General features: G+C 44.1%; 5 protein-coding genes and 3 pseudogenes across 10 annotated transcripts; 5 read left to right on the top strand and 3 right to left on the bottom strand.

The window, feature by feature from the left end:
• Positions 1-14,938: 14,938 nt before the first annotated feature.
• On the bottom strand, positions 14,939-16,517 carry LOC115163890 (olfactory receptor 52H1-like; annotated as a pseudogene).
• An 11,075-nt stretch (positions 16,518-27,592) lies between these two features.
• On the top strand, positions 27,593-28,740 carry LOC115163985 (olfactory receptor 52E4-like). Its single transcript, XM_029716154.1, has one exon. It carries the CDS (start codon positions 27,634-27,636, stop codon positions 28,567-28,569), a length of 936 nt encoding a protein of 311 aa, XP_029572014.1. The 5' UTR covers positions 27,593-27,633; the 3' UTR covers positions 28,570-28,740.
• Positions 28,741-35,267: 6,527 nt separating this feature from the next.
• LOC115163984 (olfactory receptor 6N2-like) lies at positions 35,268-36,259 on the top strand (the record flags this gene model as incomplete). The annotated part of the gene is made up of 1 exon (XM_029716153.1): positions 35,268-36,259. A coding segment is annotated over one exon (957 nt), but the record flags the coding sequence as incomplete, so codon positions are not given.
• An 11,346-nt stretch (positions 36,260-47,605) lies between these two features.
• LOC115163889 (neuronal acetylcholine receptor subunit alpha-9-like) lies at positions 47,606-55,217 on the bottom strand (annotated as a pseudogene).
• A 4,816-nt stretch (positions 55,218-60,033) lies between these two features.
• On the top strand, positions 60,034-69,396 carry LOC115163888 (post-GPI attachment to proteins factor 2-like; annotated as a pseudogene).
• Positions 69,397-70,003: 607 nt separating this feature from the next.
• LOC115163694 (rho-related GTP-binding protein RhoG) lies at positions 70,004-74,070 on the bottom strand. The gene is made up of 2 exons (XM_029715782.1): positions 73,919-74,070; positions 70,004-72,833 (listed from the first exon to the last, which is right to left on the bottom strand). The coding sequence occupies exon 2, from the start codon at positions 72,805-72,807 to the stop codon at positions 72,232-72,234; it is 576 nt and encodes a 191-aa protein (XP_029571642.1). The 5' UTR covers positions 72,808-72,833; positions 73,919-74,070; the 3' UTR covers positions 70,004-72,231.
• A 2,006-nt stretch (positions 74,071-76,076) lies between these two features.
• stim1a (stromal interaction molecule 1a) lies at positions 76,077-119,093 on the top strand. Of its 3 annotated transcripts, none has more exons than XM_029715781.1 (13): positions 76,077-76,644; positions 77,181-77,304; positions 82,610-82,740; positions 86,714-86,828; positions 91,006-91,114; positions 91,224-91,339; positions 100,073-100,250; positions 108,052-108,229; positions 109,478-109,645; positions 111,439-111,539; positions 111,810-112,042; positions 115,487-115,550; positions 116,588-119,093. In XM_029715781.1, exons 2-13 carry the CDS (start codon positions 77,193-77,195, stop codon positions 117,120-117,122), a joined length of 2,040 nt encoding a protein of 679 aa, XP_029571641.1. In that variant the 5' UTR covers positions 76,077-76,644; positions 77,181-77,192; the 3' UTR covers positions 117,123-119,093. The 3 variants fall into 3 exon arrangements, with proteins under 3 accessions (XP_029571641.1, XP_029571640.1, XP_029571639.1); XM_029715780.1 differs by having other exon boundaries at positions 115,487-115,610; XM_029715779.1 differs by having other exon boundaries at positions 115,487-115,880.
• Positions 119,094-119,505: 412 nt separating this feature from the next.
• si:dkey-24p1.6 (protein sel-1 homolog 3) lies at positions 119,506-128,659 on the top strand. 4 transcript variants are annotated; one of them, XM_029715776.1, is made up of 23 exons: positions 119,506-119,816; positions 119,966-120,437; positions 120,720-120,846; positions 120,958-121,079; positions 121,173-121,288; positions 121,383-121,444; positions 121,735-121,858; positions 121,950-122,085; positions 122,193-122,333; positions 122,469-122,680; positions 122,809-122,988; positions 123,095-123,214; positions 123,301-123,441; positions 123,551-123,613; positions 123,712-123,885; positions 123,991-124,118; positions 124,206-124,289; positions 124,377-124,467; positions 125,949-126,036; positions 126,133-126,242; positions 126,367-126,494; positions 128,093-128,198; positions 128,272-128,659. In XM_029715776.1, exons 1-23 carry the CDS (start codon positions 119,763-119,765, stop codon positions 128,545-128,547), a joined length of 3,255 nt encoding a protein of 1,084 aa, XP_029571636.1. In that variant the 5' UTR covers positions 119,506-119,762; the 3' UTR covers positions 128,548-128,659. The 4 variants fall into 4 exon arrangements, with proteins under 4 accessions (XP_029571636.1, XP_029571635.1, XP_029571637.1 ...); XM_029715775.1 differs by having other exon boundaries at positions 121,735-121,867; XM_029715777.1 differs by having other exon boundaries at positions 121,735-121,867; positions 128,291-128,504.
• The last annotated feature ends 15,520 nt before the right edge of the window (positions 128,660-144,179 follow it).

Here is a 144,179-nt window from a genome sequence, read left to right as displayed (position 1 = left end):
TAACAGTGACCTCCGGTGGTGAAGAATCACCAGTAATTATTTTTTTTAAATAATTCAGGTTATGCTGTACGATATCTAACCAGTCGCAACTGATTGGATGTCATTGTCTCGTTCAATTTAATACACATTAAATTGCTACACTACCGTCCAGGTTGGTTATTGGAATAATACGCAAACTAATGTGTACTAACCAATGAGACATAGTTAAACTTTTCAACGTTAACTTAGAGATAGCAACTCCTTCAGGTGAATTAAAATTAAAATTCCCAAATAGCCGATACAGGTTAGATTTATCATTAAAATCGATTTAATCAATTAAACCTGTTTTGGCAAGTTCAGTAATAACCAACTCACATTACTGACTCAGTCTTGATGATTCATTGACGTTTACAAACTGAGTTAAATCGTGTTTGCAGCCTCCAACTAAAAACCCCAAACATTACGTAAATTGAAATAACTGACAATCATAATAATGAGCAATCCATCAGATGGGTTTCCACCCATTTCCCCTCTAATCAGTGGACCTTCACCCACGGAAAGATTGATCGCGGACCTCAGCAACGATGCAAATCCTAACTATGCCGAGGGGCTGAAAATGTTAGATTTCAATGCCATAAGCGAGAAAAATGCAGACAATGCGACAGACGCTCTTCAAAATAGACCATCAGGCGGAGGCCTTGTGAAGGTTCTCTCCAGTTTAGCCCTCAACTATGCCCACCAGCAGAGATGGACAGTGCACCAGTACCTCAGTGCCCAGCAGAGGCACGAGCAGGAAGCTGGGGAGTTCAATGTACAGGTGGAGAGAACCAGGGAGCTGGCATCGAAAGCCGAAAAAGATAAGCTACTGCTAGCTGAGGAACTGTGTGTGAGAACAGATAAATTGGAAGATCTGTCTAACACTTATAACAAAGAACGCGAACAAACTCTTGACCAAGTCCGTATTCTAAAAGAACAACTCGGTTTAGCCAAAACTAAATACGATGAAGTCCACGCGAAACTAGATGAATCGGACGAGCTAGCTAGAAAACGGGGCGAGCAAATTGATGCCCTACAAACAGTTGTGAATGAAACCACTCAAAGCAATAATGCTCTATTCCAAAAGTTGCAGACCAAAGACGATCAGTTAATGAACACAATGACCAAGTTGGAGGACAAAACAGCAGAACTCATTGAAGTCGCTGATTTAATGAAGGATGAGAAAGACCAGGTGAGAAAGTTGGAAAATGTGACCTCTAAACAAAAGGAGGACATCGCATCACTGGATCTCTCACTCCACACTCGCGACCTCTCCCTGCAAACCATGACAGATAAGTATGAGGCCGAGCGAAAAAAGGGCGACACCTACGTGTCGAAAATAAACACCCTCAACTCCCAGGTGGACTCTGCGATGCAGCATAACACCACCCTTAGGTATCATCTGGAGGAACTCCAGAACAGTCACGCGCTATCGCGGGACAACCAATCCAAGCAACCTAGCTCACATCCGGAGCTAAGAGAACGAGGGAATGTAGATGACAGGAGATTTCAGCCTCTTTCTCTTGGCCATTCGGCCCACAGTGAATTGGGGCCTCCTCGCCAACACAACCACAGCGTGACTTTTCCTCTTGGCCTCTCGGCCGACAATTCTCCACGGGAGAGTGCAGATGCTCCCCGCGCACTTGGCGGGGATCGCCTTGACAAAATCGTCAAAAACTTCCGCCTCTTCGACCCCGTTCCGGGAAAGCCAAACGACACTGAGACATTCTTAGCAGACATAGAGGACGCCTTGGATGGCTACCCAAACGCTACGAATGCAGACAGGCTCTATCTTTTGAAGCGAACGTCCAACAGACACGTGACAAGGTTCATCCGTCTACAAGAGCAACACGTGCAAAACGACTATGCTAAACTTGCCACGGTTTTGAAAATAGAATTCAGTGGTTCTGCGACTCGCAAACACGATAGTTCGTTGGCTAACAATATCAGACAAGCTCGAAATGAACACCCACAAGCCTACTATCACCGGCTTCGTTCAGCTTACTTTGGCATGCTCACTGAAACAGGAATGGAAGACCTATTACCGTTCAAACAACTTTTTCTGTCAAACATGTCTCCCAACTTCATTAACTACTTGGGCCCTACTGCCCACGTCGGGTTGCCAATCTCGACGCTACGAGAGCTGGCAAGCACCGCTTTTGAAGCATCAAAAGCAAGCCGGGCTAAGAGCCCGGACACCTCGACTTTCGAGCTTAGGCGGGAACCATCACTCGAATTAGAAGGGGCTGCATCAGGGACATATGCTGTAAAAGAGGACGATCAAAGGGGGTGGCTACCAAGTAACCACCACCCCGACAACCACCGCCGTAACAATAGCTACGATGAACGTCCCCAATCTAACAGGTCCCGTAGAGATCAACCTAGCCGACATGCCCCTCCGCCTAACTCTCACAAAGGGTCAGGACACAAGGGTAATAAGCGTAACAAGGGCAACAAATTGTTCAACAATGATTTAAACGCTAACCGAAATGATATAGAAGCTCTGATAAAAGATGTACTGCATCGTAAGAAATTTGAGAAAGAGGACAAGGATAAATCCTCATGACTAGGCGTAAAATCGTTGGAAACCGAGTCCGCCGAAATTCATGCAATTCAAGAGGACGCAAACATTTCCATTACCCCCGCCCCACTCGAATCCCTGTCCAGGTACCGCCCGTTCTAGACACAAGCCCGCAGGTTTTGTCTACAGACTTGGACACGGAGGTGGAGATGCACGAGATAAGCAGCTTTGTAACAGATGATTCCTCTACCATTCCGATAGAGGACCCACTGGGTCACGTAGGTAACTTATCTGTCTTGGAAATCGACGCAGATTACAAACCGCTCCGTTCTCCCAACCCACTCCATTTTGTTGGGGATATGACGAGAAAAACCAACTCGAACAGGCCATACCTTAGAACAGTCCTGGAGGACTGTGTGACCTGTCACGCTCTGATAGATTCGGGTTCAACAATTTCCCTCATATCCGAAACCTTGCTGGATGAACTAAAAAGGGCAGTGGACCCAACAAAACGTTGGTTGAAAACGGAACATTGCGATACGAATCTTCGAGGTTTCACTCAAGCTACCTCGCCCCTAACCAAACGTCTCCTACTTAAACTCAACTTCGAAAGCGTGTCACTGATACACCCCGTGTATGTGACTAGCATCGAAATCGAACGAATGCTGATTGGGAGTGATTTAATTGACCGTTTGGTACCACTAATGGATTGGAAAACCAATCAAATCTGGTCACAAATACCTATGCCTACTCCGTTGACTTCGCCGCATTCTTCCAAGGCTACCTGCCATACATTGTGCAACGACGTGGGTCCGACGTCAGCATCTGACGCAAACCCTGTGAACTTGGCCATGAGCCCGCCATTTGTGGCAAAGGACAATGTGAGTTCGACTCGGAACTTAACCGAACATGTGGTTTTCTTGTGCGGCTTGGGTGATTCACCAGCCGACACTTACCGCCCTCCTCTGATAGGGGGCGTGTGCCTAAACGGCACTATGGCTGAGGATACCAGGCTGGCCACCTGGTCAGAAAAATCAGCAATCAGTTTGGAAATGTTCAACGAAATTTCGAAAACGGCTAACTGCCATCCCCTTGTGCCGAAAACGTTTAGATTTCCACTGGGAACGACTCCCCAGACAACACTCACCGCAATAGGGGTGTGTGCGCTATCGATCCGCATTGGAACCAAGGAATTATCCCACTACCTACTGGTTGTCACGGACCTCCCACATACAGTCTATGTGGGAGCGGACATTTTGGTAAGATTGGGTGTTAAACTTGATACCATACACCAAGTTCTTTGGTCTTTGGCGCAGCCAAACCAACATGCCTTGTCTTTCGACCCGGTGCGAATGGCTTCCGGGCAGACTATTCCTGAAGCTTGCAAGACGATAACTGAGTCCGCCATGTTGATACCGGCAAGAACCACAGAGGTTTCTGTAAGACTGAACCTGGCGCCCGGATACCGGATGGAAGGCACCACTGCTTTCTTCCAACCCTCTCCAAAACTATTCGACTTGGGGCTAACTATCAATGGTAACCCACTGTTGGAACTAACCGCTAGATCCACTTACCTCCTGGTACAAAATCTGACTCAAGCGGATATTTCCATTCCTCGGCACACTCAGCTAGGAACATTGATCGATTACGCCTTCCATGATTTTGAACTAGTTGTTCCTGTGATTGGGCCTCTTCCGTCCTCCCTAGACCTAGATGGCGAGGGAGGTACGCTGTTTACTTGTCAGTCAAAAGCAATAGCACTAACTCCTGTATTGCCACTGGACGACACATCGGCATTCCGGCTGGATGTCGATCCTGACAGCAACCAGTTAATATACTCCATCGTCACGGAGGATGATATTGCGTCTCCTCCTGCATGCGAAGTACACTCTTGTGAGGTAACAACTGATGACTCTTCCAAAAGTGACATGCCGTCACCACCCGATGAAGACCTGTACAATGTCGCCGAACCATATCCTGGTTTCCATGCACAGGTAATACAACTACTGTCGGAGGCTGATGCACTTGTCAATGACACTGAACGCCATCAGTTGAGAGAATTGTTTAACAAACACAGTGAGATCTGGTCGACAGACTCGCTGGATTGCGGGGTTACGGGTATCCATGTGGTGCGTATTCCTACGCCACCCGGAGCAACTCCTACGTTCGTTAGACAATACAAAATCCCGCTCGCAGCATACGCAGCAGTACAAGAGATTATCGATTCCTTATTAGCTAAACGGATAATCAGGGAATGTAACAGTACGTACAGCGCTCCCGTGTGGCCCGTTCTGAAACCAACGGGTAAATGGCGTCTTACCATTGACTACAGACAACTCAACAAACTGGTTCCGTTGTCTCGTTGGCCAATGACACAGCTCGACCAAGAGTTGCCAAAGGTGGCAAACGCCAAGTACTTCTCCACAGTCGACGTGGCAAATGGTTTCTGGACCATGACAGTCGACCCGCGTGACCAACACAAGTTGGCTTTCTCTTTCTCGAACAAGCTCTTCACGTTCAATCGTTGCCCATTCGGGTATGCGAACTCCCCCTCAGAGTTCAACATCTTCCTGCACAAGGCGATGCCAGACGCAGCCTCTAGGGGGACGATAATTTACGTGGACGACGTTCTCATGAGAAGTGAGACTTGGTCACATCACCTCAATGAAATGGACCACGTTCTCACCCAACTCGGGACTGCAGGGGCTAAGTTGGCCATCATGAAAGGGCAATGGTGCAGGACCAAGGTAAACTACGTTGGGCTTCTGGTGGGTGCCGAGGGCATCCTGCCACAGTCTAACCGAATCCAAGCAGTCCGCAACATCAAAACACCTACAAACCTTCACGAGGTGCGCAGCTTCTTGGGAGTATGTAATTACTCCCGTCAATTCATCGAAAACTACGCCGACTTGTCAAAACCGTTGACTCACCTTCTTCAGAAAGACACCCCATTCGTTTGGGATGTCACTCACAACGAAGCGGTGGCTTCCTTGAAAAACCTGCTTTGCGAGGCACCCTGCCTGGTATACCCCAACAAAGACAAGACATTCTTTTTGGAAGTCGGTTTCTCAGAGCACTGCCTTAGCGCTGGGTTGTACCAAAAATACGACCAAGACAAACGTGTGGTTGCTTACGCGAGCAAAACACTCAACCCCGCCGAACACAAATACTCAGACTGCGAAAAAGCGCTGCTGTCGACAGTCTGGGCGATCAAACACTTCACCAGTTATGTCGGCGGACAAAAGGTGATCATAGAAACATGTCACCAGCCTGTGACTTTTCTGAAAAGCCAACGAATCCGTGAGGGTGCTGTACACAACAGCAGGATAGCGGCTTGGCTCATGACGCTGCAGAGCCATGATGTAGTAATCAACTACGCAAAAGCAAAGAACCTGCCTTTGGGCAGTGCTTTGGCGGTGTGTCAACACTGTGGTGACGATGAAACCGACTCCGGACCACCCCCGCGTGACATCGCTCCGCCATTGCCTTCGAACCATCACTATTTCGAAGAGAACGTGTGTCTCGACATGCCGATGGCATTTGTAGATGGCTGTTCTTACCGCCATCTAGACCACTTGCAAGCTGGGGTGGGATTGGTATGGCACAACGACATTCCGTGCAAACCACTTCAATTTCAGCTTGGCAACAAGACCAGCCAGTTTGCAGAAGTGGCTGGCGTGCTGATCACCCTGCAAACAGCGGTGAAACACGGATTGGCAGAACTGGCGATCTGCACCGACTCTAACTACGCGAGACTCACCTTCTTATGCCACTTGCCGTTTTGGAAACAAAAGCATATGACTACTTCAAGTGGTAAAGAGGTGAAAAACAAAGAGCTCATTCTAGCTTGTGATGATCTCATCACCAAACACGACATACAGGTGTATTGGAAGAAAGTCAAGGGACACTCCAAATCACCTGGTCGTGACAAACTTGGCAACGACCATGCTGACAGCATGGCGAAATCTGGTGCAATTCACGGCACCCCTTGGGTGTTTGCTGCTCGAGACGAAAAACCCACTGAGGAAGCTATGGTGTCTGCGGTAACGCGTAGCCATGTAGCACCACGGAAAACGTCGTCGCACAAACATAATGTGTTGCTAACGCATTCATTCATGAATGGCGACCTGGTAGCAATGCAACACCAAGATGAGTCCCTCGCCACTTTGATGGCATTCCTGTCGGATCCTGTCAACCACCCAGTGTCCGAACTGGCTTTGGCAGGTTCACACGACTTGCGTTCGCTGTACGCAACTAAACAGCACCTCACACTTGTAGATGACCTATTGGTGTATGTTTCAGAAACCGACACCGCTCGAAGGTGGGTGGTTCCTAAAACACAGAGGGGGATAATGATAGCTCATGCCCACGACGAGCCATGTGGAGGCCATAGGGGGGTCAAGGCTACATGCGAAACATTGCGACAGGTGGCCCACTGGCCTCACATGGAACAAGACGTGGCACGATACGTGAGGGGGTGTCTAGTTTGCTGCCAGTTTCAACCCACCAAGCCACTTCACAGAGCACCCCTGCAACGCAAGGGTGTGTCTTACCCCTGGAGCTCGATCCAGATCGACTGGGTCGGCCCAGTTGCCAGGTCTGCCAGAGGCAACAAGTACCTCCTCACAGTGACTTGCGCATTCACAAAGTGGGTGGAGTGCCTGCCGGCGACTAATGACACAGCGGAAACCACTGCCGTTCTTTTGCTAAACCAGGTTTTCAGTCGTTTCGGCCTGCCAGGAGAAACCGTGGACAGCGACAGAGGAACCCACTTTTCGGCAGCTGTAATGACCGAACTGTGGAAGCTCCTGGGAGTCAAAGCTAAACTCCACATCGCGTACCACCCTAGGAGCTCGGGGGGGGTAGAAAGGAGCAACCAATCAATTGTCAGAATCTTGAGGAAATATGTGGCAGCCAACCACACAGATTGGGACCTCAAACTCCCATTGGTACTGATGGCAATCAGAGCCACACGCAACAGGTCTACGGGAATGACACCCTTTGAGATGATGACGGGCCGGCAAATGACCCTTCCACTGCATCTCCTGTACCAACCGGGAGATGTCGCCGCAGCCACCGCCTACACGGCTCATCAATACGTGACCGACTTGCGGAACCATCTCCAGACTACCTTTGCGTACGCTCAAGGACAATTGGAAAGAAGTGCAGAAGGTGACAAGACCTATTACGACAAAAAAGCCTCACACCAGGTGTTCGAGGTCGGAGATAAGGTGTGGTACTACATATACACCAAACCCGCGGGCGTCGCAACAAAGTTCCTGCCCCACTGGACGGGGCCACACGAGATTGTGGTGAAGCTATCACCTGTAGCTTACCAGATCAAAATCAGCAAAGGTCGACAAAACGCCACATTAAAGTGGGTCCACCGGAACCAAATCAAGTTGTACACTCCCCCCATGGGAATAGAAGGGGTGCTAGCCAGCACCGAATAGATAAAAACCCTAGGAAAAAAACCAGAGGTACTAAGAAAATTCTTAAGTACCCTCAGCTGATCCCTTCCAGGAGACCAGTACGTTGCACCTAATATCTTTTATTCTCTTCCCAGCTACCAGATATACATCTGTTGTCACTAGTGATATCGTCCTGCGCTGTACTGATTAAAAATAAGAAAAACAGAAAAATAGTTGTCAAAACAATTTTTGTTTACGAATACAAATAACTGAAATAATCCAACAACCTCTGATTATGCGTTTCTGTAGGATGGAGTTCCTTTGGATGATCCTGACACTCTGCGCCCTGGTCAAAACCAACCCAGCAGACGTAATCACGAATGGACCCCCTACGGGAATCGTTCTCCGCGACGATCCAGGACTCCTCATAACTAACTGCAGAGTACACACGCAGAGGGTATATGTCCGCCTAGATGCAGAGAATGTGTACCGCCAACACATTCCACCTGCGGCGCATTTGAGTTGGGCCGGGGCTGACTGGACCAGCCAGGCAATTAAGCACGCCCAGCTAGACACTGCCCATATGTTGGCCCAACTCCAAAAGTTCACAGTAACCCAGTCAGAACTAGCTGAGCCCAGGCGAGAAAAACGATTCGTCGGGGCGCTACTATCGATAGGGGCAGCCGTAGGGTCACTATTTGCCCTAGGTACCACTGCCGTCAACGCAGTCAGTCTAGCCACAGTCAAGAGGAATGTTAGGGAGATTACTGAAGAGATGCCACTTATCCAGCAGCAGATGAAGGCACAGGCCCTTAGGTTGCAACATGTGGGAAAGTCTCTCCAGGACACTATTCTGGTGGTCAACACACACGCTACTCTCCTGAACAAAACTATCCTGTCTGTAGGAAAGCTAGCAGAGGTCATGAACCATGACTATGCCCATGTCCAATTGGTTCGGTTGTTACTGGAGGATTTTCTCCGTGAAGTTAGTTCTTCTATGGACCACTTGGCCATGAATAGAATCCCCTCATATCTAGTGCCCCTCTCAATGGTGCACGACATATTGACCTCAGCTACTTCAACCACACTAAGGCCGTTACAATCACATTTGGCCTATAGTCTGGGGTCGGCCATCCCAATACACGTTGATGTTGATCGTAATGAAGTGGGTTTTCTACTGACGCTGCCGGTTGTTGAACTGGAGAATATCTATAGATTGAAAACGGTTCTCAATGTAGGATTTTGGCGCGACAGTACCCACGTAAAGATTGCCACGCCCCCAGTTGTAGCTTACCAGGAAAACAACCCAGATTTCTATCTCACCCCTAACCTGCTAATGTGTACTCTAACCAAAGATGTCCACTACCTTTGTCCTAGCAAACCATTTGTCAGGGATAACACTGAGCGTCTTTGTGGTATTAAAGCTATCACCAGCGAAGAACGCTGTAGAGCCAAACTAACAGCCAGGGATGGGGCCACCACCACACAAGTGGAGGTGGTAGGGAACCGATGGTTGGTCAACACACCGTTCGCGTCCGCCACTATGACTTACGAACGCCATGACTCCATCACCCAATTAAACCTCCCCAACCAGACTGTTTTTGTTACGGTACCAGAGGGGGCGATTATTCACGTAGACGACCTCGCTCTATACCACCTTCCCGACGACCGGATAGACACAGAGATTGAAATGCCGGACGCCTTTGCTAAACGTTCCCTTGAGTTACCACAAGCCCTTCAATACCAAATCCAGTACGAGGGACCCATGACTGTCGATCTTAGCGTACTGGATGAGGCACTGTTAGTCGACCCGACTGACTACAGACCAAAAGATTGGTCTGTCGCCCGCTCTTGGACGGTGCCGGACAGTATCCGGACTGTTACCATGATCCTTGGCCTCATTTCCCTTGGCGTGTGCACCTACTACGTACACAGGCGCACACGTGCAATGGAAGACCTAATGAGGTCTTATACTAGGATCACCCGTGGGACGGAAGCGATCCCGATTTTTGGAAAGGTGGCAATGGATCCGGAAACCCTCTTACAGGGCCCAGTCCCAGCCTCCTCTCCCGAACTCGCTAGGTCAGCCCAGTAATGTCCCTAATGTAAGCTTTGGCCTTCAGGGGCCAAGTTTTTCCAAGTGCATTAACTACCCACCTGCAAGTAGGATCAACCTAGACATGACATTAGAGACAATGCCATGATAAAGCTATTTAGCCAAGGCCTTGGACATATATAGAACATAGTCCATATTAGATGATTAAGGTGTGGTAGACATATTTTGTATACTTTTATGTTTTTATTCCAATTTTTCGTTTCATTACCTTTGACACTTAGGAAGCCTTAGAGCCAAGACACCGCTCCTTTGGGGAGGAAATGTAATGATGTATTGCCTGAGTGTTGTGCGTTATTAACGTCTGCCAAGTTACTGCCTAGGTCCCCTAACCGGGATAACCAGACGACGGGCCGGAACACAGAGCCACTGCCAGACCTCCTTGATCCATTCTGGTGGTGATCCACAGCTTGCGGAAAGCCTACCAGGGGGGAACCACTAAAGGGGGGGGGGGGGCTGCTCTGATGATCCACAGACCAGGACATCCGATGGTCATTCTTATGGTGGGTTGCAACATGCAGAATCATTCCAAGTTGAACCTACCAGAGGGGGACTGTCATGACTGTCCTGATCAGGTCAGGGTACAGGAGACCACCACCCTACAGATTATCTCCCAAACCCCCAACAGAGGAGGAGAGATCTAGGGGTCTGAAGATGTGGGGGTTTTATGACACCTCATGCCCATAATACAGAGAAATTCCTTTGTCCTAACAATGGAGAACTGGCCTCAGAACCTTAAACATGCAATAAAGGAACTTTGGAACAATGGTTTCCGTCAGCCACAATGGTGGTTATGACGAAAAGTGGAATATTAAAATGTATGTAACTTTTGTAGTGGTTTTTAAAGGTTAAGAGATGACGTTATTATGAAAACATTGTACCTTTAAGAGTTTTCCCAGTATATGCCTGATGTTTATACATTGTACGCTGTTTGGAAAATATCCAAATCAAACAGAATGTTTTGATAAAGATGAAATGTGAAGTTAGTGTCTAAAATCGGATTTTTAGCCAAATCTAAGCCTTGCCCCCTGTACTTGGTCCGCCCAGAGAATCGCCCTAAAGGCTGTTACACCCACTTCTGACCCGAGGGTATAAGACAGGAGAGTGAAGAATTAACATAGTAGACTATTGACCCCAAGCTGCAGCCAAGGTCTAACAAAGTCGACGAACCCCAAAACGAAACACAAGGTTGAAGACAAAGAAATATTTTTCTACACGAGCTACGGACGAGTAGCTGTGTCTAAGCGGGTGAATTCAAGCCGAACCACCCAGCCTCCACTCTCCATTGAATCGTGGTATCGACACCATTCGAGCCGAAGCTGTGGGCTCTGAGCTACAGAGCTGTCTGTCCTCAGAAGACCCCTTTCCGATCAAGGGTGAGGATCAGACCACTTAGCCAAGAAGGACACTGACATCGTGAGGACAACCAGAGAGTTGCGCCGGAGAACTTCGTCATTTAGAATCCTAAACGACCCACGCGGAGCTTCCCACCTGAGAACTCCAACACGTAATTACACCATTATATTCTGACCCATAAGAGCGGCAGTTCGGGGCAAGGCTAATTTTAAATAAGCATGGCTGACAGATGAACCCAAATGTATATTTCTCTCGTGTACTTCCTTTATTTCTCTCTCTTTAAAATCCCCATTTTGGGTAACAAGCGCCATAGTGTGTTGGCCCGTTATACTAAGTCCTAATCGATAGCTAGACTGTGTTTTGTGTATGTGCATTTTTATCATCATTTTAGCTTGCTAGTAAATAAATAATCAACTAAGATTGGTGTGGTAAATTCAGTGGTAAAGCCCGGGTCCGTGCAGATTCCCGGATTATATGACTTTCAGATTATGAGACTGTAGAGGAAACTGATTAATTTAGCGACTGTTGTAATCGATATTCTGATATCCTTTGAGTTAATTTGGGAAATAGAAACTCAATCAAAACAATGTTCCCATGGTGCCCCAGGTTAATGAGTTAATAATTGCTTGATTCATTGCTTAATTCATTTAATCACGTAATTATAAACCGTTAATCATTCGATGAGCAACAGTCGTCACATTAACTAATACAACGTCACGACACATACATCCATTATACATTCCAGTACCATGTTTCCCTATCAATTTTAAAGATGAATTCAATCCCATATGTTAATGTCATCCTACACAACCTCCTCCCTTCTGTTCCCATTATATGACACTATCTCCCGTACAGATTTCCTTGTACTATAAACATGTCTGCCCTTACTTCTTTCATCCCATTGTCTCTGCCAGCAATTTAACCAATTTTTCTGAATCAATGGTTTAATTTCCCCTCTACCCAACTGCACCAGTATATTCTTTTTCACTGCTCTTTTTGCTATTATATCTACTGTATATATTCCATTCACTCCTGTTTCAGCCGATATCCAACAGAAGTGAATTTCAATACCATTTCCTTGTTAACCTAACAACAGCATCATTATTTTTACTCATGACTCCTCACGTTCTGACTTTCCAGATCTTAAACTGCAAAACACTGATGCAGAGTCCCAACATATTACTACTCTTCCTGGTTGCACCTCATCTATCCATTGCAATCCAACAATTATCGCAACCATTTCTGTTGAATATACAGATACATCTTTAGTTAGTCTCTTGCATAGACTAACATTGAACTCAGAAATAAATATACCTGCTGCTGTCTTCTTATTCATGGGATCCTTTGAACCATCTGTACACACTGCAAGACAAGAATAAAAAGGATTACTAGTATATTGATCCACTATTGTTCCTACATTATCTTCTTCACACCACTGTTTATTTTCTTCAATCAGGCTAAGATCAACATTTGGTCTTGTATAAAACCACGGTGGCACAATACCTATTGCCACAGATGGCCCTATAACAATATCTCATTTCCTATTGCCACAGATGGCCCTATAACAATATCACATTTCCTATTGCCACAGATGGCCCTATAACAATATCATATTTCCTATTGCCACAGATGGCCCTATAACAATATTACATTTCTTATTGCCACAGATGGCCCTATAACAATATTACATTTCTTATTGCCACAGATGGCCCTATAACAATGTCACATTTCCTATTGCCACAGATGGCCCTATAGTATATACTCATCAACCCTTTTTCCAATCTCTGGGTCAAACCCCCTCTTTTGATATTGTTCATAATCCCAACAGTCTTCCAATACTGTCAGTGTAGGATGATCTGCAATACTACCCTTCAGTCTTTCCCAGTATGCCAGGGCCATCTTAACTTTTCTAAGGGCTAGTGGCATTTCCCCAGTATCTACTTGTAAAGCCTCAACCGGTGTAGTTTTAAATGCACCATCGCACATCCTGAGTGCCCTCGCTTGCATCCTATCAAGGTGCAACAGCGATGTAAAAAATGTACAAAGCACCCATAATCTACAGACGATCTCATCAAAGTACGATAAATATTCAGTAAAGATTTCCGATCTACCCCCAGTCATGCCCAACTATTGTCCTCATAAGATTTAATATTTTCTTAGATTTACATTTAGTCTCAAAGTAATATGTTGTCTCCATGTAAGCATTTCATCAAACCATAGCCCCAAATACTTAAATTATGTTACCCTTTCCATTCGTTCTTGTCACGACTTCCGCAGAAGTCGGTCCCTCTCCTTGTTCGGGCGACGTTCGGCGGTCGACGTCACCGGCGTTCTAGCCACCGCCGATCCACTTTTCATTTTCCATTTGTTTTGTCTATGTCTTACACACCTGGTTTCACTCACCCAATTACCTGTTTATTATTTAACCCTCTGTTCCCCATGTTTGGTTGTGAGTGATTGTTTGTTGTACTGTGATCCTTATTGTGGGCTTGGTAATTCTCTTGTATTTTGATGACTTTGAGTAAAGTTACTTTTATTTACTCATCTCTGTTGTCCTGTGCCTGACTCCTCTGCACCAGCTACACACAGATCCTTACAGTTCTCCATATAATTGAACACTGACATCTTCCTTAATCATTTATGTCATTTAGCGCACATCATATGGCAATATTTAGATACAGATAACTTGAAACCCCATGATAAGGGATATTCCAGCACCTTGCATTGTCTCTATTACATAAGGAATATTCTTTCCCCTTTTTCTCATCTGCATATGCCATTGCCCCTATACCCTGTCCGATATCCACAAAGATGTCATCAATCATCAACATGAATAAGGTAGGACTAATAGCACTACCCTGTGGAGTTCCATTTTCCACCTCATATTCTCTTGATATTACCCTGGCGTTACAAACACTACTATGGCATTACAAACACCATGCTCTATCAACTGAGCTGCAAAGTTGCTGGATAACTGTAACCTCTCTCAAATTCATAGACTGCTATAGATGAAAGAACGGGCCATCCTTTAAGCATGAGTGTTTGTTTACAATTATATTGTTTACAATGGAGTTAAGCAAGCATATAGGTTGGGTTCTGGTGGACTAAGCTTGAACTAAGCTAATGAGGCATTTATAAATTATATTGTATTCTTGAAGAACCAATGGGTATATATAATTAATTTAAAAGTAATAAAAGAGAAGGGATACATCTTTCAACTTAAAAGCACAATCTCGAATTTCAACAGTTTGACCCAGCCACTTTGTTAGGTAAACTGAGAGAAAAGCCAGGGGATTCAGGGACTGCCAGTCCATGATGTTGAAATGATAGTTTGATGGATGATTTGAAGCTACGGTATACTATGCCTTGTTTACCAATACAAAGCACAGATATAGTGATGAACTATCGATATTATATAACTATTCCGATTTTTTGTGTTCTGTGCAGAAAAAATACACTTTTCCCCACATCTGGCCTCATTGTGACTGTGACCCATCATCATAGACCAGATTTGTAATTGGTTCAGACTAATACTTTCAATAGGGTGATTCGTATTTCACTTGCGTTCAGTCCATATACAATTGGATTCAGAAGAGGAGATACTAGAAAGATGAGCATGCCCATAATCTTTAACAAATAATATTTTACAATTTTGACCTAGATAGTTTGTGTGTATGCATTGATATGTAGGCTACGTGTGCCTTTTTAAAAAATGTATGTAGTTCTGTCCTATTGATGTTCTGTATTATGTCATATTTCATGTTTTGTGTAGACCCCATGAAGAGTAGCTGCTGCTTTTGCAACAGCTAATGGGGATCCTAATAAAATACCAAATACCAAAAGTCAGCTGAGACAATCTTGAATCTTTGTGATACAATGATGAAGGTTCCTACAACCTCAAATATGAAGAATATGACCAACTCTGCCACAAACGTGTGCAAACATTTACTGCTAGGTTCAGACTTCTTGGGATTTGTATTTGTATTTATTATGGATCCCCATTAGTTGCTGCCAAGGTTCCTCAATCCAGAGCTTGGACGGAAGGTTGTCGACTTCGAAATCGTAGGAGTAGTTACTGCCGCCGCAGACACCCCCAGCGACGAAGGTGCAGGAAAATCAGGCTCCAGGACGGCGAAACTATTCATTGTTTGTAACCAAGCAAGTGATCAGAATCTTCACATAGGAAACAATACACTTATAATCTGCATGACTGCTGTGTTAAACAGGCCTATGACATTATTCAGTATAGTTTTACCACAGGTGAGTTTAAGAAGGGAACGGTTGTCACAAAACACATTCATTATGGTGGATCTACACCGGGGCAGCTTTGTCTGCAGAGAGAACAGTAGTGAGATCAAGAGAAAGTCAAGAACCCATACCAGTAAAATAATGAGCAGCACATTCCTGGGTGTGATACTAGTATTGTACCTTATGGCAACATAATGATCAAAGGCCATTGCCGCAAGAATAAAGACAGTGTCACGGGTGTCGTAAGGATTAGACCAAAACGCAGCGGGAATGTGCATACTCATCTTCTTTTTAATAGGCAGAAAGAAGGAAAACCAAAACACACGTCTACAAAAACAACGACGATAACATTCTTGTCAGGCACACAGCTAAACAAGAAACAACTACCCACAAAATCCCATAGAAAAACACCCCTCTTAAATAGGACCTTCAATTAGAAGCAACTAGGAGCAGCTGCTTCCAATTGAAGGTCAACCCAACAAACACCACATAGAAATAGACATACTAGAACATAACCCAACAAACCCCGAAACACTCTAAACAAACACACCCCTGCCACGTCCTGACCAAACTACAATAACAAATAACCCCTTATACTGGTCAGGACGTGACAGACAGCCACACTTCCACACATGTGGAGCAAGAAGCCCTGAATATCACAGAGAGGATAAAAGACTGTGTTTGTCCCAGTCACAATGTCTGACAGCACCTTTGGGAGCATTGCAGTGATTCCTATCAGATTGTTGAGAGGAAGACTGAATAGAACAAAATACATGGGTTTGTGTATAAAAAAATAAGTAAAATATAATACTCTTTGTTTCAAGTGAGGATGTCTCTTTTTAACTTTTACCATCTTATAAAAGCCCCTTCTAGTATTCAATCTGTTTACCTTCATTTGCCTAATACAGTTCATTGTGGCTATTTTGTTAATCATAACACTTCCATGATTACATCAGTTAGCAAAGACTTTCATCTTGGTGTGAAAAACACGTATTAATTAGCCCCGTAGAGAGTTGATTAAATAATGTATTTTTGAGTGTATCTTGTTGTAATTAATCCATTGGGACTGCAGAAACAGTTATTAGATTCTTCACCTCTCGCTAATGAAGCGTGCTGATAAAAATACCCCCGAGGCACCATAAGTTCAAGTTAGGCCTCTGCCTTATAGTTAGGTGACATTGTACATATTTGAATGACATAAATCATGTACATGATATCTCAAATGTCTAATGCATTTCAATAGAAGGGAGAAATATATCTATCTATCATAACGTTGCCTTGTTTTATTCTCCATGCCTCTAGCCCAGGCATGCTCTAACCTGAGTATACATGTTGATGCTCCATCAGCCCAGGCATGCTCTAACCTGAGTATACATGTTGATGCTCCATCAGCCCAGGCATGCTCTAACCTGAGTATACATGTTGATGCTCCATCAGCCCAGGCATGCTCTAACCTGAGTATACATGTTGATGCTCCATCAGCCCAGGCATGCTCTAACCTGAGTATACATGTTGATGCTCCATCAGCCCAGGCATGCTCTAACCTGAGTATACATGTTGATGCTCCATCAGAACATATATCGAATCACATGTTAAAAACGAATATTGTATCTCGTCATATCTAGAACTCCTTCCTTCCTGTTGTGTAAGAATGTCCTCAGAGAGAAACATTGATGAAGTATCTATTAAAATAGGAGGGGATGAGGGAATATGTGGACACTGACCTATGGGATTGCAATGGGGACAAACGGGCCTCTTTACCAAAGTGGCGTATAGAACTGGGGAATGGACTAAAGGGATAGGTTAATCGTTCCACCCAGGAGAGATAGCCCTATTGGACAGGGAGGTAGTTAATTGTTAGATACTACTGCACTGTTGGAGCTAGAAACACAAGCCTTTCGCTACACCCACAATAACATCTGCTAAATATGTGCATGTGACCAATAACATTTAATTTAATTTAATCGAGCTCTGGTCATTGTTAGTTGATGAAGGGTTAGGGCGAGGCCACCCCTCTTGTTACTGGAGGAATACTGGAGGATCCTGAGGGATGGAAGACTTTACCCACTGCTAGCAGTGCTTCACAAACCCACCGAATTGGTGGGGAATTAGGTCTTTAAAAACATATAAAAACAGAGAAAATTCACACCCCTTGATTTTTTCCACATGTTGTTGCTACAGCCTGAATTTAACATGGATTAAATGTAGATGTTATGTCCCTGACCTCCACACAATACCCCATAATGTCAATGTGGAATTATGTTTTTCAGAAATGAAAAATATTTAAGAAAAGCTGAAATGTTTTGAGTCAATATGAATTCAACCCTTTGTTATGACAAGCCTAAATAAGTTCAGTACTGTAGTTATTAACAAGTCCAATAATAAGTTGTATGGACTCACACTTGGTGCAATAACAGTGTTTAACATGATTTTTAACATGACTACCTCATCTCTGTACCCCACATATACAATTATCTGTAAGATCCGTCAGTGAATTTCAAATACAGATTCAACCACAAAGACCAGAGAGGTTTTCCAATGCCTCACAAAGAAGGGCACCTATTGATACAAATTTATAAAAATAAAACACTAAATATCCCTTTGAGCATGGTGAAGTTATTTATTACTCTATGCTGGAGTGAGTAGTCATGCTGTACTTCGCTTCGCGGGTAAAATTACATTACATTACATTACATTACAACGGAACGATTTGATTAGTGTAATTTTAGCTAGCTAGCTACATAGTTGTCTTTGCATCAAGGATAAAGGTGTAGCTAAAGGTGTAGGTGTAGCTTTGAGAAACTAACTTTGAGAAACTAACAAGGTTAGCTAGCCAGCTGTATTCGTTCAGTCGCGCCATTTTCCAAACGGCGTCAACACCACAACACCAGAGCCACTGCTAGCTAGCCAACTTTACCAACTAGCAGTACTGTAGAAACTAAATACATTACAACGGAACGATTTCATTACTGTAATATTAGCTAGCTACATAGTTGTCTATGTATCAAAGATAAAAGATAAAGGTAAACACAGCCACTGCTAGCTAGCCAACTCTACCAGCTAGCAGTACTGTATCATTTTTAGTCAATAAGATTTTTGCAACGTACGCTTAACTTTCTGAACATTCGAGTTGTGTAGTCCACTTGTGTAGCTAGCAGGACTGACTTTGTGTTAGCTAGCCAACGTTTAATTACTTCTGCGTTATGAAAGGAACTAGACACGGACACGAATGGTCCATTGGTAGTTTGTTGTAACCAAGTATTGGTGCTAACCGTGTGTTATTGGATGCTAGCATGCTAGTTAGCTACGGCGTCATAGGACACGGTGCACTGGGTGGGTTTCACGGTAGAATACTGTACCAAGTTATCTAGCTGAATAAACTAAGTTTGAACCTATTCCTGGAAACATTAAACCACTGTAGTTTACATCAATTATAATTTCTAAAGTGGAAGTTGGAAAAGGTATATTTGAGTGTTTCAGTGAAGGGTTAGTGAGGGAGGCCCTGCTCTCTCGCTTGCCCAGTTGTTTAGTTAATTTTCATTCCAATCTCCTTTGCATTAGCGTAGCCTCTCCTGTAGCCTGTCAACTATGTGTCTGTCAGTCCCTGTTCTCTCCTCTCTGCACAGGCCACACAAACGCTTCACACCGCATGGCCGCTGCCACTCTAACCTGGTGGTCCCAGCACGCACAACCCACGTGGAATTCCAGGTCTCCGGCAGCCTCTGGAACTGCCGGTCTGCGGCCAACAAGGCAGAGTTCATCTCAGCCTATGCTACCCTCCAGTCCCTCGACTTCTTGGCGCTGACGGAAACATGGATTACCACAGAAAACACTGCTACTCCTACTGCTCTCTCCTCGTCTGACCACGTGTTCTCGCATACCCCGAGAGCATCTGGTCAGCGGGGTGGTGGCACTGGAATCCTCATCTCTCCCAAGTGGACATTCTCTCTTTCTCCCCTGACCCATCTGTCTATCTCCTCCTTTGAATTCCATGCTGTCACAGTCACTAGCCCATTCAAGCTTAACATCCTTATAATTTATTGCCCTCCAGGTTCCCTTGGAGAGTTCATCAATGAGCTTGATGCCTTGATAAGTTCCTTTCCTGAGGATGGCTCACCCCTCATAATTCTGGGTGACTTTAACCTCCCTACGTCTCCCTTTGACTCATTTCTCTCTGCCTCCTTCTTTCCACCTCTTTTGACCTCACCCTCTCACCGTCCCACCCTACTCACAAGGCAGGCAATACGCTTGACCTCATCTTTACTAGATGCTGTTCTTCTACTAATCTCACTGCAACTCCCCTCCAAGTCTCCGACCACTACCTTGTATCCTTTTCCCTCTCGCTCTCCTCCAACACTACTCACTCTGCCCCTACTCAGATGGTATTGCGCCGTCACAACCTTCGCTTTCTCTCTCCTGCTACTCTCTCCTCTTCCATCCTATCATCTCTTCCCTCTGCTCAATCCTTCTCCAACCAATCTCCTGATTCTGCCTCCTTAACCCTCCTCTCCTCCCTTTCTGCATCCTTTGACTCTCTATGTCCCCTATCCTCCCGGCCGGCTCGATCGTCCCCTCCTGCTCCGTGGCTTGACGACTCATTGCGAGCTCACAGAACAGGGCTCCGGGCAGCCGAGCGGAAATGGAGGAAAACTAGCCTCCCTGCGGACCTGGCATCTTTTCACTCCCTCCTCTCCACATTTTCTTCCTCTGTTTCTGCTGCTAAAGCCACTTTCTACCACTCTAAATTCCAAGCATCTGCCTCTAACCCTAGGAAGCTCTTTGCCACCTTCTCCTCCCTCCTGAATCCTCCTCCCCCCCCCCTCTGCCCTCTCTGCGGATGACTTCATCAACCATTTTGAAAAGAAGGTCGACGACATCCGATCCTCGTTTGTTATGTCAAACGATACCGCTGGTCCTGCTCACATTGCCCTACCCTACGCTTTGACCTCTTTCTCCCCTCTCTCTCCAGATGAAATCTTGCAACTTGTGACGGTCGGCCGCCCAACAACCTGCCCGCTTGACCCTATCCCCTCCTCTCTTCTCCAGACAATTTCCGGAGACCTTCTCCCTTACCTCACCTCGCTCATCAACTCATCCTTGACCGCTGGCTACGTCCCTTCCGTCTTCAAGAGAGCGAGAGTTGCACCCCTTCTCAAAAACCTACACTCGATCCCTCCGATGTCAACAACTACAGACCAGTATCCCTTCTTTCTTTTCTCTCCAAAACTCTTGAGCGTGCTGTCCTTGGCCAGCTCTCTTGCTATCTCTCTCAGAATGACCTTCTTGATCCAAATCAGTCAGGTTTCAAGACTGGTCATTCAACTGAGACTGCTCTTCTCTGTGTCACGGAGGCTCTCCGCACTGCTAAAGCTAACTCTCTCTCTCCTCTGCTCTCATCCTTCTAGACCTATCTGCTGCCTTTGATACTGTGAACCATCAGATCCTCCTCTCCACCCTCTCCGAGTTGGGCATCTCCGGCGCGGCTCACTCTTGGATTGCGTCCTACCTGACAGGTCGCTCCTACCAGGTGGCGTGGCGAGAATCCGTCTCCGCACCATGTGCTCTCACCACTGGTGTCCCCCAGGGCTCAGTTCTAGGCCCTCTCCTATTCTCGCTATACACCAAGTCACTTGGCTCTGTCATATCCTCACATGGTCTCTCTTATCATTGCTACGCAGACGACACACAATTAATCTTCTCCTTTCCCCCTTCTGATAACCAGGTGGCGAATCGCATCTCTGCATGTCTGGCAGACATATCAGTGTGGATGACGGATCACCACCTCAAGCTGAACCTCGGCAAGATGGAGCTGCTCTTCCTCCTGGGGAAGGACTGCCCGTTCCATGATCTTGCCATCACGGTTGACAACTCCATTGTGTCCTCCTCCCAGAGTGCTAAGAACCTTGGTGTGACCCTGGACAACACCCTGTCGTTGTCCTCTAACATCAAGGCGGTGACCCGATCCTGTAGGTTCATGCTCTACAACATTCGCAGAGTACGACCCTGCCACACACAGGAAGCGGCGCAGGTCCTAATCCAGGCACTTGTCATCTCCCGTCTGGATTACTGCAACTCGCTGTTGGCGGGGCTCCCTGCCTGTGCCATTAAACCCCTACAACTCATCCAGAACGCCGCAGCCCGTCAGGTGTTCAACCTTCCCAAATTCTCTCACGTCACCCCGCTCCTCCGCACACTCCACTGGCTTCCTGTTGAAGCTCGCATCGGCTACAAGACCATGGTGCTTGCCTACGGAGCTGTGAGGGGAACGACACCTCCGTACCTTCAGGCTCTGATCAGTCCCTACACCCAAAGAAGGGCACTGCGTTCATCCACCCCTGGCCTGCTTGCCTCCCTACCTCTGCGGAAGCACAGTTCCCACTCAGCCCAGTCAAAACTGTTCGCTGCTCTGGCACCCCAATGGTGGAACAAGCTCCCTCACGACGCCAGGACAGCGGAGTCAATCACCACCTTCCGGGGACACCTGAAACCCCACCTCTTTAAGGAATACCTGGGATAGGATTAAGTAATATTTCTTACCCCCCCCTAAAAAAAAATGATATAGATGTACTATTGTAAAGTGGTTGTTCCACTGGATATCATAAGGTGAATGCACCAATTTGTAAGTCGCTCTGGATAAGAGCGTCTGCTAAATGACGTAAATGTAAATGTAATTACACTTTGGATGGTGTATCAATACACCCATTTACTACAAAGATAGAGACGTCCTTCCTAACTCAGTTGCCAGGAGGAAGGAAACCACTCAATGATTTCACCATGAGGCCAATGGTGATTTTAAAACAGTTACAGAGTTTAATGGCTGTGATAGAAGACAATTGAGGATGGATAAATAACATTGTAGTTACTCCACAATACTAAACTAAATGACAGAGTGAGAAGAAGGAAGCCTGTAAAGAATAAACATATTCCAAAAGATGCATCCTGTTTGCAACAAAGTACTAAAGTAATACTGCAATAAATGTGGCATAGCAATTAACCTGTTGTCCTATATACAAAGTGTTGTATTTGGGGCAAATCAAATACAACACATTACTGAGTACAACTCACCATATTTTCAAGCATAGTCGTCCTTGCATTATGTTATGGGTATGCTTGTAATCGTTAAGGACTGGGGAGTTTTTCAGGAAAAAAAATAAACAGAATGGAGCTAAGCACAGGCAAAATCCTAGAGGAAGACCTGGTTCAGTCTGCTTTCCACCAGACACTGGGAGATTACTTTTTGAAAATGTATATCAAGCAAATGTTTCGAAATCGCTTAGAGACTTATACAGAAATTCCCAGAGTTGTAATCGCTGTCAAATGTGCTTCTACAAAGTATTGACTCAGGGGTGCAAATACTTATGTAAATTAGATATTTTATTTTGATTTGCAAACATTTCTAAAAACATGTTTTCACTTTCTCATTATGGGGTATTGTGTGTAGATGGGTGAGGAAAAATATCTATTTAATTAATGTTGAATTCAGGCTGTAACACAACAAAATGTGGAAGGGGTATGAATACTTTCTGAAGGCACTGTACAAAACATTGCTTTATTAGGGTATTATTGATAAGATATCATGTTACAGGTGACAATGTTCTGATCTTTTACAGAACCACTAAAGTATAACTTCAATCTGAGAAGAGGATAAAAGCCTTCAGTCATGCTCCAAAGCAAACATTACTCACATTTTTCAGGAGATTTCTTAATATTTGAATTATTGAAAACATGAATGCAACTAGATGTAAGGTCTTGTTAATTATTCTAAAGGACTATCTGCTTTAATAACTGAAGGTTAAGAATTTGACTTTACAGTTTTCTTTAGTTTAATTGCAGTAAGTTGAGCCCCCGACTAAGTTCACCGCAAAAAAAAAAAAGTGAATATATACAGTACCAGTCAAAAGTTTGGACACACCTACTAATTCAATGGTTGTACTTATTTTTTTACTATTTTCTACATTTTTGAATAATACTGAAGACATCGAAACTATGAAATAACACATATGGAATCATGTAGTAACCAAAAAAGTGTTAAACAAATCAAAATATATTTTAGATTTTAGATTCTTCAAAGTAGCCACCCTTTGCCTTGATGACAGCTCTAACGTTCATTGCTCATGTTTCTTGGCCCAAGCATTTGTTAAACATTTATTTGATCTGCAATCTGAGGTGCAGTAAACTCTAATCAACTTATTCTTTGCAGCAGAGGTAACTCCAGGCCTTCCATTCCTGTGGAGGTCCTCATGAGAGCCAGTTTCATCATAGTACTTGACGGTTTTTGTGACTGCACTTGAAGAAACTTTCAAAGTGCTTGAAATATTCCGTATTGACTGACCTTCATGTCTTAAAGTAATAATGGACTGTCTTTTCTTCTTGCTTATTTGAGCTGTTCTTGCCATAATATGGATTTTACCAAATAGGACTGTCTTCTGTATACCACCCCTACCTTGTCTCAACACAATTGATTGTCTCAAACGCATTAAGAAGGAAAGAAATTCCACAAAATTACTTTTAAAAAGGCACACCTGTTAATTGAGGCTGGTTGGAAATGCTGCCAAATTCTCTAAAATGACGTTGGAGGTGTCTTATGGTAGAGAAATGAACATTCAATTATATGGCAACAGCTCTGGTGGATATTCCTGCAGTCAGCATGCCAATTGCACTCACCATCAAAACTTGAGACATTTGTGTAATTGCATTGTGTGACAAATCTGCACATTTTAGAGTGGCCTTTTATTGTCCCAGCACAAGGTGCACCTGACTAATGATCATGCTGTTTAATCAGCTTCTTGATATGCCTCACCTGTCAAGTAGATGGATTTTCTTGGCAAAGGAGAAATGCTCACTAACAGGAATGTAAATACATTTTTGCACAACATTGTTCCATATGCTTTTTGTGCATATGGGACATTTCTGGTATCTTTCATTTCAGCTCCTGAAACATGGAACCAACACTTTACATGTTGCGTTTATATTTTTGTTCAGTGTAAACCGCTATTGTTTAAATTCCCTAGAAAGCAATTGTTTACCTTCTAGATTTTTAAACACACTATCTATTTGTTCGGCTCACAGCCTAACAATCAGATCATATTTTGGCCCAAAAGGCCCAAAAGACCCAAAAGTTTGAGCACCCCTGTTTTATTGATACAAACGTTTGTATTACACACACATATTTTTTAACAGTAAATGTAGCCATACTAATTTGTTATCACATCCACTAGTGTTTTCCTCTCCATTGCATCATTCTTCTCCCTTGTGGGAATTAGAGTTTAGGGATTGTAGATAATTAGCCCTCTGTTATTAGCCTGGTTTGTTAGTGCTGCAGTACATAGTGATCATTGCGCTCATTAGTTCCTCTAGTCTTTGTACTATAACAGCTTGATCAACCATGGAAAACAGACTTTATAATGTCAGGTAACTCTCACCTGACCCACTGCCAATATCAAATGTATCCACTTGCTCCACTTGGTCAATTAACAGTGAAATTATGTCATTCAAAGAGGGTTGCAGACAGGTGTCATTTCACTGACAAAGGGCACCAAATTATAGGTCTAAGTCATTGTTGAGAGTATGACAGGAGGCCATAAACGTAGATATTTATACACATTGAGTATATACTGCATCGTCAACTTTACTGATAATTATACAGCATAACTTGGTTATTTGTTACATATCTACGTACCATAAAGACTGAATGCTGTAACCAATGTATCTCAGGCACATACTGGCCTAGAGAAGGGTGAAGGCCTCAATTAAATCACTTGAGGTATCAGCATAAAATACACTACAAGACTAAAAGTATGTGGACACCTGCTCGTGGAAAATCTCATTCCAAAATCATGGGCATTAATATGGAGTTGGTCCCCCGTTTTCTGCTATAACAGCCTCCACTCTTCTGGGAAGGCTTTCCACCAGATGTTGGAACATTGCTATGGGGACTTTCTTCCATTCAGCCACAAAAGCATTAGTGAGGTCGGCGCTGATGTTGGGCGATTAGGCCTGGCTCACAGCCGGCGTTCCAATTCATCCCAAAGATGTTCAATGGAGTTGAGGTCAGGGCTCTGTGCAGGCCAGTCCAAAACAATTACTCCTCCTGACCCGCCAAGTAGAAGCCAACAATCTCACCCACCTTCCAACACTACTAGTCTGTTCCCTATCAGACGACCAGCGGGAGAAGTATACATCGCTACTGCATGCTTTGAACAGTGAGTTTTCTCGTCATTTTGAGGATTTCAAAGTGTTGGAAAATGACATGCTGTTGGTTTCCTCTCCTTTCATCTTCAATGTGGATAACACTCCCACTGAGCTTATCAATCTTCAGTCTGATGCAGTGATTGGAGAACTATTCAAATGTCACTGACGAGGTTCTATGCATCTTTCGATAAACAAAACTTTCCAAAGATTAGGAGTCATGCTCAGAAGATGTTTGTACTGTTTGGGTCAACCTATGTATGTGAACAGACATTTTCAGTGATGAAATATATCAAGTCAATGCACAGATCATCTCTTAATGACTCTCACCTCTCAGCAGTCCTGCACATAGCGATGTCAGAAACGAGACCTGACTTCACTGCTCTAGTCAATGCCCACTTCACTCCTCACACTGATTGAGTAGTTTAAATGTAATGTTGAGCTCTCTCTCTTTCCTATGTTTTTGTGCATACCTGTTAACAAGAGTTGCGGAATGCACAGTGTACCTTTCCCTCCGTGTAGTTGATAACAATGAAAATACCTACCAAAAGGAGACATGGATGTGGTTTTATTTCTGTGCATGTTAAAAAACTAAAATATGTAGCATATCTGGACGTAATTTACAGTAGATATATCATACACATGTATAATCCTGTAATATGATTCTTGCCCGCGATGGCAAAACTATATTCTAATGTGGCCCCCAATGGAAAATAAATGCCCAGGCCTTGTCTAGAATGTCAGTGTATGCTGTAGCGTTAATATTTCCCTTCATTGGAACTAAGGGGCCAAGCCTGAACCATGAAAAACAGCCCCAGACAATTATTCCTCCTCCACCAAACTTTAAACTGCACTATGCATTGGGGCAGGTAGCGTTCTCCTGGCATACGCCAAACCCAGAATCGTCCGTCAGACTGCCAGATGGTGAAGCGTGATTCATCACTCCAGAGAACGCGTTTCTACTGATCCAGAGTCCAATGGCGGTGAGCTTTACACCACTTCAGCCGATGCTTGGCACTGCGCATGCTGATCTTAGGCTGTGTGCTCTATTTTATACACCTGTCAGCTATGGGTGTGGCTGAAATAGCCAAATCCACTAATTTGAAGGGGTGTCCACGTACGTTATATATCAGGATTTGATCCTACACAGCACAAAAAGACCAGCTAGTCTAGTACCAAAACTGTTTGTGCTGTCTATCCAAGTCCTATATGGAGTAACTGTCACGCCAACCAGCCATGTTGGCCTGCTTGGTGTGAAGACGGCACGAACAAATCCAGGACCAGGCTAACAAACAGCTACAGATTAACATTCAAAATCTAGTTGCCAGATGGCTTCCATTAGTGGTCGCTCACACAATATTTTCAACATTTTAAATGTATAACAATGTCCTTCTCAAGAGGAGTTGCCTAGCTATAGCTCTTGAGAATATGACATGAAAATCCACATGTTGATAATCACGTGACCATTTGACTTACCTCATCATTGTTGACATAAAATGAAGGATGATAAATGATGGGGGAGTGTTTTAGATAAAAAGGATGTGGCCGATACCTGTGGCAGGATTCATACCCTCTTCAGCAAGGTACAAGTGTGGCTTTTGAGGACTGCCTGTATACAGGTTTTCCTCTTGACTGACTACAGCAGCAGATTGAAAAAAGAGGATTCAAACAGTATGTGTAGTATATCTTCATTTAAATTTGTATTTACAATTATAACAAATGATCATTTTTATTTATATTTCTGTCCTTTTTTTACAGGTTTGCCCTGCATTGCTAACAGGATGGACGACAACATGTCATTACCAAGCCATATCCTTTACATCCAGGGTTTTCAATTGTCACAGACATTCATGTATCCAATTTTTTTCTCCTTGCTGTTTGTCTATCTCGCCCTCCTTGTGTCTAACATTGGAGTCCTGGTCGCCATCATCACAGAGAGAAGCTTGCACCAACCAATGTATATCCTCTTCTGTAACCTGTCTGTAAATGATCTGGTTGGCAACACTGTCTTGTTGCCTCGCCTCATGGCTGACATTGTTTCAACTGAGAGGTTTATCACGTACAGCCAATGTGTTGCTCAGGCCTTTTTCAGTCACATGTTTGGATCAGCCTCACATATGATACTGATCATTATGGCTTTTGACAGGTATGTGGCCATATGTTACCCATTAAGGTACACGTCCATAATGACAACCAAAACTTTAGTTATGTTGTCTGTGTCTGCTTGGGGGGTTTCCCTTGTGTTAGTGTCTGTCCTACTGGGTCTCACCATAAGGCTATCCCGCTGCAGTTCAATCATTCGAAATGCTTATTGTGACAATGCATCATTGTTCAAGCTATCCTGTGAGAACGTTTCAATCAACAACATTTATGGACTCTTTTTCACTGTGCTGCTCTTTACTTCCTCAATGGGAAGCATCGCTGTCACTTATTTCAGGATTGCTGTGATTTGCTGGACCAAGAAAAGCAAAGAGCTGAACAACAGAGCATTGCAGACCTGTGCAAGCCACCTGGTGGTGTATCTCATTATGCTGTGGAGTGGGTTTCTAACCATCATACTGCATCGCTTTTCAGACTATCCATATTTGAGAAAACTAGCTTACGTTCTATTTCATGTCGTCCCTGCTAATTTGAATCCAATTATCTACGGCTTGCAAACAAAGCCATTGCGGCAGAAAATTATACAAATACTCAGCCGGAAAGTTACAGACTCTTAATAGAGATATTTGTTTGCACTTCGTAAATAATATTGACAGGCTTGTTGATTATTCTGGTATTGAAACCCTAAAACAAAATGGATTACAATTCAACACATACCATTCTTAAAAGTGATGTTTAAGGTACATTTCAAAAATGTTCTACTCCATTTTCATAATCTCCAGCACCACCCCAACATCAACATATGTTAGAATGACACTTTTCTATGTTTTGTAGTCAAAAAGATAGAGGAAGATAAGTGTTTCCAATGACATCATCTAGTGTGTTTTTAACCAATTATGTGCAGGCAATGAGCAGGCAATGTTCGGGAGTAAATTGCAATATTTCCCTTTAAAGGTTATGTCTTTCCATTTACACACTTTGATGTTGGAGATTATGAATATGAAGTAGAAAAATTGTGAAATCACCCTTTAAAGGTGATGTTCTGTAAGATATTAGAAGGTATGCATGAGGGAAGTGTAAATGTGACGATGAGCACACATTGTTTAACAGGCTTTCCTGTCTGTGCCTTGTCATTACCTGATTGCCAGTCAAAATGGTATCTCTATAGAGACCTCTAGTGTCTGTTAGCTGAAAATTCAGAGGGACGTCTGAGATGCTCAAATCCAAGATTGAAGGTCTGCAATACTGCTGGTTTCAGGTGAATTGAGAGATTGTCCTTAATGGCCAGAGATTCCACTCACCTGTACCTGATTCACTCTATAGAGTCAACCTATACCTGATTCACTCTATAGAGCCAACCTGTACCTGATTCACTCTATAGAGCCAACCTGTACCTGATTTACTCTATAGAGCCAACCTGTACATGATTCACTCTATAGAGTCAACCTGTACCTGATTCACTCTATAGAGCCAACCTGTAGCTGATTCACTCTATAGAGCCAACCTGTACCTGATTCACTCTATGGAGCCAACCTGTAGCTGATTCACTCTATAGAGCCAACCTGTACCTGATTCACTCTATGGAGCCAACCTGTAGCTGATTCACTCTATGGAGCCAACCTGTAGCTGATTCAATCTATAGAGCCAACCTGTACCTGATTCACTCTATGGAGCCAACCTGTAGCTGATTCACTCTATGGAGCCAACCTGTACCTGATTCACTCTATGGAGCCAACCTGTAGCTGATTCACTCTATGGAGCCAACCTGCATCTGATTCACTCTAGGGAGCCAACCTGTACCTGATTCACTCTATGGAGCCAACCAGTACCTGATTCACTCTATGGAGCCAACCTGTACCTGATTCACTCTATGGAGCCAACCTGTAGCTGATTCACTCTATAGAGCCAACCTGTACCTGATTCACTCTATGGAGCCAACCTGTAGCTGATTCACTCTATGGAGCCAACCTGAAGCATATCAGATATTTATTTTTGTTGAGTAACCAGCTCAGCGCAATACAGTTCAACTCGGCTCGGTTTGACTGTCGTGTGAAAAGGAAACTGGTGCCCCAGGTCTGAATCAGTTCCTAGTTAGAGGGTAGAATGAAAAACAGCCTGGAATTGAGACAGTAAAGATATATACACTGAGTGTACCAACATTTATATTGACATAGACTGATCAGGTGAATCCAGGTGAAACTATGATCCCTTATTAATGTCACTTGTTAAATCCACTTCAATCACTGTAGATGAAGAGGATGAGACAGGTTAAAGAAGGTTTTTTAAGCCTTGAGACAATTTAGATATGGATTGTGTATGTGTGCCATTCAGAGGATGAATGGGAAAGACAAAAGATTTAAGTGCCTTTGACCAGGGTGTGGTAGTAGGTGCCAGGCACACTGGTTTAAGTGTCGCAACACTGCTGGGTTTTTCACACTCAACAGTTTCCTGTGTGTATCAAGAATGGTCCACCACCCAACGGACAGCCAGCCAACTTGACACAACTGTGGGAAGTATTGGAGTCAACTTCGGCCAGCATCCTCGTGGAACTTCAACACCTTGTAGAGTACATGTCCCGATAGTGGGGTATGGGGTGGGGTGGGTGGGGTGGGGTGGGTTGGGTGGGGTGGGGTGGGGTGGGGTGGGGGGGATCACTGTAAATAAAGACAGAAAATGTGTATGAACTGATATTAAAGTAGCAAGGTATTCACAGCTCGGGAGCCTGAATGTGAACTCAAATGTGCATAACCACTCTAAGCATGTGCAATACTCTGGCAAAAGCATTATACTGTCATAGAAATATGTGCTATTTTGGACATTTTAACTGGCATTGGGCAGAAATGTGCTCTTTTTAAACCACAACATTTTATGAAAAAGTAGACATTTAAATGATTTGCATCATAATAAACAATAAGCATCAACTTGTTATGACATTATTGCTATTCTCTATACACGTTTCTAGAAAAGTATATGTCATAGGCAAAATATAATGTTTTTAATTACATTCATTTTATTTAGTCAATGCAATAAGATAGGATACTCTAAATGTTACCAGAAAACATTTGTCCTTTTTGCTGGCAAAGGAGACAGACAATATTGAATAAAATATTTCACAATTTCTTATAGATATCATTGTGACTTTGGCTGTGGCTAATTGAAATGACCATTGAAAAGCAGGAAATATCCCAGATTGCCTTCAACTGATACAAGGCCTTTTCCATCTGAAACAGTTCCTACAGTCCTTCATTTGCTCCCTCTCACAGGAGCAGAGCCAGGCAATTGACATTCATGTCTGTCTGTTAACCAATAACATCACAAGAGGGACATACAGTGAGCTCCAAAAGTATTGGGACAGTGACAAATGTTTTGTTGTTTTGGATCTGTACTCCAGCACTTTGAATTTGAAATGATACAATGACTGTGATGTTAAAGTGCAGACCGCCAGCTTTAATTTAAGCTTGTTTTCATCCATATTGGGTGAACCGTTTTGAAATTACAGCACTTTTTGTACATAGTCCCCACATTTCAGGGGACCAACAGTGCTGGGATAAATTAACTTATGTGTATTAAAGTAGTTAAAAGTTTACAGTAGTATTTGTTCCAATATTCATTGTACGCAATGACTACATCAAGCTTGTGACTCTACAAATTTGTTGGATTTATTTTGGTTGTGTTTGTTTCAGATTATTTTTTAAATAAGAATATAATATTTTTCTAAACACTTCAACATTAATGTGGATGCTACTGTACCAGGATTATGGATCATCCTGAATGAATCGTGAATAATGATGAGTGAGAAAGTTACAGACGCACAAATATCAAATATGCACAAGTATACAGAAGATAGCCCTATTTGGTAAAACACCAAGTCCATATTATGGCAAGAACAGCTCAAATAAGCAAAGAGAAACGACAGTCCATCATTACTTTAAGACATGAAGGTCAGTCAATAGTCAATACGGAATATTTCAAGCACTTTGTAAGTTTCTTCAAGTGCAGTCACAAGAACCGTCAAGTACTATGATGAAACTGGCTCTCTTGAGGACCGCCACAGGAATGGAAGACCCAGAGTTACCCAGCTGGAGAGGATAAATTCATTAGAGTTACCAGCCTCAGAAATTTCAGCCCAAATAAATGCTTCACAGAATTCAAGTAACAGACACATCTCAACATCAACTGTTCAGAGGAGACTGTGTGAATCAGGCCTTCATGGTCGAATTGCTGCAAAGAAACCACTACCAGAAGAGGACACGTGCTTGGGCAAAGAAACACGAGCAATGGACATTAGACTGGTGGAAATTTGTCCTTTGGTCTGGAGTCCAAATTTGCGATTTTTGTTTCCAACCGCTGTTGTCTTTGTGAGATGCGGTGTGGGTGAACGGATGATCTCCGCTATGTATTTCCCAATGTAAAGCATGGAGGAGGAGGTGTTATGGTGTGGGAGTGCTTTACTGGTGACACTGTCTGTGATTAATTTAGAATTCAAGGCACACTTAACCAGCATGGCTACCTCAGCATTATGCAGCAATACGCCATCCCATCTGGCTTGGGCTTAGTGGGACAATCATTTGTTTTTCAACAGGACAATGACCCAACACACCTCCAGGCTGTGTGAGGGCTATTTGACCAAGAAGGAGAGTGATGGAGTGCTGCATCAGATGACCTGGCCTCCACAATCCCCCGACCTCAACCAAATTGATATGGTTTGGGATGAGTTGGACCGCAGAGTGAAGGAAAAGCAGTCAACAAGTGCACAGTATATGTGGGAACTCCTTCAAAAGGAGTTGGAAAAGTATTCCAGGTAAGGCTGGTTGAGAGAATGCCAAGTGTGTGCAAATCTGTAATCAAGGCATAGGGTGGCTATTTGAAGAATCTCAGATATATCAGATATATTTTTTGTTTAACACTTTTTTGATTACTACGTACATGATTCCATATGTGTTATTTCATAGTTTTGATGTCTTCACTATTATTTTACAATGTAGAAAATAGTAAAAATAAAGAAAAACCCTTGAATGAGCAGTTGTTCTGTCACAGATTTCTTCGTCGCTAGACGATATAGTGAAATCATCGTCGGAGAACGTGTACCAATACGCAGAGGAGTTAGTGCTCATCCTCTTAATTTATTAAACGAATGTGAACACGGAGGAAAAACAAGAAAACGAAATAAGACTAGTGACAGTTTTACAGGCATAAATAACGCAGTGCAAAATACAACTACCCACAAAACACAAAGACAAACACACCCTATTATATAGGACTCCCAATCAAAGGCAACTCAACACACCTGCCTTCAATTGGGAGTCCAACCCCAATTAACTATACATAGAAAAACAAACCTAGAACCTATACCAACAACTAACACCCCACTACACCACACACAAAACCCCAAAATACAAAACAAATATACCTCTGCCACGTCCTGACCAAAATATAATACAAATAATACCTAAATATTGGTCAGGACGTGACATGTTCTAAAACTTTTGACTGGTAGTGTACATTTTCCCCGACACCCAAAAGTACTCATTACATTTTGAATGCTTACCAGGACAGGAAAATGGTCAAATTCACGCACTTATCAAGAGAACATCCCTGATCATCCCTACTGCCTCAGATCTGTCAGACTCACTAAACACACATGCTTCATTTGTAAAGTATGTCTGTGTTTTTAGACTTTGCCCCTTGATATCCATAAATAAAAAAAACAAGGAAATGGTGCTGTCTGGTTTGCTTAATATAGGGAATTTGAAATGATTTATACTTTTACTTTTGATACTTAAGAATATTTTTGCAATTACGTTTCATTTTGATATTTAAGTATATTTAAAACCAAATACTTTTAGACTTTTTCTCAAGTAGTATTTTACTGGGTGACTTTATTTTTACTTGAGTCATTTTCTATTAACGTATGTTTACTTTTACTCAAGTATGACAATAGGGTACTTTTTCCATGGGATGTTCTTATGTTCTTCTACTTAGTATATTTAATCACTGCATGAATACTATATAATTTAATATTAAATCACAGTGTATTGGACCACAGTGTATTGAAGGGTCTCTGTGTTCTGATTAAACCAATTAGAGCTGGTGTTAGGTCCCAATTATGAGCTTGTGCCAGACAACATAATAAAAAGGTCCCAAAGTGACTCCTGTGTTTTCTGTCTAATTAAAAAGCTTCCTGAACAAGGATTACAGAGGAAGAGCGGGTGAGAAGTTGTTATATAAATTCCCACATTATGCAGCTCTTCCTCAATCCCAGAGATGCGGGTCTGGTGAGATGACCAACTCAATGGCAAGTAAGTGAGAACTCCAGTGCTTTCTATGACATGAAAATTGTTTGTGTTTTCTAATTTTCCAGTTGGAAAAATCGAATGATACAAGAGCTGTTTAAGGAACAAGAAGAACGGCAGCCATAATAAACATCTTATATTTCTCTTTCAGGTAAACAAAATTACTTTCCCAATATTTAAATAGGAATTTCTCACCATCTGATTAATGTAAAATATATTGTCAGCAGTGTCTGGTGAATTGGAGGATGCTAACAATTTTCTGGTTTCTTTAGAACGTCCTGTTAAATGTTTTTAAAATGCAATGACAACAAAATGTATAGCTACAATTATTACCTTATTTGAGTCGATGTATTAACCCTAACACAATCCATTCAACCTTTGCAGATATTCTTTCTCCCATGTCCATATTTATTTATTTTATTCTCAGTTGTGTGAATCAATGTTTTTTTCTAAGTGGGATGCTTTGGATGACCCAACTCTGACCTCACCCCATTGAAATGTAAAATGGTTAAGGTAAGGGTTAGGGTTGGGGTTAGGTAAGGGTTTGTGTAATGGTCAGGGTTAGGGGTCAGGATTTAGGGTAGGGTCGTCCCAAGGATCCCACTTAGAATCTAGCGAGGCTCTATGATTACCTGTGGCAACTTTGGACAACCATGCCCTTGTCCGGATCAACCTTACTCTAAACCTCCCTTGTAAATGTGCTCAATGCTCATCACACTGTTGTTTGATGTTTGGTTTGATTTGGTTTCTAATAGTGAATCTTGATTTGAATGAACATCAACAGTGTAGCCTACTGGTTCAAAGACCTGAACCAGCAAAACAGTTCATCAGCAACTGCTCCCTGTGTGCCAATTATGTTGATTAAAGCAATAATAAGGTCATAACAACTATACTGCTTAACAATGTATTCCTTGTAGTTACACTGTGCCCGACTATATGCTTACTGTTTAAATATAAACCAGTATGTGTTTTAGACAGTACTTTGTGGATGCATGAAAATCTCATTCTTCTCATGATGTTTTTCAGATGTTTCTCAACCACTGGAGTTCAACGTGAGCCTGTTTTCAGATTTCCTGATACATGGAGGGGAGCTGGGTCTCAAGGAGATCTACACAGACTTGGCCATCTTTCTTCTGGTGGTATACATCATGGTTGTCATCGGCAACGCCATGATCATCACTCTGGTGTTGCTCGACTCCAAACTTCACACACCAATGTATATTTTCCTCTGTAATCTGTCTCTCATAGATATAGTGATCACCACCAGCGTTCTACCTAAAATGATATCAGTGTGTTTGTGGAATGATGTGTCCATTTCATTTGCAGGTTGCTTCTTGCAGATGTATACCTATTTGACATTCCAAACTGCAGAGGGATTTCTCCTATGTGCTATGGCCTACGACCGCTATGTTGCTATCTGCAATCCTTTACGCTACAACAGCATCATGACATTCAAAGTATGTGTGATCCTGGCCTCAACAGCATGGGCTTTGGGGATAATTCTTCCAGCATTGAATGTCATTCTTGCATCACAACTACCTTTCTGTAGTAATCAGATAATGTATTGGTTTTGTGATTATCCTCCGATTGTTACATTGTCTTGTTTGGACACAACACTGTTGATAGATCTAGCCCTCGCATGTGCTTTATTTGTGATGTATGTTCCATTCACTGTCATAATTTGGTCATATTGTAAAATCATCAAATCTGTTTGCAAAATTGCCACATCTGAAGGGCGGAAAAAAGCTTTCTCCACTTGCTCCTCTCATCTCATTGTTGTCCTTACCTTCTACACTGCTCATTCATGTGTCTACATCAGTGCTAAATCATATCATATTCATCCCAATGTTCTCATCTTGATATCTATTGTCAACTGTATTTTAACTCCTCTTGTGAACCCACTTGTTTACAGTTTCAGAAACAAACAGATAAAGGATTCTGTCCTGAAACTCTTGTTCTCCAATAAAGTTATTCCATAACGCACCATGTTTGGATTTTATTATTTAAAGGTACAATACAGCTGTTCTTTTTCATAATTTTTTTAAAATCTCAAAATCAAATCATTTCTGGGTAACAATTAAGTACCTTACTGTGATTGTTTTCAATTAAAATTGTAAAAATCTTAGCAAAGAGCAATTTCTCAAGCAATACTTTTGCTAGGAAAGTCTGGGACTGGTCTGAGTGGGAAGGAAAAACTGAAAACTAGCTGTTATTGGCAGAAAGGTTTGGAACTCTCTTTCTTATTGGTTTATTAACAAATTTACTGCCTGGTGAGGTCACCAGGCAGGCCAAAACTCCATCTCACCAGAACAGACTGAAATTTCAGGCAGTCTTTTAAAAAATGTCTTATACTAAAAGGGCATTATCAATTTCACAGTATTATTCCAACCTCATAGTGTGGAAATATATATACAACACAGGCAAATCACGTTTTCACACATATATATATATATACTTATTTTTTCACCTTTATTTAACTAGGCAATTCAGTTAAGAACAAATTCTTATTTACAATGATGGCCTACTGGGGAACAGTGTGTTAACTGCCTTGTTCAGGGGCAGAACAACAGATTTTTACCATGTTATCTTGTGTCACGCCCTGACCATAGAGAGCCCTTGGTTCTCTATGGTGTAGTAGGTCAGGGCGTGACTAGGGGGTGTTCTAGTTGATATTTTCTATGTTGGTGTTTTTGTATGGTTCCCAATTAGAGGCAGCTGGTAATCGTTGCCTCTAATTGGGGATCATATTTAGGTAGCCGTTTTCCCACCTGTGTTTGTGGGATATTGTTTTTTTGTGTATGTGACACTACAACTTCACGGTCTTTGTAAGTTTTGTTGTTTTTGTAAGTTTTGTTGTTTTTGTTCTAGTTTCACTGAAATAAAGATTTGGAACCCAACACACACTGCGCCTTGGTTCGCTCATTTTGAAGAGCGTGACAGCTTGGGGATTCGATCCAGCAACGTTTCGATTACCGGCCCAACACTCTAACCACTATGCTACCTGCTGCCCCTTTATAATTATACTCAAATATGATTATGTTACTTTTTACTTTTAAATGGTAAAAGGTTACACAGCGAGGAAAAACCAATGTCTATACATTCCGGGTTGAGATTGACTGGAGCTTCCAGATTTTAAAACTGTCACACACATTTAAGTTCCATAGAGGTGTACAACTCCCTGCTGGCAACACAAGACTGTTTGCTGCATATCAGCATTTGCAAACACCTAGCTAGCCAATGGAGTTTGTGAAGAGTTTGTTGAGCATCTATCCATGCATATAAACATTTTAGAGGATCAAAATGATGTGTTGGACATAATTAATCAGAAACGATTTGCCCCAGTCATAAGCCTACATAATGATGCAACATGGGAAGGGAAGCACAGAAGAGAGTAGTAGTTATTATTATCCATTTTAGCTCTGCTCTCGTTTGCCATGAATTCCATGCACGTATTACCAATCAATGCATGCTTGGGAGTTATTAGGCCTACTGTTGTGTGAAACGCTGATTGGCTGGAATAATCCCAGGAAACCAACTATGTTCTGAACTAGGAGAGAGTCTGCAGTTAGAGGAGGTGTGTGGAAGCCCCTGGGAACTGCAGGAGGGCCATAACATAGACAGGACAACAGAAACACAACACTTGGTCTCTAGATCAAGTCCACATGATGACCTGTACATTGAGATAAACTAGTCATATTGTCAAGTCACTATCAGGAGATTGATATTTTCTTCTGTAAATGCAGTCTTGTTCATGTAATTCTTTTTGCAAACTGTATTAAGCATCATTGTTTTGTGCACACTACACACATCAATTCATAATTTGCATCAATGGCTATTCAAAATTGTTGATTTTAAATGTAGTGTTTGCAATAGAGATTAATGATTCATGTTTGTTTGACTTTTTAATGTGTCTTTTCACAGAAACAGTCCAAATAATATCCAAATCTGGAGTGTCTACAGCATAAATGCCCTGAACACATCTTTCACAATGTAGAATGTAAGTGTCTCATAACAAATAAGATTATCTCATAACAAATGTCTCATACCAAATAAGATAACTATTTATATGTCTTTCTCAAGAAAATGCTGATATTGTGCACCTTTGTAAAATGATCTTCCTTGACCGCCAGGTGACTCTTGCCTTCAAGCCAATGTGACTGTTGTGACTGACTTCCTCTTTGTTGGGGGTGAGAGAGGGCTGAACATCTTCTACCCAGAGCTGGCCATCTTGCTATTGGTGTTCTACCTGATGATACTGAATGGAAAGCTCATCATACTTACCCCTGTGGCGACAGACCCAAGCTGCAGTCTGCCATGTACATTTTCCTCAGCAACCTGGCCCTCACAGACACTGTGATATCAACCAGTGTTTTCGCTAAGATGATAGCAGTGTGTTTGTGGAATGACATAACCATCTCTCAGTGTGTTTCATCCAGTTGTATGTGTCATTTGAAACCATTGAGAGGGAGCTGCTGTGTGTCATAGCCTATAAGCGCTACGCCACCAGCTGCATTATTGTAACACTTTGGGCTTCGTGGGTGTAGAGTCAGGCGCAGGAAGCAGGAAAATGTTTCGTACAATATGTAATTTAATAAGTAATGAAAACCGAGGAAATATGTCCAAACACAACAGGGCGAAACAATAACCCCGAAGTCCAAAATACATGTACCACAAAACATACAAAGTGACGACACGTAACAAGCCCGCACACAGAACAGGTGGAGAGGCGGGCTTAAATAATAAAACGAATTACTAATGGGAAACAGGTGTAACTCATAAAGACATAACTAACAGAAAAACGAAAAAGAGATCGATGGCAGCAAGTAGGCCGGTGACAACGACCACCGAGCGCCACCCGAACAGCGAGAGGAACCGCCCTCGGCAGTAGTCGTGACAGTACCCCCCCCCTGACACGCGGCTCCCGCATCGCGCCGACACCGGCCTCGAGGTCGACCCGGAGGACGAGGCGCAGGGCGATCCGGATAGAAGCGATGGAAATCAACTAACAATGATGGATCCAGTATGTCCCCCACCGGGACTAAGCACCTCTCCTCCGGACCGTACCCCTCCCAGTCCACGAGGTACTGCAGGCCCCCCACCCGGCGTTTTGAGTCCAGAATGGAGCGTACTGTATACACCGGGCCCCCCTCGATGTCCAGAGGGGGCGGAGGGACCTCCGGCACCTCACCGTCTTGTAGGGGACCAGCTACCACCGGCCTGAGGAGAGACACATGAAACGAGGGGTTAATACGATAATAAGAAGGGAGTTTTAATCTATAACAAACCTTGTTTATTCTCCTCAGGACTTTGAAGGGCCCTACACGCTGCGGACCCAGCTTCCGGCAGGGCAAGCGGAGGGGCAGGTTTCGGGTCGAGAGCCAGATCCTGTCTCCCGGTGCGAATATGGGAGCCTCACTGCGATGGCGGTCAGCGCTCCTCTTTTACCTTTCTCCTACTTGTTTAAGGGATTCCTCCACAGCTCTCCAGGTGTCCTTGGAGCGCTGTACCCAATCCTCCACCGCAGGAGCCTCGGTCTGACTCTGATGCCATGGTGCCAGGACCAGCTGGTAGCCTAACACACACTGAAAAGGCGACATGTTGGTGGATGAGTGGCGGAGTGAATTTTGCGCCACTTCAGCCCAGGGTAAATACCTCGACCACTCACCTGGCCGGTCCTGGCAGTACGACTGCAGAAACCTACCCACCTCCTGGTTCACTCTCTCCACCTGCCAATTGCTCTCGGGGTGATAACCGGAGGTCAAGCTAACCGAGACCCCCAGACGCTCCATAAACGCCCTCCATACATGGGACGTGAACTGGGGACCCCGATCAGAGACGATATCCTCCGGCACCCCGTAATGCCGGAAGACATGGGTGAATAGAGCCTCCGCAGTCTGTAGGGCCGTAGGGAGACTGGGCAACAGGAGGAGACGGCAGGACTTAGAAAACCGATCCACAACTACCAGAACCGTGGTACTCCCCTGAGACGGGGGAAGATTGGTAAGAAAGTCCACCGACAGGTGAGACCACGGCCGTTGTGGAACGGGGAGGGGTTGTAACTTCCCTCTAGGAAGGTGCCTAGGAGCCTTGCTCTGGGCGCATACCGAACAGGAAGAGACATAAAACCTCACGTCCTTAGCCAAGGTGGGCCACCAGTACTTCCCCCTAAGGCCTTGCACTGTCCTCGCCACCCCAGGATGACCCGACGAAGGTAGCGTATGAGCCCATCGAATCAATCGATCACAAACACCAAGCGAACGTATTTACGACCGGTAGGACAATTTGAAGGCGCAGGCTCCATTTGCAACGCCCGCTCAATGTCCGCGTCCACCTCCCATACTACTGGTGCTACCAGCTTAGAGGCTGGAAGGATGGGAGTAGGATCGATGGACCTATCCTCAGTGTCATAGAGGCGGGACAGCGCGTCAGCCTTAGTGTTCATAGAGCCTGGTCTATATGACATCCTGAACTGAAATCGGGTGAAAAACATGGCCTACCTTGCTTGACGCGGATTCAGTGCCCGGATATACTCCAGGTTCCGGTGGTCAGTCCAGATGAGAAAAGGACGTCTAGCCCCCTAAAGCCAATGTCTCCACACAGTCAGAGCCTTAACCACAGCTAAGAACTCACGGTCCCCCACATCATAGTTACGCTCCGCCGGACTGAGCTTCTTAGAAAAGAAAGCGCAGGGGCGGAGTTTCGGTGGCGCACCCGAGCGCTGTGTTAGAACGGCCAACACGGGCGCATCAGTGAACAGCGCCTTCAACTGGTTGAAGGCTCTGTCCGCTTCAGCCGACCACCGCAAACGCACCGGTCCCCCTTCAAAAGTGAGGTAACGGGAGTCGCAACTTGGCTAAAACCCCAGATAAACCTCCGGTAGTGATTGGCAAAACCCAAAAACCGCTGCACCTTCTTCACCGTGGTGGGAGTCGGCCAATTACGTACGGCATTAACACGATCACACTCCATCACCATCCCTGAGGTGGAAATGCGATAACCCAGGAAGGAAACGGCTTTTTTGAAGAACTCACATTTCTCAGCCTTGATGTATAGATCATGCTTCAGCAGTCTACCAAGCAATTTGTGCACTAGAGACACATGCTCGGGGCGTGTGGAGGAGTAAATAAGGATATCATCGATACACACAATCACTCCCTGCCTGTGCAGGTCCCTAAGAATCTCATCCAGAAAAGATTGAAAGACGGCTGGAGCATTCTTCAACCCATATGGCATGACGAGGTACTCATAGTGGCCCGATGTGGTACTGAATGCGGTTTTCCACCCGTCTCCCTTCCGAATACGCACCAGATTATAAGCGCTCCTGAGATCTAGTTTCGTGAAAAAACGCACTCCGTTAAATGATTCCACTGCGGTAGCAATGAGAGGTAGTGGGTAACTGAACCCCACTGTGAAAGAATTGAGACCTCTATAATCAATGCACGGATGCAAACCTCCCCCCTTTTTTTCACGAAAAAGAAACTCGAGGAGACAGGTGAAATGGAGGGCTGAATGTACCCTTGCCTCAGAGCTTCCGTGACATATGTCTCCATAGCCAACGTCTCCTCCTAGGACAGTGGGTACACGTGACTGTTAGGAAGCGCAGCGTTATCCTGGAGGTCTATCGCACAATCCCCCGGTCGATGAGGTGGTAATTTAGTCGCCTTCTTTTTACAGAAGGCGAGAGCCAAATCTGCATACTCAGGGGGAATGTGCACAGTGGAAACCTGGTCTGAACTCTCCACCAACGTGGCACCGATGGAAACACCTAGACATCTACCTGAACACTCCTCTGACCATCCCTGGAGAATACCCTGTTTCCACAAAATCTTAGGATTGTGACTAGCTAACCAGGGCACCCCCAGCACCACTGGAAATGCAGGTGAGTCGATAATAAAGAAACTAATTTGTTCCTTATGATTCCCCTGCGTTACCATGTCCAGTGGCACTATGGTCTCCCTGATCAGCCCTGACCCTAATGGTCGGCTTTCTAAGGAGTGCACGGGGAAAGGGGAATCTAACGGTACCAGCGGAATTCCCAACTTAAGGGCTAGTCCACTATCCATAAAGTTCCCAGCTGCGCCTGAATCGAATAGCGCCTTATGCTGGGAAAAGGGAGCAAAATCAAGGAAAAAAATTAAAACAAACACGTGACCAAAAGAGGATTCTGGGTGAGTGTGGTGCTGACTCACCTGGGATGAACGAGGAGTGTTCTGCCTGCCCTCTCGACTCCCAGAGGGACCCCCCCAGCACCGGTCGGCCGTGTGTCCTCGTCGACCACAATTGGTGCTGGAGGGACGCCCTCCTCCGGTTCCCCTTGACGCAGTTCCCCCGAGCTCCATAGGAATGGGTGCAGGCAGGCTAGGAGCTGGAACTGACAGGACCCGCTCTGAACGCCCGCGGGCAGCCAGCAGATTGTCCAGTCGTATAGACATGTCGATCAGTTCATCTAGGGAGAGTGTAGTGTCCCGACACGCTAGCTCCCTGCGGACGTCCTCCCTGAGGCTACACCGGTAGTGATCTATTAGGGCCCTGTCGTTCCACCCAGCTCCAGCCGCCAAAGTCCGGAATTCTAGGGCAAAATCTTGCGCGCTCCTCATCTCCTGCCTAAGGTGAAACAGTCGTTCACCCGCCACTCTTCCTTCCAGGGGGATGATCGAAGACGGCCCTGAAACAGCGGGTGAACTCAGGGTAGTTGTTTCGTGCGGAATCGGGTCTATTCCACACAGCGTTGGCCCACTCCAATGCTTGGCCCGTCAAGCAGGAGATGAGGAGGCTCACGCTCTCCTCCCCCGAGGGAGTCGGCCTCACGGTCGCCAGGTATAATTCAAGTTGTAATAGGAATCCCTGGCACCTTGCCGCTGCTCCATCATACTCCCTCGGAGGCGTAAGACGTAGTGCCCCAGATCCAGACGGGGAAGGGAGTGGAGGAGGTGAGCTCGTCGGGTGAACCGGAGGTGAAGGGAGGAGACCACTCCTCTCCCATCGATCCATTCTCTCCATCATCTGGTCTATGGCTTACCCAATCCGATGGAGAACGGTGGTGTGATGGAGGACCCGTTCCTCTATCGTTAGTAGAGGGGTGGTGGCTGCTTCTGCTGACTCCATTTCTATGGTGCGGACTTCTGTAACACTTTGGTCTTCATGGGTGTGGAGTCAGGCGCAGGAAGCAGGAAAATGTTTGGTACAATTTGTAATTTAATAAGTACTGAAAACCGAGGAAATAAGTCCAAACACAACAGGGCGAAACAATAACCCCGAAGTCCAAAATACATGTACCACAAAACATACAAAGTGACGACACGTAACAAGCCCACACACAGAACAGGTGGAGAGGCGGGCTTAAATAATAAAATGATTTACTAATGGGAAACAGGTGTAACTCATAAAGACATAACTAACAGAAAAACGAAAAAGGGATCGATGGTAGCTAGTAGGCCGGTGACGACGACCGAACAGGGAGAGGAACCACCCTCGGCAGTAGTCTTGACAATTATCACTAAGAGTATGGGGTCTATCGGCTACAGCAGCATTTTCACTAAGAGAATGGGGTCTATCGGCTACAGCAGCATTATCACTAAGAGAATGGGGTCTATCGGCTAAAGCAGCATGGGCATCTGGGCTCTATTTACCTGCTTTCTGTATAATTTTCACATCACATCAATGCCAAATCTGAAAACATTCACTGTAATGTTCTAATCTTGATATCTATTGTTAACTCCTTTCTGGCAGTGTCCCTGATATGAATCCTATCATCTAACATATCAGAAACAATGAGAGAAAGGCTGCGCTGAGAAAGCTCTGTTCTTGTTTAGTTGGCTCTTTTGGTGACTAACAGGGACACTGTTGAACTGTTTTGAGGATAAACACTCAATTAGAATATGCAGATATTCAAAATGCAGTAATTTGTCAGGAGACTAGCAGAGTGTCTGAGCAGAAATAATTAAATATTTCTCTGTGGAGAGGTGAGATCAGTAGAGAATACAAGTTGGCACAACAAAGCAACACATATGACATACAGTTCAGGATCAGGACATACAGTTCAGGATCAGGACATACAGTTCAGGATCAGGACATAGAGTTCAGGATCAGAACATAGAGTTCAGGATCAGGACATAGAGTTCAGGATCAGGACATAGAGTTCAGGATCAGGACATGCAGTTCAGGATCAGGACATGCAGTTCAGGATCAGGACATACGGTTCAGGATCAGGACATACGGTTCAGGATCAGGACATACAGTTCAGGATCAGGACATACAGTTCAGGATCAGGACATAAAGTTCAGGATCAGAACATAGAGTTCAGGATCAGGACATAGAGTTCAGGATCAGGACATACAGTTCAGGATCAGGACATACAGTTCAGGATCAGGACATACGGTTCAGGATCAGGACATACAGTTCAGGATCAGGACATACAGTTCAGGATCAGGACATACGGTTCAGGATCAGAACATAGAGTTCAGGATCAGGACATATAGTTCAGGATCAGGACATACAGTTCAGGATCAGGACATACAGTTCAGGATCAGGACATACAGTTCAGGATCAGGACATACAGTTCAGGATCAGGACATACAGTTCAGGATCAGGACATACAGTTCAGGATCAGGACATACAGTTCAGGATCAGGACATACAGTTCAGGATCAGGACATACAGTTCAGGATCAGAACATAGAGTTCAGGATCAGGACATAGAGTTCAGGATCAGGACATACAGTTCAGGATCAGGACATAAAGTTCAGGATCAGGACATACAGTTCAGGATCAGGACATACAGTTCAGGATCAGGACATAGAGTTCAGGATCAGGACATACAGTTCAGGATCAGGACTCACAGTTCAGGATCAGGACATACGGTTCAGGATCAGGACATACAGTTCAGGATCAGGACATACAATTCAGGATCAGAACATAGAGTTCAGGATCAGGACATACGGTTCAGGATCAGGACATATAGTTCAGGACCAGGACATACGGTTCACGATCAGGACATACAGTTCAGGATCAGAACATAGAGTTCAGGATTAGGACATACGGTTCAGGATCATGACATACAGTTCAGGATCAGGACATACAGTTTAGGATCAGGAAATACATTTCAGGATCAGGACATAGAGTTCAGGATCAGAACATAGAGTTCATGATCAGGACATAGAGTTCAGGATCAGGACATACAGTTCAGGATCAGGACATACAGTTCAGGATCAGGACATACAGTTCAGGATCAGAACATAGAGTTCAGGATCAGGACATAGAGTTCAGGATCAGGACATAGAGTTCAGGATCAGGACATATAGTTCAGGATCAGGACATACAGTTCAGGATCAGGACATACAGTTCAGGATCAGGACATACGGTTCAGGATCAGGACATACAGTTCAGGATCAGGACATACAGTTCAGGATCAGGACATACAGTTCAGGATCAGGACTCACAGTTCAGGATCAGGACATACAGTTCAGGATCAGAACATAGAGTTCAGGATCAGGACATAGAGTTCAGGATCAGGACATAGAGTTCAGGATCAGGACATACGGTTCAGGATCAGGACATATAGTTCAGGACCAGGACATACGGTTCACGATCAGGACATACAGTTCAGGATCAGGACTCACAGTTCAGGATCAGGACATACAGTTCAGGATCAGAACATAGATTTCAGGATCAGGACATAGAGTTCAGGATCAGGACATAGAGTTCAGGATCAGGACATACAGTTCAGGATCAGGACATACGGTTCAGGATCAGGACATACAGTTCAGGATCAGGACATACAGTTCAGGATCAGAACATAGAGTTCACGATCAGGACATACGGTTCACGATCAGGACATACAGTTCAGGATCAGAACATAGAGTTCAGGATCAGGACATACGGTTCAGGATCAGGACATACAGTTCAGGATCAGGACATACAGTTCAGGATCAGAACATAGAGTTCAGGATCAGGACATACGGTTCAGGATCAGGACATACAGTTCAGGATCAGAACATAGAGTTCAGGATCAGGACATACAGTTCAATCCACCGTAAACAGAGAGTAAAGCCTGGTTTACAAAACAGCTAATAAGTAAAGGGATAGTCTTTGTTTCTCTTAACATTATAACATGCATGTTAAAGTTAAATTGTCCCTTTTAGTATGTCAGACATACACTGGATCATGTACTGTGAGATATTGTGATGCTGTAATTTATTATTTCAATGTTTTGAAATGTCAGAATGGATTTTAATGTTTTATTAAATGTTAATAAAGTAACTCAAAGAGCTTGAATCAACTATTCATTTCTGTTTAATCATTCCTGAATGGTAATTTAAAGGTATTGCAATTCCCATGATCTAACATACACGACCTGTAGAGATGTAGGATCTAAATTTGATCAACCTTTTGCAGGAGAATTGCAGGACATTTACAAATGTGTATGAGAGTTTAAAAAGGCTTCTGAAGTTTGTAATTTCCACTTTGAAATTTCAGACTTGATTTCCATAACGAAAAATGTATCAATCCTACAAAAATGTTAATTAATTATAATCCACATAATAATTCACATTTCCTGCTGCTGCAGCAGGATTATTTTTCTGCTGTAGCAAACTTGCTCAAATTAAGATCCGACATCTTTAGGTAGCATACACACATGAAAAGGATTTGGAATGTCAAATAATTAAGTAAAACTGGTGAAATCTTTATTAAATCCTTGTGTTCAGATTAGGCCCTCATGTATAAAAACGTGGGAGGTGGAAACTGATCATTACAAACTTATTGCACACGTCGCTTTACCTGTTCTCTCATTTTGGTTATATGCAATAGGTGTAAAACAGGATCAGGACATACAGTTCAGGATCAGAACATAGAGTTCAGGATCAGGACATATGTTCAACATATTTTCTCCTGTTCCGTACCTAATGAACACAGCCCAGGTCTGAAGTTAGATGGCTTTCCCCATGATGAGCAGGCTCATGGAAAACACCATGAAGAAAAATATCCACATGAAGAATCGGTCCAACACCTTCGCCACCTTCTTCCACTCCCCAGTCCTTTTCGCTGTGGCCCTCGTATCTCTGTAACAGTTGACAGTGTACTCAATATTTCGGAGGAGCTGCTGCTGCTTCAGGTTCACTGGGTGTTACACACCTCCTCTCTCCTCTACTCTGCTGCTTCAGGTTCACTGGGTGTTACACACCTCCTCTCTCCTCTACTCTGCTGCTTCAGGTTCACTGGGTGTTACACACCTCCTCTCTCCCTCTACTCTGCTGCTTCAGGTTCACTTGGTGTTACACACCTCCTCTCTCCTCTACTCTGCTGCTTCAGGTTCACTGGGTGTTACACACCTCCTCTCTCCTCTACTCCATCCTACTCCGTTGCTCACTTCTGGCTCCTCCTGGCCGCGACCGGCCCTGGTGAGTCCCCACAGTCCATGCTCAGGAACGTGACGTTTCTCCAGGCGCTGTAGTGGTGGCTGGGGTTCCTCCACATGGAGCCGGTGGGGCTCTTCAACTGATACTCTTGTCTCCTCAATTATTTTGGGGGCCATGCCATATTTACCTTTTTCCACCTTCAGAATCAAGTCCTCTCGGACTACTTGTCCATTCAAGGTGTAGTTGTTACTACTCTGAGGTGTAGATTGAGGTGACGGGTCCTGTTTCTCAGGCTGGAAAGACATGCAGTTCTCCCCTACTTCATACACAAAGCACAGCCTGGCCATGTACTGCAGCATGAAGATCTTGGCCAACTTGGGCACAGGCTTGGCGTCTGGGCCACAGTGGTGGATGTTCGTGATAAAGATGGTCAGGGCCGTGGAGGCTGTTATCATGGTCATGGTGGTTATGTAGTACTTTCCTGTGGTACGTTGACAGGGGAAGATACATGTATTACTAACACTATCCTGATGTCACTTTAAGGTCCTGTTTTCCCCTTGGCATAGACAGTGCATTGGGTTCAATCAACTACAGAGTTACAGACATGTTCATCACTAGCTATATTATTGCCCTCGGGGGCATTTCAGGCAAATATCAGATGGGCTGGTCCATTTTTAGCCCAGTGGGCCTGTCTCACTTGGTGTTTTTTCGCTAATAATAGTGGACCCTCTGGAGGTCCATCTGGTTACCGTTGTAGGTCCAGGAACCATCGGTGAATCTGCACTGCTGGGCATCGAACGGGAAGAAGGATACGTCTACCTTTCAGGAGCTCTTGGTGATGACAGAGGAGTCCCACATGATCTGCCATCATGGCTGATAAACACATTAGTGTCCATGGAGCCTGTGAAATGGCTGTCAGCACTGAAATACATACAGAGAGAGTAAGAGAGCGAGGGAGTGAGAGAGAGAGAGAGAGAGAGAGAGAGAGACAGAGAGAGAGAGAGAGAGAGAGAGAGAGAGTGCAAGAGAGAGAGACAGAGAGATAATTCTACCAGTTGTGTAGTATTGGTTTAGTGCTAGACCAACAGAGGCTGAAGTCCATTCATATGAAGACAGTGACAAACAATGTAAATAAGAAGGACATGCATTATCCTGTTAGAATAACAGACGGGCAACCAGGCATGACAGGATTAGCCAAAGGCACAAGAAAAGCAACGGAAGAAGAGGGAACTCCTCATGAGAAGCGCTTGCACTTCTTCGGTTGCCTCCACTTTGTTTCTGCATTTTATTGTCACATACACCAAGTTGGTTGCAGTGAAATGTGTTGTTCAGACAAATCTTTCAGCAGCTTCTTGGTATACTTCCCATGAGCACTCCAACAGGCTAGGACAGGGCAGAAAGAAGAGTGTCTGCTAAATGACTAAAATGACTTATTAGTCATATAAAATGTATAAGAAAGAACATGGAGAGCAATGTTAAACATGTTCAACATCGTTTTCACCTAAACACACCAGAACACAATGAATTTAATTACATTTCATTTCATTGAATTAACTTGGAATTTAGTGAGCACTTGACAATTTTCATACATTTATTCAAAATGACAATCTGTGACAATCTGATGTCATCCAGAGCAAAGTCTCTGGGATATACAGATAACTGCCTGAATAAAGGAAACACCAACATAAAGTTTCTTAATAGGGCTTTGGGCCACAAGGCACCAGAACAAGTGTCTGGAGGAAGTGCGACACCATTCTTCCATGAGAAATTCCATCATTTGGTGTTTAGTTGATGGTGGTTAAAAACACTGTTTCAGGCGCCGCTCCAGAATCTTCCATTAGTGTTCAATTGGGTCTGGTGACTGAGACACACACACACACACACACACACAAACACACACACACACACACACACACACACACACACACACACACACACACACACACACACACACACACACACACACACACACACACACACACACACACACACACACACACACACAAACACACACACACACACACACACACACACACACACACACACACACACACACACACACACACACACACACACACACACACACACACACACACACACACACACACACACACACACACACACACACACACACACACACACACACGCACACACACACACACACACACACACACACACACACAAACACGCACACACACAAACACGCACACACACTTTAAACCCCCTATGCTGTTTTGAGACCCTTCTTTCAAAGTCACTGAGATCTCTTCTTCTAGCCAAAATAAAGGGCAACTGGGCAATTTTATACATGACCCTAAGCATGATGGGATGTTAAGTACTTTGTGGAAGCACCTGCTTTCAATATACAGTATTTTGTATCCGTCATTGTTTCCTTTATTCTGGCAGATACCTGTACATGGGTAAAAGTCTTACTGTGTAAAAGGACACGTGAACACATGGCAGATGATTCAGAACACTGCAATGATTTGGGAGTAGATTACTGATGCTATAGCAAGACATCAAGCAAAGCTGCCATTAGGAGCCAGCAGATGCAACTGAGGTATCTGTTGACTTGAAGGAGAGATGTGTTGATACACACCGTAATAAACATGCAGATGGTTGTAGGGCCGCAGTCACACACACTAGATAGGTGCAACGTAATGTGTTATTTTACAGGGTCAGCCATTAGTATGGCGCACTGGGAGCAAACTAGGTCTACGTTCCTTGCTCAAGGCTACAATCAACCATTTTTTCACCTTGTCGGCTCAGGTAGCAACCTTTTGGTTACTGGGCCAACGCTCTAACCACTTGGCTACCTGCCACCCTAAAGTCCTCTATCCTTGTGCTTTTATTCCCCCATTTGTATAGAAAGATCTATCAACATTTGCATGAGCTTTCAACAAGATACATCTGGACAAATCCTCTGCATACTATGAATTTACTCGACCATTTCACTTTCTCTCCAGTCTTTGAACCGGTTTAAAAAAAAATATATATATATATATATATATATATATATATATATATATATATATATATATATTAGAGGATATTCCCACATGTTAAATAATATGTTTTTTTCCAGGAATACATTTCCAATTCTTAAACATAATGGAGTTCGGAACACTGCCAGAAGCAACTGTTTAAAGTGGTCTCAGTGGATTTGAGTGAGCCAGATGTTACCCTGCTTCGCTGTTTCAGTAAAGCCTTTTTGAGAGGGATGCAGAGAAGGGCCACAGGATTACATTATATAAGACGACCCCTAAACAACTGGATCCTGCCTCCTACTTGGGAAACAGCGGTGAAGGTTATCTAATGAGAATCTAACTGGTATAGAGGAAATAATCAGTCACTGTCACAGTGATTCATCACTATCTCTTAACCTACAAAATCCGTCTTCTCACAAAATCATATGTTGCATCCGAATGGTTTGGCCTAAAAACTATTACTATGACAATTCTATTGAATAGATGAGACTCCTGTTTTGCTCTAGGAAGCCCAACCCTGAAAACCATTGTCTGAAGGTCTCAGGTACCAGTTTAAAAACTTAATGGAAGTATATATAGAGATAGTTTAGTGCCTAAAATAAGGGGATAAATACACGTAAAAAAAAAAAAACCTCTCTCTCCCTCTATATATATACTGCTCAAAAAAATAAAGGGAACACTTAAACAACACATCTTAGATCTGAATGAAAGAAATAATCTTATTAAATACTTTTTTCTTTACATAGTTGAATGTGCAGACAACAAAATCACACAAAAATGATCACTGGAAATCCAATTTATCAACCCATGGAGGTCTGGATTTGAAGTCACACTCAAAATTAAAGTGGAAAACCACACTACAGGCTGATCCAACTTTGATGTAATGTCCTTAAAACAAGTCAAAATGAGGCTCAGTAGTGTGTGTGGCCTCCACGTGCCTGTATGACCTCCCTACAATGCCTGGGCATGCTCCTGATGAGGTGGCGGATGGTCTCCTGAGGGATCTCCTCCCAGACCTGGACTAAAGCATCCGCCAACTCCTGGACAGTCTGTGGTGCAACGTGGCGTTGGTGGATGGAGCGAGACATGATGTCCCAGATGTGCTCAATTGGAGTCAGGTCTGGGGAACGGGCGGGCCAGTCCATAGCATCAATGCCTTCCTCTTGCAGGAACTGCTGACACATTCCAGCCACATGAGGTCTAGCATTGTCTTGCATTAGGAGGAACCCAGGGCCAACCGCACCAGCATATGGTCTCACAAGGGGTCTGAGGATCTCATCTCGGTACCTAATGGCAGTCAGGCTACCTCTGGCGAGCACATGGAGGGCTGTGCAGCCCCCCAAAGAAATGCCACCCCACACCATGACTGACCCACCGCCAAACCGGTCATGCTGGAGGATGTTGCAGGCAGCAGAACGTTCTCCACGGCGTCTCCAGACTCTGTCACATGTGCTCAGTTTGAACCTGCTTTCATCTGTGAAGAGCACAGGGTGCCAGTGGCGAATTTGCCAATCTTGGTGTTCTCTGGCAAATGCCAAACGTCCTGCACGGTGTTGGGCTGTAAGCACGACCCCCACCTGTGGACGTCGGGCCCTCATACCACCCTCATGGAGTCTGTTTCTGACCGTTTGAGCAGACACATGCACATTTGTGGCCTGCTGGAGGTCATTTTGCAGGGCTCTGGCAGTGCGTCTCCTGCTCCTCCTTGCACAAAGGCGGAGTTAGCGGTCCTGCTGCTGGGTTGTTGTCCTCCTACGGCCTCCTCCACATCTCCTGATGTATTGGCCTGTCTCCTGGTAGCGCCTCCATGCTCTGGACACTACGCTGACAGATACAGCAAACCTTCTTGCCACACCTCGCATTGATGTGCCATCCTGGATGAGCTGCACTACCTGAGCCACTTGTGTGGGTTGTAGACTGCGTCTCATGCTACCACTAGAGTGAAAGCACCGCCAGCATTCAAAAGTGACCAAAACATCAGCCAGGAAGCATCGGAACTGAGAAGTGGTCTGTGGTCCCCACCTGCAGAACCACTCCTTTATTGGGGGTGTCTTGCTAATTGCCTATAATTTCCACCTGTTGTCTATTCCATTTGCACAACAGCATGTGAAATGTATTGTCAATCAGTGTTGCTTCCTAAGTGGACAGTTTGATTTCACAGAAGTGTGATTGACTTGGAGTTACATTGTGTTGTTTAAGTGTTCCCTTTATTTTTTTGAGCAGTGTATATATATATATATATATATATATATATATATATATATATATATATACACCACATGTTGCTGACAGGTGCATGAAATCGAGCACTCAACCATGCAATCTCCATAGACAAACATTGGCAGTAGAATGGCCTTACTGAAGAGCTCAGTGACCTTCAATGTGGCACCATCATGGGATTCCACCTTTCTAACAAGTCAGTTTGTAAAATGTCTGCCCTGCTAGAGCTGTCCCGGTCAACTGTAAGTGCTGTTATTGTGAAGTGGAAACATCTAGGAGCAAAAACGGCTCAGATTCGAAGTGGTAGGCTACACAAGCTCACAGAACGAGACAACGGAGTGCTGAAGCTCCTAGTGTATAAGAAATGGTCTGTCCTCAGTTGCAACAATCATTACCGAGTTCCAAACTGCCTCTGAAAGCAACTTAAGCACAAGAAATGTTCGTTGGGAGCTTCGTTAAATGGGCTTCTATGGTCGAGCAGCTTCACACAAGCCTAAGATCACCATGCGCAATGCCGAGCGTCAGCTGTAGGGGTGTAAAGCTCGCCACCATTGGACTCTGGGCAGTGAAAATGCGTGCTCTGGAGTGATGAATCACGCTTCACCATCTGTCAGTCCGACTGACAAATCTAGGTTTGTCCGTAGGAGAATGCTAGCTGCCCGAATGCATAGTGCCAACTGTAAAGTTTGGTGCAGGAGGAATAATGGGCTGGGGCTGTTTTTCATGATTCGGGCAGGCCCCTTAGTATTAGTCATTAACGCTACAGCATACAATGAAATTCTAGACAATTCTGTGCTTCCAACTTTGTGGCAACAGTTTGGGGAAGGCCCTTTCCTGTTTCAGCATGACAATGCCCCCGTGCACAAAACTAAGTCCATACAGAAATGGTTTGTCGAGATTAGTGTGGAAGATCTTGACTGGCCTGCACAGAGCCCTGACCTCAACCCCGTCGAACACCTTTGGGATGAAAGAGGAGGAAGGGAAGCACTACTAAGGTACACAATAGTCAATTTTGGTAGACAGAATGTGCTCTTTGGTAAAAGAGCGCCAATTAGGGCTAATTGGAAAAGCTGTTAAAAAGAGAGCATTGTATTATTTCTTTGTACTCCCTGACGAAGGCCATGCAGCCGAAACGCGTCGGATTTTTAAAACTTTGTTTCTATTGAACATGCCATACAAATAAAGGCATTCTAATTAATTATATGAAGAGTGCCTTGGTCCTCCTTTCTTTTTGATGACATTTGGGATGAATTGGAACGCCAACTGCGAGCCAGGCCTAATCGCCCAACATCAGTGCCAGACCTCACTAATGCTCTTGTGGCTGAATGGAGGCAAGTCCCCGCAGCAATGTTCCAACATCGAGCGGAAAGCCTTCCCAGAAGATTGGATGCTGTGACAGCAGCAAAGGGGACTAACTCCATATTAATGCCCATTATTTGGGAATGACATGTTCGACGAGCAGGTGTCCACATACTATTGGTCATGTAGTGTATATCTCTCAGATATAGGACAGACAGTTCAGTACAAACATCCTTTAGATTTTCTAGGGGACTATCTGTTTTTCCATGTAGTGAATCTGTTATTTAATACGTTTCTTTTGGCTAATAGCGGTAAAGCCAAATTCAATGTTTCCTCCAATATTTTCTTTATATATTCTTTTGATACCTAAAGGGGTCTTAAAATTAAAAATAAAAAAGCTAAATTATCCTTGGTATGACCATCTTAAAATAATTCCATATGTTAGCTAAGACCCCCCATCACCTCTCCCGGGAGACCAGTAATAATGTAGTTTACATCAGTTACATCAGTAACCCTTGGGTTGTTTCAGAATCCCCAGCAGAGGGCACTGTGGGACTAATGTGTAGCGTGTGTGTTGTTGTTAATGTCTGGCTGAAGCCACGCTGTCTGACTCTCACCCATCCTCACACTTATCCCCCTCAGGTGAGAGATCAATATCTGGTTTCAGCCAGTCGGACAATAGCCATGTGTCTCCCCTGTGCACGCTCAAGCCACGCAGTCTCTCCAGGTCCTGAATGGCTAGCCAGCGTGACCCACACTCTCCAAGGGAGTAAATATTGCCGTACCTGAACGGTGTTATTCCAGTCTGTGAGTGTGGGTGGACATATGTGCATGGGATGCGTGAACACAGAGTGAGTTGTTATTGTTGTTTAGCTTGGCTTTGTATATCACTGCGTATCTATTACAATGTTAATGCTGACGTTGTATTAGTATGAGCTACTATTACCTTTAGTGTAATGCTTGCTATTTATGTTGCCCATTTGTATAGACTCCCTGTATGGTATTTGGTAAGATGTTTACATTAACTCTGCTGTTGGTATTATTGTACTATTATGTCATTCCTGGTTATTAGATACTGATCTCACCTATTGTGCTGTTGCAGTTCTGTTCCATTTTTATTCTCTGTTGTAGCTCCTTTGATATGCATACATTCATCCTGCTTTACTCATTGCATTCCATGTGTATATTCATTATCTCTCAGTTTCTGTATCTTTACAGAACCATACATAATAATGGTGGGAACGGAGCAAATGGAATGGCATCAAACACCTGGAAACCATGTGTTTGATATATTTGATACCATTCCACCAATTCCGCTCCAGTCATTAACACGAGCCTGTCCTCCCCAATGAATGTCCCATACCTCTGAGATTTGAACCAGGGTGTCTGTAGTGACACCTCTAGCACTGAGCTGCAGTGCCTTAGACCGCTGTGCCACTCGGGATCATTGACTAATTTCAACTGTGGGCCGATTATTTCTTGAGCGGATGGTCAGGTGGCTGGAACATACTGTACTTACAAATAAATTGCAAACTGACAGCAAGAAGCCCAAACAGATATATTGTTTAACGAAAACATAATCATTTCAAACCTTGCTTACATTTGTATATGATCACGTGTCTCTTTATTATGCGTGGGAACACTTGGGACTAGATTTCTTAAATAGAAATCACCTGGAGCTGATTTTCTGGTGTTTTAAAGAGTCTTTTATGGCCAAAAATGAAAATAAAAACACTTTTCTTTTTCTTTTCATTTTTTGCTCAGAAAACTCGGGAGGCCAAATAAAACTATCCCCGTGCCAAATTCCGCCCACGGGCCGCCAGTTGGGGAACCTTGGCATGTACATTCCTAAATATGTACATTGTGAATTTACTATTTTCAACTGTGCATAGTTCAGCCAAAGAGAGAAACTATAGCCTACCTGGAATAATATTCAAGCAGAGAATTCAACTCAGTGAAGATCGAATTCCACAGAGTTTCATCTTGCTGTTACAGGTTACATTTATCTCGATCCAAAGATATGCCAAATTATCATTTGAATGACGAAGTTGCAAGCATGGATAGCGGTAGACTGCTGTTGTGCTATGACCAAGATGATTGTTAGCGTGCCATGAATACCGAGGTAAAGATAGATTCAAGTTGGATATTCAACGGATATTTGCCTGTAGTTTTCCTTTCGTCCACCAACAGCAGATAGGGACTGTCAACATAGTGACAAATCTAATTTATCAAATGTCAATAGCTCTTTAACCATTAATCCTAAAACTTTCAAAACTGGTTGTAGCTAACCCGATGGCAAAGTGCACAGACTTTTTTTTTGTAGATTTACATCTTACACTATTTTACATTATTTATGTAAATTTCTGAATTTCAATAGCTCCTTGGTCATGTGACCTACTGACTGCAAACAAGGTTCAGAATTTACACTCAGTGGGCCTACACATTGCACACCCTTTAGTTTGTCCATTTTTATCTCACGTTTTAACATACATTTTTCAAACTTTCACATTTCAATAGCTCCTTGGTCATGTGACCTACTGACTTCAAACAAGGTTCAGAATGTACACTCAGTGGGCCTACACATTGCACACCCTTTAGTTTATCCATTTTCATCTCAAGCAATTTTACATGAATTTTCAATGTTTTTCAATGTTTCTAATTTCAATAGCTCCTTGGTCATGTGACCTACTGACTTCAAACAAGGTTCAGAATTTCCACTGACTACCCTTCTATATTGCACACCCTTTAATTTGTCCATTTTCATCTCACACATTTTTACATCAATTTTTTTTACTTTCTAATTTCAATTGCTCCTTGGTCATGTGACCTACTGACTTCAAACACAGTTCAGAATGTACATTCAGTGGGCCTACACATTGCACACCCTTAGTTTGCCCATTTTCATCTCACACGTTTTTACATGAATTTGCCTGCTCTTTCCCCCTGAAGGAAATTGTCACTCACACACCTATTCACTAGGGCCTTCTCCCTGGGACCTTCCGTACCTCCAGGCAGGCCCCCATTGACCTGGTGACCTCTGACTCCTGGCCTCTAGACCTACACTCCCTGCCCGCCTGCCTGCCCTTTTCCTGTGCCTGAGAGTGTATAGCTTACTCCCTGGAACTACGGACCTCCAGGCCTCCACACCTACTCTCCCTACCTGGTCAACACCCCTCTCCCTTGGCCTTAGAGTATAGCTTACTCCCTGGAATTACTAAGATGTCTATAGTCCCGCTGTCAGGATCCACGTGCACCTGGTAACCCGTAACAGGCTCTGTACATGTGGTAATTCGAAACAGGCTTTGTGCACCTTTTAACCCGAAATAGGCTCTGTGCTTAGATCGAGGGCTGACTTTCAATAGATCGCAGCGAGTGAGCTGCTCTGCGACATACGAAACCCTGACCCAGAATCAGGTCGTCTACGAGTGATTTAGCACCAGGTTCCCCACAAACATCCGGTGTGCATCAGGAGAGGGGCAGCATCTCATCCAGCCGCACCCCAACCCCATCACGAACGGCCCTACTCTCCTGCCAAAAGAGGCAGGCTATCCTGTGCCAACTGAATATCCGTGGAGCTACGGTATCATTATGTTTAGGGGGATTATGACTTAGAGGCGTTCAGTCATAATGGGTTTAGTCTCGTGAGCATAGAGGAGACCTCCCCACCTACAATGTGTGGAGCCAGCAAGCGCCGTAGCTGGGGGATCTGCGAGAAGGCCACGTCGTGTTTCCAGAGTGGAGGCCACCAACCACCGGACCCAACTACCCACCAGTCCGCCTTCGGCCCGCCAACGGACACCACCCCGACGAACCCCCGCATGCAGCCTTTGCGAGATGGGCCGCACAACGAACTTCCAATGGTGGTGAGAGCAGGGCGACGGAGCGACTGCTCCCCCAGCCGCGGTTCGAGCCCAGCCCCGCTTCGCACCCCAGCCCGACCGACCCAGCCCTTAGAGCCGATCCTTATCCTGAAGTTACAGATCTTTTTTGCCAACTTTCCTTACCTACATTGTTATAGCATACAAGGGGCTGTTCACCTTGGAGACCTGCTGCGGATATGGGTACTTCCCGGTGTGAGATTTACACACTCTCCCCCAGATTTTCAAGGGCCAGGGGGGAGAGGTGAACAGATGAGAGGATCCTGTTTGATAACCCTCACAGCTATCCCCCAATGCAAATATTAGAACGCTTTGCAGGGCTTGGGCCCCTCTCTCGGGTGAACCCATTCCAGGGCTCCCTGCCCTTCACAAAGAAAAGAGAACTCTCCCCGGGGCTCCCGCCAACCTTTCCGGGATCGGTCGCATTACCGCACTGGATGCCTCGCGGTGCCCATCTCCGCCAGTCCGTGGACATTCTGAAAGTAGTTTGAGGTCAGTAGGTCACATGACCAAGGAGCTAATTAAATTTTAAGTTTGGAAAAAATGAATGAAGAATTGTCTGAGATGAAAATGGACAAGCTAAAGGGTGTGCAATATAGAAGGATAGTCAGTGGACATTCTGAACCTTGTTTGAGGTCAGTAGGTCACATTACCAAGGAGCTATTGAAATTAGAAAGTATAAAAAAATGCATGTAAAATCGTGTGAGATGAAAATGGACAAACTAAAGGGTGTGCAATATGTAGACCCACTAAGTGTACATTCTGAACCTTGTTTGAAGTCAGTAGGTCACATGACCAAGTAGCTATTGAAATTCAAATGTAAAACAGTTTGCACTTTGTTTACGCTCCCTAAGTAATAAAACCAGGAATACAAAATGCTGCTCACATTTAAACATGTTTAGAAGCTTTGCAAAGTTGGAGTCTGTGGCTCAAGTGGTTTAAAAGCTGTTGATGTTTGAAAGCGCGAATATCCGTTGAATATCCAACCTGAAACTGACTTTACCTCGGTGCCATGACTGGGGTTAGAGGCACGGCAGAGGCCCATCTTGTCCAAAATAATCATCCTCAACAACAAAAAACATTGATTTGAGTCCTTCCCAAATAACCACATTTTCTCAAAGTATAGTATGTCTTATGGTTATTTCATTAGGCAACTTGCATTGCCATGCTGTCAAAGAGTTGCCAGGCTGTCAGAGTAAACTACAGTCTTTGGTGATGGGTGAGATCAGCACCACAGACAGCTGCCGTGGTAAAAAGTTGTCTCATCAATTAATTCAAACAGTTTCTTACACTTCATCGTGGCACTTGAGCTACCAATGATTTTTCAGTGAGAGAAATTGCGTAATATGACTGGTTCTTGATATGTCCACGATTTGTTGTTATAGGCTCCTCCCACCCCCTCAGTACTTTGCTTTCTCTTCCGGGTGTCGCAATACATTATTATCCGATCTCTTCAATACATCTTTCGCATTCCATTGATACCGCATTTATTTTCAAACATTATTGAAGATATTTATAATATGGTTGCTGGGGAAGATTCAGGTTAAACGCGTTTTCTGCATCGTGTTCTTGATGCTCAGTGTTCATGTGCTGTGCTGAAGAGAGCATAAACAGACGCGAATGAATTAGAGATCACATTACAAACTTGTGAAATACCTCATCAAAATACATCTGAACATAGTCAGTAGCCTATATGCGATGATGCACAGACGTATGTAGTGAGAGTCCAATTTCAAGCCAACAAAAGCCATTTCTTTCTCTGACAATGCAAGAGCTATAAATAATTGACCTAGCTGTAGCCTACAAATTGGAGGTATGGAATCATATTCAGATCATTTTTATCCATGTTTCTGATTAAACTTAAATAAAGTCCTGCCTTATTGTCACTGAAAACAGCAGCATGATTTTGCAGGAAGCATGTCAAACTCAAACCTATTTATTAAATACAGACTATTAGACTATTTCATTATTATAAATATTTTTGTTAATATCTAAACATTCTCACAGTTTTATTATTTAGTGATAAATATGGCCCTGATGTCCCAGTCTAGGATGCTGCAGGGTCCACATGTCCTGGGTCATGACAAGCCTCTGATCAGGCTATCATTCACCTCCTGTGTTGTGGGCACCGTCAGTCTGCCACTGCTTGGCGTAATTACCTGCATCTTCATCTCCTCCTTGTTCCATTTTTAAGACTCCACTTACACTCTTTAGCAAGATAATCAATCATGTCCCTGTTATTAAAAACGTAGCATGCAAATACATGGTCTGACACTCTTTTTGTTTTAGTTTCCCAATGATCTACATTCCACTAGTGCCTCCATAAGCCTGAGCCCAGAGTGCAATATCTGGCGTTTCTGCATTGGCCTGCACTCTGCTCCCAGGTTCCTGGTGGCAGTGGCATATTTTAACTTCTATATATAAGGGCCTCTTCTCCACAAGGTTCCTAGAGTGGCTGCTCAGCTGCCTCAACTTTATCTGTGCCATCACTGAGAACTTTGGCCTCTTGCTGCTCACCTACGTGTCATCCAATGAGACGTACCGTGAGTGACATCTGACAATTAGTCAGCTGAAAATAAGTAGGCATAAGGCCTCCCCTACAGCAGTGGTTCCCAACCAGGGGGCTTATTCACAGGAGGTACTTGAGAAAACTCATGAGACCATAGGCCTACACATGAGGGGGTACTTCAGGGGTACTCTGGAGAGAGCAACATTTAGTTGGTGGAACAGTAAAAAGGTTAGGAACCACTGCCCTGCAACATACTATGCTGCTCATTTACATGGATTCATTTGCTGCATGATATACAATTAGGATTTTGAAAAAATGACAGAATTCCTGTTTCTTGCTGTTATAAATAGGGCCCTGAGTTTTTCCGGATACATGGCCCGACCAGGAAAAACGATGGACCCTAGTTATAAACCATTAAACCTGTATCAGTGACTGTTATGATTAATACAGTTGTACTTGTATGCTTTTAGCTTTTATGTCCTTCTTTGTCCCATAGTTGTCCACAACGAAGGTTTTGTCCTGTTCATTGCCAGTTATCCACATGGTGTTAACTTCTCGACTCTGGCTGGTTATAAATACGTGTCACTGATTCCTGAGGTAAGGCATCGTTCCTTCCCTTCAGTCCTGTACTTGACCAGGAAATGTAGAAAGTGCATGAAAGACAGAAATGTAAAGTGAAGTTAGTTGTTCATTCAACTGAATGACGAAGTGAACTAACTCTAAAATTGCAGGTTGTGCTCATTTGGTGGTATGATGCAGTTTCCTGGTGAAGCAGACAGTATAGTATAGGTCCTCTGTTAGTAGAGGGGCTTTTGGTGACTTAATTGTCTCTAATGTCGACAAAGTTGACACTAGAGCCCTCTAGAGTAATAACCAACTGCTGCAGCCCAATGAAACTGCATTGTCAAGTGCAGTTCAAAGCTGTGGTAGATTCTCAAATGGTTTTGCTCGACTGTCTTCTCTTCCATCCTCGCCTCATCTCCTTTTGAGAAAAGTCAAAGGTAATCGAGGAGGGGAGGAAACGTGGAAACAAATGCACTTGTATGAAATGAAACTGTGGAAGGAGTTCTCCACTAGCACATCATTTGCAAATTACATTTACAGGGGTGGAATCCAAAAATGATTTAGCTAGTTGTGTGGGACATTTTACAGATAAAACGGTAAGAAGTGTATCATTTATAAATGTTTGTTTCTTCTTTGAGAAAACAACAGCTGACTCAAGGGGGGTGTGGCGGATTTCAAAACACTTTGCACTACACATGAGTATCCTCGACTGTAGGAGGCAATTGAGGAGAGGAGAGGAGCAAACTCTTCCCGTTCACCTATTAACGAATTGACACTCTCTTAAACATGGCGACTGCCTATCCATTTGCGAGTCATGGAGGAGAGAAGGACAGAGGAGTCGAAGAGAGACGACAGACATACCTAATTGAGAAGCTCCCTGTTTTCTTTCCTTTCACTCACACTGATACAGACTACTGCCAATCTGTTGTATTTAGCCATGTCAATCATTTTAGCAAAAAACAAAATTACAATCTTATTTATAGAATCTTTCATTTTCAGTTTATTACTATATTGTTGATGGACTTGGACCACTGTTATTCTGTGTTAGGACTCTAGGAGAAAGAGCAGCATTTTTAGCCCAAACAGATCAGTGGTTCAGGGCGTTACTGAGGGCCTGTTGAGTCAGACTTGGAAGAAGCCTCTGGCTGTGTTCACCCTGTCAGGACCTGGGCCTCTGTCCTGGAGGAACAGCTGTTTACGGACTCAGTCTGGGGCTGTGACCAACACACCCCTCCACACCACACACAATTCACTGGGAGTGTAGGCTGTCATGTTCACGAAACGTGCACACACACACATTGTAGCAAGCACAAAGACATTAACCGTGCTTGCCCTTGGCTTGCACTCTTACACTGACACATATTTATGGCATATAGAATATTCTTGCTGAGCCTGAGGACCAGTATCTTTAGCTAACATTCCACTCCTTGCCACTCGTTGTTATTGCCAAAGAGATTGTCTTTTCTGCCATCTTCAAATATGAACATTCTATCATTAATGAGTTCAAGGTGAACAGATGAGAGGATCCTGTTTGATAACCCTCACAGCTATCCCCCAATGCAAATATTAGAACTCATAACTTTTTTTTTCCAAAGAAGATGTTGGTAGTTTTTTGTTTGTCCAGACGAAACCAGTCTCAAAAGTTGCTAGCTCACGTCTGAATTTTCAAACTAAATACATACTGCAATTCCAAACACAAAACCTATTTGCTTTGATTTTAAGCATCAAAATCCCAAAACTTGCCTAGCTAACAGCTAAATGTTTGTTTTTGATTCTAATTATATTTTTTCTAGGATCTACATGTTGTCATGGAAAATATGAATGTTATTACCAACAAACAATAAGCAACTCTGCTGAAATCCAGCTTCTGTCACGGTTGTCGTTGGTGAATGAGGACCAAAATGCAGCAGGTACGTGTATGCTCATATTTAGATTTATTAACTTACAAACAACAACTGAATACAAAATAACAAAACTACTAGAACTAACAAACGAACAACAAAACAGTCTGGCAAAGCCTAGGGCTGAACACAGAACAATCACCCACAAAACACAAACAAACACACCCTCATTTATGAGACTCTCAATCAAAGGCAGATAGAAAACACCTGCCTTCAACTGAGAGTCCCAACACCAATTCACCAGACATAGAAACAGACATACTAGACTCCACATAGAACTACCTAGACATAAACCAAAACCCGGACATACTAAATCAAACACCCTTTACACAAACACACCACCCCGAACCACATAAAACAAATACCCTCTGTCACGCCCTGACCAAACTACAAAACAATTAACCTTATATACTGGCCAGGACGTGACAGTACCCCCCCCTTAAAGGTGCTACCCCAGAAGCACCTTAACACAAAAAAAAATTACCCCCAAACAATACCCAAAAGAAAATTCCCCCTTACTAAAGGGAGGGAAGGGAGGGTGGCTGCCGTCAACGACGGCACTGTGCTACACCCCCCCCTCCCCAACCCACCTATCTTGGAGGCGGCTCAGGTTCTGGCCGTTCCAGGCAGTCTGGGTAGTCTGGAGGTTCGGGGCAGTCTGGGCAGTCTATCAGCTCTGGGCGGTCAGGGCAGTCTGTCAGCTCCGGCAGGTCAGGGCAGTCTGTCAGCTCCGGCAGGTCAGGGCAGTCTGTCAGCTCCGGCAGGTCAGGGCAGTCTGTCAGCTCCGGCAGGTCAGGGCAGTCTGTCAGCTCCGGCAGGTCAGGGCAGTCTGTCAGCTCCGGCAGGTCAGGGCAGTCTGTCAGCTCCGGCAGGTCAGGGCAGTCTGGCCACTCCGGCAGGTCAGGGCAGTCTGGCCACTCCGGCAGGTCAGGGCAGTCTGGCCACTCCGGCAGGTCAGGGCAGTCTGGCCACTCCGGCAGGTCAGGGCAGTCTGGCCACTCCGGCAGGTCAGGGCAGTCTGGCCACTCCGGCAGGTCAGGGCAGTCTGGCCACTCCGGCAGGTCAGGGCAGTCTGGCCACTCCGGCAGGTCAGGGCAGTCTGGCCACTCCGGCAGGTCAGGCATCTGGCCACTCCGGCGAGTCAGGGCAGTCTGGCCACTCCGGCAGGTCAGGCAGTCTGGCCACTCCGGCAGGTCAGGGCAGTCTGGCCACTCCGGCAGGTCAGGGCAGTCTGGCCACTCCGGCAGGTCAGGGCAGTCTGGCCACTCCGGCAGGTCAGGGCAGTCTGGCCACTCCGGCAGTTCAGGGCAGTCTGGCCACTCCGGCAGTTCAGGGCAGTCTGGCCACTCCGGCAGTTCAGGCTGGTCTGGCCACTCCGGCAGTTCAGGGCAGTCTGGCCACTCCGGCAGTTCAGGGCAGTCTGGCCACTCCGGCAGTTCAGGGCAGTCTGGCCACTCCGGCAGTTCAGGGCAGTCTGGCCACTCCGGCAGTTCAGCGCAGTCTGGCCACTCCGGCAGTTCAGCGCAGTCTGGCCACTCCGGCAGTTCAGCGCAGTCTGGCCACTCCGGCAGTTCAGCGCAGTCTGACCACTCCGGCAGTTCAGCGCAGTCTGACCACTCCGGCGACTGTTGACTGACGGGCAGCTCCGACGACTGTTGACTGACGGGCAGCTCCGACGACTGTTGACTGGCGGGCAGCTCCGACGACTGTTGACTGGCGGGCAGCTCCGACGACTGTTGACTGGCGGGCAGCTCCGACGACTGTTGACTGGCGGGCAGCTCCGACGACTGTTGACTGGCGGGCAGCTCCGACGACTGTTGACTGGCGGGCAGCTCCGACGACTGTTTACTGGCGGGCAGCTCCGACGACTGTTGACTGGCGGGCAGCTCCGACGACTGTTGACTGGCGAGGCTGGGTTTACGCACTTGCCGTTTAGTGCGGGGAGCGGGAACAGGACGAGTCGGACTGGGTGGACGCACTTCCGGGTCCGCACGAGAGACAGGAGCTGGAAACCCAGGGCTATGGAGGTGCACAGCCGGTCTAGATCTTACCTCCTGCACAACCCGCCTTGGCTCGATGGAACTAGTAGCCCTGCACGAGCGGAGTGCTCGTACAGGGCAGACTGGGCTGTGCAGGGGCTTGATGGTAGCCGTGCGTAGAGCGGGAGTTGGGTAGCCTGGTCCTCGGAGGCGTACCGGCGACCAGATGCGCTGCGCAGGCATCCTCCTACCAGGCTGGATGCCCGCTCTAGCACGGCACCTGCGAGGGGCTGGAATAACTCGCACCGGACTGTGCGTGCGTATGGGTGAGCTATTGCGCTTCTCAGCGAAACATGGCGCTCCCCACCTCATACGCTCCTCCATATAACCACGGGTAGCTGGCCTCCGGCTCTTCCTAGGCCTAGCCAAACTACCCGTGTGCCCCCCCCCAAAATTTTCTTGGGGGTGCCTCTCGTGCTTCAACGCCAGTCTTGTCCCTCGGAAACGTTCCCGGTCCATACCCGCCTTACTCCTTTCCTCTCTCTCGCGTACCACCTGTTTCCAAGGAAGGCGATCTTTCCCTGCTTGGATTTCCTCCCAAGTGTAGGAGCCTTCTCCCTCCAAGATCTCCTCCCAAGTCCATCTCTCTCGTTTGTCCTCTTCGAAAACCGTCTGCTCCTTCCTCTGCTGCTTGGTCCTTGAGAGGTGGGTGATTCTGTCACGGTTGTCGTTGGTGAATGAGGACCAAAATGCAGCAGGTACGTGTATGCTCATATTTAGATTTATTAACTTACAAACAACAACTGAATACAAAATAACAAAACTACTAGAACTAACAAACGAACAACAAAACAGTCTGGCAAAGCCTAGGGCTGAACACAGAACAATCACCCACAAAACACAAACACAAACACACCCTCATTTATGAGACTCTCAATCAAAGGCAGATAGAAAACACCTGCCTTCAACTGAGAGTCCCAACACCAATTCACCAGACATAGAAACAGACATACTAGACTCCACATAGAACTACCTAGACATAAACCAAAACCCGGACATACTAAATCAAACACCCTTTACACAAACACACCACCCCGAACCACATAAAACAAATACCCTCTGTCACGCCCTGACCAAACTACAAAACAATTAACCTTATATACTGGCCAGGACGTGACAGCTTCATTGCGCACTCTTGGTCGTCACTAGTTACCACAGCCACAAAGTCATAATTCTACTATTTTCTTCTTAAAATATGATTTTAAACCTAACCCTGACATTAACCACACTGATAACCGTATGCCTAGCCCTAACCTTACAATTAAAACCCAAAAGCATATTTTTCTTTTCATGAAATAGCACATTTTGAATTTGTGGCTCTGTTAACTAGTGGACTCCAGCAATTTTTTATTTTTCCTTTATTTAACTGGGCAAGTCAGTTAAGAACAAATTCTTATTTTCAATGACAGCCTAGGAACAGTGGATTAACTGTCTGTTCAGGGGCAGAATGACAGATTTGTGCTTTGTCAGCTTGGGGATTTGAACTTGCAACCAATGCAAAAGTCCAAAGCTCTAACCACTAGGCTACCCTACCACCCTACCACCCCAATTACATGTAGTGGCAAGGGGGCAAGGAGTGGAATGTTAGCTAAGAAGACTGGTACCCATAAGGGCTGCTGGATATCGTTTGGAGATTACAAGCCTCATACAGAAGTATTAGGCTGCCACTACTGTATGTCATACACATTGTATGGGCAATTGCAGTTGGATAATAGTTTGATATGGAGCTTGTAATCGTTTTTTATGATAACCTACTGTGGGCATTTTAGGGTAGGACCAGTAAATCATGTTGCTTGAGACACATACTGCAAGTGCTCTGCAATATAAATAGTATTTGTGGAAGGATGTGGCTGAAACTGTTTTTACAGCAGCTGCAATGTGTTACTTGATGTCTCATCTCAACAGTTTCTCAGAGGGCTTAATTAAGCAGGTTCATTGTGTTCCTCATCAAGTCATACTAGCTAAATTAAGTGTTTTAATTGTTCAAGTTATAAAGTAGGAAATTACAATCGCATAGTACAATTACACTGTAGTTAAGTCGAGCAAAAACTAAGCCACGAGGTCGAAGGAATTGTCTGTAGAGCTCCGAGACAGGATTTTGTCGAGGCACAGATCTGGGGAAGGGTACCAGAAAATGTCAAATCAAATCAAATCAAATTGTATTGGTTACATAGCAGATGTTAATGCGAGTGTAGTGAAATGCTTGTGCTTCTAGTTCCGACAGTGCAGTAATATCTAACAAGTAATCTAACAATTCCCCAACATCTACCTAATACAAACAAATCTGAAGGGGTGAATGAGAATATGTACATTTAAATATATGGAATAGCGATGGCCGAGCGGCATAGGCAAGGTGCAATAGATGGTATAAAATACAGTATATACATATGATATGAGTAATGTAAGATATGTAAACATTATTCAAGTGGCATTATTTAAAGTGGCATTGTTTAAAGTGACTAGTGATCCATTTATTAAAGTGGCCAGTGATTGGGTCTCAATGTAGAGAGCAACCTTCTGAGTTAGTGATTGATGTTTAGCAGTCTGAAGGCCTTGAGATAGAAGCTGTTTTTCAGTCTCTCGGTCCCAGCTTTGATGCACCTGTACTGACCTGGCATTCTGGATGGTAGTGGTGTGAACAGTGGAAAAAGTCAAGTGGTCTGAATACTTTCCAAAGGCACTATATATTCATTAGCTCACCTTAACTGAGCTCTTTGAAACGCCCATGTCAAGCAACTTGGATCCAGCGGACAGTGTTGCAATAAAATCCTCTCAAGCAAATTTGGTGATACACAAAGCAACTCAAACATCCTTTTTTTAATTTGAGCCTACAGTTTGGCATGTATCTTGTGATGCGGTTCACAGCAGCACTGACGGATGTGTTGACTTGACAACTGCGTCAGGGTTTTGAACAACCCTTCCCCCCCTTTTGTTCCAGGCTGGTGGAAGACCTAGCTAGCCAGCAACTAGCTAACACCAGACACAGATGAAGACCTAGCTAGCCAGCAACTAGCTAACACCAGACACAGATGAAGACCTAGCTAGCCACTATAGCTAACACCAGACACAGATGAAGACCTGGCTAGCCACTATAGCTAACACCAGACACAGATGAAGACCTGGCTAGCCACTATAGCTAACACCAGACACAGATGAAGACCTGGCTAGCCACTATAGCTAACACCAGACACAGATGAAGACCTGGCTAGCCACTATAGCTAACATCAAACACAGATGAAATGGGAAACATATAAGTACCTTTGCCATAGATGAATAGGGTAAACTTTTAATTATATTTGCTGACATTCTACAGTCACATTTTGGCACCAGTAGACTAGTTATCTAGCTATATAAACCACGCCCCTCTGCAAACACACCTTCTCCGATGTTGGTTACAAGGCGGTCATTTTTTAAATTAGGTAACAGAATATCATGTTACCATTGGTGTATTCAAATGAGAGGTAAGGTGATGTCACCTTGTTCCCTTAATAATGAATCCAAGTGTTTGACATGGGGGAGGGGGCCAGTAACTTTGTGATCATACTTTGGTGATCATACTTTGAACTGGTTTCCTTCAAACATCATCCAATTTCTTGACAAAGATTATTTAATAAGCATTAGATACAAAAGTCTGTTTTCCTTTTACATGTTTTTGTTAAAGTGTTAGTCTCCTGTCTTTCCTAACCTCTACAGGCTACACTTTTTTCACCCTCTTCAAGTATTGTGTGGTGTTCTCCAACATGGCCTTCCACCTAACAGCCTTCTGGGACTTTAAGAGCAGAGAGATGGTGGTCATCTCCCAGAGGAGGGTAAATACTTCAGACTGGGCAACAGAGGGTCAGGTGACAGGGGTTCAACCACTCAGGACACACCTAGCAAAGATGACACTGTTACTGAGGAGGAGGAGCAGGAAGAGAGCACCTTCTCCCATGTATTTACATGATGGTGGATGTCATAACTGTAAATAATAACTTTATTTATCTGGACTGCAACCTATAATTGAACCCCACTGTACCAACACTTTGATAATGTTGATATTTAACATACTGTATAATAAATGACATACTTAGAGTGCACTATGATTTGGGACAGTATGGCCACTTCGACTTGATCACCTTGACTTATGAGTATGTCCATATGTAGTCATGCTCATATGTCTATTACTTGTCACAAATTTCAGAGATTTTATTTTTATGCCTCTCCTGTGAAGTAGTTACATGCGATATACATCTAGCTTTTTGAAACGGGTCACAAATTCTGACTGTTGCCAATGATGCGATCTGAAGAGTGTCTTCAGATCTTTGTAGAAAGGACTTTTACCTGCATCATGAACTGTGGACAAATGCAAATATGAAATTGTATACTGAAAAAAAAAATAAACACGACATGCAACAATTTCAATGAGTTTACTGAGTTACAGTTCATATAAGGAAATCAGTCAATTGAAATAAATTCATTAGGCCCTAATCTATGGATTTCACATGACTGGGCAGGGGCGCAACAGTGGTTACACGTCGTCTACGGTTGTGAGGCCAGTTGGAAGTACTGCCAAATTCTCTAAAATGACATTGGAGGCGGCTTATGGTAGGGAAATGAACATTAAATTCTCTGGCAACGGCTCTGGTGGATATTTCTGCTGTCAGCATGGCAACTGCACACTCCCTCAACTTGAGACATCTGTGGCATTGTGTCGTGTGTTAAAAAAGGCACATTTTGGAGTGGCCTTTTACTGTCCCCAGCACAAGATGCACCTGTGTAATGATCATTCTGTTTAATCAGATCCTTGATATGCCACACCTGTCAAGTGGATAGATTATCTTGGCAAAGGAGAAATTCTCACTAACAGGGAAACAAATTTGTTCACAACATTTGAGAGAAATACGCTTTTTGTGCATATGGAACCTTTCTGGGATCTTTTATTTCAGTTCATGTTGCATTTATATTTTTGTTCAGTATATATTCATAGGCAGAGAGAGACATCTTAAAGGTAATAATAGCCTAATAGTGATTTATGTTGCGTAAACATTTAGCTTTATTAAACAATTATTGCAGAAATGTTGAGTTCCACCATTACATGCTTAGTGAGTCAGTCAGTCAGTCAGTGAGGTCCACAACCTAAATTAAGGAAGTTACAAATAAGTGTTCTTCCTCATTTGTAGAGAGAGAGATTGAGAGAGAGAGAGAGAGAGAGAGAGAGAGAGAGAGAGAGAGACTAGTAGATTGGGGTGTTGTATACAGTAACAATATATACTGTACTAAAACAGTAAGGAGATCTATCTGTATGTCCCTCTACTGTTCTCACACAAAGAAGTGTCTGTTATCCAGCACAGCACGCAGAGCAGAGGCCTTATTTCACTGTCAAATGAGTCCAGTGGCCTGAAGTATGGGAGAGGGCAGTGATGTTTGGGCATCATATGAAATAAATCTTTCACAACTCTGTAACAGCCAGCTGGATAATTTCACTTCCAAATCATTCTCAGGCAAATCAGGGACTTCATCGTTGTTCAGCACGCTGGTTCTATCACATCCCATGCCTCCCTTGGAAAGGTATTGGTATTCTTGAAGTATGAATTTAATTGTATGCATTGATCAATGGGTTTGTTTCTTTCAATTTGAGACACATTTATTTGCTGTTGCTTATGATAAGAATAAAGATATGTCACATTAATCTACACTACAGTTTGTACCCAATTTCCATCTCTCATTTATAACAGTAGATGTAATAATAATCATTTGGTGGGTGCTTATATTTGTCCTATTTCACACATGTAAAATGTTGTATTAATAAGCATGTGTGAATTGGAAATGTGTTTTTTGCATATCCCAACTCTCCCTGAGAAACCCTCGGAGAGTGGGGTCACGGCCAGGCCTTCTCAACATAGTTACACAACCTTAAAACAACCAGAACCCCAAAATAACAAAATAGACGGCAAGCTATGGACTTTCAGAGGGAAGTTACAACCAGGTTCCCTTTTTTGATCTCTCTCTCTCTCTCTCAAACACACACTGACTAATGACCGCAATAGGAAAATCAGCCTATGCATTTCTTATCAAAGACCTCTCTGCATTTCCTCTTTTGTGTCCAGTATTCAACATAATCAGACAGAGTAGACTAGCACTATCTTGGTGGCTTGATAGTCACACACAGCACACAAAAAACATGATGGTGTAGAAAAACCTTCTTCTATGTTAGCTTACAAAAAATGATGTTTTAAACCCACTATACAGTACATTGTAAAACAAATATAATGGGAGAATTGGTATGTAGCCCTTTCCTGCAGTCAAATGACATAGTGGCTTCATGGGAGGAATGATATAAATATTTTTCATAATTAGTAAACATTCTTTTTTTTAAAGTTGCCATTATTTTTAAAAAGCAGCCGAAAATCCAGTGTTTCTATGTCAAACGGTTTTGTTATATTCAGTCTTCTGTGATGTATATAACATGTAATATTGGGAAGCAAACTCAAAATGTAATACATTTCAACTCTATATCCGCCATGGTACAGGTGTCTTCTTTTGTTAAGCCCATAACCATACTGTATTTGTGAGGTCTATACTTATGTTTGAAAGTGGATTGGTTTAAGACTACCAAGAAACACTGTGTGATCCTGTTTTCGCCCACTGCAGTAAATTAAATTCCTGATATTATCTTTTTACACGTGCATTATTGAATTATTTTTGTAAAGGCCATACATGTCCAAATTTGACAATTATTCAAACACAGATAAATGAGAGAATGTATCTCCCATCAAGTCTCAGGTTTTGTAGCATGCATCTTGAGCCAATGCCTCAAAGATCCCCTTTTTTCTTAATGAAGTTTTGATATCTCAGTGTGTTATTGGCAGTACAACAAAAACATATTTCACGATAAAATCAATTCCAATGGTTTACACACATTAAATTAATTAATATTGTTCTATTGGATATGTATCTGTGATAGTATCTCTACTGCCTTTACAATAGCACACAGGGTTTCCTACTGCCTTTACAATAGCACACAGGGTTTCCTACTGCCTTTACAATAGCACACAGGGTTTCCTACTGCCTTTATAATAGCACACAGGGTTTCCTACTGCCTTTATAATAGCACACAGGGTTTCCTACTGCCTTTATAATAGCACACAGGGTTTCCTACTGCCTTTATAATAGCACACAGGGTTTCCTACTGCCTTTATAATAGCACACAGGGTTTCCTACTGCCTTTATAATAGCATACAGGGTTTCCTACTGCCTTTACAATAGCACACAAGGTTTCTTGGTGGCGACAGGTTGTGGGTTGAGAAAGGCTCGCACACCCTCAGCAAACACTTCTTTGATTCCATCTTGGTTGAGGGCAGAGCATTCGAGGTACTTGATGGCTTGGATCTGCCTGGCCAAGGCGGTGCCCTGCTGTTGGGTGATGGTTGTCTGGTTCTGATCCTTAAGCTTCTTCAACACCTCTGGGTCATTACGCAGGTCCTTCTTGGTGCCCACCAGCAGAATGGGTGTATTGGGACAGTGGTGGGTGACCTCTGGGTGCCACTTGTGCTTGATGTTCTCAAAGGAGGGGGGGCTGGCAATGGAGAAGCAGATGACAAACACGTTGGTCTGGGGGTAGGAGAGAGTGCGCAGGCGGTCGTACTCCTCCTGGCCTGCTGTGTCCCACAGGTTGAGGCTAATAGTCCTGCTGTCCACAGTCACCTGGGCGCTGTAGTTGTCAAACACAGTGGGGATGTACTCCTTGGGGAAGGCGTTGGTGGTGTAGGAGATAAGGAGGCAGGTCTTCCCCACTGCACCGTCTCCTACCACCACACACTTGATGCTCTGCATTCTGGCCCCTTCACTGTCTCAGACACCTGGACATGAGAAACACAGGGAGAAATGCACTTTATGCTACAATGTTCAGATGTACTTTACACCAAAAGAGACACTGGCTAGGGCCCAACAAATTTAAACTGTTGAAAAGTAAGGTTTGTGGTTTAAATTGCTCGTACATCACTTTCACACCCTAGATATCACAGTACAGTTTGACACTTTCTACTCATATCCGTCTTTGTTGATCTATTGTCTTTCATTTCGACTTGAAAATAATGTTTATCTCTGGGCCTACTTAATTTATAGTTACAGTACAGAAGGCCTATGTTCCCCATGAATTCAAGTGAGAAAACCGAAACTACAAAATATGGGTGGAGACTGGATAGTATGAAATACAAGCAGTAATTGTAATTCAGTGTGAGAGAGGAGAGCTGGACTCTTCCCACTACTCTCTGAGAATGTTGGAGAAAATGTGAATATAGCTCAACCCAGCCTACAGGGACCTGAGACTGGGAGCACTGAAATGTACTGCTCTGCACACTGACTGGGGATATTATATCAAATCCAATAAACCTTTGTATTCATATCACCACTGCCACATACCATTGGCCTATTCACTGAATATCTATGATAGGTGCATTTCACAGTGTAGGCCATCAACAAGGCCATAGTGTTCTGATCACATATTTTTCTAATATAATTCACCTAGATTATTAGGCTACAATTAAGAAAAGCGCTATGCGTAAATAGGGCATAATCGTACCCCTGAAATTAGAAAATATTTCAACATGAATTACAGTAAATGTTCTTCACCATCATCATTTCATAGAAAAAGAGCCAAATATAATCACTAGAGACAGTTATAACTTTGAGCGGGCTAAATGAAACACAAAATAACTGTCACAATAAGTATTACAATAGTGTATTTTAACACCGCTTGCCTATGGTAGGCCTTTAGTGTTTTGATATAGAATAGCGCCTTCTAAAATTATAACAGCAGTAGGCTACCTCACTTTATGTTGCGTCACTCAAGTGCTTCCATACGATTGTGTTCTCAGCCTACATATCTCTTATACAGTAGTAGCACATAAAACACATGCAAAGGTTAAAAACAAGTCAGACTCACCAAACATACTATCTTCAGTGGCAGGGTTTGTATGAACATATAGCCTACAATCTGTCCGAGAGCGTCAAAGCAGTCAAGCAAAGTGTTGCTGTAGTGGAGGAAGTGTGAGTGTTCGCTGAAGAGGAAGCCGCTCGAGCAATAATAGCACTGTGAGGAAGTTTGTCTTCTCGCCATGACAGCCTGAGCTATTGTTTTAAATAGACGTTGCTGGTAGAATATTAAACAGCATTTTTACATACAATTGTTACCCAATGAATTACCTTATTTGACATTCAAATGTACAGAATAGGAAAAACCACATAGACGTTAGAGGCCCAATGCAGTCAAAATTAGTTTTTTCTGTGTTTTTTATTATCTTTTACAACAGCTGATGAAACTAACACTGCAAACGTGTGATTTTTTTTAATCAGTGTTATTCCTGATGTAGTTCCTGGTTGAAAATACAATCTACACAGGACCTTCTAATCAGCAGGTTTTCATGGGTGGGGATTTCTACTTGAATGGTGACATCACCAGTCTGTAAATTGGTTAATAGACAAATAACAGAGAGTTCCGAACCTCTCTGCCAAAAACAGCTAGTTTTCAGTTTTCAGTTTTCAGACCACTCCCAGACGGTCCTAGCAAAAATCTTCCTTGAGAATTTTTTTGTTGCTAAAAAGCTCTTTTTTGTACATTTTTATGGTAAACTATTACAGTAAGGTGCTTAATTCTTACCCAGAAATTATTTTATATTGATATACATATGGTTGCATTGGGCCTTTAAACTGAGAATTCGAGGACGTCTCATTTATGATATATTATCAGATCAAGGTGTATCATACACCTTTATTATAAAAAGTTGGGATTTAGCATGATAATGCCTACTGGCTATCCCAGTTAGGCTCAGATTTGTTCTGATGGGGGCATTAAGACCATCAGAAGATGTACCCCCCCTTCTGATGGTATGCCTCCCCATAAAATCATGTCTCCCCTCCTGTTTTACTGTTAGCGTTGTGTAGCCCACAGCCTCAAGGTGGCATGCTTGTGCTTAGTTGTGAGGAACTGATGAGTCAATGAGCTCCACCGTTCGTATGTTGTAATAGCCTACATCCACACACCTTTAGGTGGAAGTATAATATCAGAATCAGATTGAAGGAGTGAACAGCATAGGCAGCAGTCTTCCAGCTATCGTTAAAACGACCTTCCTGTAGTCGTGACCTTGGATCCAATGCGCTGCTCATCATGACTGCTCTAACCATAGACTTAGATAGACATCGCATCATTGTATCTGTTCTTATATGGCGTCTTTGGGAGCACAGGCACTGCCATTGAGGGCGTATCCATTTTGAAGTAGTAAATGTTCTTATTTTACAACTTCTATGAGTTGGCAAACAAACTGAAAGGGTGCACACTGCCGTCTATAGTGTTTTGTTTGAACAAATATAAGGCCAAGGTTGGCGAAATACTGCCACCTGCAGTTATGGTTTCCTCACAAGTATCGTTCATTGGCTGATCCCTCCTGGTGACCTGGATGGAATAATGTGATCCTTCCTTATCTCATACGAAAGTCCCACCCACATGCTAAAATCAAGTTTTGGGCACTAGAGCTCTCTATCTATCTCTATGGCTCAAACACGTCCGAACTAATATGTGTTTGAAGCCAGCATGAGCAGCAGCTAGCAACATAAGGCCAATGCGATTTCCTTAAAAATAAAAAAAGTTACGTGTTGATATTGGTACAAATGTAGGATTCAATGGTCGGAATGAATTTCTTATATATTTATATATAAATATATATATAAATGTATATATATATATATATATATATATATATATATATATATATATATATATATATATATAGAGAGAGAGAGAGAGAGAGAGAAAACGTTTAAGTAGTACTGTGTGTGTATATATATATATATATATATATATATATATATATATATATACGTATAAATGTATATAATATATATAAATGTATATATATATATATATATATATATATACATATAAATGTATATATATATAAATATATATATATAAAATGTATTATGTGAATATATTTTTACCTTCATAATTCGTTTACACCATTTACAGGGCGGTACTCTTATTTTGAAGGATTACTAAAAACACGTGACAGGAAGTGATTCACTAATATTGCTTGATTCACAGGTGAGGCAACCCAGTCCAGAGAATTGAACGAGTCAGCTCCAAAGCCAGGAGTTTAAGCTTTTTTGAGTGTGAGGGGGGGGAACAAGCTGTAGCAGACATGTAGTTAGTGGATGACAACCGCTCTGTGTTTGAATCAATCATAAGTACTTTTTTCCTTACTCGAGTGTATTTTATCCAGTAAATTGACGTAAGAGGACGGATTCGCTCGCGTTCTGTCATTGTGTATAGCTCGTGTGCTATGATTAGCTGCTGACAATGATCTGAAGCGTGCTGTGCAAGTGCGTTGGTGAGCTAGCTGAAGACGCGGCCCTAACCATTACGTTACTTAGTTATATTTATCTTAGTGTCTGTGTTAGTCGACCATCTCGGCCTTGCCTTGGATTGCCATTAGCGGGCTAAACAGAGCGGAAAATCATTTGTCATATGCAGCTAGCCAACTAATTTAGCTCTTTATCCATGGAGTACAGAGGGGTTTCTCTTTGCAGTTTGGACCTACGGTTGATGACGTGCCTTTGATTCTACTGTAACCACGAGAGTTGTAATAAGAGCATCAAATGCAAAAGTCTTGAAAGGTAAATAACTACAATTGAATGCCTACCTAGAAAATCATGAAACGACTGACCCGATTATGATCGCTATTCAGGCCTGGCTGTCAAACTCACTTATGTTTTGGTAAGGTTGGTTAGCCAGCCATTTTTTTGCTGTTAACTATGATTCCTTGTGATCCATATCCAGCTAATATTGTCTTGTAATGGTTTTATTGAAATAGTTAAACATGTTAATTGTTTGCTAGTAGTATTGTGGTCATTTTGTTAGGGGCTGTAGGCAGATAGTACAGGCTCTGTGACTTCTATACTGAGTAACTAGCCAAGTTAATGTCCCAGATATGGGCTACCAACCCTCCTTGTCCGATGATAGATTGCTTGTAAAGTTTCCGATGTGCTCTCATTTGACACTTTTTAGCTAGTTCTTTTAGATTGTAATAATAATTGAAGTCATTGGTTTGAAATCTGAAGTTCAGTCATAGTTAAATCACTAGGCTAGTACAGTATCTAACGTTATACATGTGAGATGCCACTAAAACATTTCTTCTCCACCCTCTTCCTAGCAAACCTCCATTATGGATTTCAGCAAATTGTTGACCTTGTGGATTGTATGCTTATGCCTCCTGAGTGAAAGTTGGACGGTCCAAGCCAGCTCAGACCACCATCATATTGATAATGGTGTGTCAGGTATGTAAATATCATTGAGAAATGTCCAAACATTATGACACGCCTGCAAGTGTGTATTCATACAATACTCCATACACAAAGTGATCAAAATTGGTCACTTGTCAACTTTTGTTGCATTATCAGTGCACTAGAATCTCCTGTACCAGTTTTGTATTTAGAAATTGTGCCAGCTCTAAATGCAGCCATGCTGAGAATAGTTAGGGTATGCATTCTCCATTAAGCTCTGTCCTCGGGTGATCATGGCACAGTCACGTCAGGGAGTCGTGCATCTTGGTAGTGTTTTTTTTCTTGTCGATTTGACAAGTCAGTCAAAAATTTATTTTACTCATCGTCACTAGTTTTGCCACAGCATTCAATGTAATTCCAAGATGGAAATGTGTGAAACTATAAGTTTTTTCAACTAAACAAAGTGACACTGAAGATGTTTGGGACTTAGCAAAATGTAAGGAACATCATATAGGTGTCTAAGCCTCATGTCGGCTACAGTAGTATGCTCCACCTAGCCTATTCATTGTTAGTTTTAGACCAAACCAGTCTCTTCTTCTGTTCCATTTTGGGTGGGTATGTATAATAAAGTCATATCATATTTATACAGCTGTGGGTGAATTGGGTGCCTGCCCATAATTTTATCATCACTGTTTATACAGGGCTCCTATGATTGCACATGAACAGTGTTGATGTTGAACTTGTGGCATTTGTAGTTTATCATGTAGTGCTATGCTTCCTGTCCAAGGAGCCCTTAACTATTGTAGGCCTATTCCTAAAAAATGGAGACATTTAGAAATGTATAACAATAGCTTTGAAGACAACTCTCGGCCATGACTTTTGAAAGTTAGCCTATTCTATACCACTTACAGTAATTGTGCCTCTACTTGAGAGGTCTTTTGATTTGACGTCATGCAATGAGGCCAGACTGTGTAAAGGCTTCAGCTGAATTGGACAGGCCCAGTCATGGAGTGATACATGTTGGCTGTCAGTCACCCATCTCCAATAAAGATTGTATTTGTGGTAAAACATTGAAGACTGTTGTAGTGGTCTGCTGGACCTGTTGGTGGTGAGACATTCAGTGAACGTTGCCTAGCTACCCACATACATAATGTATAGGCTAATGTCTGTGCTCAGAAACAGTTTAACTCGCTTGTGGCATTTGTGTGATGAAGAGACTCAGGGCCTGGAGGATTGACTACTGCCTGCTACAGTAAGCCTGGTTGGGCATCCTGGAGTCAGGATGGAAACAGTGATTACACCGGTGGAGTGGAGTGGTGCAGAGGGCAAGTGTGTGTTCAGTCTTCTACAAGCGAATACACAGAGGGTTAGATAACTTAAACCTCTTTGAAAAGGTAGTCTAGTATGTAAATATTTAATATCCATCTTGTTTGCAAACCAAATGAGGAAGAGGGGGTGTGAGAGCTGCAGGTGATAAATGTCATTTAGTTTTTCAATATGGCCGTGTTTGCTGAAGAAGTACAGGGCTGCACTTCTGGAATGTAGACACTCTGGTATTTTCAAATGCACAAAAAACAGCCCAAAAAGTTACTTTTTAACCAGCACCACCACACCCTTGGGTTTTAGACTTAAACTTGTATCTAGTAGGCTAGCTGTGTTCAGCATACTGACTTGCGTGGGTTGATTTGGAGCCCCCAGCAAGATTTATGCTGTTAGATTGTTGAATTAAAGAACAGGTTGACCTGAAAAGGCTTTGTTATTTGGTTATCTGGAGCCATATTAGCCAGGAGGCTTTCATTTAGAGCTGCATTGTTATTGTCTAAGTAGTAGGCCTATTAGCTTCGGTTACTCTGTTTGCTAAAGGCTGTACGCTAGCACAAGATTGCTCAGATGAGGCTACTCATTGCACCTGAAATGGGGACCCATAGGGGTGTGACTTTAGAGTCAAGCTGCCGCTATAGATGTTTGAGATTCGGTGCCTTCCATTGCAGCTGTAGAGCCTAGTTATGGCAGAGGAAATACTGTTTTTGATCAGAAATGCTCCACCCCACTTTCTGCTGCAGTGCAGTGGCACATTTTTGTGCCATATGCTGCTGCCTGTATGTGTTGAAGAGAAGGCTTTACAGCCAAAGAATGTTAACATGTCTTAACAAGCAGCTATGGACAACCTGACAGAACATCAGTTGATGGATTAGCAGCTTGTTGTAGCCTACTTACACTTTTTGATTCATTTCTTTATTTTCTTGTTGGAGTTCCCAGTAGAGTGGGAGGGTGTGTAACTAAGTTGGCCGTTCCCTCCTGCACATAAAGGCTTCTTGAAGTCAGGAACAGTTTTACTCCAAAATTGAGCATTTATTTGAAAAATAGATTGTTATATACATCTATGGTTAAAATCAGGATTTGAGCTAAAACAAGGATGAAAAGGTAAAAGCATAACATGTTCTCTGTTCTTGCTTTCAGCTACTCTCACTGCCTCTCAGAACCACACACCTGTATTCAATCAACTTAAATGGGTGGGAGTGGCTACAATTATCTTATTCGCCAATCCTGACTCAACACATTTCTCACATATAATTACACACAACTGTAGCAGAATATACGTTTGACTGGTAGGATATGAAAAATGACTGCAAAACTGGGCGCTTTAACAAATAAACATGAACAGTCACACACACACAATGGGGAATGTATGAGTCTAGGTGAGGATGTGCCATCATCCTCACAGGGTGTCAGCTGTGGTGCTTGTTGATATGCCTGGGTATTATAGAATTGATTCCACAATGGCCACCTGTCATAGCCTCTGTGGCTGGCTTGCTCTAGATCTTGACCGGTCGGGGTATAGTGACTTTTGTGGATCCAAACAAGTTTAACAATTGACCCCTTTTCTGTAGTTGCCTACAGCTAGGCTGCTTGATAGAGTGCAATTCCACAGCTTCACTTTTCTGGCTTTGTTGCCATTTTCTGTTCAGCCCTTGCTGCCTTAATTAAGTCTTTGTCATAAATAAATCTGCAGCAGTATTCCATGCCAGAGAAGCTCCTGGCTGCCTTGCGCTGTGCTATGCTATGCTGACTCATGCCTGTAAGTTGCACTCTGCATGGGCCAATCGGGGTAGGTCTTGCCTAATGCCTAGTATTGTAATACTACGAGTTGCCTTGTGCAGCAAATGGGAGAGCAAGCTGGAAATAAACACACACATGCACACTTGTGTGCTTCCTCATGATAGATTGCACTACACAGGAATAAACCTGATATCACGTTTCTTAGTGTGAGAACTGAAGACATTGTACTAATCTAGGCCATGCCCTATATTTCATTTCTGTTTTGGGCTGGTTTCTGGGCAGGATAACCCACAGTCATACAAGCAGGAATATTTAGCAGACTCTTTGTTTTGGGCTGGTTTCTGGGCAGGATAACCCACAGTCATACAAGCAGGAATATTTTGCGGACTCTTAGCTTTGCTCTATCTGGTCAGCTTTTTCCCATTTAGGGACTATGCTATGAATTCTTTCAGCCATTTTGCATGCTTTTTTTTTTTTTATTCTTTTTTTACCCTGCTGTTTCATCATGTAGACTACATTGCAAAGAGATAAAGGTACATTCTTTTGACCTGAGATTGTGAACTTGAAACTTAGAACATTGATGCTTTCTGAAATGACACTTGGCTACACTGAAAATCTCTGTGGCTTAGAGGCAGCCTTGGTCATGCTCCTGCACACAGCCCAGAATGTCTGCAGACAGCAGCTCAGGCCAAACAAGGCTTTCCTGTGACTTGAAGCAAGGCCTTATCTGTGATCTGCTGAGGGGTTTTAATCCCCCCGGAGAGGGGGGAAGACTGCAGGCCAGGCAGGCTTAGATGCAACACAACAATTTCAGAACCATGACGACACCCAGAGATACTCCCAGCATGTAACACGATTTTATACAACTTTCAAACAACTAAGTTGTTTTTGGTGACAGGGTTTCTGTGTTATGCTCTACAAGTTTTCCACTAGAACCAGCTCAAATAACACTGTTATTTGTCTATTAGATGTTCAATGTTTCTTTTGAAAAAGAATTTAAAAGGAATAGGCCTTGTGTCACCATATTAAAACAAGAGTTCAGTTCATGTAACAGGGTTGACCTTTAATGAGGGACGGACTTAATCACTATTCACATGACATAAAGTTATTTCTGAAGATTATTATTTATCAAAGCAAGAACATAGCTTGGGCTTTACAATGAGGGTTAAAACTTGAAGATATGTTGGGGTTAAGTGCGTAAAAATCTTTCTCGTAGTCGGGAAAACATGACGAGGGACATTTTTTACACTTTCACAAGTCATGTATAGAATCAATTTTTTATAGAATTTTTCTATATTAAAGGACACTTAATTTAATAGGCCTACTAGTAGGCTAGGGAAAGGAAAATGACGTCAGCCTAGTAATGAATCATGATTTGTATGTTTTGCCCTGGTCATTGACTTCCCTCACTAGACCTCTACTTCCTTACACACGTGTTGCACTGGGATTGATGACATATCAACACCCTTGTCACATTGAGTGTAGGAAACACTCAGGTTACACTGTTGAAAAGAAAGCCAACTCCTACCCTCCCCACCATTCTCCAATGTAACCATACAGCTGGACACAGCCTGGTTATAAATAGCCTCTTGCTAGGTTTAGTTAACGCTCAGCTAAATTTAGCATCCCTATGGTTTTCTGCTGTGAGCAGCAAAGCTCCAGGTTACTATGGGGATTTGAACAAATGGCTCTGGATGGTTTCAAGGTGGACAGAGTTTTGGCTGTTGGCCTACCCATAAGCTGCGGTGTGTTACAGGTCGATAGCCACTAGTCCTACTGTATGATGTAGGGTTGGGCTCTATCCAGATGTTCATATCTTCAAACCGTTCCTGTACCATACCGGGGAAATGGTATTACCGACAGTACACATGTCGCACTGCTTATTTCCCCCCAAAAATACCTATGTATTTTTGTTTTCACACACACAACTAATTTAGGCAGCAGGGATCTTGATCCAGGAGGGTTGATTGTCTCTGCTGTAACCAAGAAACTTGATGTGGATGCTAGGGCTTAGCTAGCAAGTTAGCAAACCAAATGCATAGCTGGAGCCCTAAGTTGGAGATTATTTATTTGGTACATCTTGGATAGTTAACTTGCAGTTATAAGCAGTGGCGTAGCTTTAGGGCACCCCAAACTGTCATACCATCGGTCTTTCAAAATACCCTGTTATACGGTTTATCGCCCTAGCCTAGTATGATGGAGAAAATATCAGGTGTTGTTGAGAGCCCTGTACAACTGCTATCACTTCAAACTTCAGTACGAGCTCTGACTCGGGTTGAACTTGTCTCTTCTCCTTCAGAACTCTGTCGCATCGACGAGCCTCGGTGCCACGATGAGAATACCATCCTCAGTTTCGAGGCGATCCGCAGTATCCACAAGCAGATGGATGATGATGCTAATGGCAATGTGGACGTGTCAGAGACGGATGGGGTGAGTAATACTACCAGGTTCCCTACTCAATGTGTTGTCAGACTGACAGGGTGAGTAATACTACCAGGTTCCCTACTCAATGTGTTGTCAGACTGACAGGGTGAGTAATACTACCAGGTTCCCTACTCAATGTGTTGTCAGGCTGACGGGGTGAGTAATACTACCAGGTTCCCTACTCAATGTGTTGTCAGGCTGACGGGGTGAGTAATACTACCAGGTTCCCTACTCAATGTGTTGTCAGGCTGACGGGGTGAGTAATACTACCAGGTTCCCTACTCAATGTGTTGTCAGACTGACAGGGTGAGTAATACTACCAGGTTCCCTACTCAATGTGTTGTCAGACTGACTGGGTGAGTAATACTACCAGGTTCCCTACTCAATGTGTTGTCAGGCTGACGGGGTGAGTAATACTACCAGGTTCCCTACTCAATGTGTTGTCAGACTGACTGGGTGAGTAATACTACCAGGTTCCCTACTCAATGTGTTGTCAGACTGACAGGGTGAGTAATACTACCAGGTTCCCTACTCAATGTGTTGCCAGACTGACGGGGTGAGTAATACTACCAGGTTCCCTACTCAATGTGTTGTCAGACTGACTGGGTGAGTAATACTACCAGGTTCCCTACTCAATGTGTTGTCAGACTGACTGGGTGAGTAATACTACCAGGTTCCCTACTCAATGTGTTGCCAGACTGACGGGGTGAGTAATACTACCAGGTTCCCTACTCAATGTGTTGTCAGACTGACGGGGTGAGTAATACTACCAGGTTCCCTACTCAATGTGTTGTCAGACTGACAGGGTGAGTAATACTACCAGGTTCCCTACTCAATGTGTTGTCAGACTGACAGGGTGAGTAATACTACCAGGTTCCCTACTCAATGTGTTGTCAGACTGACAGGGTGAGTAATACTACCAGGTTCCCTACTCAATGTGTTGTCAGGCTGACGGGGTGAGTAATACTACCAGGTTCCCTACTCAATGTGTTGTCAGACTGACGGGGTGAGTAATACTACCAGGTTCCCTACTCAATGTGTTGTCAGACTGACGGGGTGAGTAATACTACCAGGTTCCCTACTCAATGTGTTGTCAGACTGACAGGGTGAGTAATACTACCAGGTTCCCTACTCAATGTGTTGTCAGACTGACAGGGTGAGTAATACTACCAGGTTCCCTACTCAATGTGTTGTCAGACTGACAGGGTGAGTAATACTACCAGGTTCCCTACTCAATGTGTTGTCAGACTGACGGGGTGAGTAATACTACCAGGTTCCCTACTCAATGTGTTCTCAGACTGACAGGGTGAGTAATACTACCAGGTTCCCTACTCAATGTGTTCTCAGACTGACAGGGTGAGTAATACTACCAGGTTCCCTACTCAATGTGTTGTCAGACTGACAGGGTGAGTAATACTACCAGGTTCCCTACTCAATGTGTTGTCAGACTGACTGGGTGAGTAATACTACCAGGTTCCCTACTCAATGTGTTGTCAGACTGACAGGGTGAGTAATACTACCAGGTTCCCTACTCAATGTGTTGTCAGACTGACGGGGTGAGTAATACTACCAGGTTCCCTACTCAATGTGTTGTCAGACTGACAGGGTGAGTAATACTACCAGGTTCCCTACTCAATGTGTTGTCAGGCTGACGGGGTGAGTAATACTACCAGGTTCCCTACTCAATGTGTTGTCAGACTGACAGGGTGAGTAATACTACCAGGTTCCCTACTCAATGTGTTGTCAGACTGACAGGGTGAGTAATACTACCAGGTTCCCTACTCAATGTGTTGTCAGACTGACAGGGTGAGTAATACTACCAGGTTCCCTACTCAATGTGTTGTCAGGCTGACGGGGTGAGTAATACTACCAGGTTCCCTACTCAATGTGTTGTCAGACTGACGGGGTGAGTAATACTACCAGGTTCCCTACTCAATGTGTTGTCAGACTGACAGGGTGAGTAATACTACCAGGTTCCCTACTCAATGTGTTGTCAGACTGACTGGGTGAGTAATACTACCAGGTTCCCTACTCAATGTGTTGTCAGACTGACTGGGTGAGTAATACTACCAGGTTCCCTACTCAATGTGTTGCCAGGCTGACGGGGTGAGTAATACTACCAGGTTCCCTACTCAATGTGTTGTCAGACTGACTGGGTGAGTAATACTACCAGGTTCCCTACTCAATGTGTTGTCAGACTGACAGGGTGAGTAATACTACCAGGTTCCCTACTCAATGTGTTGTCAGACTGACTGGGTGAGTAACTCTAATCCCCTGTCATCCACCAGCAGGGACTCCTTCCCAAGATGGGCAGAGATAATGAGATTAGTTAATGGCTGCCTGGTAATGGCCTTTATTTTGCTATTGAAGTAAGTGGTGGATTTGTGCTCTTCCTGGCCAGGCATTGGGTGGTCTAAGGCACTGCATCTCAGTGCTAGAGGCGTCACTACAGACACCCTGGTTCGAATCCAGGCTGTGTCACAACCGTCCGTGATTGGGAGTCCCATAGGGTGGCGCACAATAGGCCCAGCGCTGTCCAGGTTTGGCCGGAGTAGGCCGTCATTGTAAATAAGAATATGTTGTTAACTGACTTGCCTAGTTAAATAAAGGTTGAACAAAAAAACATTGAAAGAAATGTCTGCAGTCAGAGGTCAGAGCTGCTAAAATGACTCCCATGTGGCCTGCCCTCCTCTACTGTCCCCGTAGCAGGCTTCTCTCTTGCACTGTAACCAGTAGTAGGGCAGGCTTGGAGAGGAGAGGCCTGTACGGCAGCCGGAGGTCTCTTCTTCTGCAGGGGCTGAGCAGTTTTAGAGAAGGAGACACTGGTTCTGGTTGATGATCCCTGAAGCAGACAGCCTGTGAATTAAGCACATATCTCTGGTACCAGTCCTGGCTCAGAGCCAATACTGAGGAAGGCTGAACAAAACAAGTGGAGCGTTCGGACCAAAGCAGCTCTGTTGCCTGGGCACTTCTTAAAGAAATAATAGGTTTTTATGATCATGTTTTGGATTTTTATTCGGATCTCTAACTGTTGCGAAAGCATCAGCTGCTCTTCCTGGGGTCCACACAAAACATGAAACATGACATAATACAGAACATTACTAGACAAGATCAGCTCAAGGACAGAATTACATTTAAAACAAACTAAAATAATTGTAACATCATGACACGACTTAACATGTTGAACACACCATACTAGGATTTTTAAAACATTAGCTATTTGGCTACATTGTCAAAGAAACGGTATGATAACAGCATGGGGGCTGGCTAGAGATGGATGAAATATAATGTCAGTTAAGCCCTGTCGCTGCACTGCTATGCTGTTGCTCAAGAGAACCGGAGACACTCAATGTGTCCGGCATTACTTACTGTACGCTCATTAGATTGGAATATTGGTTGAGTGTTTTAGAGTAGAAAGAGGAACACCTGATTTCCTGTTTTGTGTTCCTCATCATCAAATGATGTGTCCACATCTGTTAGCAATCGAGTTATAGGTTTGTAATTTACATCACAGGTTTTCAGGCCAGTAAAGCGTCAGTGGAAAATGACACGTGCATGCTCAAACCTATAGATCGTTATTGACATTCGCCTATTAAGACAATGTCTCGATCTTAATTGACATTCAGTCATAAAAGGCCATGTGTTTTCTAGCCCCTTCTCACAGTGTGAGTAAAGCATGGGGTTCCTGGCTGTTCCACACAGCCTCCTCTACTGCTTGTCATGAACACTGTGATAATGTTACAAGGCCGGATGCACACTGCAGGCAAAGGGACGCACAAGGCTTGCTTCTCTGTTGGTTATTCTCTGAGCAAGCTAACACTTTGCAGTCTCCAAAGTCTACCTCAGCCTGGATGAAACTGTTTGATTCTTCTGCTCTGACATCATCCTATAAGTGACAGGCCACATAATCCTTCTGGCTGATTTGATTGACACCTCTCTTCCCTTCTCTCCCCCCCCATGTGACCTCGGTGACCTCCAGTTCCTAAGGGAGGACCTGAACTACCACGATCCCAAAGCCAAGCACAACAGTTTCCACGGAGACGACCAGTTCATCAGTGTGGAAGACCTGTGGAATACTTGGAAGGGTTCTGAAGGTGCTGGAACTAACACCGTAGTGTTGCTGCAGCCCCCCACTTTGTCTCTGCTCTTTTCAGGCTAGCAGCACAAACAAGCCTCCCCTCCAGGCACGCTGCCCCACTCAGTGCATCCGTTTGCATATAAGAGAGTCTCAGACGATGAATCTCATTCGGTACACTGTGTTCTCTTCTCAGAGCTCTGCCGGTCCAGCCCACCTTGTTTGATGTCTCACTGCTGACTGACACCGTGTTAGCTAGACTCCCTGTGCTCTGTCTGTTTTAGAGTACTGCATTGTATTTACGTTTTTATCTTCAGTAATTAGATTGAATGCTTGATGTTTTCTGTGGTGACTGTAGGTAAGGGAGAGTTCTTGCTGCCCAACCAACCCAGCTACAGCAGTCAAACTTATTAGCTGGTATGTCAGCCTTGTCAAGTAAAGTGCAGACCACTTAGCAGCTCAAGCATCCTGGCAGAGGGTGATCAGTGGCCCTGTCATCATAACATATACACACACAGATAGCAACCATCCACACTGACGTACCACCTACGCCTCCTTGTCCTGCTGGCAGTACTCTGTCACGTTTATTATGTACCGTTCATGGCTTTTCACATCTACCTCTCCTCTTTTCTCTTCTCTTTGTCCCTCACCTCCTTCCTCCCGCTCTCTTCATCTCCTCTCTCATTCAACCTTTCCCTCTTTCCCCTGTTTCTCCAAATCTCTTTCAACCCCCCAACCCCCTTTCTGGTTGTGTCTCAGTCTCGCTGCATTGCAGCTTCCTGTCAGGGGGCTCAGAGTGGAGGTTGGGAGCCAGGAAACTGTCTGTGCTCAGGCCAGCAGCATGCAGCAGCACATTAACCCACCCAGCTAGCTAGCAAGGCAGCACATTAACCCACCCAGCTAGCAAAGCAGCAGCACATTAACCCAGCCAGCTAGCTAGCTAAGCAGCAGCACATTAACCCACCCAGCTAGCAAAGCAGCAGCACATTAACCTAGCTAGGTAGGCAGCAGCACATTAACCCACCCAGCAAACTAGGCAGCAACACATTAACCCACCCAAATACCTAGGCAGCAGCACATTAACCCACCCAGCTAGCTAGGCAGCAGCACATTAACCCACCCTGCTAGCTAGCTAGGCAGCAGCACCTTAACCCAGCCGGCTAGCAAAGCAGCAGCACATTAACCCAGCCAGCTAGCTAGCTAAGCAGCAGCACATTAACCCACCCAGCTAGCAAAGCAGCAGCACATTAACCTAGCTAGGTAGGCAGCAGCACATTAACCCACCCAGCAAACTAGGCAGCAACACATTAACCCACCCAAATAGCTAGGCAGCAACACATTAACCCACCCAAATAGCTAGGCAGCAGCACATTAACCCACCCAGCTAGCTAGGCAGCAGCACATTAACCCACACAGCTAGCTAGGCAGAAGCACATTAACCCATCTTAGCTAGCTAGGCAGGAGCACATGAACCCACCCAGCAAGCTAGGCAGCAGCACATTAACTCACCCACCCAGCCGGCTCGGCAGCAGCACATTAACCCACCCAGCCGGCTAGGCAGCAGCACATTAACCCAGCTAGCTGGGTAGACTGCAGCACATTAACCCACCCAGCTAGCTAGGCAGCAGCACATTAACCCACCCAGCTAGCTAGCTAGGCAGCAGCACATTAACCCACCCAAATAGCTAGGCACTAGCACATTAACCCACCCAGCTAGCTAGGCAGCAGCACATTAACCCAGCTATCTAGGCAGCAGCACATTAACCCAGCTAGCTAGGTAGGCAGCAGCGCATTAACCCAGCTAGCAAAGCAGCAGCACATTAACCCAGCTAGCTAGGCAGCAGCACATTAACCCACCCAAATAGCTAGGCAGCAGCACATTAACCCACACAGCTAGCTAGGCAGCAGCCCATTAACCCACCCAGCTAGCAAAGCAGCAGCACATTAACCCAGCTAGCTAGCTAGGCAGCAGCACATTAACCCACCCAGCTAGCTAGGCAGTAGCACATTAACCCACCCAGCTAGCTAGGCAGCAGCACATTAACCCACACAGCTAGCTAGGCAGAAGCACATTAACCCATCTTAGCTAGCTAGGCAGGAGCACATGAACCCACCCAGCAAGCTAGGCAGCAGCACATTAACTCACCCACCCAGCCGGCTCGGCAGCAGCACATTAACCCACCCAGCCGGCTAGGCAGCAGCACATTAACCCAGCTAGCTGGGTAGACTGCAGCACATTAACCCACCCAGCTAGCTAGGCAGCAGCACATTAACCCACCCAGCTAGCTAGCTAGGCAGCAGCACATTAACCCACCCAAATAGCTAGGCAGTAGCACATTAACCCACCCAGCTAGCTAGGCAGCAGCACATTAACCCAGCTATCTAGGCAGCAGCACATTAACCCAGCTAGCTAGGTAGGCAGCAGCGCATTAACCCAGCTAGCAAAGCAGCAGCACATTAACCCAGCTAGCTAGGCAGCAGCACATTAACCCACCCAAATAGCTAGGCAGCAGCACATTAACCCACACAGCTAGCTAGGCAGCAGCCCATTAACCCACCCAGCTAGCAAAGCAGCAGCACATTAACCCAGCTAGCTAGCTAGGCAGCAGCACATTAACCCACCCAGCTAGCTAGGCAGTAGCACATTAACCCACCCAGCTAGCTAGGCAGCAGCACATTAACCCACCCTGCTAGCTAGGCAGCAGCACATTAACCCACCCAGCTAGCTAGGCAGCAGCACATTAACCCACCCAGCTAGCTAGCTAGGCAGCAGCACATTAACCCACCCAAATAGCTAGGCAGTAGCACATTAACCCACCCAGCTAGCTAGGCAGCAGCACATTAACCCAGCTATCTAGGCAGCAGCACATTAACCCAGCTAGCTAGGTAGGCAGCAGCGCATTAACCCAGCTAGCAAAGCAGCAGCACATTAACCCAGCTAGCTAGGCAGCAGCACATTAACCCACCCAAATAGCTAGGCAGCAGCACATTAACCCACACAGCTAGCTAGGCAGCAGCCCATTAACCCACCCAGCTAGCAAAGCAGCAGCACATTAACCCAGCTAGCTAGCTAGGCAGCAGCACATTAACCCACCCAGCTAGCTAGGCAGTAGCACATTAACCCACCCAGCTAGCTAGGCAGCAGCACATTAACCCACCCTGCTAGCTAGGCAGCAGCACATTAACCCACCCTGCTAGCTAGGCAGCAGCACATTAACCCACCCTGCTAGCTAGGCAGCAACACATTAACCCACCCAAATAGCTAGGCAGCAGCACATTAACCCACCCAGCTAGCTAGGCAGTAGCACATTAACCCATCCAGCTAGCTAGGCAGTAGCACATTAACCCACCCAGCTAGCTAGGCAGCAGCACATTAACCCACCCGGCTAGCTAGGCAGCAGCACATTAACCCAACTAGCTAGGCAACAGCACATTAACCCAGCCAGCTAGCTAGGAAGCAGGACATGAACCCACCCAGCGAGCTAGCTAGGCAGCAGCGCATTAACCCACCCTGCTTGCTAGCTAGGCAGCAGCACATTAATCCACCCACGCAACTAGCTAGGCAGGAGCACATTAACCCACCCTAGCTAGCTAGGCGGCAGCACATTAACCCACCCACACAGCTAGCTAGGCAACAGCACATTAACCCACCCAGCCAGCTAGGCAGCAGCACATTAACCCACCCAGCCAGCTAGGCAGCAGCACATTAACCCACCCAGCTGGCTAGGTAGCAGCACATGAACCCACCCAGCCGGCTCGGCAGCAGCACATGAACCCACCCAGCCGGCTAGACTGCAGCACATTAACCCACCCAGCCGGCTAGGCAGCAGCACATTAACCCACCCAGCCGGCCAGACTGCAGCACATTAACCCACCCAGCCGACTAGGCAGCCTGTGCCCACACCACACTGCTGCTGACTTCCTGCCAGTCCTGTTTCCCTTACCCTGTCTTTTATTAAGAGATGGCTAACGTGTGTAGCTACATTTAACAGCGTGTTATGATAGAGGATCCCTATAAGGGATTTTGGATACACTCGTCTCACGGCGACACTTAAGATATAAAGCAGAATCACAGATGTTCTCTGTGTGTGGGTCGGCGTTGGCTCAAAGTTGGCGTACAACCAGTGATGGAGATTACTAAGGCTCATCTGAAACGGTCAGAGAGAGAGAGGTAATATCATGTTTGTGTATTGCAGTGTGCAACTGGACAGTGGACGATGTGGAGAATTGGCTCATCTACGTGGAGCTGCCGCAGTATGTGGACGCCTTCCGCAAGATGCACTTCAACGGCACTGTCATGCCCAGGTAAATTAACTCATAGCTTCCTTCATACTAACCCTCCTATTCTCGCTCTCTTCCTCAATGTTCCTGTGACTGCACTGGAAAATCTCAATCTGTCTGTGTGTTCCCTCAGGCTGGCTGTGAAGAACGCCACTCTGACAGTGTCCATTCTGAAGATGCTGGATCGCAGCCATGTTCAGAAGCTGCAGCTCAAGGCCTTGGACACTGTGCTGTTCGGAGCCCCACTCAGTAAGTGGATTATTATGTTTTACAATTACATGACGTATTAGTTTGTTTATCTTTCACCCAGACCGATAAAGGAGAATTTCTGTTGCATTCTGATGCGACTGTTTGTGAATGTAATTATGAGGAAGAACAGTGTCTGCTCTGTTTGTCTCTCCAATGGGAGACAGTTGGTTAAAAAACCACAACTCCAAACTGTGTTTATTAGTCTCAAGCAGCAGCTTGGCAGAGCTGGAAAATACTAGTTCTTATCAAGTTTCAAGTTTTAATGTCACATGCACCACAAATACAGTGAATGCCTTTCTTGCAAGCTCTAAACCCAACAATGCGGTAATCAATAACAATGTAATACTGAAAAATACAAGGTAGGGAAAAAAAAAAAAAGAAGCTTGTCCCACTATAGTTTAGCAGTAATCGTCTAGGACTACCTGCAGGCAGCCTTGTTGCTGCAGCATAGAATACAGTGAATCAGTATGACCCATTTCAATTCTGCTACAATGTCCTTTGATAAATAACAAACTGTGAGTATCACCGGGGTTACTGTAAGACCAGAAACCACCAAGCTTTCCCGTAAAGGAAGTGAAGCCCTCTTTAGGAAGGCTATAATTTGTGGTGCTCTGTGTGCCATACCAAAAGCCAGCCTGTTCCAGCCTCAGCAGAGAGAGAGAGAGCAGTACTATTAAAGAGGAGGTGAGTTGATGCTCAGGCTGAGCTACTCTGTATTCTAGGCACACCTCTCTGGCGCACTGAGACAAACACCACACCTCTTGGGCCCTATAAAATCACACCTCTCTGGCGCACTGAGACAAGCACACCACACCTCTAGGGCCCTATAAAATCACACCTCTCTGGCACACTGAGACAAACACACCACACCTCTAGGGCCCTATATAATCACACCTCTCTGGCACACTGAGACAAACACACCACACCTCTAGGGCCCTATATAATCACACCTCTCTGGCACACTGTAAGACAATAAGTCTATGCTAGGTAAAGCTCCGCCTTATCTCAGTTCACTGGTCACGATAACAACACCCACCCGTAGCACACGTTCCAGCAGGTATATCTCACTGATCATCCCCAAAGCCAACACCTCATTTGGCTGCCTTTCCTTCCAGTTCTCTGCTGCCAGTGACTGGAACGAATTGCAAAAATCGCTGAAGTGGGAGACTTATTTCCCTCACCAACTTTAAACATCAGCTACCTGAGCTGAGCTACTAACCGATCGCTGCAGCTGTACATAGTCCATCTGTAAATTGCCCACCCAATCTACCTACCTCATCCCCATTTAGTTTTTATTTTATTTACTTTTCTGCTCTTTTGCACACCAGTATTTCTACTTGCACATCATCATATGCTCATTTATCACTCCAGTGTTAATCTGCTAAATTGTAATTATTCGCTCCTATGGCCTATTTATTGCCTTACCTCCTCATGCCTTTTGCGCACACTGTATATAGACTTTCTTTTTTTCTACTGTGTCATTGACTTGTTTATTGTGTTATTGGCTTGTTTATTGTTTACTCCATGTGTAACTCTGTGTTGTTGTCTGTGTCACACTGCTTTGCTTTATCTTGGCCAGGTCACAGTTGTAAATGAGAACTTGTTCTCAACTAGCCTACCTGGTTAAGTAAAGGTGAAATAAAATAAATAAACACTAAGACAAACACACCAAAACTCTGTCAAATCTGTGTTGCGGATGGAATCATGGAATACAGAGATTAAAATGGAATTCAACAATTTATTAAATATGCTGAACGTAGTAGGAAATCAACTAATTGTATTGAACTTATTAGAAAATTCCTACATTTTCCCAAGTTACTCATCAGATATATTATCAAAATGAATCAGTGATTTGTATTTTCCTGCAACGTTTTGAAACGGCACAGGTATGCCCGTCTGTCCGTGCCGTGCGTGTGTATCTCTACACTGTGTAGGCGTTAGCGATGATGCTAATGATAACCTTCTAGCAGAGATGGAAAGGCTTTCCCAGAATCCTTCTCAATTAAATGTTAACCTCAAAGTAGCCAATGCCTACCTGGCAGAATGATAACATGATTATTTTCATCAATCCAGTGGCCATTTTGTTTTGCAAATTCTGCAATCACATGAGCGCTATAGGAACATGGCTAACCAAACAACGGTCTCTTGCTGGTGCACACTTGCGTTAACAAGGTGCATGTCCCAACCTGGCACTGAGTCCTACCAGTTATGGATTTAAAGGACCCAACCTGGCACTAAGTCCTACCAGTTATGGATTTAAAGGACCCAACCTGGCACTAAGTCCTACCAGTTATGGATTTAAAGGACCCAACCTGGCACTAAGTCCTGCCAATTATGGAGTTAAAGGACCTGATAGGAAACAGAACATGTCAGTTGTATTTATGTGGAGCATAATCAGTCATTCCCACAGCAACCCTGGGCCTGGTTAAACAGGAAGAACACAGGACTAGGTTCCTGACAGCTGTCTCACAGTTACATATTTCAGCCTGTTGCAGCATGAATCTTTTGTACCGAGAGGCTCCTGCTGTCTCAGTGGTTGGTCATGTAGCTACACCTGTTTTCCCCATTGTTTTCCTACTGTAAATGTATGGCATTCTGTTGGTCATACCCTGTCAGTGGGGCTGGGGCTTGAAATAAACTGCTGATGTAGTCACCATCAGACAAGGGGTTCCTGGGAACCAGGGAGGGAGAACCTGATGGCTCACATTCTGGGGCTGCACCACAGACAGATTGTGTACAGTGTGGTGGTGGCTCTAAAATCTTATAATATTCAAATTTAGTTTGTGGTTTTCACTCTCAAAATCACACTTTTCTAAATAGAACATCAAATTGTGTTCTTTAAGTGCACAACAATGTTTAAACCACATCAGGAGACCACTTTTCAGGTCTGTGAAAAATCTAAGACATTTTAATTTTTGGCCGTAGAACAAGAATCTGTGATCAGGTTATGTAAGGAAACCAGAATATTAATGTCGCCTTGGGCTTCCTCTGGCCTTGAAGTTCTGTCTGCTCTGCTCTCCATACTAGAGAACGGGGGGAGAAATAAAGGAGAATTTGGGTTGTTTTATAAGAAGGTTGCAGCAGCATCAGGATAAGGGAGAGTTAGGGGTCTGTGTCTGGAATGTGTCATTGTGTTTGTTTAGGGAAGAGTCTCAGCTGGAGGAAGAGAGGGGTCGTCTGGACATGACAGCCCCGGGCAGAAAGCCACAGGTCCTGCCGATAGTGGCACAGACTGTCTGTGCACAGCAGCAGCATTTTAAGACACCTTTCACAATGGGCCCCGTCAGAAATGGACACGACTCCTTGTCTTGTCTTAATGGCTGACACATTTACCAAAGGGGACCCATTCCACAGCCCTGTTTACGACTTATTACATGCAACTGGAGTGTTCAACTGAAGAATAAAAGAAAAAGACAGGTTGGAGCCAAGTCATTCCCAGTGTAATGGTCAGTTAAACATGTCACTTTGGACTTTCTAGGCAACATTCCTGCTAATCAGCGACGTGTTTTCAGAGAAAGGATAAGCTAATGGAATGTGTTAGAGGAAAGTACCTACATGTACAGTGTCTTCAGAAAGTATTCAGTCCCCTTGACTTTTTCCACATATTGTTACAGTACAGCCTTATTCTAAAATGTATTAAATAAATACAATCCTCAGCAAGCTACATACAATACCCTATAATGACAAAGTTAAAACAGGTTTTTATACATTTCATGTTATCACTCTGCACGTCAGAGCAAAAACCAAGCCATGAGGTTGAAGGAATTGTCCGTAGAGCTCCGGGACAGGATTGTGTTGAAGCACAAATCTGGGGAAGGGTACCAAAACATTTCTGCAGCATTGAAGGTCCCTAAGAACACAGTGGCCTCCATCATTCTTAAATGGAAGAAGTTTGGAACCTCCAAGACTCTTCCTAGAGCTGGCTGCCTGGCCAAACTGAGCAATCAGGGGAGAAGGGTGTTGGTCAGGGAGTTGACCAAGAATCCGATGGTCACTCTGACAGAGCTCCGGAGTTCCTCTACGGAGATGGCAGAACCTTCCAGAAGGACAACCATCTCTGCAGCACTCCACCAATCAGGCCTTTGTGGTAGAGTGACCAGATGGAAGCCACTCCTCAGTAAAAGGCTCATGACAGCCCGCTTGGAGTTTGTCGTAAAGCACCTAAAGTCTCTAAGACCATGAGAAACAAGATTCTCTCGTCTGATGAAACCAGAATTGAACTCTTTGACCTTATTTCCAAGCGTCACGTCTGGAGGAAACCTGGCACCACCCCTACGGTGAATCATGGTGATGGTAGCATCGTGGCAGGGACTGGGAGACTAGTCAGGATTGAGGGAAAGATGAACGGAGCAAAGTATAAAGGGATCCTTGATGAACCTGCTCCAGAGCGCTCAGGACCTCAGACAGGGGCAAAGGTTCATCTTCCAACAGGACAACGACCCTAAGCACACAGCCAAGACAACACAGGAGTGGCTTCGAGACAAGACTCTGAATGTCCTTGAGTGGCCCAGCCAGAGCCCGGACTTGAACCCGATCAAACATCTCTGGAGAGACCTAAAAATAGCTGTGCAGCAAAGCTCCCCATCCAACCTGACAGAGCTTGAGAGGATCTGCAAAGAAGAAACACAAAATACAGGTGTGCCAAGCTTGTAGTGTCATACCTAAGAAGACTCAAGGCTAATTGCTGCCAAAGGTGCTTCAACAAAGTACTGAATAAAGAGTCTGAATACTTATGTAATTGTCATATTTCATAAATATGTTTTTGCTTTGTCATTATGGGGTATTGTGTGTAGATTGTTGAAGGAAAAAATGTAATGTTTTAGAATAAGGCATAACAAAATGTGGAAAAGTCAATGGGTCTGAATACTTTCCCAAGGCACCAAAATAAAGGAAACACCAACATAGTGTCTTAATAGGGCGTTGGGCCACCACGAGCCACCAGAACAGCTTCAATGCGCCTTGGCATAGATTCTACAAGTGTCTGGAACTCTATTGGAGGGATGCGACAACATTCTATCATTTGGTGTTGGTGGAAAACGCCATCTCAGGTGCCGCTTCCAGAATCTCCCACTTTAATAATGTTTACATATCTTACATTACTCATTTTTATTTATTTTATTTAACCTTTAACTAGGCAAGTCAGTTAAGAACAAATTCTTAAGGGGTGAATGAGGAACAGATTTTGTTCAGGGGCAGAACGACAGATTTTTACCTTGTCAGCTCGGGGATGTGATCCACCAACCTTTCGGTTACCGGCCCAACGCTCTAACCACTAGGCTACCTGCCGCCCCATATCACATGTATATACCGTATTTTATACCATCTATTGCACCTTGCCTATGCCACTCGGCCATCACTCATCCATGTACTTATTTGTACATATTCTCATTCACCCCTTTAGATTTGTGTGTATTAGGTAGTTGTTGGGGAATTGTTAGATTACTTGTTAGATATTACTGCACTGTCTGAACTAGAAGCACAAGCATTTCACTACACTCACATTAACATCTGCTAACCATGTATGTGACCAATAAAATTTGATTAAGTGTTTAATTGGGTTAAGATCTGCTGACTGAGACACATGCACACACACCTGTTAAACCCCCTATGCTCCTTTGAGACTTGTCTTTCAAAGTCACTGAGATCTATTCTAGTCATGGTAGCCAAAATAATTGGCATCTGGGCATTTTTACACATGACCCTAAGCATGATGGGATGTTAATTAAGTCATGAACCACACCTGTGTGGAAGCACCTGCTTTCAATATACTTTGTGTCCCTCATTTACTCAAGTGTTTCCTTTATTCTGGCAGTTACCTGTTTTATGCTGGCAGTTACCTGTACATGTTTGTGTGTGTTTAAAATGGTTGTATTCAACCACCAGTAATTGGACTATAGCAACAGGAGATTCAAATGATTTAGTTGAGTATGACCTTAGGGATCATATATTCCTCTGCACTGTCTGGTCTTCCACAGATGAAGAGTTGGATTCTAATGCTGCAGACCCACTGCAAATTGAGCATGAAGACACTGAAATGAAATGTCATGACAACAACGCGAGAGGGAGTTCTTTTCCTGTGGGAGGGAACGGATGATTGGCCTGATGTATATAAAATCGAGCACACAGCCATGCAGTCTCCAAAGAAAATAATTTCTGGAGTGGTGTGAAGCTCGCCACCAATTGACTCTGGAGCAGTGGAAACGCGTTCTCTGGAATGATGAATCACGCTTCACCATCTGGCAGTCCGACAGACGAATCTGGGTTTGGCAGATGCCAGGAGAACGCTACCTGCCTGAATGCATAGTGCCAACAGTCAAGTTTGGTGGAGGAGGAATAATGGTCTGGTGCTGTTTTTCATGGTTCGAGCTTGGACCCTTACTTCCAGTGAAGGGAAATCTTAACTCTACAGCATACAATTACATTCTAGACAATTCTGTGCTCCCAACTTTGTGTCAACAGTTTGGGCAAGGCTTTTTCCTGTTTCAGCATGAAAATGCCCCTATGCACAAAATGAGGTCCATACAGAGATGGTTTGTTGAGATCGGTGTGGAAGAACTTGACTGGCATGCACAGAGCCCTGACCTCAACCCCACCTTTGGGATGAATTGGAACCCCCGGCTGCGAGCCAGGCTTAATCGCCCAACATCAGTGCCGGACCTCACTAACGCTCTTGTGGCTGAATGGATGTTCCAACATCTAGTGGAAAGCCTTCACAGAAGAGTGGAAGCTGTTCTAGCAGCGAAGCGGTGACCAACTCCATATTAATGCCCATGATTTTGGATTGAGATGTTTTACGAGCAGGTGTCCACATACTTTTGTTCATGTAGTGTATATTAGATCATTAATAATATTATGAACCCTGCTGTCTCTCCTCTGTCAGACCACAGAGCCACAGACACACACAGCTCTGCTGTACTGTTACTGTAGGAAGCCCTAGTGCATTGTTCCCATATAGGCAGACCGCAGGCCAAATTTTTCCCACAAGTGATTTTTATTTTGCCCCCAATTTCTCTCAGCAAATCAAGAAACAAACAAACGTTAGTTGGACATAACTTTAAAATCAAAAGGAAATCAGTGCAAAGTGATTTTTAATTTACGAAATCTGTTCCCAAGTATTCCCACGCCTAAATAGAGGCTTATGTGATTGTATCCCAATGTAGTCAAGGTTAGAAATGATTCTGTTTTTGTCAAATACTATATCTGTTTGGGTTTCTGCTGTCAATTTGCAGTGTGCAAATTATTTATAACTATGATCCGGCCCCCCGACCATCCGCTCAAGGAAAAGTATGTCCACAGCTGACTGTAATTGGGGACGCCTGCCCTAGAACTTTATAGCCAAGCTACTTCCCCCTCGTATGTTTTTCCTCGTTGCTGTATCTTTGGCCCGACACCAGTCTAGTCATTCACCACTATCCGGCCAAGTTCCACTGTCAATGGCCAACTGTGTTTGTACTGAATTGTGTAGGCAAGGCTACAAGAGCCCACACAGAGCTCTTGACTCATGATGGAGGGCAAGCAAATATTGCTTGCCTAATGATGAGCACATTACCCTATGTTGGTGACATTAAAGGGAGCCTTGTGTCAGGGGATGTTGTTTTTCTGCGAGACGGAGGGAGGTCTTTGTTCCATGTCAGTAACAGCCAGCAGAGAGAGCTTAGTGTGTAAGGCTTGTTTGTAAGTTGACACGCCCTCTGAGCCTTTATAGAGAGGGATGCCAGGCCCAGGCTTTAGCTGACACTCCACTTCCTCTTTTGTTTCACTCCAGGAAATAAGCGCTGTGTTTGCTAATAGGTTATGCTATGTGTTTGCGTAGATCTTATCCCTTTCCAGGCCCTACGGCGGCTCACAGCTTTAAGAGAATGGGCTTTGTAATCCTTTGTCTCTCTGTGCTTTAAGGATGATGGATCGTGTCTAAGGCGTTGTGGCTAATTTTACATGAGGGTTAGTTGCTGCCTTCCTGGCTGGCGTGCTTTTCGGTGACTGAGGAATGGGACTGTTCTGGATCCCTTAGGATGGCAACATTATGACCGAGGACATTCACACCTCTCTACCCGGGCCGAGTCAATCCCTCAGAGGACAGGAAGGGTGAGATGGTGGCGGCCAGGGCCGGGGGATTGATTCGTTGCCTCATGTAAATGTAAACTCCCATGTCCTCGTGTTCTCAATGTGTTCCTCAGCGTCTTTTAGCAGACTGAAATAGCGTGTTAATCTGCCTTTTATCTTGGTCTTTTGGCCTGGTGCCTCCTCAACCCCCCCCCCCCCCCCCCCCCCCCCCCACACACACACGCGCACACACACACTACTATCACACATCTCTATTGGACTGACCTCGCCACAGTACAGTATCATGACTTGAATTCATTGTTTCACATTTTCACATGATTAGTTCACCACCAATGAGATGAAGGGACAATCCGAAAACGTTACCGCCATACAATGTGTGCTATTCTTTAAAGGATACATTTAGGCCTTTATCTACTTAACCAGAGTCAGATGAACTCATGTAGACCATTTTATGTGTCTGCATCCAGTATGAAGGAAGTTGGAGGTAGTTTCGCGAGCCAATGCTAACTAGGGTCAGTGCAATAACTGGAAGGCAATGGTATCCACTAGCATGCTAACAGTTACCGTAGACTTCCATTCATTGCGCTAATGCTAGGGGAAGTAAATAAAGGGCTTCTTTGCCAAAATACTGATGTATCCATTTAACCTAACACTTTTCTCTCTCCCCAGTGAACAGACATAACCACCTGAAGGACTTCATGCTGGTGGTGTCCATAGTGATCGGCATTGGAGGCTGCTGGTTCGCCTACATCCAGAACCGTTACTCCAAGGACCACATGAAGAAGATGATGACGGACCTGGATGGCCTACAGAGGGCTGAGCAGAGCCTGCATGATCTACAGAAGAAGTGAGTGTCTTTCCCTTCAGCCACTGTAGCAGAAGGAAGCAGGCCAATGTAAGCCCATAGAAGTAGTGACTGAATTATGTCATTGTAGAATTCTAATGGCGCCTCATTTATCTGATGGTGTTTCATTGTATCAGCCAGTTCCATGCTATGTTGTTTTTGGTACTAATCTAGGCTCTCTCTATTAGGCCTGCTTCATTAGCAGGTTAATCATATTGGTTTGCTGTTCTCATAATAAAACGTCTCCTACTTGATGTCGTGGTGGCTTGACGTCGTGGTGGGAATTTGGGGACAGTCAGTGTCCATTTAGTCAAGAATTAGCAGCTTTTTCAAGTTTGTCATGTTGAAAGGCCAATCCATAATCCAACGGAAACAGAAGGTGGAAGTTTAACTGTTCTGAGGCCATCAGTTGAGTTCCTCATTCTAGAGATGTAGTATTTATTAGGATCCCCAATTAAGTGGCTACTCTTCCTGGGGTCCAAACTTTTAGTGCAGTCATTACGCGAGGACACAAAATCCTGTCCGCACAGAGTGGAGGTGATCTCTATGGAACAGCAATGAACATCCTCTGAACTAAGCCTCACAGCTGATCACAAGGGGAACTTGTTGTCACCTGTCCATGGAAATTATTTTTCTTAATGATTATTCCGCAAACACCTTTTGAAATCTGAGTTAGCATATGCGTGTGGTTTGACTCGGAGAGAGAAACTGAAGTCTTTGGTTTCTCCCATTGGGATCTAGTGGAAATATAGCTCAACTCCCCTTCCTCTTCTGTGGCCCTCTCTCTCTGGCTTCTGTCCTGGTCACTAGTATTATAGCTCAACTCCCCTTCCTCTTCTGTGGCCCTCTCTCTCTGGCTTCTGTCCTGGTCACTAGTATTATAGCTCAACTCCCCTTCCTCTTCTGTGGCCCTCTCTCTCTGGCTTCTGTCCTGGTCACTAGTATTATAGCTCAACTCCCTCTTCTGTGGCCCTCTCTCTCTGGCTTCTGTCCTGGTCACTAGTATTATAGCTCAACTCCCTCTTCTGTGGCCCTCTCTCTCTGGCTTCTGTCCTGGTCACTAGTATTATAGCTCAACTCCCTCTTCTGTGGCCCTCTCTCTCTGGCTTCTGTCCTGGTCACTAGTATTATAGTACCCCGCACAGCTGCTTTGGTGGGGTGTGCGTGGGTGGGTGTTTCTGTATCGTGACAGGGGAGCGGAAAGTATGTCTTGCAGCTTGGTGTAGTGTGGCTGTTGAATACAGACCAACAGGCTCATTTGCCATTCCAGGGCATGGGGACAAGCCAGGAAGGTCAAACTCTTTCCCCTGCCAGGAGGCTCAAGCGCTTTCCCCTGGCAGGCAGACTGCCTGGCTGTCCTCCCCTTTTTTAAGCTGCAGTCTAGGCTTGGGCGATAAACCCTATACCAGGACATTGTAGAAATACAGACAACATGATCTTCGAATACCTTTAAAAAAAAAACGTACTACGCCACTGGTTATAACAAGAAGTTAAGTATAACTATAAGAAATGTAAGATATGTCAAATAAATTATATCCAGCTTCGGCTATGCATTTGGTTTGCTAACTTTCTAGCTAAGTGGCTATGTGTCAAGATCAAGCTTCTTACATTTTACATTTACATTTTAGTCATTTAGCAGATGCTCTTATCCAGAGCGACTTACAGTAGTGAATGCATACATTTTTTTTTTTCCGTACTGGTCCCCCGTGGGAATCGAACCCACAACCCTCGCGTTGCAAACACCATGCTCTACCAACTGAGCCACACGGGACCAGAGCAGAGAGATTCAATCCCCTCCAGGATCAAGATCTTTGTTGCCTAAATAGTTTTGTGTGTCACTGTTTCTTATTTGTAATATGAATTTGAAATAGTGCCTCTTGTATGCACTTCTGGTAACGCCGTATCCCCGGTATGGTACAGAAACAGTATGAACATGTGTAGAACACTGTAGTTTCTGCCATTAGCACTGCCTATATTCATGCTTTCTGACGACAGCATGGAGATGGATTATTTTCACATCCTCCTGTTCATCTATGGCTCAATGCTGACTCGTACACAGGAGGCTGCTGACTGGAGAACACCTCATAATAATGTCCAGAACAGAGCTAATGGAATGGCATCAAACACCTGCAAACCATGTGTTTGATACCATTGTACTTATTCCACTCCAGCCATTGCCACAAGCTTGTCCACCAGCCAACCTCCTGTGGCGTAGGCCTACTGATCCACCAACTTAGCCTAGCCATAAAGAGGCCCCATCTGCTGTCCTTGCTACCAGGTCATTGATTCTGCACGGGCGAGCTGTGTGTTCCATAGCCTTGCTAGCTGAGAGTTTTACCGGGGCTGTGTCCTGTACTGAGAGGAGAGCAACCCTGGAACAGAGACATGTTATACCTCTCGACGTCCCTCTCTCCCCAGACAGAAACTTTGTATATCACATCCTGTCAGTTGGGAACAGGGGTTAGTAATGCCCTCCCCGTTCATTCACTGTGATAGTAAAACATCTCTGGCATTCCTCACGCCACCATGTTGTCTGTGTTTAAATCCATCTCACCCCCTGCTGTGGGACATTCAGATGAGGCTGCAACTCTCTGAAACACCTAGTGACAGTGTCTTATAAATGACAATAATTTCATGTGCAAATTGTATGGTATGTATGGTATGTATGTATTGTATGTATGTATGTATGTATGTATGTATGTATGTATGTATGTATGTATGTATGTATGTATGTATGTATGTATGTATGTATGTATGTATGTATGTATGTATGTATGTATGTATGTATGTATGTATGTATGTAATGTATTGTTGCTGTTTTGTAGTTTGTACCTAATGAGGTTGTAGACTTTCGTCTACAGTTGTTATACCACAGCAAACCAAAGCATTGACATTGAGATGCCTGCTACCCTCCTGTTAAACACTTGTTACTGTAACAGTGAATGGGAGCACACAGACTGACTGTCTGGACTTGAGGAGACAGGCAAACATGTCTCCTATGTGAGCCCTGTAATGGAAGCAGGGGAAGAGAACATGCAAGACAGGGTGACTCAGTGTGACTGGGTGGACAGGCTGGCAATGTCTCCTGTGCTCTGCTGGGGAGAGGGGTCATCTCCTCTGTGTCTTTAGCCGTTCCTGCTTCCTGCTGCCAGCTGCTGTCTGGCCAGACCTTCAAGGGAGATCCCGTCGCCGGATCAAGTCGCCTGGCCACGAGCCTCAGCCTTCCGTTTTAACTGCTGTGGGACGGATGTAGGGAGGGAGGGGGCTCTCCATGGAGCGGTAGGCCTATTTCACCTCGTTTGTACTCTGGGTGTCTTTAACAACACCAGCTGGTGCCAGGCATTACCTCTTCACACGCTTTCCATGTCACCTCCACCACTTACTCACTCCTATGTGGACGGAGGTCTGCCGTAGTGTGTGTGTCTGCCGTAGTGTGTGTGTCTGCCGTAGTGTGTGTGTCTGCCGTAGTGTGTGTGTCTGCCGTAGTGTGTGTAGTGTAGTGTGCAGGACAAGGACACGTCTCTACTAAACAGGATCATTAGATGACGTGGGTGATGGATATTGTGTTTATACACCTCCCATATATGCCTCTTGATGGGTATATTTAAGTGATAATCCCAGAGAAGCCTGTGTTTGGAGCACATATTGGCACGGATGTTAGGCCCGAGACAAAGTTGAAATGCGCCAATATATCCTCCAAACACTGGCTGCGAGGGCATTATCACTTTTTTACAATGGGTTACAAACATATTCAAATAATGATTGACATATTTTAATTAACATTTTTTGGGGGGAATTTATTCATACTATTTCATCCTTCCCCAAGATATAGTCCCGACACAAATCTAGGGTTGCTACCCAAACCGCCTAGTTGTTCATTCTATTGGTTCCGTTGCCAGAGACGCGACCCAATCATTCAGTCTTTTTGTTCTGTATCTATGGACGCAACCCAGGTGTTCGTTCTATATGTTCCATTGCGATACTGACTGGCAACGTTCTTATCCCTTGCTTGCTAGCTAACCAACTTTGGCTAATTTACGGTCACGTCAAATAGTGCAGCCAGAATAACAGCAAAGTAGCTACATTTGCATTTGTTTAAGCTGTTTAATGATGATAATTATTTGGATACATCCATAACAATGAGCTAATGAGGTGCAATTTCGCCTGGCATAGAAAATGTGCTCTCTCGTCAGGACACTGTTGTTCAGAGGAGCTAGCCAACAACACAGCTAACACAATCACTTCAAACTGAAGCTGGAAAGACTGCAAACTAGCTGCACTCCATTTAGTTTTATCTTTTTTCAATTGACATTTCTTTGTATACAGTGCATACGGTATATCTAGTCCTCATACAGTATACCGTGTGCATTCAGAAAGTATTCAGACCCCTTCAACTTTTCCAAATTTTATGTTACAGCCTTATTCTAAAATGTATCAAATAAATGTATTCCCTCATCAATCTACACACAATACCCCATAATGCCAAAGCGAAAACAGGTTTGTATACATTTTTGCTGTGGAGATGGGAGAACCTTCCAGTAGGACATCCATCCCTGCAGGCCTTTATGGTAGTTTCCAGACGGAAGCCACTCCTCGGTAAAAGGCACAAGACGGCTTGCTTGGAGTTTGCCAAAAGGCACCTAAAAGATTCTCAGACCATGATAAACAAGATTCTCTGTTCTGATGAAACCAAGATTGAACTTTTTGGCCTGAATGCCAAGCGTCACGTCTGAAGGAAACCAGACACCGCTCATCACCTGGCCAATACCATCCCTACGGTGAAGCATGGTGGTGGCAGCATCATGCTGTGGGGATGTTTTTCAGGGACTGGGAGACTAGTCAGGAATGTGAGAAAGATGAACGGAGCAAAGTACAGAGATGCTTGATGAAAACCTGCTCCAGAGCGCTCAGGACCTCAGACTGGGGCGAAGGTTCATCTTCCAACAGGACAACGACCCTAAGTACACAGCCAAGACAATGCAGGAATGGCTTCGGGACAAGTCTCAATGTCCTTGAGTGGCCCAGCCAGTGCCTGAACTTGAACCCGATCAAACATCTCTGGAGAGACCTGAAAATAGCTGTGCAGCGAAGCTCCACATCTAACCTGAGCTTGAGAGGATCTGCAGAGAATAATGGAAGAAACTCCTCAAATACAGGCTGTCATGTGGTCTGAATACTTTCCAAATGCAGTGTATCCATGAAAAGGATGCCAGCTGATCCATAATTTAGACAGGCAGCATTTCTTAGCCAGTCTGTCTCGTCCCCACTCCCGAAACGTTCATTACTATGGGACAGCTGGAGATCAAATTTGAATATTAGAACAATGTTGCAAATGTTGGAGAGACAAAGGTTTATACAAATCTCCACTGTTGAAAACGAAATGTTATTCTAAAAGAAGCGTGAGATAATGTCTAGATGCTTTTTATAGTGGAGATCAAGTGTATAAATTGCCTGGCTGGGCTGATGAGACAGTGGATTGTGCAGTCAGATGGAACAGAGTAAATAGGCACTTTAACATCATAGATTTAGCTGGTGGTAACTTGTGGAATAGACAGGCTGGAATGCAGTTTTAACCAATCAGCATTCAGGATTAGACCTGAATATATAGATATAGATATAGATATATATATCTCTCCGCATTCTGCTGCTCATTTTCCAGTTGCTCATAAATGACATTGATTTAAAACTAGTCTCAGGCCCTTTCTCGTAGGAATGCTATTCATGCAAATCTATATCAGCCCGGTTACAGCCTGGAGGTACTGAGCTGGTCCTGCAAATAGGCTTTGATGATGTTCGCTTGTACAGTACATAAGTCCTTTGTTGGACCCTGCAGTGCAGTGCAGTGGGGCTGAGTGTCCGCATTGGTCTTCTCTCAGTGGAGTGCCTGCCTGCCCTGCCGTTGTTGCTGCTGGAGCTGTGGCTAGTGAATGGTAGAGGTCAGGGTCGAGAGCATTTGTGGGAGGGCCCACTGCCCACATTTTCCATCCTCAGACCCCAGGATCACCTTTCACTGTTGCCTAGCTACCCATCCACATCATTCCAGCCAACAGATGTTTCTTCTCCATGATCAGTCTGGATTTGCCTCCCTCCCTGACAATTTCTACAATGTGCAACACATTCTGACCATTCTGATTGGCCCCAGAAACTAATGGGTTGGGCCAGAGCCAACCTCCATGGTTATGTTGTCAACTTCGATACTTAGATTTGTTAGGCTATCGAATCGCTGATGAATTTTTGCATAACACTCCCCACATTTTGAAATGAAGTCACACAAACAACATATAGGATGGCAGATTCAGACAATGTATGTAATAGAGCAGCATAATTCAATTCAGGGTGATTCGTCAGGCTCCTCTTGACTGCAGCTCTACCTCCTCTACCTCTGGTGGGAGGAGGCTGCTCTCTGGTGGTGTAAAACAGCATTCTCTCAACCCACACCGTGTAAAACCTGTTATCACTCTTACTCATTGATTTTGTAACTCGTGCGGATACTCCATGAATTCAGGTTAGTTTATATAAATTGAAATTCTCTTAATAATTTCAATGGACCAATTCTAATCAGATATTGATAATCTCAAATATATGATGTGATCTCTTTAAAACATAGCAGCCTAGGTTGTATACAAGCTAAAGCAGTCTCCCTGTGGATAACATGAATATCTACAGTCCTATCTCTCCCTGTGGGCCCTCTGTGTGTTTGAACTGTGGTCTTGTGACAGACCTCACAGGATAGTGTGACGTGACACTGCACTAGCCCAGCATGACAAAGCCAGCCATCCCACAAATGGACTCCATGTTGGTCTTGATATAGTGATGTCTGAGGCGCTGGGGACCACATGTTTATGACGGTAATACAGTACATTCTCATTCTACTGTGGCAGAAGAAGAGCACCATAATCCCAACACAGAAAGGCCAACTGGGGCTCCCATTCCTGGCCTGGCCTGTCCAAGCCTTGATGTCATTCAGCGGTCTGACAGCTGCCCTCTACACGTTAGCCATTGTTTTCAGCCACGTACTGTAAGATGCAAGCCCCTCATTTTATCGTTACACACAGTCACTTACATACTTAGCCTACTGCTGGGCTGGTGTTAAGCCTCATGGCATTGTCTACAGAGTGAGTAGACTCTCTCTCTTGACTGCATGATCTGTGATCTCCCTTGCTTTAGTTCCACTGAATAATGCATTTATGTTATTTTGTAGTTTTTCGTGTGTGTGTGTGTGTGTGTGTGTGTGTGAGAGAGAGAGAGAAATGTCAAGGAAGCATGGAAATCCCTGTGTTAGGCTTACATTCCGTAACAACAAACTAGTGCTCAACTGTTTGATGTAGTTACAAGGCAACAGGCTGCTGGAGGCAGTGTACTTCCACTACTGTAGCTAGCTCTTGAAACTGGACCCTGCCTGGAAAACAAACCATGTCTTTGTCTGCCCGGGGAATCTCAACTACATGTAGCATATAAATCAGAGGACGACAGAGACTCCTAGCTCTCCAGTGATGGATCCCTGGCTTCCTTGGCTCTATAGTGGTCATTCTTTATAGCCAGGAGCATCGAGGTCCAAGGACAGCTGTTTGGAGGATGCTATGTGGACATGCCAGTCTCCCTGGCATCTAGTAGTAAAAAGATACAGGCACTTCTATTGTTTGCCCCTGTCACTGATTACTAGCACCTGTAACAAGACCCTAGAATTCTTCCTGGTCAGGCCATGTGATCAGGAAAAGAACAGATTACATCTCATGCTTTTCCTTGTCTTATTATTTCTCTCTTGCTCTCACTCTCACTCACTCTCTCCCTCCCCCTCCCCCAGGCTGCAGATAGCCCAGGAGGAGCACCGTACGGTGGAGGTGGAGAAGGTGAACCTGGAACAGAAGCTGAGGGATGAGATTAACTGTGCCAAGCAGGAGGCCCAACGGCTGAAGGAGCTCCGCGAGGGCACCGAGAACGAGCTGAGTCGGCAGAAATACGCCGAGGAGGAGCTGGACCAGGTACTGGACTGTACCACTTTGGAGAGGGACGGGTGGAGAACCAATGCATGTGGTTGAGGGGGAATTATTCTTGTGGGATACTTGTTGAGAGACAAGGTGTGGTTGAGGCCAGTAACAGAAACCTGTAGAGTAAAGCCCAAGAGGAGAGACACTCCAACTGACTGAACCCTGTTAACCAGTCTATATTCTAGGGACCAGCTATATATTTAGATGGGTTAGATGCCGAATGTGATCAGTAGGCATAACTCCCACTCAGCTCAGGGAAGGAAGCAGCGGTCAGCCCACACAAGGCAGGTGAACAGAGGGCTCATGATGTGTACTCTCTCATCAATCTGCTACTATCACTATGGTCTCCTGAGACCAGCAGTCTGCTGGAGGAAGCAATAGTCACTCCTTTATCTGATTTCCGTTCTCAATATATGACTAGAGAAAGGGCCTGAGATAGCTCCCTCTTTTTAGTATTTTTATCATGCATGCTTAGGAAGAGGATTTATTTTATTTAGCCTACTTCCTGCAAAGGAACCACTGTGCTAAATTTCAGGAAAATCAAAAAATGCATTAATATTCTTGTTCCATTTTCACACATAATCAGCCAGAGAATATTTTGAATCAGCTCTGAATGCTTTCATATGACATAACAATTAGATTCACAGCTCCTGACTGCAGGGCCCATTGCACCATACCCTAAACCATGGCCTAGTTCTTCAGAGGATTTGGAATGCTCATTTCATCTGGAGGGTTTCTCTGGAGGTTTGTTCTCTTGTTGTCGTGTCCCAGTGGAGGTCAAACCAGGTCAGCCCTCGTGCCTGCCTGATCAGAGGAGAACCACTCTGATGTCACATGGCCCCATATACAGCCCTAACTCTTCCTGTGCACATGGCTTACAGGCCCTCTGCTCCCCTGGCTGGCCCAGTGCTGCTCCATTAAGGCTTGGCAGTGATTGAGTCTAAGGGCGGCTGGATGCCTCTGTGGCTCTGGGCTCATTTGCACAGCTCTTAATGAGGCTGTCAGGAGACAAAGAGAGTGCTAGCTTTCACGAGCCAATGAGATCACGTTTCCCTCTCCCATCCCCACCTCCACATCCACACCAGAGAGACTTGTCACAGTGTGGGAATTTGTCCTGAATACTCAACTTGTGTGTTGGACTTTGACCTTAAAGTGTGGACTTTGGTGTGTTCCTTTCGCTGCTGTATGGAGTCAATAAGAAGTTATGTGCTGTATGTTGACATTGTGATTGTGTGTGTGCAGGTGCGCATGGCCCTCAAGAAGGCAGAGAAGGAGCTGGAGTCTCGCTGCAGCTGGTCCCCACCAGAGTCCCTCCAGAAGTGGCTGCAGCTCACCCACGAGGTGGAGGTGCAGTACTACAACATCAAGAAGCAGAACGCTGAGAAGCAGCTATTGGTGGCTAAAGAAGGGGTGAGATGCCACAGGACTGGGTATACCGCATGAGGACTGGATATACCGCATGAAGACTGGATATACCGCATGAAGACTAGAGATAGCGATACCGCATGAGGGCTAGATACAGTGCATTTGAAAAGTATTCAGACCCCTTGACCTTTTCCACATTTTGTTACGTTAGTCTTATTCTAAAATGGATGAAATAGTTTTTTTCCCCCTCATCAATATAAACACAATATCCCATAATGACAAAGCAGGAACAGGTTCTTATACATTTTTGCAAATGTATTAAAATAAATGAAATATAACATTTACATAAATATTCAGACCCTTTACTCAGTACTTTGAAGCACCTTTGTTAGTGATTTACAGCCTTGAGTCTTCTTGGGTATGACGCTACAAGCTTGGCACACCTGTATTTGGGGAGTTTCTCCCATTCTTCTTTGCAGATCCTCTCTAGCTCTATCAGGTTGGATGAGGAGCGTTGCTGCACAGCTATTTTCAGGTATCTCCAGAGATGTTCAAGTTTGGGCTCTAGCTGGGCCACTCAAGGATAATTCAGAATCTAGTCCCGAAGCCACTCCTGCGTTGTCTTGGCTGTGTGCTTAGGGTTGTTGTCCTGTTGGAAGGTGAACCTTCTCCCCGGTCTGAGGTCCTGAGTGCTCTGGAGCAGGTTTTCATCAAGGATCTCTCTGTACTTTGCTCCGTTCATCTTTCCCGAGTCTCCCAGTCCCTGCCGCTGAAAAACATCTCCACAGCATGATGCTGCCACAATGCTTCACCATAGGGATGGTGCCAGGTTTCCTCCAGATGTGACGCTTGGCATTCAGGCCAAGGAGTTCAAACATGGGTTCATCAGAAAAAGAGAATCTTGTTTCTCATGGTCTTTGAGTCCTTTAGGTGCTTTTTGGCAAACGGGCTGTCATGTGCCTTTTTTACTGAGGAGTGGCTTCTGTCTGCCCACTCTACCATAAAGGCCTGATTGGTGGAGTGTGCTGCAGAGATGGTTGTCCTTCTGGAAGTTTCTCCCATCTCCACAGAGGAACTCTAGAGCTCTGTCAGAGTGACCATCGGGTTCTTGGTCACCTCCCTGACCAAGGCCCTTCTCCCCCGATTGCTCAGTTTGGCCAGGTGGCCAGCTCTAGGAAGAGTCTCGGTGGTTCCAAACTTCTTCCATTTAAGAAATCTTGGGGACCTTCAATGCTGCAGAAATGTTTTGGTACCCTTCCCCATTGTGCTTCGACACAATCTTGTCTCGGAGCTCTGCGGACATTTCGTTCAACCTCATGGCTTGGTTTTTGCTCTGACATGCGGGACTTTTTTATAGACTGGTGTGTGTGCTTTTCCAAATCATGTCCAATCAATTGAATTTACCACAGGTGGACTCCAATCAAGTTGTAGAAACATCTCAAGGATGATCAATGGAAACAGGATGCACCTGAGCTCAATTTCAAGTCTCATAGCAAAGGGTCTGAATACTTATGTAAATAAGGTATTTTTGTTTTTATTTTTAATAATTTTTCAACATTTTCTAAAAACTTGTTCTCTTTATCATTATGGGTTATTGTGTGTAGATTGAGGGAAAACATTTTTTTAATCCATTTTAGAATACGGCTGTAACAATGTGGAAAAAGGGAAGGGGCTTGAATACTTTCCAAACGCACTGTATACAGTATGGGGACTAGATATACCGTATGAGTAGGGCCAGGAGATGTATCTGACAATGTGAGCAGGAGAAACTCTGGACCCTTATTGTGACAGAGTTGACCGAACCTGGGAGTAATGTTTTATCGTGTTTGTGACTGCAGGCAGAGAAGATCAAGAAGAAGAGAAACACCATCTTTGGGACCTTCCATGTGGCACACAGCTCCTGTCTGGACAATGTAGATCACCAAATTCTGACAGCCAAGTGAGTTTAATTACAGATAGAGTATTTTGGGATTTGTCTAAAGCCAATATGTTCTATATCTATGTTCAACGCCAGCATGGTGTGTGCAATGCCAGGGTTGTGGGTTCGATTCCCACGGGGGGCCAGTACAAAAAAATGCATGAAATGAAATGTATGAATTCACTACTGTAAGTCGCTCTGGATAAGAGCGTCTGCTAAATGACTAAAATGTAAATGTAAAAATGTGATCTGTGCTTGTATTCCTCTGCCCCCTCCTCTCCTCGGATCCAGACAAGCCCTGGGTGAGGTGACTGCTGCTCTGAGGGAGAGGCTGCATCGCTGGCAGCAGATTGAGATTCTGACTGGGTTCACCATCGTCAATAACCCTGGGCTCTCCTCCCTGGCCTCCACCCTGAACCTTGACCCCAGCCTCATGGGTGGCCGGGCCACACCCCAGCACTTCATTATGTCTGATGACATGGACGACATGGACGAGGACATCATATCGCCCGGTACTCTGCAATGTAAGGGCTGGTCCGACTCCCTCGGCCCCACTGTGGGACTCTGTAGCAAAAGACCTCCTAAATACACCAAGGGCCTCCTGGGGAAATCCAAAAGTCAACCCTCATATGAAAATTAGCATACAGACACAAAATATTATCAACGATCATCTCAATTTATTAAAATGAGCAGCCCGGTTTGTGAAGGAATTCGGGGTGCTTGTCTGGGTTGTTTTGTCTGTGATTGAGAGTGTCCCACAGTGAGAGCCCCACAGTGGACCCCAGGAAGAGTAGCTGCTGCTTTCGCAACAGCTAATGGGGATCCTAATAAAATACCCCAAAATGTGATCCGTGTTTGCAAATCTGTAATGTATGAATTGTAATTTCACATTTTTTTGGTATTTTTTTTATACATATTAACAGTTGGTTGGGTTTTTTTTATTTTCTCTCAATTTTGAAATGAGTGCCTCGATATATGGGAATTTCACTTCTGGGATGGAGTGTAAGATGAGAACAAGGTGCACAATGTTGATATCCATTGCTGTGGAAATTGAACCTCTGAAGAAATACATACTTCATGACACCAAATCTTTGTGCTGATCTATTTTTAGCAGTTGTCTCCTAGTCTGACCAATGGAATGTGCTGTTTGGACACGGCTGAAATGAAGGACTGAACATGAAGTAATAGTAAGCAATATGAAAGGCCATTGTCCTCCTATAAGCTTCATAAGGTTTAGCTTTGATCTAGACCAATTTGGGGAAGAGGAAGGCACAATGGTGCATGCACTCAATTAAAAGTCTCTCATAGTGCTGCCTGGAAGACCATTTAGTTCTCTCCTTACATAGAGCCTTGCTTTCTATTGTTGTCAAGTCATTCCCCTGGGGGTACACATTTATCACCTTGTTTCAGCCACTAAGGAATTAAATACTCAGGGTTTCTTCTTTTGAAATGGAGAACTACAGCTTTTATTAACCAGTTACGATCTCAAAGGGACTTATGATGCGAACAACGTACTTTAGTTGTTATTTCTAGTCCTTGTCTTGGTAACCTAAATGTATTATATTTATTGGAACATGTTTATTGACTTAATTGGTCAACATTGTGTTCTATGGTATCCTGGTAATCAGCTCTACTGAGCAGTAACTGAGTTCTGATTATAGCAGACCTAGAGAGGGCTGATACTGTCTGAGTTCTGATTATAGCAGACCTAGAGAGGGCTGATACTGTCTGAGTTCTGATTATAGCAGACCTAGAGAGGGCTGATACTGTCTGAGTTCTGATTATAGCAGACCTAGAGAGGGCTGATACTAACTGCAGCGGTAAGCTGAGCTCTAGTTCTGAAGTCTCCTTCTAGACCTCTGTCACTGCAGTCCTCTAGTAAGTATTCTAATCCACACTAATAACGTCCCCTCACTACCCCTCTCCCTCCACCAACACTTCTCTTTGGCTGCGGTGTCCGTCCGTGTCTCTGGTCGACCCCCAGACACCAATTGGCTCAAGGACCAGCGAGCAAGTGATCTTCGGCCAGCCAGTCCCTCAGGAAATACTCTGGTTGGCCTTTTAGCTACCCCTCGTCCTGACCTCAACCCTCCCTCCCTCTATCTCCTAGAGTCACCCACCCCTGTCAAAACCACAGAGCACATACTGTAACACTATGGGCAGGGCCTGTAGATGGATATAGCTGTAACACTATGGGACAGGGCCTGTAGATGAATATAGCTGTAACTCTCTGGCCTGGGACAGGGCCTGTAGATGGATATAGCTGTAACACTATGGGACAGGGCCTGTAGATGGATATAGCTGTAACACTATGGGACAGGGCCTGTAGATGAATATAGCTGTAACTCTCTGGCCTGGGACAGGGCCTGTAGATGGATATAGCTGTAACACTATGGGACAGGGCCTGTAGATGGATATAGCTGTAACACTATGGGCAGGGCCTGTAGATGGATATAGCTGTAACACTATGGGGCAGGGCCTGTAGATGGATATAGCTGTAACACTATGGCCTGGGACAGGGCCTGTAGATGGATATAGCTGTAACACTATGGGACAGGGCCTGTAGATGGATATAGCTGTAACACTATGGGACAGGGCCTGTAGATGGATATAGCTGTAACGCTATGGGACAGGGCCTGTAGATGAATATAGCTGTAACTCTCTGGCCTGGGACAGGGCCTGTAGATGGATATAGCTGTAACACTATGGGACAGGGCCTGTAGATGGATATAGCTGTAACACTATGGGCAGGGCCTGTAGATGGATATAGCTGTAACACTATGGGGCAGGGCCTGTAGATGGATATAGCTGTAACACTATGGCCTGGGACAGGGCCTGTAGATGGATATAGCTGTAACACTATGGGACAGGGCCTGTAGATGGATATAGCTGTAACACTATGGGCAGGGCCTGTAGATGGATATAGCTGTAACACTCTGGCCTGGGACAGGGCCTGTAGATGGATATAGCTGCATCACTCTGGCCTGGGACAGGGCCTGTAGATGGATATAGCTGTAACACTCTGGCCTGGGACAGGGCCTGTAGATGGATATAGCTGTAACACTATGGGACAGGGCCTGTAGATGGATATAGCTGTAACACTCTGGCCTGGGACAGGGCCTGTAGATGGATATAGCTGTATCACTCTGGCCTGGGACAGGGCCTGTAGATGGATATAGCTGTATCACTCTGGCCTGGGACAGGGCCTGTAGATGAATATAGCTGTAACTCTCTGGCCTGGGACAGGGCCTGTAGATGGATATAGCTGTAACACTATGGGACAGGGCCTGTAGATGGATATAGCTGTAACACTATGGGACAGGTCCTGTAGATGGATATAGCTGTAACACTCTGGCCTGGGACAGGGCCTGTAGATGGATAAGGCAAACTCTCCATGCTGCGTCCACATACCCCGGGCCGTACTGTCTCCAGCTGTCCAATGACTTGCTCTTCTTCCTTAGCCTGATCCTCAATCTTCTTCCTCATCACCCAGAGCACTCTTCCACTCACCAGTGACTAATGTTCTTAGACCCCCTCACAACATACTGCCACTGACTGATTTTACAAATAATGATCTACAATGAAGGGGGAAGGGTTGGTTATGATGAAAGATTTAACTTTCGGCCCCCCTGCAAGAATCCTCACCAGACAAACTTCTCACCAGACAGTGCCATCCCTCCTGTTTTCTTGTCAATACTGGCATAGCTAAGGCCCAGGTGTTTGAACATCAGATATTTTGCATCCATCACTTGCATTTCTCCCAACCGAACATTACTGAATTGCTCAACACAAAGGTCAACAACACTAATTCAATACTGAAATGTCTCAAACACCCATGTCTTCTGCTAGTGCCCTCCCAGTCGAATTCCAGCCTACTCTTGTCCCTCACCCTGTGCTGTGTGTGTTGTGTGTGTATATAATCAGAGAGTGGTTGTTGATAATGGTGGTGTTCTGTGTTGTCTCTATAGCTCCCAGTATGATGTCCCTGCGTCAGCGCCACATGGACTCCCAGCTGGCCATGGGCTCCCAGAGGTTGGTAGAGACCTGCCTGTTGGCGGGGCAGCAGGGAGACGGTACCTCCTACTCATCCAGGTCTAGGGCCACCCTCCAACAGTCACACAGCCAGTCCTTCCAACAGTTTGAGGCCCTCCCCCTGCCTCCCCTGTCCTCGGCTGTCTCGCACCCCGCGATCATCTGCTCCTCCTCCCCACCTCTTTCCTACCGTCAGCCCCACTCCTCCCACTTCCACTCCTCCTCCTCCTCCTTACACTCCACCACTCCTCATTCCTCCCATGTCTATCACTCGTCTTATTTTCAGCCCATGGACACCATCCCAGACTTCCAGCGCAGCAGCAGCTTCGGGTACCCCTCTGCTCTCTTCCCTCCACACGCACCGCATGCGCGTGGGATTTTCTCTCCGCCTATGTTTTCACCCCCCATAGTTTCATATATATTTTTTTTTTCTTATCTGGGTTGCAGTGTTCTCATTTTCATAAACGATTGTTTCATCTAACTATAACTCACCCATTTTGCAACCTGTGACATTTTGCGTACATTCTTATGCATTATTACTTTTTCGTTAAATACATTTTTCTGCCTAATTCATTATTTCATATTTTAGTTTTTGCCATCCACTCCCAACTCTTGTCTTTCTCGATAGCCCAAACAACCCTTCCCTCTGCCTGCACTACTAACAGGATGTGGAGTTGCTGTTGGCGAGTAGTGCCCACTGTGTCCTTGGCTTTACAGGCATTGGATAGATTACTTCAAGCATGCAGTGGTTTAGCTTGGATCCACTTTTCAGTCAGGCTCAGTCCAGAACAGCCTGTACCCCATAGGCCTCTACCCCATAGTTCTGAAAGGATTAGAAATGTGTAGACGTTCCATCTGATGGTAAAAAATCCACCTAGCCTATCAGAGGGGAAAATGGAGATACTACCATTGCTTATATCTGTCCAGTTCTTTCAGGTCTACTTGAAGTGCCTAGGGGGTAGAGGCTATAGAATGTCTCTGGACTGGGCCTCACTGTACCTCTGTTCCTCCACCGACTCTCTTCTGTTCTTCCACAGGGATTTGAACCGCTCAGACTCAGACTCCTCCCTGTCCCTCTCCCAAATCGGTGATCGTCTGTCCGCCTACAGCTCCAAGGGCCACCTGGTGAAACCCACCTCCTTCCTGTATGGCCAACCCGTCCGCTCCGCCTCCGACGAGCCCTCCCTGCATGCCCACACCCCTAACGGAGGGAACCGTGTCCATGAAGGAGGAGCCCTGGCCGAGCCAGTCCCAGAGAGCCCCATCCTGATGAAGAAGGTGTACAGCATCGAGAAGTCAGCCAGCCTGGGAGAGATGAATGTTGGTCTCGTTGGTATATCTATGTCAGAGTCCTCCCGCTCCCTCAGCCCCAACTCCACTGACGCTGACACCTCCTCCCCCACGGGGGGCCAGCCTGGGGTCGCAGGGACCAAGGGCAGCAGCCGCATCCCACAGCTCTCTTCCAAGAAGAGCCCTCTGGAGGAAGACAGTGGTTCCACGGGAGAAGACACAGACTCCGTCGCCAGCCGTAAGAAACACACCTTCAAGATCTTCAAAAAACAGAAGAAATAATAACGAGGGCTACTAAAGACTATTAAAGAGGTTTCACTTATTATTGTTTCTGTTTTGGAGAAGTTGTTTTGGGTTGTTCACTGGTCTCACTCGATGGCACAAATCTTTGGCTTTATGGATTTGTAGGTACTTTCCCTGAGGAACTGGGAGCAACCAGCTATCTGATTATATGATTTTTGTCCTGATTATGTTGGGAATGGGTGGTATTGTATAGTGGAATGTAAAGCACTATTTATTTAGTAGGAAAGGGTGCCAGTCTCTCAAAGGGAAACAAGTCTCCTGGGTGGATGTCTTTTGGTTTACTTCAACCTGTATCAGTTTGCATGTCTTCACCTTTGTTTGACTGATATTCTCTGAATGCTTCTAGGTGTTTGCTTGGTTCTTGTCCCTATTCTGCTCAGACAACACTTAACTCAGTTGTTTCTTTTGGTTCATCTCCAACCACCTTGTTATGTGTTTGACAGAAAATGGTGTCAGATGGACCTTTTAAGTACTTAATGGTAGTCAGTGTTGGTCAGTTGTGAGAGGGGGGCTGAAAAGGGCTGAACAATACTTGCAAAAACCTCCCGAGTCAATTGTGCTAACTAGAAATCTAGCAATCAATGTTGTCAGAACTCTTCCAGTACAACTGCAGACACAGCAACACACTAGGCAAACATTTCCCTAGGATGGTGCACCTTTTGGAAGTGATGTAGAAGTGCTTGATTTAAACCCCTCGAAGACCCCCAGCACATACAAAGCTAGGTAGCCTGTGTCACAGTGCAAGAAGTCATTGTCCACGATCTAAGTTCCCTAATAGAGGGGAAAGTTATTAAAAAGGACTACTTGAACTATATGAATGTAATGTCAAATGTTTATTGAAGTAAATGTCTACATTTGCAAATTGCCAATTGTATCAATCTACTTTGCAGTTGTAAGAGATATCATGTGAATCATTAGGAGTAAGAGATATCATGTGAATCATTAGGAGTAAGAGATATCATGTGAATCATTAGGAGTGCTGTAGGTGGATGTTGGAGATGCCAAAACAAAGACTCTGGTCCAGTGGCCTTTATTCTTCTCATCAGCTATATATGTACTGTACGTTAGAGGCCGCTTTAGAATGAGTAGCACTGCCTTCCATTTTTTTTATCTGGGGACTCCAAACTAAAATAAGGTGATCAATTTGACATTGCTTGAAATTATGTGGGTGACAGAGAGTTTCAGGCAGCGTTAGTATTTCAAAGACTCCCAAGCTGTTTAGAGCATTCTGGAGAGGTGTTTGCTACTTTAGCTTGTACTGTAGACTACCCTGATCACCTATATTCACATTATATAGATCCAAAGTCAAGCACACAATAACAGTAATGGTATCTACTGGTCACAATTATAAACTCACTTGCCATTAATGGTTTTGAGGGCACACATGGTTTAGAAAAGGATGTCACGATACATTCTGGTAGTAGGGACTCTCCTATAACTTCCTAAACAATTGACTTGCTCGACTGCTCCTGAATCTGTAATAACCACAGCAGTTCTCCAGACAACGCCATCGCCCCCCAATGGAGGCCTCACACAGTGCGATTGATGGTATGGATGAAAAATGGAATTATTTTCTTTCATTGATCAGTTGAAAACATGAACTTCCTATTGGTACTTTTTAAAGTGTAATTTGTACCTCTTCTGCACGATGCAGCTGTAATATGAATTATGCCGTCTATCTGTGAGTGTCTGTCTGTTGCCAGGATACTGCACTGAGTTGTATTGATGCATGTCAGCTACTGTATTAACGTCTATAATGGGCTTGAGACAGAGGTCAGCTCGAGCGTCATGACTCTCTCCACCCCCACTTTAACTCCCGACTCCTCCTTTTCAGCTTCTATTTATGAATACATATATTTGTACAGAGACAGAAAATGTTGCATCTTCTGTGACGTTCTCTAGACTTTTATGGCACTCCTGCATGATAGCAATAAACTATTTTGAATGAAAGACATGGCCTTTGTTTATCAGATACGAAGAGCTCTGTTTGGTGTGCTATAAGTGGATACTAACACACAAAACAGTAGCAAGGAGTAAACTGTTATCGTATCACAGATTTTCTAGAGTAATTGGCACTGAATAATGAACAGACTTGGGTATTGCTATTTATTTTATGTAAAAAAAAAAAAAAAACATTATTATCCCTCTAGTTCACAGTAAAACACAAGCGCAATATGTATTAAATGTGTAAACATTTCCGAATGCCTTAACACATTGAGAAAATTTGGGCGAGTTGGACTGCTCCGTATATCAAATAACCCGTCAGTGTATTAGTCACGTCACGCGTCTGATAGCGCAGCTAACAGGTGGAGCTGTGTGTGCATTTATTCCAATATTTACATAAGCACTTGTTTCACTTGTGGACAAAGCAGGATATTAGTCCGGGTTCTCGTCATTAAAACTTTCTCAGGTTTCTTCCAGTCAAAAGGACAGCAAACGCACCCTTTTAAAACTAGATTTGACTATATGGTCCTTTATTGGCGTTTTTACTGCTAACCTTTTAATTTGACATATTTTAGTGTTTGTCTTTCGTGTGCTTCTCAGCATGAAAACATTTAAACCGACTTTTTATTGAGCAGCCATCATTTTAAAGGAATTAAACACCCCCACAGTCGGACCATGAACCAGCATTACTTGGATAAGTGTTTATTACTGTTTCATCTCAGTTTACAGGTAGGCTATGTTGTACTATATCTATTTTCAAAATACCTGTCATACGCACACACAGTAATGTTTCAATTTAGGTGCTTAATTTGAAAGAAATGTTTCAACTTTCGATGTACATACTATTTTGGTGGCTTTCCTCCTCTCCCTCCACACAGCTGGTTTGGGGTTCAGATGTGATGTTCCTGAACCCACCAGCTGAGCCAGTGCCTGGCTACTCTCTGAAAGTGTTGTACTCCTGTTCTAAACCAGCTGTGGTGCTGGTGGAGTGTCTGGTGTCTTATGACACTGGAGTAAGCTCCACGGTATTCCAGAGACACTGGAGCTGTGAGCCGGGTCCGGACCGGATTAGGACTTTGCTACTGAGCCTCCCTGACTGGCTGGTGTACCAGCCTGACTGGGTTGTGCCTGACTCTCAGTGGGTGCTCAGTGGCATGCTGCGTGCCTCAGTCAGTGAGGGGGGATCTGAGGACAGTTACAGGTCAGGCCAGGCCACTGCGGTGGTCAGCTTGCAGCCCACGTCCCCTCTCAGTCGCCCCATGAAGCAGCATCAACTCTGCCCTGGCTGGGCTACACAGATGCTGTGGTTAAGCCGCAGGACCACCACCTCACAATGCCCTGTGGAACAAGGTAATTACTGTAGTGTAGAGTTAGTTATTTAGAAAAATGTGAGTCCACAATGATACAATAGTTGACAAAACAAAGTAAAGATTTTAAAAACCACATTGTGGACCACTCAAATAGAGCATTGAGACACTAAAAGCAGTCATAGTCAAACAATGTCTCGTAGTGTAAGACAGCTCAGTCAGTAATTCATTTTCAACATATTTAGTCTATAAACTATAACAAACTTCATACAAACTTTTATATCCTAGCATTTCTCATTTTATCACAAAATAATCTCCCATTCAGAGACAGTCCATTTGTTGTCGTCCATGTATGCCTCAACTGGAGAGAACTTTGGCATCACCAAGACGTTAAATGCCTATAGCAACGAGGTCCAGGAGTACTTGCGACTCCAAGATATTTCTTTTCCATGGTAAGACCACTAGCTACATAGTCTGTATGTGCATGCTAAAAGACGTGGGCTTCATGTTGGGGATATTAACATAGGATAATATTTGATACTTTTATTCTCTCCTGTTGCCAGGTGTGCGTTCTCCATCTGGGTGTTCCTGACCCAATCCTGCCAGGAAAACTTGTGTTCTGTTTTTCACCACATAGACTATCAAAATAACTATGCCACTCCCAATTTGTTCCTTAAAAGATCAGGTAACATTGCTCTTCTATCCTCACTTCTCAAATGGCCAGATGCATTATTATACCAGTATAATGCCTATTCCTTAGTTATAACGTCTTCTGCAGGCCAGCTGCATGTCCAGATGCATGGGGAGACTGGGAGGTCCTCAGCGTTCCTTTGCCCGTTTCAGGTGCCCCTGGCCCAGTGGTGCCACATCAACGTGGAGCTGCGTGGCAGAATGGTCAGTATTAAACCCATACCCACAGTAGACAGGAAATCAGTGTTTCAGGAGTCTAACCAGTAATGTCTTCACTCTTCTTTTGGATTATTTTTAGGTGGATGTCACCATGGTGTGCATAGATGGGCAGCAACGTTTGGTTCATACTGCAAAACACATGTAAGGATGAACACAGAACAAAATAAAGAAATCTATAGCACAGGGGTGTGCAATTCTAGTCCTCTAGGACCTGATTGGTGTCACAGTTTTGCCCCAGCCCCAGCTAACACACCTCAATCCAATAATCACCTAATCACGATCTTCAGTTTAGAATGAAATTTGATTAATCTGCTGTATTTGCTAGGGATGGAGGAAAAGTGTGACACCAATCAGGCCCTCGAGGACTGGAGTTGCCCACCCCTGCTATAGCATGTCAGCATCATTTTGAATATGGAACTGGTTTCCTACAGGTTCAGAGATCCTATACACCTGGATGACACGGAGGGCTACTTTGTGGTCAGTGGAGGTCAATATATGAGAGGAATTAAAGGTTATTATGGACCGTTGGTGTACTATCGAAACAGAATACCTGAGGTCAGGCCGGTAAGAATCACATTCAGAAACATCCAAATCCATCTGTAATTCAACAAAACATGTTACACCTGTATTCATTTGTCTCCCACAGTCTGAAGTCATTGTTCCAGACCCTATTAGGATTCTGAATTTGACTGGATGGCTACAGTCCTGTCAGGAATTTCAGTTGGAGCTTCATGTCAAATTGACTGGATATTTACTGCGAGCCAGAGAGAAACAAGAGTCTGGTAATGACTTGTAATATCCACTAGATGGCATGATGGTGTATAAAATATTCAGTAGCTCACAAAGTTAGTGTCACTCCATCCAAACTGAAACTACCTCTGTTTTCCAGAGAACTGTATGGATGCTTATCATGAGTGGACATTAAAATGTCGTCTAGCTGTGACACCACACTGTGAACCCTGGGAGGCACCCAATGCCCCTCAAAGACGCTATGCAATTCATCTGGCAAAGATACTGGCCACCAAGCATGGTAAGAGCTGGTCATAATAATACTCTTCTACAATTATTTTAACCTCCGACGGTGTCCCACCAGTTAACACCATCAACACCATTTAATGAGGATGTTGCAATCTCTCTAATGTTATTGTTTATACTGTATACCCAGGTGGCAGAAAGGTTGATCTGGCATCAGTGGGAAGGGCTCTGTACTCCTTGTCTCTGCGTAAGCTGCGTCAAGAGAGCACTGGATCCACTGGAGTAGTTAACAAGATAATGGCCCTTCTGCTGCAAGCTGGCTGTCTGGGGAACAACAGAGCTCTACACCTCTCATCAGTGCTCTACAGCAGTGGTGTAGGAGTGGAGAGGCAGCCCAATAAGGTGGGTGGATGAGTGTGTGTGTTCAGGTGTATGTCGTCATGACTACGGCCAGGAGTTTTTCATGGTCAGGAGAAACTCCAGACCTCCTATTTGTACTTTGCATGTCTCTTATTCCCCTCATCCTCCAGGCATGGCTACTGTCCCTGCTGTCAGCCCAGAAGGACTGGAGACTGGCCCTGCTGCGTCTGGGGCACCTGCACCAGCTAGGTGAGCATGGCATCCCCCCAGACTCTGACCTGGCCTATGCCTACTACTCTAACATCGCCAAGCAGACATCCTCCGACCATCACAACCCCTCACCTCAGCAGGTAGGCCTTTGTGCCTGAAGCAAGATCATCTCAGTCAATGCAAGTATTATACAATCCTAAAACATGTCATTTAATGAAACTGCTCCTCATCTGTCTGTTTATGTAGATGTTTGTAGAATCTATTTACCTGAACAACGAGGAAGTGCTTAGGTTCCAAACCAATGAAAACCATGATATCTTTCACTGGTTAAAACTCCAGGCCCGCAATGGAGCCGCAGATGCAGAGGTACTATACATCTGTCTGATTGTTTTCAGTATTAAACATAGTCTCAATTAATCTTTTGTGATAATGGTTGAACTGCTCTTCTATAGCAAGCTGTGGCCCGTATGCTGTTCTGGGGCCAGCAGGGCGTGTCTCCAGACATCCAGACTGCTGTGAGACACTATGAGAGAGGAGCTGTCCGTCTGGGGGACCCAGTGTCCATGTATGACTATGCCATAGTCCTCATGCAGGTCGGAGGTCAATTACTCAGTTTGATGACACAGTCAGTCTCTATAGTTATTCTAAGTTCAATGATAATAATGTCTAGCCTATTTTGACAATACCATCATTATGTTTAAGGGCCAAGGAGTCAAGAAAGACATTCCAAGGGCAGTCACTTTCCTGAAGAAAGCAGTAGAGCAGGTTGGTCAATATTATGTTCAGGACTTTATCATTATGCATGGGCTGTAGGACTACAATGACGCCTTCAAAATTGCTCATCATACCATTTGATCCCACAGGGTTTCACGCCAGCGATCAACGCCCTTGGCTGGTACTATGAGCAGTTTGAGAAAGACTACCAGCGGGCAGTGCAGCTGTGGGAACAGGCTGATAAACAAGGCAGCTCAGATGCTGCTATGAATCTGGGTGTCATGTACTCCCAAGGCCTGTATCCTGGGAAAGCTGCAGACAAGGTCAGGTCGACTGTCAGTATACCCTGTGGTCTCCTACGTAGCTTACACACTGATCGGCATCTATTGGACTGAGATAATGAACCAACAGTGTTTTGTCTCTCCCAGTTCATGGCCTATACCTACTACCTGAAGTCTGCCCAAAGAGGAAACATCGATGGTTCCATTCATCTGGCTGATGTGTGGACCACAGGGATCCCTGGCCGAGTCAAGAGGCGTCCAGCAGATGCTGTATTGTTAGTCTCTAAATTAATTCATTTTTTAATGAATCTGATTAAAACATTACTTTGCATTGCTTGCCAATCACTCTGTTTTTACCACAGATGGGTTAAGTGGGCAGCTGAGCACAACGGACACCTTGGAATGGTCCTCAGGAAGGCCTTGGATTACTATTTTAAAGGGGATAGGTGACCATCTCTCTTGTTAGAACATTACATAACACTAATTTGTAATGTTTGTTATTGTATGAACCTAATGTCTCTACTGTTTTACAGCTTAATGGCCTTGTTGTATTACATGATGGCAGCTGAGTCAGGATTTGCAGCCGCCCAGTTCAATGTGGCGTACCTATGTGAACAAAACCCTGTGAGTTTGATTGATGAAACTTGTTTCCACAGTGATGATACAGTATATCAATGCATAACTATAACTATACTGAACAAAAATATAAAACGCACCATGCGAAAAGATTTAATATAAGGAAATCAGTCAATTGAAATACATTTATTAGGCCCTAGTCTATGGATTTCACATGACTGGGAATACAGATATGCATTGGGTTTACAGATACCTTAAAAAAAGGTGACACGTCATACAGCGTGACACATCTCCTTCGCATCGAGTTGATCAGGCTGTTGATTGTGGTCTGTGGAATGTTGTCCCACTCCTTTTCAATGGCTGTGCGAAGTTGCTGGATTTTGGCGGGAACTGGAACACGCTGTTTTACACGTCGAACCAGAGCATCCCAAACATGCTCAATGGGTGACATTGGGACTGGGACATTTTCAGTTTCCAGGTATTGTGTACAGATCCTTGCGACATGGGGCCGTGCATTATCATGCTGAAACATGAGGTGATGGCGGCGGATGAATGGCATGACAATGGGCCTCAGGATCTCGTCACAATATCTCTGTGCTTTCAAATTGCCATCAATAAAATGCAATTGTATTTGTTGTCTGTAGGTTATGCTTGCCCATACCATAACCCCACCGCCATCATGGGGCACTCTGTTCACAACGTTGTCATCAGCAAACCACTCGCCAACAGGATGCCATACACCCTTGTCTGCCATTTGCAAGGCACAGTTGAAACCAGCATTCATCTTCTCCAGCGTGCCAGTGGCCCTCGAAGGTGAGCATTTGCCCACTGAAGTTGGTTTACGACATTGAACTGCAGTCAGGTCAAGACCCTGGTGAGGACGATGAGCACGCGGATGAGCTTCTCTGAGAGTTTCTGACAGTTTGTGCAGAAATTCTTCAGTTGTGCAAACCCACACTTTCATCAACTGTCCGGGTGGCTGGTCTCAGGTGAAGAAGCTGGATGTGAAGTTCCTGGTCTGCGGTTGTGAGGCTGGTTGGATGTACTGCTAAATTCTCTGCAACATGTTGGACTTGGCTTATGGCAGAGAAATTAACATTAAATTACATGTCGACAACTCTGGTGGGAATTGCTGCAGTCAGCATGCTAATTTCACGCTCCTTCAAAACTTGAGACATTTGTGGCATTGTGTTGTGTGACAACTGCACATTTTAGAGTAGCCTTTTGTTGACCCCAGCACAAAGTGCACCTGGATAAAGGTCATGCTGTTTAATCAGCTTCTTGATATGCCACACCTGTCAGGTGGATGAATTATCTTGGCATAGGAGAAATGCTCACAAACAGGGATGTACACAATTTGTGCACACAATCTGAGAGAAATAAGCTTTTTGTGCGTATGGAACATTTCAGGGATCTTTTATTTTAGCTCATGAAACATGGGACCAACACTTTTCATTTTGCATTTATATTTTTATTCAGTATATATAAATACGTGACACACATGTAGTTATAACTGACCTTTCCAATAGGGAGGTTTCCTGGATCCCACTTTTGCAGTGCAGTGTATGAGGAGACACTACAACCTGACCAGCCATGCACAAGATCCTGATCCCTATGGTGAATTGTCTTTGACATAAACAGTCTGCATTGACTCCGTCGTTGCACTTTTCTCAGAGAGATTGTTTTAATATTACCTCCATCCATCCTCTCCAGCCCTGATCAGGATGGGTGACCTGCTGTATGAAGGACATGAGCGGAGCCCGAGAGATGTGGCAGCAGCAGCAGAGATGTACAAACAGGCAGCACTAAGGAGTGACCCTCAGGTATGCCAGCCTGGTTACATTATGTGTGATGTCATTGCCATCTCATTAAAGAAATGCCTTCCCACTCATCTGCAACCCTTGTGTGTGTGTGTGTGTGTGTGTCTCCACATGCTTTTTCTCACAGGGCTGGTACAGTCTTGGTGTGCTTGTTCAAGAGGAACAGGGGTTACCGTTGTCCGTCCTGTCTGAACTGGGTCTGACACAGCATTACATGGCAGATAACACTGAGCTGGCGACTACACTTTACCGCAGGTGTGTACTGTGGTACTGTACACCATTTACAACAGGAGAATGCCATGCACACTACCTGAGGATATGATGGTATATCAGTGGCGTTCGGTGCCGTTAAGATTTGGGAGGACGATCATTTTTTTAGGATCTTGGCCTTATTTCTGTTACAGCATATTGGATGACTGTCATTAAGATTCCCTGTACCCAGCTCAATGTAACATGGATAGGTTTAGACTACTACATGATATTCTAATTTTCCCCATACCTATCATGAGGTTGCTACAACCTAGCCTATGAATGAAAGTTTACAACGTAGGCGCACACAAGTCGAGATACATTTTAGTAATCAAGGTGACAGACATTGAAACATTCAATACTGCCTTACACAATCTTGCCTGCGTCTAGCTGATATAGGGTGTAATCATTAGTCCAAGAGTTGCAAATGAGAGTTTGTATTGGAAGAATTCAGATATGTTTATCCTCGCTTCGTTCCGTTTGCTTCCGTTTAAGAAACCTTTTTCAACCGAATCGGCGGAATGAATACACCCCTGATCACATGTAAACACAGTTCACTTTCATAGCAGCCATATCATTGTATAATACCTTCTCGCATCTACAAGCTCTCTCACCTTTTCCCTTCACTTGTGGACATCAGTGCCCAACATATCAGCTGTCTGTGACTGGGGAAAAAAATCTTTAACCTTTATATCAAAACTGCTAACCGCTACACACAGCCTTCATCGTTGTCACCATATTAGCTAACGTCAAGTCAACAACATAGCTACTAGAACTAACACGTTAGTAAATCCACTACTATCATGCAGTACAGTGTACAGTTAGAAAGCAGTTTAGCAGTTACACTGCTGGCAATAAATTAATAAAACCAAAAGCTTACCTTGACTTGGAGGAGTTAGCCATAGCCAGCTAGGTAACATAGCATCCCTCTCTGTTTGAGTTGGGTGTTTGAATAGGCTAAACTAACTAGCTAGCTGCATTTGCTAGCTAAGTAAGTGTAAAAAAAATCTCTCGCACTTCTCCTTAATTTTTGAATAAATGAATTTGTTCAAAACTGTTAAACTATTGTCTTTCTCTCTCTTTGAGTTAACTACTCACCACCTTTTATGCACTGCAGTGCTAGCTAGCTGTAGCTTATGCTTTCAGTACTAGATTCATTCTCTAATCCTTTGATTGGGTGGACAACATGTCAGTTCATGCTGCAAGAGCTCTGATAAGTTGGAGGACGTCCTCTGGAAGTTGTCATAATTACTGTGTAAATCTATGGAAGGGGGTGAGAACCATGAGCCACCTTGGTTTTGTATTGAAGTCAATGTACCCAGAGGAGGATGGAAACCAACTGTCCTCCAGCTACATCATGGTGCTACCTTACTGTTGAGGCTACTGTAGACATTCATTGCAAAACAGTGTGTTTTAATACATTTTTTGGTGACAATAATATATTTAGTATAGTTTTATCTAAAAAGGATAACTTTTATAATGTTTCACTATTTACATGTTTATGAAATTCACTGAGGAGGATAGTCCTCCCCTTATCCAGTCTGGTATATTATTGTCAACTGGTTAGGCTGTTCTCACTGTACAATTCCTATACTTTTCCATAGGTGCAGAGACTCCAACAGCACAGCAGAGTCCTACTTACCCTGCAGCCTTGCCCTATTCCATGCCTATCTGCAGTCTTTCCAAAAGGACTACAGTGCTACTATCAAGGTATGTATGATGTTTGAACATTGAACTTGTAGTATTCAACATTGATACAGTATGCCATGAACGTTGATATTAGGCTGTCTTCTCTCCCTCAGGTCTCTGGTACTGTGGTCATGGCAGTTGCAGTTCCACCAATCCTCTTCATCATCCTCCGTGTTCTGAGGGGGCGTGGCATCATGTCTTATCACTAGGACCAGGAAACCCATCAGCCTATCAGCACTATGAGGAAGAAGACTTGATTGTATCAGGAGCAAAAACCTTTTTCACAGATTTTTTTTATTTGACTGATTTTGTTTTTATAGCTAAAGGTAAATTGTTTTTGTGTTTTTATCTTTGTTTTATCTGGAATTAAGCACAATTTCTTAAATTGAATGTATAAAGTTATTTCAATGTTCTGTATGATCATGGTATAAAACTGTCTATTGAGTGAGCAGTATTAATAAAGCAAACTGATTTGAAAATCATTATTTTCTACTGACTGGGGCTCCAGTGTAGAACAGATCATCCAGGGGGTGGGGATTGACTAGCACCGGGGTGTCCCTGAACAGAGTCATTTTCCAGGCCCATGGAGAACCGTGCTGTGGGCCTCTGGGCTCCTGGTAATGAATGTCTGGTTATGCACCTGAGGTTCACCAGGCCTGACACAAACAGCAGGTGAACAGCAAGTTGTCACCTGTACACAGACAAACTGGAGACTGGAAAGCACACAGTTAGTTACCCTTCTAATTGAAACAACATGAAATGACTGAATCATGAGCTGGGTCAGTTGTCTGTCTTTGTTTTTTCTACTCATAAACATGCTTTTGCTAATTGCTACATTTTTATGACATGCATAATCAGTCCAACAAAAAATAAGTTAGTGTGGTAGGTTTCACTCTGAATTTGGCAACTTACATAAGCAAGCATAGGTGTTTTAAATATTTACAGCAGGCTATACACTGAGTGGACAAAACATTAGGAACCCATTCCTAATATTGAGTTGCACTCCCTTTTGCCCTCAGAACAGCCTCAATTTGTCGGACTCTACAAGGTGTTGAAAGGATTCCACAGGGATGCTGGCCCATGGTACTGCCAATGTTTCCCACAGCTGTGTCACGTTGGCTGGATGTCCTTTTGGTGGTGGACCATTCTTGATACACACGAGAAACTGTTGAAGGTGAAAAACCCAGCACCGTTGCAGCTCTTGACACATTCAAACCCATGCGCCTGGCACCTACTACCACACCCTGGTCAAAGATACTTACATCTTTTGTCTTGCCCATTCACCCTCTGAATGGTACTCATACACAATACATGTCTCAATTGTCTCAAGGCTTAAACATCCTTCTTTAACCTGTCTCCTCCCCTTCATCTACAGTGATTGAAGTGTATTTAACAAGTGACATCAATAAGGGATCACAGCTTTCCCCTGGATTCACCTGTTCAGTCTGTGTCATGGAAAGAGCCGTATGGAATGTTTTGTATACACAGTGTATAAAGGTAGCCTATACTTTACAAACGATTTGTAAACAGCTGACATTCTATTCTAATTGACTTCATATGAGCTAACATTCTACTCTTATTGACTTCATATGAGCTAACATTCTACTGTTATTGACTTCATATGAGCTAACATTCTACTCTTATTGACTTCATATGAGCTGACATTCTACTCTTATTGACTTCATATGAGCTAACATTCTACTCTTATTGACTTCATATGAGCTAACATTCTACTGTTATTGACTTCATATGAGCTAACACTTTACTGTTATTGATTTCATATGAGCTAACATTCTACTGTTATTGACTTCCTGTGAGCTAACATTATTCTGTTATTGACTTAATATGAGCTAACATTCTACTATTATTGACTTCATATGAGCTAACATTCTACTCTAATTGACTTCATATGAGCTAACATTCTACTCTATTTGACTTCATATGAGCTAACATTCTACTCTAATTGACTTCATATGATCTAACATTCTACTGTCATTGATTTCCTGTGAGCTAGAATGTTTTCTCAGTCAACTTACAGGGTAAAATACAGTAAATAAATATAGTACTATGTTGTCATTTACACACAACATCAAACATCAAACATCAAACAAACATCAAACATTGCATACCTCCCAACTGAGTTTCAAGGTACTGAGCATGGCATCCTGTGCGGTGATGGAGAGGTATGCCCGGCTGGCCATGCCCCGGTAAGTGTTGATACGAGACAGAGAGAACTTCAGCAGATCATACTGATGGCCATTCCTGCACTCCAGACAGGTACAGGAGATGGAGTGAGGCAGAGGGATGGCATGGCCCTTCTTAGTCAATGTGGTGACGATGTCATACAGGTACTTCTGATAGGCCAGGGTCATCGGGGTCATGTCAGGGGCAAACTAGGAGTCATCAATGTAATGGTCAAATACTGCCATGGAGAAGGAGCCCACATCCATCTTGTTGCCCTTCCCTGGTCGAGGCAGTCCAGGAGAGTTTTGACCACTTCCTCCGGTTGGTGTCCACGGCCACCAGCAGCGCCACGTAGATCTGCCTGAAGTCAAACTGACGCCCAGCATCAGAGCGGAGACAATGTCCTCGTCGCCCAAGCGGATGGACAGGTTCAGGGCTTCTCTCCACAGACGGTCCTCAGACTCAGCCAGCTGGCAGATGATGCCATCCCCTGTGGACAGCAGGCTTCCCACCAGAATGGAGTTTTCCTTCTGAATGACTGCTATCAGCTCCAGGGGAAAATTTAGCTTTTTGTTCACAATCACCTGCCATTGGTCCGGCTGAGAGGGGATTTAATATGACATCTTTCAACGTACAGTCATTTAATACAATTTGCCAAAATGCTTTGCGATGAATGAACATCTTTACTCACAATACTGTTATTGACTTCCATTCCATTCTCATTGACGAGGCTGTAGCGGAGCAGGTTGAGAGCTTCAAGTTCCTTGGTGTCCACATCACCAACAAACTAGAATGGTCCAAACACACCAAGACAGTCGTGAAGAGGGCACGACAAAGCCTATTCCCCCTCAGGAAACTAAAAAGATTTGGCATGGGTGCTGAGATCCTCAAAAGGTTCTACAGCTGCAACATCGAGAGCCTTCTGACTGGTTGCATCACTGCCTGGTAAGGCAATTGCTCGGCCTCTGACCGCAAGGCACTACAGCGGGTAATGCTTACGGCCCAGCACATCACTGGGGCTAAGCTGCCTGCCATCCAGGACCTCTACACCAGGCGGTGTCAGAGGAAGGCCCTAAAAATTGTCAAAGACCCCAGCCACCCCAGTCATAGACTATTCTCTCTACTACCGCATGGCAAGCGGTACCAGAGTGCCAAGTCTAGGACAAAAAGGCTTCTCAACAGTTTTTAGCCCCAAGCCATAAGACTCCTGAACAGGTAATCAAATGGCTACCCGGACTATTTGCATTGTGTGCCCCCCAACCCCTCTTTTACGCTGCTGCTACTCTCTGTTTATCATATATGCATAGTCACTTTAACTATACATTCATGTACATATGTACATACTACCTCAATTGGCCCGACCAACCAGTGCTCCCGCACATTGGCTAACCGGGCTATCTGCATTGTGTCCCACCCACCAACCCCTCTTTAACGCTACTCTCTGTTCATCATATATGCATAGTCACTTTAACCTTATCAACATGTACATACTACCTCAATCAGCCTGACTAACCGGTGTCTGTATTTAGCCTTGCTACTTTTATAGCCTCGCTACTGTATATAGCCTCGCTACTGTTTTTCACTGTCTTTTTACTGTTGTTTTATTTCTTTACCTACCTATTGTTCACCTAATACCTTTTTTGCCCTATTGGTTAGAGCCTGTAAGTAAGCATTTCACTGTAAGGTCTACACCTGTTGTATTCGGCGCACGTGACAAATAAACTTTGATTTGATTTGAATACTTTCACCATCTTTATTACATATCAACTTCAATAGTTTTCTTTTTCATGTCATAGTAGGCCAGTTATATCAGAGTAATCAGTTATTCAAATATTCAAAAGTTTGAACCCAAAAGTTTCCTTTACATAAAACGGTACAGCAATATTAGAGCATAGGAAGTCTTACCGTAATATTTTCCATGTTGGTTAGCAGGGGAAACAGAAATGAAGTCCTCCTTGTAAGTTATCTCATCTGTAATGCATAATGTAAGACCGGGAACGTATAATTAAGTGATAATGCCAGAGAAGCCGGTGTTTGGAAGATGAGTTGGCACGGGTGTTGTTAGGTCCGAGACGAAGTCGAGAAAATAGGCATTTTAATGTCATAGATTTAGTAGGTTGTAACATGTGGAATAGACACCAGCTGGAATGCGCTTTTAACCAATCAGCATTCAGGATCAGACCCACCTGTTGTATAATGGTCGCTAAATTGTACTTGTGGAGGGCAGACTGAGACATAATGCTCCAGACAGGCAGTGCAGAGACCTGTTGCCTCTGTGCTGCCTACCTCTGCTTTTATCTCTGTTTCTGCATAGACCAGCACTGGGAATTTCCCCCGGATTTCCACCGGAGCCAATAACAGACGCCTCCCAAGAGGGGTTCACCAGTTATCACACAGCGCCTTATTGTGATCAATTTTGGTCAAACATTTTTATATATAATTTTCATTCCAAACTCAGACCTGGAAATGAGTATCTGTGGTGTATCAACAATGTATGAACTTTTAGATCACATCAAGGGCCCATGGCCTTGTAAAGTTGCTTATAGCCTAATGCTTGATTTATCGGCTGATATTCACATGGATTTCAGGTCACCATCTCCAATAACAGGATATGTGCAAAATGATGAAACATTTAAAGTAAAAAGTATAAAGACATAATTTGCATAAACATCAATTTTTCTGATACACAATGAAAACAGGAGAAACCAATTACTGAGAGGCGCTAATCTTGTGCATAAAAGCAATGTACTTGACCGGAGCACTCACATAGGAGGTGGAGCAAGTTCACAGGGGTGGTGAGTGGAGACAGGTTGGTGTTTTTCCAAAATAAATATAAACATTTCTATATAACTGGGAACCAGACTGGTGTTTGTTCTTTTATATGACTGATACTGTACAAATCATCTTTGATGGGACTATCGGTAGAATAGATACGTCAGACAGCAATGTTCGTAGCAAACAACTAGACTTGACGGTTTGTGCTAGTACATTTTGATGGAGGGAAATGTCTGACACAGAGGCGTCATAAAGCCATTATTATAGAGGGGGCAAAAAGTATGTCATAGAGCGGAGGGGTTTCTGGAGGAGGGTTGTGCAATTCTCTGCAATTTAGCATTTTCAATTTAGCATTTTCAAACACCTGAAACAGTTTTTTCCTGCAATCTAGATCCATTATTATGCCCAATTCTGTGTTAAAAACATATATTTTCTGCATAAGTCATCTAAGCTTATCTCTTTAACTGTTCAATTGTCATTTTAATGAATTATGCACACTTTTATCTTTCAGGAGTTTACTACAACTGGCACTGGTATATGTGTCATGGAAAGAGCAGATGTTCTTAATGTTTTATTTTTTTGCACTCAGTGTCGAGGCTGTCTGAAGAATGGGATCAAAGCGCAGTGTGTGTATCGTTCCACATTTTATTATAACTGTGAAACTATGCAAGACATACAAATAAACTAATGACTAAAACGTGACAAAGCGGTGCAACATACCCTTACTCAAAATAATGTCCCACAAAACCTAGTGGGAAAACCAACAACTTAAATATGATCCCCAATTAGAGACAACGATGACCAGCTGCCTCTAATTGGAGATCATCTAAAAAACAACAACATAGAAATACAGAAACTAGACAAAATCTCCAACATAGAAAAAGGAAACTAGAACCAACATAGAAATAAATAAACTAGACAAAACACCCTGTCACGCCCTGGCCTACTCTACCATAGAAAATAAAAGCTTTCTATGGTCAGAACGTGACACTCAGTGTATACAACTCACACCCTTTGTATCGCATATTTGAAATACACTGCTCAAAAAAATAAAGGGAACACTAAAATAACACATCCTAGATCTGAATGAATGAAATAGTCTTATTAAATACTTTTTTCTTTACATAGTTGAATGTGCTGACAACAAAATCACACAAAAATAATCAATGGAAATCCAATTTATCAACCCATGGAGGTCTGGATTTGGAGTCACACTCAAAATTAAAGTGGAAAACCACACTACAGGCTGATCCAACTTTGATGTAATGTCCTTAAAACAAGTCAAAATGAGGCTCAGTAGTGTGTGTGGCCTCCACGTGCCTGTATGACCTCCCTACAACGCCTGGGCATGCTCCTGATGAGGTGGCGGATGGTCTCCTGAGGGATCTCCTCCCAGACCTGGACTAAAGTATCCGCCAACTCCTGGACAGTCTGTGGTGCAACGTGGCGTTGGTGGATGGAGCGAGACATGATGTCCCAGATGTGCTCAATTGGATTCAGGTCTGGGGAACGGGCGGGCCAGTCCATAGCATCAATGCCTTCCTCTTGCAGGAACTGCTGACACACTCCAGCCACATGAGGTCTAGCATTGTCTTGCATTAGGAGGAACCCAGGGCCAACCGCACCAGCATATGTTCTCACAAGGGGTCTGAGGATCTCATCTCGGTACCTAATGGCAGTCAGGCTACCTCTGGCGAGCACATGGAGGGCTGTGCGGCCCCCCAAAGAAATGCCACCCCACACCATGACTGACCCAGTCTTGCTGGAGGATGTTGCAGCAGCAGAACGTTCTCCACGGCGTCTCCAGACTCTGTCACGTCTGTCACATGTGCTCAGTGTGAACCTGCTTTCATCTGTGAAGAGCACAGGGCGCCAGTGGCAAATTTGCCAATCTTGGTGTTCTCTAGCAAATGCCAAACGTCCTGCACGGTGTTGGGCTGTAAGCACAACCCCCACCTGTGGACGTCGGGCCCTCATACCACCCTCATGGAGTCTGTTTCTGACCGTTTGAGCAGACACATGCACATTTGTGGCCTGCTGGAGGTCATTTTGCAGGGCTCTGGCAGTGCTCCTCCTGCTCCTCCTTGCACAAAGGCGGAGGTAGCGGTCCTGCTGCTGGGTTGTTGCCCTCCTACAGCCTCCTCCACGTCTCCTGATGTACTGGCCTGTCTCCTGGTAGCGCCTCCATGCTCTGGACACTACGTTGACAGACACAGCAAACCTTCTTGCCACAGCTCGCATTGATGTGCCATCCTGGATGAGCTGCACTACCTGAGCCACTTGTGTGGGTTGTAGACTCCGTCTCATGCTACCACTAGAGTGAAAGCACCGCCAGCATTCAAAAGTGACCAAAACATCAGCCAGGAAGCATAGGAACTGAGAAGTGGTCTGTGGTTACCACCTGCAGAACCACTCCTTTATTGGGGGTGTCTTGCTAATTGCCTATCATTTCCACCTGTTGTCTATTCCATTTGCACATCAGCATGTCAAATTTATTGTCAATCAGTGTTGCTTCCTAAGTGGACAGTTTGATTTCACAGAAGTGTGATTGACTTAGAGTTACATTGTGTTGTTTAAGTGTTCCCTTTATTTTTTTGAGCAGTATATTTACCTGAATTCCTTCCCACCCCACTAAATGTGTCACTACTGAAACATAGTGGAAAAAGTTGCATCATTTTAATTAACCTATTACAATATATTTTTTAAATGTAATTTGCATTTAGAGAAATATCATGTCTATTGTTCTCTGTAAAATGTTCAATGTTGGTGGTGTGAATCTAAAACTTGTTGATTGATTTAATTACTTATGCATCAAATTGATTATGTTAGATGTTTAAATGATCACTTTAACTGTCTTTATTTTGGCAAAATAACAAATGTTTTGGTGTTGTATAGAGATAAATAGGGGAATCTAGATGGAAATAATTTGTTTTGGTATAGATATTTCCATTGAGGGCTTCCACCATTTAAAAGTTGTCAACTGAGTGGGCATTCCTATGGGTTGGGAGGGATCTGCCAATGACCAGAGAGCATTGTCTTGAAATTGGGTTGCCTATGTTGTAAAAACCAAAGACTAAGCTAATTTCCAGGAGCCAAGACCAAGGTTTTTATCAGGACATTGGTCCCAAGATTAAAACCCAGACCCAGTGAGTTGAGACCATGACAAGGTAACCTTTTCCTGCAGTCAAATTACCTAGTGGCATCAATTAATAAACAGTCTTTTAAAAAAGCTGCCATTATTTTGAAAAAGTTTCATAAAATCCAGTGTTTCTATTTAAAACAGTTTTGTTATGTTTTAATCTATTGTGATGTGTATAAAGTGAAATATTGGAATCCAAATTGAATTTCATCTCTATATCTGACATGGTACAGGTGTCTTCTTTTTTAAAGCCCATAACCATATTGTATGTGTAAGGTGTATACTTTTATTTCAAAGTAGATTTGCTTAAGACTAGCAAGAAACACTCCGTGGGACCCTGATTTAGCTCACTGCAGTAAAAGGTTAAAGAATGAATTTGTGGTCTTGAGTGGTCCACAGAGCAGGACCAAGACCAAGACCACTAGATCAAGAGTTCATGGGTCCATTCTTCAATTAAAAGAAACTGAAGTAGAGTAAACTTCAGTAGAGTAGAGTAGGGTACAGTAGAGTACAGTAGAGTACAGTAGAGTACAGTAGAGTAGGGTACAGTACATTACAATACATTATAGTAGAGCACAGTACAGTAGAGTACAGTAGGGTACAGTAGAGTACAGTAGAGTAGGGTACAGTACATTACAATACATTATAGTAGAGCACAGTACAGTAGAGTACAGTAGGGTACAGTAGAGTAGGGTACAGTACAATACAATACATTATAGTAGAGCACAGTACAGTAGAGTACAGTAGGGTACAGTAGAGTAGGGTACAGTACAATACAATACATTATAGTAGAGCACAGTACAGTAGAGTACAGTAGGGCACAGTAGAGTAGAGTACAGTACATTACAATACATTATAGTAGAGCACAGTACAGTAGAGTACAGTAGAGTATGGTACAGTACAATACATTATAGTAGTGCACAGTACAGTAGAGTAGGGTACAGTACATTACAATACATTATAGTAGAGTAAACTTCAGTAGAGTAGAGTAGGGTACAGTAGAGTAGGGTACAGTACATTACAATACATTATAGTAGAGCACAGTACAGTAGAGTACAGTGGAGTATGGTACAGTACAATACATTATAGCAGTGCACAGTACAGTAGAGTAGGTACAGTACATTACAATACATTATAGTAGAGCACAGTACAGTAGAGTACAGTAGGGTACAGTAGAGTAGGGTACAGTACATTACAATACATTATAGTAGAGCATAGTACAGTAGAGTACAGTAGAGTATGGTACAGTACAATACATTATAGTAGAGCACAGTACAGTAGAGTACAGTAGGGTACAGTAGAGTAGGGTACAGTACATTACAATACATTATAGTAGAGCACAGTACAGTAGAGTACAGTAGAGTATGGTACAGTACAATACATTATAGTAGTGCACAGTACAGTAGAGTAGGTACAGTAGAGTAGAGTACAGTAAAATAAATTATAGTAGAGCACAGTAGAGTAGAGTAGAGTACAGTAGAGTAGGGTACAGTACAATACATTGTAGTAGAGTACAGTAGAGTACTGTACAGTAGAGTACAGTACAGTAGAGAACTTTAGATTAGGGTACAGTACAGTAGGGTACAGTACAGCACAGCAAAGCACAGTACTGTAAGCATAGCACAGTACGGTAGAGCACAGCACAGCACAGTACAGTACGGTAGAGCACAGCACAGTATAGCACATTATAGATGTCTATGTTTTGGCAAAACAGATGTCAGTGTTTGGGCTCTTGGAGGGTTGGAGCCCCCCTGCTGGCAATACATCTCAATACTCTACATTTCTTCCTGAAGTGTGCACTAGTCCACTAGCCACCTGGTGGTCCTCTGTGGCTCAGATGGTTGATGATGGCGCATGCAACTTTTAATTGGAGATAGCCTCAATGGCATGGCCCGTGCTGTCACAGACTGCATAATGGCACAGATACAAAGATGAAGCCTCTATATATCTCTATTGTGTTAACGGTTTCGATTGTGACCGTTTTGGTTTGGACAATTCTGACTTATTTTGGGCTTTAAAGAATCCCCATGGCTACAAATGTCTGGCTATCTTTCATTTGGACTGTATACATACTCGTTAAAACTTATTAAACAACAAGCTATATAAAATGTCGCAATATTTTCAATTTGGCCTTCAGCAACTACAGCCGACTTGATAAACTCATTTCAGCAACAGAGATGGCTTTTAAAGAACAAAAGCTTAGTTGAGTCCTTGCAGTAGGCCTCTCGTGCAATCAGGCTACTTTTGGTAAAATCTCAATACTTAGTGGATTGAAAACGTTTAGGCCTGGCCTACTCATGAGTTTAATACTTTACACCTGTCTTACCCCATCATGATCTGAAACATTGGATTGTTTTAACCATGTCTTGTAAAAATAATGTAGCCTATAGCTTGTTAATACTGTAGCGATCTTCGTAATATGAGCAAAGTTACAATTAGGGTTACAATAGGTTACAATAGGGTTAACCCTATTGGCTTGATGATAGGGTGTTTGCCTTTCATGCCAGTGACCAGGGTCCCTGCCCTGCCTCTCCGTTCGCTACAATACATTAATTTACATCCTAATCTCCATCTTTGCGTTGAGTTATGTCTTCAGCCCCATCTCCAGCTTCAAACTGTCATGACGTGGCCCTTTCTGGGTGTAGATCGTGGCTTCCCCCATCTCTCACTCTCTCCTACACCCAGGTTATGTTATCTCAGGCCATAAAATCCTGCCGGAGACTCTCTCCCCCTGGTCATGCAGAGAGCGAGAACACAGAGAACAAGGGATTTCACTTGGCCAAGCTCCTAAATCCCCAAAATGGGAGTTTTAAACAATATGTCCACCTTTGAGAGTGTGGGAATGGTCCCTGGACACTTAAAGGACAGTTATGTTGAGTGTGTTTCATTTAATGACCTCATGGAGGACAGGAAACACACATAACTATATATCTGAATGTGTACAATTCTCAATTATGGGGTTTGCATCTAATTCTTGTATAAAGTGAATGAGTAAAGATGAAACTATTTGTGAAATGATGTAATGTGATGTTAACTGTGAATAGTTGATACCCAAAACTAGAAAACCACACCATGTGGAGCATCGGCTACGCGGCTGGAAATGGTTCAACTCTGAGATTATCCATCCCTACAGAATAAGAGCAAATCTTAGATACTAATTACTAGTCTGCAGCTAGAAATTATGCAAACCTGGCATGTGAACACCGACAACCGCCGAAACATCTAATCTAAGAACAATGGACGCCTGACATATCCATTACAACAGAAACTATCAGGAGCCACCGATAGACTTACAATCACTCTCTGATGAACTAACTCTCCAGCAGACGGACCGGCGATTCCAACAGAGAAGACAACAACGACATATAGGTGTAAATATATTGGTTGCAATTATTCCTGAATGAACGAGTGTTCATGTGCAAAGAATTAGCATTTCAATGAATATAATGATCCATTAGTCTTTCCCACTTTATCGGTCTACACCCCTTTCCTTTGTCCACCAAGCCGTCATATCAGCTTATCTCACTAGGGAATCTTCCCTATCATTGTTAGTAACCAATATCTACTGTTTGTTATGCATTTCTGTGATTATTTAGTTGGTTCGTAAATAAATTATTAAGCCAATTGGTGTATGGATGATTCATGGTTTAGGCTGGGTTCATGCAGATAACCAACAATTTACGACGTTTGGAATGAGACTGACGTAAGGTAAAGAATAATTCGTTAATAGAAGACTAATTGATCAGATATTAAAATATCAGAAGATTTATATTCGGAAAGTTATAACTTTGTAATCTGAAGATTTTCCGTGGTGCCCTGACTTCCTAGTTAATTAAATTTACATGATTAGTTTAATCACGTAATAATAATTACAGAGCATTGATTTGATAAAATAACAGTCTTTAATGATGCCAAAGACACGCCAAAACCACCCAGTGGGGTGACTGCCTTTTGACTGAGAACAAATTCTATAGCCTATTACTGTGCCTTTAATGTACTGTCCATAACACAATCCAATAAGCAGGACAGGTTTGTGCTGAGAGACATACATCCCAGTGCCCAAAATGAGTCAGTATTTGTTCAGTGAGATCTGCTAATATGATTCCATTGGAGGAATGTTGCGGGCCTCATTGATATTTGAGGAAACAGCACCTTGTATTTTACTGCTCTGTCACAAAAGCAATTTCCACATTTATTAGTTTGAATTTAAAGTGCATACTCAAATGAAACCCCTATAGATTTGGAGATAAAGTTTCCATGGGAGCCTGGGCCCAGTGAGAAACCATTTAGGACACAATGAAAAGTATGCAGCCTGGCTGTTAAAACAGGAGGCACAACTGTCTTCCCTTCAGCTGCCACATTAATCAAATGACCGTGACCTTCTGACACATTTTTTCAGACTAATTTTGAGAAGTACACCGCGTGTCTTCCGGAGCGTGGCATATTAATTACGCTGATGGACTCCAGTGGACTTTCCAGAGCGCCCGGAGGAAGCTGGAACGCTGGCCGGGCTGAGCTGCACTACCTTCGCAATTCAAATGAGAGACGCTGTGTCAGCCTTTGACAGGTATACATTTCATTCACTATATAAATCTGCTGATAATATACAATAATACAAAAAACATGCTTGTGTCCTGTGCTTATAATTTACAGCTCAAGCAGGATACATTTGCCATGTCATGGAAGTAGATTTACTGCACAGATAACGGCAACAGGTTCAGCAATAGTACAGCAATACTACTACACTACGTACAGTATTCAGTTCTATTTGGCAGTCAGTGAACTTTGTCTTGAGAACATCCCACAGTCTGTGTGTTATCATAACTGCCACAAATGACCACCAGACAAACAGACAGAGTTAGCGGTCAAGACACACTTCAGTCACACTAGACATACTGAAGTTCAATATGTACTGTACACGGTAGCTGCACCAGACCACATGCTATATTTCGACAGTATTGTACCTGAAGATATTGGAGAGAAATAATTGGACTTTAACTCCCATTAACTTCACAGCAGGGCAGGTTAATTTGTGGTCAAAAGCTGGGGAGCCAAAATGTGAATAAATGAATGGCAAAGAAGCCATGCAGTTTAATGGAGGGAGACCAGAATCAAATCAGTTTAATTAAGTCTGGTGAGATGACAGAGGCTTTTACTCCACTTGGATTGGATTACCAGGAATGCAACCCTCCTATGGCAATGTGCATTATCAAGGCAATTTCTCTCCCACTCTCTCTCTTTCTTCCCTCTCTCCCCTCTCTCTCCCCCTCTGCCTACCTCCCTCCCTCCCTCCCTCCCTCTCTCTTTGCTGTACTTGGGCAACGGGAGAGCGCTTTACCAGTTGTGTGTGTGCAGGAGAGGCAGAGAGAAGAAACTCCAAGCTCTGTCAGGCAGAACGAGAGTCCTGATTCTCTCTCAGGCTTGTGGGATATACAGCAGTGACACAGTCCTGTGGTGCCACAGAGCCCACAGATCCAGGTAAGACAAATGTGTGTGTGTGTGTGTGTGTGTGTGTGGTTGTAAGGATGTACTGTATATAACTTGTTTACCACAGTAGGGTAGGCTCATGGTTACCCTCTCTGGACAGGTCTGTATTAGTAGGAACGTTGGAAGCACGAGAATCACTTTCAGTCCTGAAATGCCACTGCTTTTCTCTCATATTAGATATTGATTAATTGAAGAACTGTTCAGTTGGAGATAAGTACATTGTGTGTGATATTATGCTAGATGTATGAATTTAGGTTGATTAATACCCGTTTAGGGCATCAAAATCAGTCAACAGTGTTTTGAGTAAGGACTGTCGTTGTTACTGCCATTTGTTTGTGTTTGTACAATTTAAACATAATCTCTGCTTTATTTCAGTCAAGTTTATTTTGACTGTCCTTTATTGTCCAACCTGATACAGTGACTTTGGAAAGTCTTCAGACCCCTTGACTTTTTCCACATTTTGTTGTGTCACAGCCTTATTCTAAAATGGATTAAATAAATAAAAATCCTCAGCAATCTACATACAATACCCCATAATGACAAAGTGAAAACAGGGTTTTACAAATGTATTAAATAAAAAAAAAAACATAAATACCTTATTTACATAAGTATTTAGACCCTTTGCTATGAGACTCGAAATTGAGCTCAGCTGCATCTTGTTTCCATTGATCATCCTTGAGATGTTTCTACAACTTGAATGGAGTCCACCTGTGGTAAATTCAATTGATTGGACATGATTTGGAAAGGCACACACCTGTCTATATAAGGTCCCACAGTTGACAGTGCAGGTCAGAGCAAAAAACAAGCCATCAGGTTCAAGGAATTGTCCATAGAGTGCCGAGATTGCAGCATTGAAGGTCCACAAAAACACAGTGGCCAACGTCATTCTTAAATGGAAGAAGTTTGGAACCAACAAGACTCTTCCTAGAGTTGGCCGCCCAGCCAAACTGAGCAGCCTGGAGAAGGGCCTTGGTCAGGGATGTGACCAAGGACCCAATGGTCACTCTGACAGAGCCCTACAGTTCCTCTGTGGAGATAGGAGAAGGACAACCATCTCTGCAGCACTCCACCAATCAGGCCGTTATGGTAGAGTGGCCAGCTGGAAGCCACTCCTCAGTAAAAGGCACATGACAGCCCGCTTGGAGTTTGCAAAAAGGCACCTAAAAACTCTCAGACCATGAGAAACAAGATTCTCTGGTCTGATGAAACTAAGATTGAACTCTTTGGCCTGAATGCCAAGCGTCAAGTCTGGAGGAAACCTGGCACCATCCTTACGGTGAAGTATGGTGATGGCAGCATCAAGCTGTGGGGATGTTTTTCAGCGGCAGGGACTGGGAGACTAGTCAGGATCGAGGCAAAGATGAACGGAGCAAAGTACAGAGATCCTTCATGAAAATCTGCTCCAGATTGCTCAGGACCTTAGACTGGGGCGAAGGTTTACCTTCCAACAGGACAACAACCCTAAGCACACAGCCAAGACAACACAGGAGTGGCTTCGGGACAAGTCTCTGAATGTCCATGAGTGGCCCAGCCAGAGCCCGGACTTGAACCCGATTGAACATTTCTGAAGAGACCTGAAAATAGCTGTGCAGCAACACTCCCCATCCAACCTGATAGAGCTTGAGAGGATCTGCAGAGAAGAATGGAAGAAACTCCCCAAATACAGGTGTGCCAAGCTTGTAGCGTCATACCCAATAAGACTCGAGGCTGTAATCGCTGCCAAAGGTGATTCAACAAAGTACTGAGTAAAGGGTTAGAATATTTTTGTAAATGTGTTTATTTTTTTTTTGTAAAAAAAATCTGTTTTTGCTTTGGCCTTATGGGGTCTTGTGTGTAGATTGATGAGGAAACAATACAGTTAAATACATTTTAGAATAAGGCTGTAATGTAACAAAATGTCAAACAAGTCAAGGGGTCTGAATACTTTCTGAATGCATTTTACCAATAGAGCTATACCCACACCCCCACCATGTTAATCTCTACAGTAAGCAGCGATTTATTTGGCTTTACCTTACCTTTATTAGGTAAATTACATAATCAATGCCAATGTATGGTTTTTGTAAAATCTAACTTGAATTTGGTGCTGAAGCAATGCCTCCCACTATGTTTAATGGCATGCCGATACCAAGAGGCCACTGAGGAAATGGGAGGTGGAATATTTCTAGTCACGGCATGGAACACTTTTTAATCACCTCACCTCCACTGAGAAAGCCATAATTGGTTTGTGACAATGTTACCCTGTAAAAGCTTTTTTATCTCCGGCCCCCTGCCGTTTAGTTTGATAATGGCATTCTGTGCTTCAGCACAAGATAGCGAGCGATGTTGGATGTGTGAGACAGCTTGCTGAATATTTTGCATAGAGTGACAACAGTATGCTTTCCAGACTTAATTTGTCCTCAGTGGCACAGGAGGGCTCC

Source organism: Salmo trutta, chromosome 26 (assembly GCF_901001165.1).
Source record: "Salmo trutta chromosome 26, fSalTru1.1, whole genome shotgun sequence".
NCBI lineage: Eukaryota > Metazoa > Chordata > Actinopteri > Salmoniformes > Salmonidae > Salmo > Salmo trutta.
The sequence above is the reverse complement of the archived record's forward strand: the minus strand, read 5'-3'. Positions and strand labels throughout refer to the sequence as shown.

Coding starts and splice junctions, on each gene's coding strand:
- si:dkey-24p1.6 (XM_029715775.1), top strand. CDS start 119,763: ATGAACCAGCATTACTTGGATAAGTGTTTATTACTGTTTCATCTCAGT. Junction 119,817..119,965: donor TGTTTCATCTCAGTTTACAG/GTAGGCTATGTT, acceptor CCCTCCACACAG/CTGGTTTGGGGTTCAGATGT. Junction 126,243..126,366: donor CACTAAGGAGTGACCCTCAG/GTATGCCAGCCT, acceptor TTTTTCTCACAG/GGCTGGTACAGTCTTGGTGT.
- LOC115163694 (XM_029715782.1), bottom strand. CDS start 72,807: ATGCAGAGCATCAAGTGTGTGGTGGTAGGAGACGGTGCAGTGGGGAAG.
- LOC115163985 (XM_029716154.1), top strand. CDS start 27,634: ATGGACGACAACATGTCATTACCAAGCCATATCCTTTACATCCAGGGT.
- stim1a (XM_029715779.1), top strand. CDS start 77,193: ATGGATTTCAGCAAATTGTTGACCTTGTGGATTGTATGCTTATGCCTC. Junction 108,230..109,477: donor CCGAGGAGGAGCTGGACCAG/GTACTGGACTGT, acceptor GTGTGTGTGCAG/GTGCGCATGGCCCTCAAGAA. Junction 115,881..116,587: donor CAGCGCAGCAGCAGCTTCGG/GTACCCCTCTGC, acceptor GTTCTTCCACAG/GGATTTGAACCGCTCAGACT.